This window comes from Macrotis lagotis, chromosome 5, assembly GCF_037893015.1.
Source record: "Macrotis lagotis isolate mMagLag1 chromosome 5, bilby.v1.9.chrom.fasta, whole genome shotgun sequence".
Classification (NCBI taxonomy): Eukaryota; Metazoa; Chordata; class Mammalia; order Peramelemorphia; family Peramelidae; genus Macrotis; species Macrotis lagotis.
In genome coordinates this window covers 250,854,167-250,997,821 of record NC_133662.1, presented here as the reverse complement: position 1 = coordinate 250,997,821, position 143,655 = coordinate 250,854,167, and the positions used below count along the sequence as shown (strand labels likewise).

Sequence of the window (143,655 nt, the reverse complement as noted above, 5' to 3'; positions counted from 1 at the left end):
CCCTTCCCCTCTACAAACATAGGGGTCTTCAAATATAGAACACTGTATATAATATCAGACTTTTTTGGTGTGATCGTTTTTTACTGATTTCAAAAATTCTTTGTTATAAAGTATGCTTCTCTCGAGGCAGCAAGGGAGGATATATAAAGAAATGTAGGTGACATAAAAATAAAAAAATCAATAAAAATATTGGAAAAAATACAACATTGCAAATATAAGAACATGGCTGCTTTTGGCAAGAAAAGGCAGATAACTGTTTTTCCTAACCCCAATATGCTACAGAAATGCAGCTACACAGACAAGAAGGGAATTTTGTTTTAATTACCCAGGCAATGGAGGATGTGTTGACTTAGCCCAAGGGGGTTTTCCTAATGCAGAACATAGTAATGCAACAAAGGAGGATGCTTGCAAGGCAAATCTCCAATAGTCTCTCTTTCTTCATCTTACCTGTCCCACTAACAGCTTCTGAGGTCCACCTTCAAAACCTCTTTCCCCTTAAAGGATAGATAATTGCTAAAACTATCAGTGATTTTCAGAGGTGATTATGCCTCTTTCCAAATACAAAACATCAAGGGCCATATCCTTCTTCCAAACAATATCATTTTCCTTTCTTTGAGCAATGCCATGATATATAGGCAAACTCTATGTTAATTGGATAAAGCAGTGGTGAAACCCCCAAAGAACAATTAACTTTCATGTGAAATACTCCCGGCTGAAATCTTAGAAAACTTGCATGTAATTAGTACTCTCTTCCAGCCCTCTGGTGTATAAAATACAATGCATTAGGGCTTGTAGCACTAATATCACTGGGAATGCTAGTAACCTGGGAGAATCTAATTTGCTAGGAATATGGAGACCTCAGGCAAGTGTTTCCTTCTGATTTAGCGAATCTTGTTTCAAGGCTATCAACATCCACCACAGACTAGTCTACTGTAATTCATTGTCCATCAAATTTTACCTTTATTCATTCTATAAACCTTCAAAGAATATCCTTTGGAGAGTCATAGAATCCAGGAATCTCAGAGTCGGAAAATATTTATCAGAGCCTTTAGCCTAGCCCCTATGAAAAAAGAAAGACTGGGTTTCCATTAGAAGGAATGACGTTGCCCTTTCTGGAAATCTTCAAGTAAAAGTTGAATAAAGTTGAATGACTATTTGTCAGACATATTTATAATAAAATTATTAGTAATAATAATGATAATAACTAGAATCTACACAGTTTTGTGGTTGCAAAGCATTTCACATGCTATCGCATTTTATCATCACAACAATATTAGGAAATAGATACTATTATTCCAATTTTATAGATTGGGAAGCAAGGTGGCAAAGTAGAAAGACTGCCCAGATGTCAGGAAGACACCTTCCTAAGGTGAAATCTGGTCTCAGATAGCTATGTGACTCTGGGTTAGTCACTTCATCCAGTTTCCTTATCTGTTAAATAAACTAGAGAACAAAATGACAAACCACTCCAGCATTTTTGGCCAAAAATAAATGAATGAATGAATGAATGAATGAAATTTCATAAATACATAAATAAATACAAAAATAAATGAATAAATAAAAACAAATGGGATCATGAAGAGTTGAATACAAATGAAAATGATGAGGAAACTGAAACCAGAAAAGGTTTGTTGACTTGCCTAAGGTCACACAGGTAAGCTAGTAATATAAACAATAGCTAACATTTATACAGTATTGTACCAGACATTGGGATAAGCACTTAGCAATTATTATCTTATCTTGTCTTCACAACAATCTTGACAGATTATTATCCCCATTTACAGATGAGGAAACTGAGGCACATAGGGATGAAGCAATTTCACCAGAGTTCACATAGTTCCTTAGCAAATATTGGAGGTGGAACTCAAGTTCAGGTCTTCCTGACTCCAAGTCTAATGCCCCTAGTTATCTTGGTGTTGAAAAAGAGAATCTTGCTTATTTCTACAATAAGTCAATTAATAGATCAATCATGCTCTACTTTTCAGAAACAGGGAACTCCATTATTCTTATAAGGAAGTCCATTCCTTTGGATAGTTCCAGTCTTCCCAAAGGCTTCCTTTCTTTAACGTCCACCCATCAGCTTTGGGTCTCTTCTCTAGAATGATATAGAAAATTAGGGTTTCTCTGCTACAGGATCACATTTAACATATTTGCTTAGTTATATTAGTGAAATGATCACTCTTGGATCTGAAGAGTAAATGAAGAAATGCACCTCCATCCTTTCCTTGGCGAAGTGAGAGGTAAGGGGTATGGAGCGTTTCATATGATGTATCCAATACCATTATAATGTCTTATATTGAATTCACTTAACTGCATTGAAATTTGTTATTAAAAAAAGAAGATTCCATAAGGGAGAGAACATATGGAGGAATAACCATCATGTAGTAATAATAATAAAAGCAACAATAAAACTAATTTTAAGTTAAATACATTGTAAGATTATTTTATTAAGATCATAGAATTTTTAATTGATAGAATTCTTGGAAATCATCTAAATCTTACTCCTCCAATTAATAAATAGATAAACATAGATAATACAAATGGCAGAGCTGGAGAATTAAAGAATTACAGAAACTCAAAGTTGGAAGGAATTTCAATGACCACCTAGCATAATCCATACCTGAGCAAAAATTGTCTATAATTTACCAAGAAGGTCATTTGCATCTGTTGATTACTTTCTGCCCCCAGAGATCTTAGACCCTGGAAATCTTGCAGTCTGACCACAAATATCATTTCTCCTCTTATGCCTTCTCTTCTCCAAATAGTTCATTACATTTTCTAAAATTATTCCTTCTATAACATGACTTCTAGACCTACCACTATCTTGGCCCTCTCAGAAAATCACAAATTTAAAACTGGAAGGAATATTTAAGATCATCTAATAAAGAAAGAATGATGTTGCTCTAGAAAAAAATAATAGTGAAGAGACCTGAGTTCTAATTCTACTCTGCCACTTAGGACCTGAGTGACCTTAGGCAAGTCCTTAAATTTCAATGGGCTTCTATCTCCTCCTATGTCAAATGAAGGAGATAAAATAGATAACCACCAAAGACCTACCAGTTCTGGATCTATGATCTTATGAGTTTATCTAACACTCTCATTTAACATAGAAAGGATTTTTTTACTCTCTACATATAGATCCCCAGTACTTGGCTCATAGCAGATGCTTCACAGATTTTTTTTTTATTTTTGCAAGGCAAAGTGACTTGCAAGCTTTATATATATATATTTTTGGAGAAGACAAATGGAGAAGAGAAAAAGGATGCCCAGTGAGGAGAGATTAGAATCCAGGTCCTCTGGCCAGGATCCAGGGAGACTCTGTGTGACTAACTCTTTAAGGCTATTTTCAGACAAGGTCAAATGAAATTTCTTCTTACTATACCACTACTATCTCTCTAGGTTATTGCTGGGGTCCTGAGTCCCCCATACACATAAACACAGACATGCACACACCCTACACACATACACACACAGAGATACTTACATGTACACACACACACACACACACACACACACACTCATACACACTAACACACTTTGCCTTTGCCCACTGTTATTTCAAGAAGACTGGATTTCCTTTTTTTCCCCAGAAAGCTCCTGGTGCCTCTTTTCTTTTTTGGATTTTGGGACATAGATGATTTGCATCTGCCCTTGCCAGATCAGCACAAAAGTTAGTTGGCAGGAAACATATCAATGTTACGCCATTGTCGGACTGTGGTCGCAGCAGCAGCAGCCTTTAGGAATGCATTGGTATTGAAGACACTACCTGCTGAGTCAGCCTTCTCATCTCTCTCTCCCCCCCACCTCCCAGCCCACAGTGGCTCCTAAATTTCCCACTCAGGTGGGAGATGTCAGAATTAATTTATAGTTTGACAGAAAAGCCTTTCACCAGACTCAAGAAGGAGGAAGAAACAGAATTAGAAAAACCTAAAGGAAAATGATGACACCCTCTACTATTCCTGACTTGTCAGGTAAGCTGGAGGTGGGCTTCTCAACACTGGGTCAGATGTTAGATGAGATGACCTTTAAGGTGCCATCTGGTTCTGAGATTCTATCATTTTAAGAGCTATGATCAATGGGTGGAAGCTAAAAGGAGGCAGATTTCAGTGTGTTTTCAAGGGGATCTTTTTAACAGGTAGATCTGTAGAACAATGCATCATTAGGTGGTGTGCTTCTCATCATTCTAAGTATTCAAGAAAAGAAAGAATGGTTACCTGGCAGGAATGCTGCTGAAGAGATTCTTAGACTGGTGGGGAAATTAAACTAGGTAGGTACACTGGAAAGGCAATGACTCTAGTCAGGGGACCTACATTCAAATCACTCTTCTGACACTTGCTAGCTGTGTGTATGTAATCGAGGGGCATAGACTAGGTGTAGGTGCCTCCGATCTTTCTTCTGTCTTTACATTTAAAGTGCCACCCAGCTTTTTGATCCCACCATCCATGATGCCAGAGATGAGCAGAAAGTCAACCTTGGAGTCAGAAAGGCTTAGGGTGAAAACTCTCATCTGATGGTTATTAGATGTAAGACCTTGGGCAAGTCACATAACTTCCCAGTGATCTAGACAACTCTCTAAGCTTTTAAGTTACAGGAAAGTTATTTAATCTCCCCCTTGTTCTGAGGCCCTCTCTGAAGATAGGGGTGTTGGAAAGCTCTCAGGATTCACAACCAGAGGATAGGATTCAAATCCTCATTTGGATACATCTTAGGCTTAGCTACCATGGGTAAGAGTCCCAAAGGTTACCCCAAAGGTCAGTCCTTGCTTCTAGGGTAGCCAATACCAAGATGATTGCAGGACCCAGTTGATGTGATTGATGGAGCACTACTAGGCTGACCTCTGAAAATTCACGGTGACAGTCTCCAATCCCTTCACCTAAAATGGAAAAAAAAATTAAATCAGGCAAAGAACCTAGGCTCTGTATTTATAGACCACATGGCAACCTCAGTGGGGAGGGCTAAATCTCTTTCCCCTTTCAACATTGTCCCTCAACATATGGTGTCAGTGAAGGTGTCCAAGAGATCAGCAAGAGTGCAATGAGAGAGAAAAATGGCACAGGATCAAATTCCTCTTGAGTTGTCTCTGTGGCCAACCAAAGAGTCTTTTATTAGTTATTTGACCAGAACCAGTTACAGAATGTCTACATGTATTTCAACCTGTCTCCCAAACACTTCTATCACATCACAACTCTACAAGAAGTGGGGACTAGAATATTCTTCATGGGGTGATGTCATTGGTGGATCCATATATATGTGCCAATCCCTTCTACACATTTAGAAATGTACTGTCTATCCTTTGCCAGACAATAAGTTCCCTGAGGACAGAAATTGGCTTATTTTTTTTTCTGTGTTCCTCAGTTTCTAATATGGCTCCTAGAATATAGTAAGTGCTCAATAAATGCATTTTGACTGATTTACCTGACACAAGTCATTTTCCTTCTCTGAATCTCAAATATGTCAGGGTTGGGCCAGATAATAGCAGTATACACATCTACAGAACTTTGAAGTTTTTACTCCAATATCTCCTTTCTCAATAAACTTCCCAACATCCTAGAGATATTCCAACACTGCAGAGATTTATTTCAACATTTTACAAATTAGGTAACTGGGGTTCTAAGGATATGAATGACTTTCCTTCAGCTGCTGCAGAAGACAGTCCCCAAACTCAGGTCTTCTTTCTCAGAATATTTTGCTCTTCCCACAATCCTATGATTCCCATCAGAGACTTGAGAGCCCTTGGCAGCTTAACTAAATGGAAAACACCAATCTGAGTGTGAATTCACATGATGGATGAATAAATAAATGAAAAAAAACATTGACCAAGTGCTTACCATAAGCCAAGGATGATGCCAAGAGAGAAATGGAGGCAGTCCCTGATCTCAAGATGGTCCCACTCTCATTGAGGGAGACAAGATGCATAATAGAACTCATCAGTAAAACAGATGGAAATTCCTAGGGTAGCCAAGGGTCTGGCTTCCATGTTTCAGTGTAAAGGATCAGGTCGACAAGAAGAGGGATTTGCCAGATTTAGTGAAGTCATGGACATCTGGTACTAAATACTAAGAGTCAGAGAAGTCTGTGTGAATCTTCAAATCTTGCCTTCTCATTTATTAATTCTGGGACCCTGGTCTTCTCATTTCTCAAACTCTCAGTATTCTCATCTGTGAAATGGCGATAATAATGCCCACAACAAGTACTATGATAACAGCTGGCATTTATTTTATAAGGCACTTTAAGGTTTCCAAAGAGCTCTACTTAGGTCACCTAGGTGGTACAGTGGATAGAGTACTGGGCCTGAACTTAGGAAGATTTACAGTCAAATCTAACCTTAGGCTCCAGTTGGGTGACCCTGAGTAAGTCATTTACCCTTTGTTTGTCCCAGTTTCTTCATCCATAGCACCTACCTCTCAGGACTGTTTATAAAGTTCAAATGAGAAAATATTTCTAAACATTTGCTTAGCACATAGTGGGTACCTTATACATTTTAATTATTATTGTGACTGTTGATGCTATTGTCTCCTTTGATCTACTCGATGACCCAGTGAGAGAGGTAGAGTTATTAGCTCCATTTTACAAATGAGGAAACTAAGGCTGAATGAATTTCCAGGGTCATACAACTAGTAAGTCTCTGAAGCCGAATTTGAATTCAGATCTTCCTGACGCTGTACACACTATTGATGTTATCGTTTGTCCTTAGTTCTCAAAAGATGATGCTATGACATTCACTTGAATTGGATTTGAGGGAAGGGGGAGGGGGCTGTGCTAAGTCACCGGTCTCATTTTCTCCTCCAGAGTCATCTGGGTCCAGTGGCCAGAAATGAATCAGAACGACTGGAGAGGGCCCTAGATGCAGTGGGAGAGCCATAATACCTAGAGAATCATTCTCACACACCTGATATTTGAAAAGTCATTTGCAAACTTTTAAATGTTACATCGATATGAACTGAGACTTTTATATCTCAATCTCCCTTTTACCAAAAAAGGAAAAAAACTTCCTCAAGTATTACTTGATTCTTTACTTTTTAAAATTGTATTAACCTATTTTGCTTTTACTTTACCTTCATTTTTAAATTTATCCCTCCACCTTCCCCTACCCAATGAGTCATTCCCTATAAGAGAGAGAGAAAAAAAGAATACTTCATCAAAACTAAACAACACATTCCATTTTTCACTTTCCCTTTGATTGTTTTGGCATCATTCCTAGTCAGTCCTGTCTAAATAGGCAATCTAACACCTTCAGAGAGAGGGCACCTGTGCTTGTGTGCTTGGGTCACCCAAAGAATCACTCAGAACATGAAAGAATTCATTTCAGACCAGTTATTTGACAACAGTGTCAATTAATGGGTGTTTTTTCTAAGATATCTTCTTTTTAATGTTTATAGCTTGAAGAAATGAAGAAATGCTCCCCATAGAGAGGAGCAGGGGGAAAAAAAGAAATTATATATGATGCCACTGCCTCTTTGGATTTTTTTTAAAGTATAAATTGGCCTGTGATTACAGTACTGTCCTGCTTCTCTTTGTCCCCTCACAAATTTCCTTCAGTTCTTTGATGTATATTTTTGAAGTATTTCATTGATGTTTTTTATTTCTATTTTTCTTCCTTCTTTCATCATTCTCCCTCCCTTCTTTCTCCTCTTTTTTGCTTCCTTCCATTCTTATCTTTCCCCCCTTTTTATTTCTTGCTTTCTGCCTTTCTTGCTTCCTTCTTTTCCTCCTTCCCTTCTTTCTCTCTTCCTTGTCCCTTGATTTTCTTCCCTCCTCTGTCTCTGTTTCTCTGTCTTTCTCCCTCTCTCTATCTCTTTGCTCTCTCTCTCTCTCTCTCTCTCTCTCTCTCTCTCTCTCTCTCTCTCTCTCTCTCTCTCCCCCCTCAGTCTTTCTCTCTGTTCTCTGTCTCTGTCTTTGTCTTTCTCTCTGTGTCTCTCTGTCTCTCTCTCCCTCCCTCCCTCTCTCTTTCCCTTCCTTCCTTCCTTTCATGGATGGCACTGCTATAATTCTCCCTCCAAAATTTCCTTCTCCAAGAAAAAGCACAGCCCCCTCTTATAACTCATTTAAAAAAAAATTGTTAGGTGATAGATGTAGAATGACATTATCTTAAACAAATTAAAGTCATGGACAGTGGAAATGACATGGTAGATATGAGGGGGTGACAATAGATTCCCAACCAAGAGTTCTGTACACTACAGCAATGAGGGAGACATCTTTGGAGGGATCTAGGATGAGAGTTGAAGGTTTGGTGGACCACAAGCAACACCATTTAAGCTAAGATTCCTCGTGCCCAAGGACAACATCAAACACCTGTCAAGAATCTATGAAAAGAGGCCTGTAAGAGACATGGGATCACAGAAGGCTTCAAGTCCAAAGCCTTCCTCTTATAGATGAGGAAACTGAGGCCCCAGGAGGAAAAGGAACTTTCTGTGGTCACACATCACTTTCTGACTCTAAGACCAGTGTCCTTTGCCATTATGCCCATAGTCATACAAAATGGGAGGAGTCCATGGCTTATGATCTGCACTCCTAGAAGGAAATATTCTTGTCAATGAAATCACAGATAAATCAAAATCTAAAAGTCATTGTGATGGATGAATGGGGAGGGATGAGTTCCAAAGGAGTTCCAGGTGTGGAAACTCTCTCTGTCAATGCAGATTTCCAGCCAGAGGGGTCTCAGAGAACAAGTCCAACCCTTTCATTTAACAGGAGAATAAAACTGAGCTGAGAAGGATTCAGTGATGTGCCCGAGGCCACCCAGCTAGCATGTGTCAGAATCTGGCCTTTCTGACTCAGAGACTTGTCCTCTGGCCACTACACCATTTTACCTGTCTTTAATTCATCTGTATTTTTTAAAACTCACATTCCCTGCCAGGTCTCTGTAACTGGTGAGCACCAGAGATTTCCAGCCTTGTGTCAACAGTCCCCCTGCTTCAAACAGAATTCCATTGACTCAGCAAAGGAGCCTCTCTAAGAATTAATACCAACAGAACTTTTAAGGAGCGTAAAGTGCAGGGTTTATGTAGCCTTGGGTTTCTTAACAGAGTCGAATCAAACTGCATAATAAAGTAAAACTGCATAATGAAATGATCAAATGGGGGGAGATCAAGTCAGGCCCGATTTGGGAGGCCCTTTCATAATGACTAGGCTGGGAGCAGTCTGTGGATTCAGCAGAACTGAATCATGAAATGAGGAATTAAAGCCGTGTCCAATTATTAATATTTTACACTCGCCCGTCAAACCCTCCTTTTATGCTGCTCAGAGACATGAGAACAAATGGGGTGGATTCCAGGGCAGCATCAGGAGAAGGCAGTTCAGGCCTTGGGCATGATTTATCATCCCTTCCTGGCCGAGCCAGCTGGGTTTTGTACTTATATGGAACATTGTTGGGGTTCCCAGAGCACAGAACTCCAGTATTAGCTCATCACCATCTCCCAGGCTGCCTCCTCTGCCCAACCCTTTTTTGCCTCCAGGGCCTGTTCTTCACTCCTCTGGTGACCTGTGGTCCTTTAACTTCCCCAAGTCTATTCAGCTTGATGAAGCCACACTGCTATTAGGGGCAGCTTGGGACCCCAGGGGATAGGGTTGGACTGCAAGTCAAGATAAGCCAAGTGTGAATTAACTGATTTATTATGGGCAAGTCAGTCATGTCCATCACATACCTCTTCATTGTCCTCAATTTAAATTATTTGAAGATGATGGCATTCTATTACTAGTGGCCTGCATCTTCTATAACTTGGTTCCATCATCAAATCTGCCTCTTGTTCTCCTCCTTCATTGGCTCCTCTTCCACAGTCCATGGGTAGAAGCAAGTGTCCCGCTAGGCTGGAAAGCTCTTCCCTTGATCCTCCCATCCCTCACAGGACAGCTTTCTCTTTCCAGTCACTTTTCATCATGAAGCTACAGAATTAGGCATCTGTACCCCTGCCTTTTCTTCTCTTCTCCACATCATCTGCTTGTAATTTAATTTCCACTACTTCTACTGAAACAGCTATCTCTAAGGCAGAGCTTCGTAACCTGGAGTTCCTGAACTTGGTTGTTGTTGCCTTTTTAAAAAATATTTCAGTGCAGCTAGGTGGTGCAGTGGATAGAGCACCAGCCCTGGAGACAGGAGGACCTGGGTTCAAATCCGAGCTCAGACACTTAATAATTACCTAGCTGTGTGGCCTTGGGCAAGCCACTTAACCCCCATTTGCCTTGCAAAAACTAAAAAAAAAATATTTCAACAACTATTTAACTATAATTGGTTTTCTTTGTAATCTTATATATTTTCTTTTGTACATTTAAAGACATTTTTTCTCTGAGAAAGGTTTCATGGATTTTACAAGACTGTCAAAGGGTTATATCACATAAAGTGGTCTCTAATGACTTCCTCATAACCAAATCAATGCCCTTTGAATTGTGTTTTTTGTTTTTCTTTCTCTCACTTTTCTGTCTTTCTTGACATCTGTATAGCATTTAATTATAAACCACCAAGTCCTCTTCTTCCTTTACTTTCAGTGATCTTATATCTTTTCCTTTAAATTTTTTTTTTCAAATGGCAAGCATTTATTTGCTCTCCATCCCCCTCATCCCATTGAAAAACAAGAAAAAGAAAATCCTCTTACCAGATATGTATAAACAAGCAAAATTAATTCCTATATAAATTATATTCAAAAATGTATATCTCCTATAATTTGAGTCATCACTCCTCAGTCTAGAAGTGGGTAATGTAATCCATCATTGGTCCTCTGGAATCTTGGTTAATCATCACATGGATCAGAGCACTTAAGCCTTTCCAAATTGTTTTCCTATCATTGGAACTGAATAAATCATTTTCCTATTATTACATTATTATTAATTTCCTCTAACTTCTCTGGTTGTTCCTTATCTATGTTCTTTTAGTTTATTCATTTATATTTATGGTTTCTCATTAACCTCCCTATCACTTAAACTTTGGTATCCCCCGAAGTTGTGTCTTTGGGTTTTTTTTTCTCTTTTCCCTATAGTCTCTCCTCAATCTGCCCTTTACCCTTCTGACAATTTCCTTTTTCCTTTTCCATTTCCTTAGCTTCAATTTTGTTGTTGTTAGTCATTTCAGTTATGTCCAACTCTCACGACCCCATTTGGATGGTTTTCTTGGTAGAGGTACTATACTGATTTACTATTTCCTTTTCTAAGAGGAACTGAGTCAAAGAGGATTAAGTGACTTGCCCAGTTCATATAGCTAGTAAGTGTTTGAGACCAGATTCAGACTCAAGTCTTTCTAACTCCAGGTCCAGATCCAGAAAACCTTGCTTCAAGTTATGCTAACTGGAAGCTATCTCCACTCCAAATCTTTGGCCAAAGCTTGAAGGCCATATTTCTTATTGATTTTCTCCACAAAGACCGTCAACCCAACTTTAAACTCAAAATCTGAACATAGTCAATTTACCCATACTTCAATTTCCACATATCTTCCAGCAGATCTTCTGCAAACTGGTGTGACTTCCTAATTTCTGTTTCTATTAAAGATATAAACCATCCTCTTATCCAAATAGCACCAGAGCCATCTTTGGTTTCTGATTTTTTCTTGACCTCATGAATCCATTCAGCAGCCACAGCCTGGACATTCTAAATACAGAATATGGCTCACATTCATTATACTAATACTATTGGCACTCAAGAAAAGACTGATATCTTCAAACATAGAGAACCAGTAGCCTCCTAATGGGACTTCCTGTTCTGGGTGTATCTCACCTCCTCAATCCGCCCTTTACCCTTCTTACAATATAATCTTTCAATCACCTAGAGCTAGAAAGGACCTTAGACCATTTAGCCTAATCCCCTCACTTCATAGAAAAGGAAATTGAAGCTAAGAAAAGATAAGTAACTTCCTCCCTCTCTTCTTCCCTCCCTCATTCTTTCTTTCAAAAGAAAGGATAATAGTGAGAATAGGATCATAGCTTTAGAGCTGAGAGGGAATTTGGAAGCCATAAGGAGGAAATTGAGACTCATAGATTGAGTGACTTACCCAAGGTCATGCAGGTAGCCATGAGAGAAGCAAAATTGGAATCCATTTCCCCTGACATCAAATTCCACAATCTTCCACTGTGCCATGCTTCCTCTACTATGATCACATTTAGGAAGCTCTGTGATTTTTTTCAAAACTAATTTAAAAACTTCATCCCAATATGGAGGTTATGTGGGACAGTAGAGAGTGTGCATAATTTTGAGTCAAGAAGACTGATGTTCAAATCCTTCCTCTGATATTTTTTACATGTGTGATGTTATAAGTCACTTTGACTTCCTTGGAAATGTGGGACTAGATGAGTCTGAATTCCCTCTCAGCTCTAAAACCATGATCCTTGACTTTATTTACCCTTCCTGTGTCTCAGGTTTCTCTTCTAAAAATGACAAGATTGTATGAGATATAACTAGGTGACACAGTGCAGAGTAAGGAGTTTAGTTCTGAGTTCAAATCTTGCCTCAAACATTTATTTGTTGTATGACTTTGGGAGAGTCACTTACCTTCTCTATGTCTTAGTTTCCTCACTTGTAAAATGGGACCAAGAATATCATTTGTTTCTCAGGATTTTGTGAAGATAAATAATATATGTAAAGTATTTTGCAAAACACGTGGTAGTATAGTTATCAACTTATATGGCCATAGTTCTGAGCTTCCTTCCAGCCCTAGAGCTATAATCGTACAAATTACTTGACCTTCCGGGAACTCAGTTTCCCTATATGTGGAATGAAGGGGATAGAAAAGACAGACTGAAGTTTCTGCCATTACAAGACCTTTGATCCCACAATTCCATGATCCATAGTCACTTAGCATCCCCAAATCTCTTCTATAAAATGGACATAAAAATACCTATAGCCCCACAGAGTCTTTGTGAGGCTCAAATAAGATAATATCATCCTTAAATGATTTAACAATTCTGTGCAGGCTTTAAGAAATTCTAAAAAAGTCAGTTGTTAATATTATTATCTGGTTCCCAAGGTGATCTCAGACTGGTTTCCCCTCTGGAGACCTTGGCATCTACTTGATACTTGATAGTGAGAAGTTGGTTTAGGAGTAATTTGTATGCAGATTTCCACCTTCACCTGGTATTTAGATGGTGTCTTTATACCTAAAATGGTTGGAAGAGAAGTGACTGACACAGAAACTAGCTTTTTAGATAGAAATAGATAAGACCAGTTCAGTCCTTCTTCCCCACAGCCCCACTCCTTCATTTACTGCATGTAGACACAACCTGGCACTGGTCAACCTAAGGATGGTGTCATAGTTTTTGGTACCCAATGGATACCACTATTGCTTCTATCTTGGGAAGGCCAGATACCCATTTGAATGATTCTCCTCTAGCCTTCCTCTCTCTCATAGCTTTGTGGGTTTTCATTTACATTTTCTGGGTATCTGGGGTTCCATCACTCATTAGACTTTATAATTTCTTCATCATATTTTTCCCAATTTGGTCCTGATTTCCTTCAATACTGTTCTTTCCCTTGGGGATGAAGGCTCATTTCAAGCATCTGGTTTCCATCCTCTTTGTGAATACTGAAGCAAAATATTCATTTAATTTGTTTTCCATTGTTTTTTTTTCCTCTCCTCTCCATAAATTATCCTGTCTCTTCTTCGAAGCCTTAATATCTCCCTCACTGAACTTGGCATTCTCATTGCACATGAAGAATTTCTTAATATTTATCTTCATCTCTTCTGCAATATCGCCAAGATTGCTTTCCAGAGTCTGCAGTCTTCTGCCTTTACCTGTCAGTGTATTATTCATCCCCTTTATTCCTCACAAAAGCTTACTAACTTTACTTGACCCTCCTTGGCCATCTTAAGCCATTTTGACCTAGAAATAGGGCATGGCTGTGATGTTTGGAGGATGTAAATGTATCTATGCTGAATATGTAGGAAAAGAGAGTCACACAGAACCTTTGAGATGAACCGGTCCAAAGTTTTGGCTGCCTTCAGACTCCTTGTTACCTTACTTAGATCAATACCTTGTTTGTGTGTGTGTTTGTGTGTGTATGTGTGTGTAGATAGATAGATAGATAGAGAGAGAGAGAGAGAGAGAGAGCGAGAGAGAGAGAAAGAGAGAGAGAGAGATTTATAAGACCATGGGATCCTAGACTTCAGAAGCCATATAGTTCAACCACTTCAGTTTACAGATGAGAAAATTAAGACTCAGTGAATCTGGGATGTTCTAAGGTCTAACTTGAAAGGAGGTAGGCTGAGCTAGTAGACAGAGTACTTCAAACCCTGAATTCAAATTCTGACTTCTTCACTTTGGGAAAGGTGTTCAATCTCTTTAACTCTCAATTTTCTCATCTGTAACATGAGGGGATTGGATTTAATGAGGTCACAAATAGATCATGAATCATGAGCTTCCATGGATACTCTGAGTAATTCCCTTATCCTCCCTGAGCTTCAATTCCTTCATCTATAAAATTAAAGGTTTTTGACAAGACCTTGATTGGAGTCCCTTTCAACTTTGGATCTCATAAAGCAAATGCTAGAACTGGGTGGAGAACTAGAGACCAGATTTCCTGTTGCCAAACTAGGACTTCCTTTCTCTAAATCATACTGCTTTTCTCAAGGTAAAAGTCAAGTCGGTAGGAGTCAATTTTTCACCTGAATATAAAGACACTTCTTCTTTTCATATCAGGTCTAGGACCATTTGTTTGTTGAATGGTACTCAAGGATTTTTCTTGTGTTTGCCTTGGCCAGAGACGCTCATTTTTCCTTCTCTACTTGCTTCATCCTTCTTAGCCAGTGGCAGTTGTTGGAACGGAGCAATACTATTGGGCATTTGTGTTCTCCCAGGTTATAGAAGAAGAGTCTTTTGGAGGCTGAATCAGCTGTGGATTGGGCAGGCTGGTTTGCCATTAGAGGGAAAAAAAGGATTGTGTCAGTTCAATCTACTGTGGAATTGGTAGTATTAATGATCTGAAGAACACTTTGGGGATTTCTGTCGGATGCTTATTTTAATTTAAGCTCTAGGGGGTTTAACTTTCCAAAATACTCAGTCCTTTTCATTATGAAAACTAATAACTGGCTTATTTCCCTGCTAATTTGGGTACTAAGGTTAATTATCTATAGTGGAGTGGGCTCGAGCTAATCTGAAGTCTACCTGAATAAGACACTATGTCTAATTGATTCCCCCATGCAAGGAGGAAAAAAGCCTTTCTTTGTGAAAAAGACGTTGGTTCTCTTATAATTTTTACTAACCATCCCTCTCAGGTTGGTTTCAGGTGACTCAGATTCTTCAATATGGTAGACATCTGTCCAAGGGAAAATTTTGTACAATTAGTTATATCAACTTTCCATGAGAGGAAACTGCTGTTGCCACTGATTTGTTTCTTGGGTTCGGTTCTGCCCCAGGAAGAACCACGACTCAGACTTGGGAATGCAGGTTTTGGAAAGAAAATAGAGATTTATTAAAGGAAGTTAACAGCATATTAAGAAAGTAATAGGAAAGTTAAAAAAGAGTTTAAAAAGAAGACCACATGGATTGCTGATTGAATTGGCCAGACCAACTGGCCAGCTTTCAGCAGGAGACTGGAAGGTAAAAAGGACCAGCCCCATCCCCTGCATCTCCTTAAATTCTCTCCCAGAGTCCATGGGAGGAAGTGGTGACCTGGGAATGACCCAAGTCCATTGGAGATTTTGCCTCTTGGGGAGGGGTCTCTTTTGGGTGGTCTTCCAGGATCTGTGATCCCTGGCTACCCCACTAAAAAAACAGTGTAATCCAAATCAGGTTGAAGGTCAGACCCTCAGGTGTGGGAGGATAAAGGAAGATTCCCTTTACAATACAAACAAAAGATTTACAAAGTTTGTCTCCAACTAATCTCATTACTCCCATGCCCAGGTTTCTCTGCATCACTACCAGCATCTATGTATGAACCTGAAAAAACCCCAGAGGCCATCTAGTCCATACACTAATTTTGCAAATGAGGTCAAGAGAGGTAAAGTGACACAGGATGGAGAGATGAAAGAGATCCCAGAGGTCAAGTCCAATACCCTCATTATATAAATAAAAAAAAAACTAAGGCAAAGAATTAAGGCAAACAGCATAATGGTCACCCCATCTTAGAAGTCATCCTTCCAGATACTGTTTTAGAGCCTTTGTTCAGTAGGTAGCATTTCTTAGGAGGGAGGCTGAGTGCTGACCAGAATTAGGTTCTTCAGAAGGTTCTCTTCCGGGGCTGCTAGGTGGCGCAGTGGATAAAGCACTGGCCCTGGAGTCAGGAGTACCTGGGTTCAAATCTGGTCTCAGACATTTAATAATTACCTAGCTGTGTGGCCTTGGGCAAGCGACTTAACCCCATTTGCCTTGCAAAAAAAAAAAAAACCTAAAAAAATTTAAAAAAAAAAGAAGGTTCTCTGCCTTATTAAGTTGGAAACACTTGAATGGAATAGTGAAGCTGATATCCTGGTGTACACATCACAGGTAAATGAGTGCAAAAGGCATCTCAAAGATTCTTTCTCTTATTCATCTCCATGAGAAAGAAAAGAAGGGAAATGGGAGTTGAAGTGAAAATAAGAAAGGACACAGCCCTCATTGAGAGGAGGAAGTTATTCTAAGTTGCTTCCATTTATATACTCCCTTTGTAACTAGTTTCTTGGATTTCATTTTCCCAAATTTGATGGAAATATGAAATAGTATTGCCTGGAGGGGCCTAGTATACACTTGATAATTTAATATTTAAATCCTCCCGTATCTGATCCCCTTTTTACCACAGTCTTAGCTCCATTCTTATTCCTCTCTCCAGTTAAATCTCATTCTTACTAAGAGTGGTAGAAACCAAATTCCTCCATGAACTTCCTCTGAATGTTAGAGGTCTTGGGCTCTCCCTTCCCCACTGCCTCTGATTTATTTAAAAATTACCTTCTAAACCAACTTCAAGCAGCTCCAAATTAATTTAAACTTCCCCAAAACTGAATTTGTCAATGTCCGCCTTTATAATTCGTTATGTTGTATTACAGCCTACCCCCGAACATGGCGGTGTCAGAACTCGGGTGATATACGACAGTCTCCATGTATAATATATCATAAGAACAGTTTCAACTTGGATGATAGATGGACTGAGTCTGGGTAGATTTTTAAAAGAGACCTAAATTTCTTGAATTTTTTTTTCCTTCCCTTTAAGTGGTTGAAGGCTTTGCCCCTGAGAGATTACTGAAAGTCTAAATCATTTCCCAGTCCCCTCCCCCTTTTCTCTGTATCTCAATAAGTTCTCTAAAGTCAATTAAGCTAATACATTGGCATCATGGCTGAGGTAGATTGGTGGCTTTGACAAGATTCCAGGAGTGTTGGCCTCAAGGAGCATGGATTCTTTGACTGTGCCCCAAGATTGGAAAATAATCCACTTTTGTGCAAAAGCAACTCCAAGGTTCCCAGAAATATACCAGTGAGTCGAGTTGGTCTGACCCCATGAGAATCAGAAATCCTCAATAAGGCCTTGTTCCTTTCCTGGCAGTAGGGACAGGAAACAACAGGAAACAAATTAGGAGGGAGGTGGTCGGGAATCAGGAGTCCAGCACAATTCTTGGATGGAAAATATCATAGGAAAACACTCCTCTGCATTTGTCTCTCAGGATTTTCCTATCCCAGGATCCATGGCTCTTTACCCATGGGAAAATACCAGTTTTCTATACAGCTAGCAATATCCCATTTCACAGGATCTGTTAAAAAATTATTTGCCTTCACTCTAGCCTAGATTAGATATGTAGAATCACAGAAACTGGAGGGACCATAAAACATTGAAAATAGACTATTAGAGTTGAGGGGTGGGGGAACCTTTGGATAGAGAAGGCTGAAGCTAAGAATGACCTTAACAACATAGGATGCCAGTTGGACATGGAGACTCATACCATCAATCCCAACTACCACTATATGGGAGAATTTTCAACAGAATTTCAGTAGCTCAAAAGAAATATGAGAGTTACAAATTTAGAGACATTTTCATTCCAAATGTTCATATGCACAATTTGTGCCCAACTTATTAGAGAGCCTTCCAAGCTCAAGTTGGTCTGATCATCCGTAGTCTGACATATTAAACTGCACAAATGTTCCAACATAATGATGCAATTTTGGTCCTTTTCTGAGTACAAAGGACAGTCAATCCAGGTACCAGAGAGACTGAGCTCTGGAGTTATGAACTGCAGTGGGTTATATTATATTTTAACTAAATTCAGCATTGATATGGTACAACTTCAGGAGCAATGGCCATCAGGGTATGTGTGGGCAGGAAGGGGCAGAGTAGGGGGCAGAGTGAGAGGGGTGGACCAACCTGGGCCAGAAACCAAGGGAGTAAGTCAAAGATCCCATGCTGATCATCAGGCAGGTGAGTAGGCCCTGAGCAAGATGGGGAGTCCCAGCTTATTAAAAAATAAATAATTAATTAATGGGTAGAGGGATAAATAAATGAATGAATAAATAGATGAGTGACTGAATAAATGAATAAACAAATAAATGAGGGGTTTCTTGTTTTGTTTTATTTAAAGACATTTATTTAAATGACAATACTATCAAGGAACTTTAGAACATAAAAGTTAGGTAAAAATACAAAAATATCATATAGAGAAACATGGTCAGGTTTCAGTGACAAAGTGTCACTGAAATACTTGTGTACTTAAAAACCAGCCCACCTATTTCAACCCTAACTTATTTTGTAAATGAGAATTTATTTTATTTTTTGGTTTTTTTTTTAGATTTTTCAAGGCAATGGGTTTAAGTGGCTTGCCCAAGGCCACACAGCTAGGTCATTATTAAGTGTCTGAGGTCGGATTTGAACCCAGGTACTCCTGACTCCAAGGCCGGTGCTCTATTCACTGCACCACCTAGCCACCTCTGTAAGTGAGAATTTAAATCCAGATCTTCTGGATCCAAATCATCCTCCACTCTATCATACTCATCTGGCATAGCTCCCTCATTTTGCAGAAAAGAAATAAAAAGATCAAAGAGGGCAAGTGATTACTCCAGTGTCCCACCTTTATCAAATAACAGACAAGGTGGGAATCCAGAATCCCTAATCTGCAATCCAGTGCTGCACCCACCCCACCACTGCCATCTCCTTTCTTCTTTTTTAGGGTTTTTTTTGGCAAGGCAAATGGGGTTAAGTGGCTTGCCCAAGGCCACACAGCTAGGTCATCTTTAAGTGTCTGAGACCAGATTTGAACCCAGGTACTCCTGACTTCAGGGCTGGTGCTTTATCCACTGCACCACCTAGCCGCCCCATCTCCTTTCTTCTTAAGGCTTCTGATGATCTTTTAAACTTTCCTGGGATGACTACATCATCACCAAGTCCTTTGCCATGGTTACTTCATGGATGAAAGAAACCCTTATCTATTGTGAATGATTGCCCTAAATAGTTCAAGACACAACTGTCTACTAGTTAGTTTGTCCCTGGTCTCATTCCATCCAATTCTGACCTTGGGAACAATGTCATTCATTACAAGGCTCATACTGAAAATCTCACCTGAAGAGAGAACTCCAGAATTAATGTTCATTGTAATGTAAAAGTGACTAAAATATCAGCTCCTTTCCCAGGAGATTTTTCTCCCCTTTCGTTTCCCAGCAGCAAGACTGTAGGCAGCTACAGGCAGGAAAAAATGATCTTCCTTAACATCAACTAGATAGATTGAGTAGGTTAAACTCAGGAGTCTTCAATGAATCAATCAATATTTATTAAGTACCTAGGGATGGTGTCGGGCACTTATGCTAAGTTTACAAAATGTCTATCAAATATGATTTATTTAAACAATTCTTTAGTCCTTTTTTGGTATGTTTATCCTCTATTATTTCTCCTTTTTTTGGAGAGAAATAATTGAGGATCAACGATTTAGAGCTAGAAGCAATGTTAAAGTTTTAGTTAGCAGATTTGGTGCTGATCTTGGAATAGGGAAGGGTTCAAATCCTGCCTCACTTAGTAGTTGTATGACCCTGGCAAGCTCTTTTACCCTGTCATATAGGGATAATAATATCATCTATTTCATAGGATTACCTTGAGCATCAAAATGGTATTTACATTGCAAAAGTACTTTGGGGGCAGCTAGGTGGCACAGTGGATAGAGCACCAACCTTGGAGTCAGGAGTACCTGAGTTCAAATCTGACCTCAGACACTTAATAATTACCTAGCTGTGTAGCCTTGGGCGAGCCACTTAACTCCATTGCCTTGAAAAAAAAAAACCTAAAAAAAAAAAAGAAAAAGTACTTTGCAAACATTGATAGTTTATTATCACCACTCTCTTATTTTATAGGTGAGGGAGCCAATGCTTGGAGGTGTTCACTGACCTGTTTGAGGTAATACAAGGAATGTCAGAGGTGAAATTTGAATTTTTATCTTCTAAGTCTAAAGTAATCACCCTTTTACATGATGCCATTGCTACTAAGGTTGATGGGATGGATGGATGGAAGGAAGGAAGGAAGGAAGGAAGGAAGGAAGGAAGGAAGGAAGGAAGGAAGGAAGGTGGAAGGGAGGAAAGGAGGAAAGAGGAAAGTGGAAGGTAGGAAGGAAGGAAGGAAGGAAAGAAGGGAGGGAGGGAAGGAGGGAAGGACAATTGCAACCAAAGCCTCACAAAGCTCATTCCTTGAGTCCTAGAAATCTGGCATTAAGGTCAGCAAATTTGGTTCACCAGTGTGAAATCCATTCAGTCCAGAGATTCCTTCCATCCTCTATGATGCCTTTAAGATTGAAGATGGGAGAAAAGAGTTCATTTAAGGAGAATTCTTTTGTCTAAAATGTTCTCTTTAAATATCATTGAGCAACACCAGGCCCATCAACAGGAGATCCTCCTTTTCCCTGGAATGGGGCTGCCATAGGCCTCTGCTTGTCTCTAGGCCCAGAGACCACTAATTGGCTATGCCCCACTAAGCTCCCCAACCATTCATCATTCCACCCCCATGATGAAAGAAGTCCAAAGAAGCCAGGAGCCAGGGCTGCCAACTCCCATCGAATGGGAGCCCATCACCCCAGCCCAGACTGACAAGCAAGAAGGAGAAAGGAGAAAAGCCAACATTTGTCATTCAAAAAAAGATAAACATTTTAGAGCACAGCCCGACTGTGTCAGGAACGCTTCTGTGTTAATAGCACGCCTGCAAGCTTTCAAAACAAGTGTTTACCTGTCACAATAAACAGTTATGAGTGAGGAACACAAAGCATAGGGAACCGGGAGCTGGCAAGCTTCCAGCCGAGCCATGTGCAGTTAAGCTTCCAAGACTGTCATCCCCGGGAAAAGAAATCTCTTCAGTTGTCTTCGGGGGTGTCAGCCTCCATCACGCCACCTTTTTGACAGCTCAGGATAAGTCTGGGGGGGGGGGGGGAGAAGGACATACAGGAGCTGGGAGGGTGGGATACAAAGTAGGTTTAATCCTGGAACTGTAGACAAGTAGGGGAAGAGTTGGCTTAGTGACCTATTGGCCAAAGTCAAAGCCCACCAGGGCAGTCAGTCTTGGAATTCATCAATTCTTGGAGACTAAGGCCTATTCTTTCTTTCTTTCTCTTTCTTTCTTTCTTTCTTTCTTTCTTTCTTTCTTTCTTTCTTTCTTTCTTTCTTTCTTTCTTTCTTTCTTTCTTTCTTTCTTTCTTTTTTGGCTGAAATTAGCCGATATTTATTTTCTTTCCTTTCCACATATCACTCCATTGGAAGAAAAAAGAATGAAACCACAACACCTTTGTCATAAATATGCCTAATCAAGGAAAACAACTTTCTCCATTGACCATTCCAAAACCCATAAGATTAACAAAGTTGTCAGAAAAAAAAGCAAAGAAGAAATTTTGGAGAGGATGTAGAAAAACCAGTACATCTCTGCCCTGAGATCTATGCATTTAAACCTTTTTAATTTGATAGGATCATAGGGTCCCTCCCAGCTTCTTTTTTTGGTTAAGGAAACTACCTCTACCAAATACTGTTGTTATTTAGTCATGTCAGTCAAGTTCTACTCTTTGTGTTCCCTTTTAACAGTTGTATTTTTAGAGATGCTAGAGTGATTTGCCATTTCCTTCTGCAGCTTATTTTGCAGATGAGGAAACTGAGGCAAATAATATGAGGTCACTTGTTACGTCACACAACTATTAAGTGTCTGAGACTGAGTTTGAACTCAGGTCTTCCTGAGTCCAAGTTCAACACTCTAAACACTGAGACACCTAATTGCCCTGACCGAAAGAGATCTGCAATCATAGCCTAAAATAGTTGACCAAGTTTCAGAGGGATTAGGTCACTTGTCCATGGTCTGGTCATGGCTGTAGACCATGGCATAGAAGGATCATTGATTTTAAAGGTGGACAGGACCTTAGAGATAACCCAAGTTCGAATCTCTCCTTTCATGAAAGAATAGACTGAGGCCCAAGGAAATTGAATGACTTGCCCAAGGACTCTGATCTAGAGATAGAAAGAACATCCTAGATCATCTAATCCATCTTCATTATTTTACAGGTGAGGAAATTGAATCGTAGAGAAGTGAAGGGATTTGTCCAAGGTCACACAATTAGAACATGTAAGAAATGGCTTTTGAATTCAAGGCTCTGATTACAGAGCTCTTTCCAATGTAACAGGCCGTATGTATTTTGCATTTGCTTATATTTTGATCATAGAGTCCTCAGCCTAGAGGAAGAAGATTTGTTTCATTATCTACAAGCAAATTTTTGTTGCTTTCTAACAAGCTGGTGGTTCTGAAATCATAGACAATAAACTGTTGGAGTAATAGGGTCACAGACCAGGTGATGTCAAATCTTCTACTCAGAAGAGTCAACCTTAGTTTTAATGGTTTAGATTTTCAGTAAATTCTTTGTCTTCATGGATGAGACTTCTTGAGGCATGGGGGTGGGGTTGACATGGGAGTTAGAAATTTGCCTCTAAGGAAAGAGGTCATTAGCATAGTGCCTACTTCCCAGAAAATCCTGATTAACACATTTCAGACCTTCAGAAAATGGGCAAAACTCCAATGTACTTTGTTTAAAGTCCAACCCATTTCTATTTTCCTTTATGTCTGATCCAAGGTTCCCCCCATACTCAGGCAACTTAAAGAATTGATATTTTATTTGATATTCTTTTGCTTTTATATTGCTTTGATATCCTAATCAATCAACTAGTCAATCAACAAACATTTATTTGCACGTTCTCTGTGCCACACACTGTGTTGGGTGCTAGAGATATAAAGACAAAAAAAGAAACAGTAGATGTTGTAGCTGATAAGATAGCATGTACATAAGTAGCTACCTACAAGATATAGAGAGGGTAGAAGGAAGGTAATTTTGGAGAGGAAGGCCCTAGCAGCATGTGTGGAGGGAGTACTGGGAAGGCCTTAAAGAAGATGGCATCTGACTTTTGCTTTGAAAGAAGTCAGAGGAAATTGGGAATTAAAGGCACCAGGGACAGATCAAAACAAAGGCACATAGATGGGAGGTGGGAGGGATAAATGAGAGGAACAATATGTTGGCCAATATGGCAGGAACATAGAGAAAGCATTAGGACCAAGAAGACCAATAGATCCTTTCCTTTTCCCTATCAAGAGAACCATACCTTTTAAAACAAATTTTCAAAAGAGAGAAAGAAGAAAGCAGTTCAAAAAAAAAATTAACACATCAACAAATTCTAAAGTTGTAAATCGATTCCACACCCATAGTTTTTTGACTTTACAAAGAATCAAAAGAGCAGTGAATTTTCATAACTCTTCTTCAGGGCCAACCATGCCTTTGTAATTATGTAATCTTCAGGTTTGATCTGTTGATTCTTGTTATGTTTTCCATTTACAAGGTTGCAGTCATTACGTATATTATTTTTCTGGCCCTGTTTATTTCACTACATCAATTCATTGAAGTCTTCCCATTCTTCTCTATATTCATCATATCCATCCTTTCTTATAGCACAGTAATATCCCCTTACCTTCATGCATCCTAATTTGTTTAGTCATTCTCCAGGCAATAGGACTCTATTTTGTTTCCATTTCTTTGCTATCAGGTGATTTCTTTTTTAAATGAACCACAAACCACAGCTCAAGTCTGGTTTTAGTCAAGTGGTGGAGTCCAGAGGTATCCCGAGGGTCCAAAGGAGGCTTTTCTGAAGAAAAGAAACAAAACAAAACAAAAACACAAATGTCTGCTTAATGAGTAACAGAAACAATGGGAGTCCAAAGTAATAGAAAAATGATGTTTTGGCATGATTTCCATCTGGTTGCTTTCAGAATCATTCTTACAAACCACTGAAAATGCAGCAGCACATATGTTTTAAGGACTTGGAGAAATTTCATACTAAGAATGCAAGACCTGGTCCATCACTGGTTGTTAAGCATGGTGTTCAAGTTCCACTGCCAATCCTATTAAAAGGGTTGTTTGGATGCTTGGGTAAGGGATAGAGTATCCAAACATAAGGAAAATTCCTGCTGTGTTCGATCCTGTGTCAACACACAATTATTTCCCATGTTGTTTCCAAGGGAGCTCTGGCTGCCATTTTAAACTAGCCCTATAACAACAATTGGATGGACAATTTAAAGGGAACTAGTGAAGTTAAAGACCTGATTCATTTAGTCCTCCCCGATTCCCCTAATCAGAGAAAAGGGCCATTTCTGTTCCATTGGAAACTAGTCCACATTAGCCAGTTGTTTGGCTTGTGTGACCTGTAAATTCACTCAAAATGACCTAGGCAGATAAATGCTTGAACTATATCTCCAATAACACTGAGTCATGTTTCACATGTAGTACCCCCTTGGGGATGGATGATGCTCCCCTCTCCACTTTAGGGCAGGCTCAAATATCCTATGACTATTTCCCGTCAAACACTCTTAATTGGCTACAGAGTCAGAATTCCATGAATAGAAGTGGCAATCCCCAAAGCTCGAGCCTCTCAAGGGTCAGATGTGGAAGGGGATGTTGAATGGAGATTCATTTCCCTGCACCTTGTCTGCAACCTTGAATTTATAGCTTCCTGGATAAGCCTAGGTCTAAGATGTGCCACTTCCTGCTTTTCCTTTAGTACAGGGCCTTATGAGTTTTAAATGGAAGCCATTGTCTTCCCCTTCCAAGATCCCCAAGTATTATGCTAACAGTTACTGGAGTATTTAAAAAAAATAACAGTAGCACAGTAGCTGAGAGGGGAAGAGTGAGAGACTAAGGGAGACAGAAACAAAGAAAAAAGGAAGGAGGGGAGAGACAGAGATAGAGACAAAGACAGAGAGACAGACAGGGACACAGAGAGAGGACAGAGACAGAAACAAAGAGGACAAAGGCAGAGAGGGACGGAGACAGAGAGACAGACAGAGAGAGATGGGGGGGAGGGAGGGAGGGGGGAGAGAGAGAGAGAGAGAGAGAGAGAGAGAGAGAGAGAGAGAGAGAGAGAGAGAGAGAGAGAGAAAGAGAGAGAGAGTGAAGCAAGCACATTGGAAAGAAAAGAGAGACCAATTGGCTTAGAGTAGCCCATACTCAATAGAAGTAATATGTAAAAAAGCCAATTAGCTGCCTTGTTATAAATTTTGAACTATAAAGGTGACTTTGAACAGGGAAAAGGGAGAGATAATATGGAGAGTCAACAAGATTTGATGACTGATTAATACTGGTCTCACTAGACCATTCTACCTCCTTTTGTAGCTACACAAGTATCAGATGATATCTATTTTAACCCTTCTTGTGCACAGCCAATATTGTTCCAATTACTTATACCTAAGTCATATCTCTCTCCTTGCCTTTAGACAATCTGCAGTTCAGATTCATTAAAGATGTGGCACTCTATTATTGAAGTTATTCAGTTGTTTCAATTGCATCCAACTCTTTGTGACCCCATTTGGGCTTTTCTTGGCAAAGATGCCATTTCCTTCTTCAGCTCATTGTACAGGTAAGGAAACTGAGGTAAACATGATTAAATGACTTGTTCAGGGTCACATAGCTAGTAAGTGACTGAGGTTAGATTTTGAACTCAGGAAGATGAGTATTCCTGACTCTGTGGCTGGTGCTCTATCCACACAACACCAGTTGCCACATTTATATTGCTATGGCAATATAAAGCATAGTCATTGAGATAATCTATTAATCAACAAAGAACTCTCAAGTGTCCACTATGTTCCAAGTACTGTGATAGAACTTGGAACATTAAAAGTCAAGAATAGAAAAAAATGACTTCTATCAGGGAGCTTTCATTGTCTAACAGGGAAGATAATAAATGTATATGTGTATATAAAATATATATGCATGTATATACACACATATATATATTCCACACATAAACATTTATATACACAAATTTACGTGCATTTGCTACATATATATTTATCCATTTATATACACAAATGTATGTGCATGTTTGCTACATGTATATTTATCCATTCATATACACAAATTTACATGTACACATTTGCTACATATATACATTTATTTACACAAATATGTGTATATGTATGTTTTCTGCATGAATACATTTATACATAAATATGTGTATGTTTGCTACATATATATTTATATACACAAATATGTGTATGTGTTTGCTACATGTATACATTTATATATACAAATATGGGTATGCTTGCTACATATATACATTTATATACACAAATATGTATGTATATGTTTGCTACATCTATACATTTATCCACACAAATATGTGTATATGTTTGCTACATATATTTATCCATTTATATACACAAATTTACATGTGTATGTTTGCTACATATATATATTTATTCACACAAATATGTGTATATGTTTGCTACATATATTTATCCATTTATATACACAAATTTACATGTGTATGTTTGCTACATATATACATTTATTCACACAAATATGTGTATATGTTTGCTACATATATTTATCCATTTATATACACAAATTTACATGTGTATGTTTGCTACATATATACATTTATTCACACAAATATGTATATATGTTTGCTATATATATTTATCCATTTATATACACAAATTTACATGTATATATTTGCTACATATATATTTATACATTTATATACGTAAATTTATGTGTACATGTTTGATATGTATTTATTTATTTATTTACTTATATACCCAAATATGTGTGTATATGTTTGCTACATATATATTTGTTAAGTAAGTGCTGGGGAGATATTATAAATTATATAGCTATACATACATATATTTGTTATCTTCTCTCTCTATATAAATATGTATATGAAAAAATACAGAATAAATGGAAAGTACAAATAATATACTGTACAGAAATCCAAGGTTGTTCAGGAGGGAGAATTAGGAAAGATCTCATATGAAAGGAGATGCTTGAGTTGATTCTTCAAAGAAAAGAGAATTTCTAGTGAATTAACTTCATTTGAATTGATTTGTAAGAAGATCCCCCTTTGGGGAATGTGATCTATCTTGGCCAGATTGTGAGTTCCTTGCGGGTTGCCATTGTTTCATTTTTGTCTTGCCTCCATAGTAGGTGTTTAATAAATGTTTGTTGATTGATTGCCATTTCTCTTTATATGATCAATTATTAATATGGTTCCTTGCGTGGCACTGGCACTTGATATATTTTGTTGTATGAATGGTTGAACTAATGAAATCAAACAGCACTTTCTATATGAAAAAATAAGCCAATAAACTCATACTATATTGGAGTGCTGAAGGTAAGAACCTTTATAGAAGGAAGAAATCATGGATTAAAGTATTTGGGAGTGGAAGGGGAGTTCTACTAATAAGAACTGATATTTAGGTAGGACCTTGCCTCCATCTATCTCTTTGGATCCTCATAATACCACTGGGAGGTATGTTCTTCAGGGACCATCATCATCTCTGTTTTATATAAAGAAAATTGAAGCCTTGAGGGATAAAAAATGATTTGAGATTATATATCCAGGTGAGGATGTACCTCTCTCCTTTTGGAAGGTACTTTGGAGGCCATTGGTTGCAACCTCCTAGAAATGAGGAGAGTATGTGATCAGTAAATGTTGGAGATGAGATGTGAGCCCAGGCTGTCTAACTTTATATCAGCCACTCAGTATACTTATCAATAAGATGGTGTAGGAATTAACTTGGATCTTAAATCATGGCTAAGAATTGGCCATGATTAGAGATTTATATCTTAGAGATCATCTAGTTCCACCCTCCTCATTGTACAGATGAGGAAATAATGTCAAAATGATCAAATAGTTAGACCAAGTTTATCCAAATATGGAACAGTTCCAAATTCTCTGCCCTTTTCACTATACCACAACAAAACAGATCAGAGCATGTGTCTCATCCCAACCAACCAGTTATCCAATCCATCTGGCCATTATTTCAGCTGATGTTGCCTTATTTGGATTCAGTTTGATCACTTCCCTATTGAACTTCTAGAATCCACTTTCTGGGTCTCTGGAGAAGATGAACCATTCAATCTCGGAACTCTGGTCATAAGAGTGATCCATCTTGATTTACAACTGGGCTAAAATTCACATGAACCATGGCTCATAATTGGTTTACATTCAAACCAATTCTACCTGAATTGCCTCACCATTTACTCATTTTCCTGTATCAATTTCCTTTTCATACTCAAATAATAAATATAATTATATTTAATAATAAAATCTATACCATCACTGCCTATCAAATGACTACCTTATGAGTCAATTAACTCCTCATTCCTATGACTCCCCAGCCCTCAGTCTCCTTACCTGTTACCACTTCTCTACATGTGTTATTTCACCCTATTATGTTGTAAGATGTTGTTTTATCCTATTATGATGAAAGTAAGGACTGTCTCATTTGTGTCTTTATATTCCCAATACTTACCATTGTTTCTGACACTCAGGAAGCACTTAATAAATATTTTATTGATTTCTTTCCCCTTTACTCTTCATTCTTTTTCCTCCTTCCTCATTTCTTTTTCTTCCTTCTCTTTTCTTTTCATTCAACCCATGCTACACTCATCCAACATTAAAAATCAATATACACAAAACACTGATCAACATGAAAGGAAATTACGGAAAATTCAAAATGGTGGCACAAATTGCAGCTAATCACAGGAAAAAAAGAAAACTATTATTCCAGAAACCTTTGTTCTTTCAGGTCATGATTTTAAAATTCCATTCTAAGGGTAATTGAACTACTCAATGACCACTTTGGGTAGCAGAAAAGAGCTACAATAGGAATTGTAATTGTTTATGAGATCTCCTGATTCCAGACAGACCCTCAGAGTCACATGTGACATGAGTGGATAACAATACTGGATCCATTTTTTAAAAATAAGGTCAAAAGGGAGGTTCCAAGTATAGGACTGTAGATTTAACCCCCACTTTTGTGGCTTCCATGCTGTTATCTCCATGGACAAAATTTAAATCCCAACCAGCAAAGTAGGAGTTGGAATTAATGAACTATGAAGGAAGAAAAAAATTGGTATTTAAAGTGTTTATGAACACTGGCCCATGCTTGACTGGAATAAGGCTCTTCAGCTAGAGTCTAGGACATTCATCATGTCTCAGAAAAAAATTTCTAGTACTTAATATTGCCTCACAGGGCTGGGAGGGGTGGAAGTTGTTTGATATAAATACACATTGGAGAGGGAAGGTCTGGAGCAAACTGCATGGGTTGGCTGAGTTAGCCGTGGTGACAGTGGCTTGCGGAGAGATGGACTATGGGCTGCAAACCCCTGGAAACTTCATTGATCCCCCCTCCCCCATTGCCTCTAGGATAAAATAAAAATGATTCAGTTTTACATTTAACCATTGAGCTCTAGCTTACAATTTCTGCTTTATTTTCTTTTATTCCTCTCTTCAAGTACATATGCCAACCCTCACCCTTACGTTTTTGCATGGCTACCCCCCACCACATTACAATCAAATGTTTCCTCACATGTGCTTTTTAAAATTCTTAACTTCCTTCATGATTCAACCCAGGTGCCTCATCTAAGGAAAAAACTCTCCTGATTGACTCAGTTGTTAACGACTTTTTTCTTAAATTTTATTATGTTTGCTTACGTGTATATATGGAGCTTTGTATATTTGGTCAGTATCCACTGTGTATGTACTAGAGAAATGGAGAAAGAAACTATTCTTCTCTTTGCTGGTAGAATGACTTCAACATACTTGGCACTTAATAAATTCCTTTGATAGTGAATTAAAAATATTTGAAGGGATGGATTTGCTAAAGTCAATTGTTAAATTTTCAGTATGAGCTTTCCACCTTAGAAACGGGTAATTGCTACAAGTCAGGGATAGATTTATTGTTCTGTTGATTATCTAAACTTAAGTGTTCATAACACAAATTAAATTCAAAACTGCGTGTATAGTTATGTTTTTCCTGGAGTTGGTTGTTAAACATTTACCAGCATGTTTTCAGGACTGTTTCATAAAGATTACTTGAACTTAGCAGGAACGAAGGAGAAGGCTCAAGAAATAAAGTAGTCATCAGACTGGAGGTCTGGTGATAGAAAAGGAAGGGGCAGAGAAATAGGAAGAAGGGAGGAGGAGGAGGAGGAGGAGGAGGAGGAGAAAAAGAAGAAGAAGAAGAAGAAGAAGAAGAAGAAGAAGAAGAAGAAGAAAGGAAGGAAGGAAGGAAGAAGAAAATGATGAAGATGATGAGACAAGAGAAAGATGAAGCATAAGAAGAAAAAGACAAAGATGAAGAAGAAAATGAAGCAGAAGCAAAAGTTTATAAAGTTATTGAAGGTTTCCAAAATGATTTACATCCATTATCTCACTTGAGCCCTCCAGGACAGGATTTCAGTGAATGGAAATGTTGTTCAAAGGTTCTTCAGATTTTAGTTGAAACTAACTTTTGAATGGGTTATTAGACTAAAGAATGTATAAGCCCACCTAGATTTTAAAACAGTAACCAAAATGGCAATGGTTGTGGGATTGTGAATCGATATTCCTATCTAGAAAAGTTTGCATATAAGTCTGGCAAAGAACTGTGTCTGTTGAATGAAACCAAACAAAGTTAAGTCCATGAGATTCAATTCCAGGAATTTACTGACTGAAAAATAAATTGTGATAAGTCACAAAAAGTTCCAAAGAACATCTCTTGGGCATGAAGAGGATGTGACTTGTATGGGGAGGGTTTCCCTCAATAATTGGCCTTTTGTAAAACAGATGTTGATATATATATATATATATATATATTACATATATATATATATATATATATATACATATATATATCCTGAAATAGGCATTTTATGCCATATATGGAAACTTATAGCTAGACTCGTAGAATGCAAAGTCTGAAAGAAACCCCGGAAGTAAACATATCCTTCATTCTACAGAAAAAAGTCAGTTAATCAGCCTGTCCAGGGTCACCCAGTCAGGCATGGATGGCATTTGCTTTCTTGCTTTTCCTAATAAAACCAAATGAAGCAAACAGTTTGAGATAACTTTCTCCTCTATCTGTGGAACAAATCCCATCCATTGTTTGAGGACCTGGTAAGCAGAATCTATCACTTTTCTGAAGATCGGTGATACAAGATGAGCTTTTGCATCAGAGCTTAGTGCTCCATCCCATCCATTGACAAGATATGTGCTCGGCTGAACCACCTGCTCCTGCCCCTAATACATTGTGACACCCTATTACACTTCTGCCTTTATGAGCTTCCAGGGAAATTACATTTGAAATTATAGCATACAAGTCTAATGGAAAATCTAATTGTGCCAGTGATGGTTTATTTATCAATCATTTATCATTTTGATTTATAAGGTGCCTAGACTGATTCAGAGAGGACTAGTGTTTAAAACCCTCCCATACAACCCAATAAATGGTTGGAAAGGACAAAGTAAAAGACACTCCTAACGTTGTTTCCCTTGGCTAATCTCCCAATGCTATTCAGAGACCCCACCTGCCTGAGCAAAGGTCTATTGAACCAGAGCCAGAAAAATCAAGAGATTAGTCTTAAGACTGGAAAGACAGATGAGTCCCATATGTCTAAGAAGAAAATCCATTTGTTGAAACCAATGACTTTGCAACACGTGGCAATTGGAAGAGGTCCATTTTAACCTAGTCAAAATAATAATATGTATAGACCCACCCATGCAAAGATTCTTATCTTCATTCATATATTCTTTTAGTGATAAAGCATGTACTTGGCGTTAGATGCAAGGGATACAAAACAAAAGTGAAATGGTCCTTCACTCATGATGCCATGGCTAGAACCTTGGAAACAGGAGGATAGGAGTTTGAATCCAGCTTCTGATACTTACTAGTTGTGTGACCTTGGGCAAGTCACCTCGCATCGATCTCCAGTTGTCTTGATTCATATCTGGCCACTGGACCCAGATGGCTCTGGAGAAGAAAGTGAGGCTGGAGACTTAGTACAGCCCAGTCTCACTCAAATCTAATTCATGTGCCTGTCATGACATCACCTCCCTGATGTCATAGTCTTCTTCAAGAATGAAGGACAAGGGGCGGCTAGGTGGCGCAGTGAATAGTGCACCACCGGCCCTGGAGTCAGGAGTACCCGAGTTAAAATCTGACCTCAGACACTTAATAATTACCTAGCTGTGTGGCCTTGGGCAAGCCACTTAAGCCCATTGCCTTGCCAAAAAAAAAAAAAAATGAATGAATGACAAGCATTTCATTCTATTGGAATAAAATAACATATGCAACTATAACACAAAGTATAGGCTAGCTATGGAGATTAGACATGTGCTTTTATTGTTTTGGGGAATTCCCAAATGAAGAAACTCCTTCTTTCATACAGATTGGCTCCTTCTCTTTGAATTATAATCATAAATGATGTTCAGCATCACACAGCCAGTATGTGTCAGAGGCAGAATTTGAACCTAAGTTAATAGACAGTTTCTATCCATAATGCCATACTGCTTCCTCCATATAAAATGCATGCAAAATAAACCAACAGTGATTTGAGAATGAAAAGTACTAACAAGTATTTCTTTTTCTATTAATTTGAATATTTGATATTTTATAAATATTAATTCAATTATACTGATAATTTTGCTGGCATAAAATTGGGCAAAACAAATTCCACTGATTTCTATAATTTTCATTTTTTGTGAGCTTTCATTTTTGGCATTTTGATTTTTCTCTCTTAAAATATCAGATAGGAGCGGCTAGGTGGTGCAGTGGTTAAAGCACTGGCCCTGGAGTCAGGAGTACCTGGGTTCAAATCCAGTCTCAAACAATAATTACCTAGCTGTGTGGCCTTGGGCAAGTCACTTAACCCCATTTCCCTTGCAAACACCTAAAAAAAAATCAGATAACTAGGGGCAGCTAGGTGGGAAAGTGAATAGAGCATGGCCCTGGAGTTGGGAGGTCCTGAGTTCAAATTTGGCCTCAGACATTTACAAGCTGTGTGACCTTGGGCAAGTCGCTTGATCCCATTGCCTTGCAAAAAAACTTTAAGAAAACAGATAACTAATTATTTGTTTTGTTATTTTTCACCTTGAAAAACCAGCTCTTAGTTTTAATTAAAAATTCAGTTTTATTTAGCTCTTCTCTGAATTTCAGAACTTTTTGTTTTTGTGATTTTTTTTATTTATTGCCTTTCTAATGTTTAATTTTAGTTGCATACCCAGTCATTTCCTATTCTTTTTCACTATTAAAAGAAATAAATTTCTCCCTGAAGGACAATTTTAGGCATATCTTAAAAATTTTGATATATGACATTTTCTTTTATGAATTTTTAATTATTTCTATAATCAGTTGATCCACAAGTTCTTTAGCATTAAATCAATTTAGTCTGAATTTAATTCTGAATTCTTTGTTCAAATAGCTTTTCTTAAATTATGGTTTATTGTATTGTGCTTGTGGAATGTATTTTCCACTTTTACTGTCCTCAATTCTTATGTAGTATCAGTTCTGCCAAGTTCATGTCCAAAGGCAGCACCTCTGTTGTCTGAGTCTTTGTCTCAGTTAGCACTGGACTGAGGTCCTGAAGGTTATTTTCAAAGGTTATTTTCTTGCTCCTCAGGACACATCTCTGTTACACTGGCTTTTTAATACTGGAACACTAGGAATTTCTGACTTTTTGAACTCACAGTGTCAGCAGCTCTAATCTCCTTCACCTAAAAAGGAAAAGGAAAAATGCAGTCCAAGGTAAAAACAAATGGTGGGAAAGAAAAGGTTCTCAGATTGTATTATAAAATATTATTAAACAAAGCCAATATTGTACTATCTAGAGTATAAAAAGATTGATCAAGGAAACAAATTAGATCCATAAGATTTAGAAGCAAGAAGACAGAGTAAAATAATTTTAAATAAATCCAAAAATCCTGAATTATTTAATCATAATAAAAATTAAGGTTTGATGCCATTTCTAACATCTACATACACATACATATACACATAAACATACACATACACACATATACATATACACCATATACACATACACATACATATACATATACATATACATATATGTCACATTTAACCAAATGGATCTAGGATCTAGATATAATGGGTCATAGAATAAAAAAGCTACAGGATCAAGGAAAGAGATATCAATCAAAACTCTGGACAGGTGAAGAGATTTTGATCCAACATAAGTGTAAGAAAATCAAATGACACAAAATGTACGATTTTGAATATATAAAACCTGAAAAGTTTTAGAAAAAAGTCTATGCTGTTAAAATGAGAAGGGAAATAGATAATGGGAAAATATTTGCTGCAAGCTTCTCTAGTAAAGGTATGATATTCAAGATAAAGAGAATTCTAATATATAAGAACAAGTTTCACATGAAATAAGACAGTTCTCAAAAGAAGAAACACAAACTAACAACATGAGAAATGTTCCAAGGAAAGAGGAAGGGGAGGAGGAGGAGGAGGAGGAGGAGGAGAAGGGGATGGAGAAAGGGTAGGGGAAGGATGCTCCCTGAATGTCTTCCTCCCTCTGAATGGAGAGCATGGAGGGTAGACTTTGGAGAATTTTCCCTCATCCTCTGTTTTTGGAAGGGGACTCAGGACAGTCTACCTCATCCTTTCCTACTTGGTGGCAGATGGCTTGCACTGAGCAACCCCACTCCTTTTCAGCTCTTTTTGGGAGTTATTTTTCCCTTACCTTTTGAATTCTTCAAGGATGGAGGGTAATTTATGCCAGTCCCAAGCACACAACAGGTGCTTAATAAATGTTTACTGACTTGGAAATATAAATACAAAGAGAATAGGAGGAAGTTCACAAAGAGACAGAGACAAGCAGAATTGTCTTGGATTTGCCTTGCAAGTAAGACTTCAGAAATATTTGCTTTCAAATAATTCTTTTTCTCTTTTTTGCATATGAATATTATTATTTGTTGATATCAGTAAGAGAAGGGAAGGGAAGAACATAGTGGTCACATTATATTCCTTAGGGTAACGTTACTTATCCATTACAAAAAAGTTAGAGCTATTTCTGAATATTAAAATTATTTACCTGTTAATAAAAAGACTAACTCCAATATGATATCAATTTAGCAATAATTGATTTCTTGACTAGGCCAAGGTTCTCTCTACAGGGATCCATATTACTCTTCTTGGTGGAATAGAGAAGGGAAATATAGCAAGAAAGGAGGATAGGAGTTCAAAGGCTGCTACTAGACTCTCGCATAGCAGACTTTGCAGTTGCTCAGTTAAGCCAGACTTAGGTACTCTAGAAATCCCTCTATCCCTCTATCTCATTGCCTAGGACATCCTGGCATCCCCAGTGTCTCTCTCCTGGACTTGCTAACTTAATGATAGAAGACTAGATCCTCTTGGGTGTGAATCTAGGCCACTTCCCAATATTACTGTTCACTTTCCAAGCCAAAGCAGATAAATGTTCTCTTCTTCCAATCCCTGAGGTTGACTTGTGATAACTGCAGAGTCTTCCCTTGGGGCCTGAGCTGGAGCCTCATTGTCACAGGCCCTCTGTCAGAAACAGCAGGACTGATCACACATCTAATTGAGCAATGGGGATGGAGCTAAGTAAGTGACTGCTGAGCCATCACCACGGCAAGTCGATTAATTGATGAGAGACAGGGAGCTTTCTGGCGACCCTGGGAAAAGATGATGATCTAAGAAAAGTCATCAAATCACCACAGGTGCACAGACTCGCTGGCTCATGGAGAGACTGACATAAGCAACAGTCTTTATTTCTGGTGATCCAGGCATGGAATGATAACCAGAGGTAAAGGGTGGTCATCAGAGCAGCTGTCACATTTGAGCTTATGGCAGTCAATAGCACATACCATTTTTTTTTTTTATCAGATAAAAGGTGGGGAACAACCCAGCACACTTGGGCCAGCTTACTAGGGAAGGCTCAGAGACGAGTTTCCAAGGCAACGTGCCTAAACTTCCCCTTTCTCTTGCCAATGGTACCAAAGCATTCCTACTAATCCACTCAAACCATATTTCCTACAAATTCTCTTTTATTTTTTATATTCTGACGAGGCAGCATGAAATGATGGATGGTTGCAAATGACATCAGGAGAACCTAGGTTCAAATGTCACTAAAGACTGTAATTCTAGGCAATTCATCTCTCTGTGACTCAGTTTTCTTTGCAGTTTTAGAATGTCAAATACAAATATCTAGGGAAAGTAATATGATGGTATAGGTAGGAAACTAACCGTGCAATCAAGATCTGAGTTCAAATCCCCCAGATCACACAAACTGACTCTAGGACACTGGTGCATTCTTTAAACTTCTCAAAGACCAAGACAGCTCAAGACTTCTTTGAGATTCACTGTCCTTATCTCAGAGTTGTTCTGTAGATGGATGAATTCAGGGGTCAAAGTCAAGAAAAAAATATTGAAATTAAGGATGACACTATGAGAGTTCTTTGAACATTGCCTATGAAAAGTTGATCTGCTTTGGTTAGGGAAGTTTTATTGAAATCAGTGGTCCACTCCAATCTACTTTTATTATGACCAAATTAATTCATATTATATGGTTAGGAGGCAGTTCAATGCTTTGGGTTAGAGAGAGCATGAGGCAGTTCTTTCCCCCACATATGGAATTGGAAGTGATTAAATGGACAATCAAAGCCAGGTCTAGCTTCTCAAAGCCAGGTGCAAATTATGAGGGCAGAGGGTGATCATCTTCCATGCTTCAGGGCAAACACACACACACACACACACACAAACACACAGACACTCCTACCCACATTTTCATTCGAAACATGATAATTTACAGTCTTCTTTGGATGTCACACACATACACCCACTCACACAACCATCTACAGGCACATGCACCAATTGGGCAATTCCCTAATGAGGGCAACATAAAGAATATTTTGCTACTAAACTATTTTTCCTTCTTTTCACCAATTTATGTCCTTTACCACTTTTTTTTTAGGTTTTTTGCAAGTCAAATGGGGTTAAGTGGCTTGCCCAAGGCCACACAGCTAGGTCATTATTAAGTGTCTGAGACCGGATTTGAACCCAGGTACTCCTGACTCCAAGGCTGGTGCTTTATCCACTACGCCACCTAGCCATCCCCTATACCACTTTCAAAACCCTCTTAAGCCAAAAAGTCTTCCTTGACTTGTCTTTCCCAAATCTCATCTCTTGAAAACATTTTTTCACAATTCATAATTATTTGCATTTCTAAAGCACATTAAAAATTGTTAAACACCCCTCTAGCCATAATACCTCGAAGTGGGAAGGGCAAATATTATTTGCCTAGTATGAGGCATATTTAAGATTTGAATTCCAGTCTTCTGGTTTTGGGGTCTTCAGACTCAGATTTCAGCATACAGTTTGCATTATCAGGAAGCCAAAGACTTCAGAGTTCAAAGTAACATTTAGTTCATCTAACCCAGTCCCATAATCAAATGATAATCACCTCTACAACATTCTTGAAAGTAGATGACCATTGGTTTTCTAACCCTTTGGGAAAGAAAATCCACTGTCTATAGAGGCAACTCATTGCACTTTGAGAAATGTTTTATCTTTATCAAGTCTTTTCCTTCTGTTTTGCAGAAACGTGCCTCTACTCCTCACTCTGTTTTCTAGGCAAGGAGAAGCTGGATAATCCCCCTTCCAAATAATTTTCTTCAAGTTAAACACCTTTGGGCAAGAATTTGTGTTTGGCTTCTCAGTGAAGGGTTTTCTTTCAGAGTATCACTGATGTCTGCCAGTCAGCTCTGAAGGAGAGGTCCAACTTCTCAGAATCCTAAGATTGTCTCCAAGGCTGGAGGCCTCCACTGGTGACTGTTTGATCATCTCTACTCATGGCAGAAACTAAACAGAAGAGTTAGGAAGTAGTGCAAGGCTCACCCAACATGAGTGGGGAAAGAATGCATGCCTCCTTTCTCACTAAGGAAAGGTTCCAATAGTCCTGACATGATCAGCACATATTGGAGACAAAGGATGGAGTCATTCCCCAAAAGGGACATTGAGTTATCATCTCTTCCTGCTCAGTAGACAAAAAACGGGATTATTTCATCATCTCAAAGCTTAAAGCTCTCTCATTCTGGGGCCATGCATGTCCCCAGAAGCTTTCAGGGGATCTCCAACACATGTTACATGGATTATAAAGGATCATAGATTACTAGAAGAGACCTAGATTGCTCCTGAATAAAAACCTTTCATTTTACAGATGAAGAAAGTAAGACACAGGAAGTTGTAATTTGTCCAGGCTCACAAAGCTAGTAGATTTCTGAGGGAGGGTTTGAACTCAGGTCTTCCTGACTCCAGGTCCAGTGCTCTGATGGCTATACTAACTAGCAGCCTCAAAGAACTTTGGGTATGAATAAGATTCAGACTTAAAAAGAGATCCCTACCCAACTGGATTGCAAATCCAATGCTCCTAAATGTTTTAAACAATCAATGATCACAGCACAAAAGATAAAGTGGGATTCAAAAGCAGATCCTTGGTGTTCCACCTCAATGATTTTTCCATGAATACCGCTATGTTCTGTTAACTGTTCTGTAACTGTTAAACTTATATAATATCATGCATATATACATATATGTATAAATGAAAAGTAATTTCAAGAGAACAGATGCTTAAAATGACTGGGAAGGGGCATGAACCAAGAAAGATCCTCCTTGGAGGATACCACCTGAGGAGATTCTATGAGTCAAGGTTTGAGTTGGGAGCGCAGTCCAGTCTTGAATGCAAACATACTGAGGTGGGAAATAAAATATTGAAGGCAGGAATAATTAGCAGGCTTATCTGATGGGAATCATGACACAGAATGGACAGAATCATTCAATTGCTGTTCAGTCCAGACTCATGGCTGAACAAATCTGGCAGAACCAGAACATAATTCTAATGAAGACATTTTCTTTGCAGGTGGAGATGGAGGGTCAATGCTGGAGACAGGCCAACAGCTTCACAGTAAAGACCTGAAAAGGCAGGCATCATTATCTGATAATTGACTGGGGAGAGCAGTAGAACATCCCAAGGTGAAACATAGGGCACTTAACATATCAATAAGGTCAATTATCAGATTATGTCAGCTACCTTGGTGCTTATCCTGACCTCTATTGCTCTTATTAACCTTCCTGATGAAGAATCTTTCAGAAATAATTATATTAAAGTACAATACTCCCCAGTCTAAAGGATGTGAATGTTCCATCTCAGTAGTCATGTGTCATAAGATAATGAATATCTGATTGCCTGCCTAACACAATGAGGTTTTTAATCAGACTTCCTCTCTTTGCTTGGATGGAGGTGAGGACCAATTCCTGATGCTTGAGAGGGAACCTCACACACCACGTTCTACAAGGCAGGACCAGAAAAGATGTAACAAAAAAGGAAACAAAGCAACAATAGCCTTCGGCAAAGGTGGAGTTGGTATAGTTCAGAGACTCCCTTAAAATTCCACTCATAAGATTATAGAGGTAGAGCTTAGAAATCATGTAATGCCAAACCTCCATTTTTAATATATTTTATTTATTTTTCCAACTACTTTCAATGGTAGTTTTCAAGGATCATTTTTGCAAGGTTTTGAGTATTATAGTTTTTCTCCCTCTCTCCTTTCCATTCTTTATAAAGAAGAATCAAATCAAATCCAAACTCATTTTTTGAATAAGCAACAGACCTAGAGAAATTAAATGATTTGTTCCAAATCACAGATGAAGAATCACTGGATAATGGATGTAGTCCAGCTATAATTAGCATTTATTATAGGCACTTTAGCTGGAAGAAATCTCAAAAGTCACCTGGGTCAAAAGTGTCAAATGCTTAGATCAACATAATTGGGAAATATTTACCAAAATAATAAAAAAAAGTACAGTAAGATACACAATGTTTTGAGTTTTACAATTTTCCCCCATTCTTGCTTCCCTCCCCCTACTGCCCACAGAAGGCATTCTATTAGTCTTTACATTGTTTCCATGATATACATTGATCTCAGTTGAACGTGATGAGAAAGAAATCAGATCCTTAAGGAAGAAACATAAAGTATAAGAGAGCAAAATTACATAATAAGATAACGGGTTTTTTTCTAAATTGAAGGTAACAGTCTTTGGTCGTTATTCAAACTCCATAATTCTTTCTCTGGATACAGATGGCATTCTCCATTGCAGACAGCCCCAAACTATCCCTGGTTGTTGCACTGATGGAATGAACAAGTCCATCAAGCACAATCATCACCCCCATGTTACTGTTAGAGTGTACAGTGTTTTTCTGGATCTGCTCATCTCACTCAGCATCAGTTCATGCAAATCCCTCCAGGCTTCCCTGAATTCCCATCCCTCCGGGTTTCTAATAGAACAATAGTGTTCCATGATATACAGATACCACAGTTTGATAAGCCATTCCCCAATTGAAGGACATTCACTTAATTTCCAATTCTTTGCCACCACATACAGGGCTGCTATGAAATTTTTGTACAAGTGATGTTTTTACCCTTTTCATCATCTCTTCAGTGTATAGACTCAGTATGGTATTACTGGATCAAAACGTATGCACATTTTTGTTGCCCTTTGGGCATAATTCAAAATTGCTCTCAAGAAAAGTTGGATGAGTTCACAGCTCCACCAACAATATATTAGTGTCTCAGATTTCCCATATCCCTTCCAACATTGATCATGGTCCTTTCTGGTCATATTGGCCAGTCTGAGAGGTGTGAAGTGGTATCTCAGAGATGCTGTAATTTGAATTTTTCTAATAAGTAATAATTTGGGGCAATTTTTTATATGACCATGGATTGCTTTGATTCCTCAGCTGCAAATTGCCTTTGCATATCCTTTGACCATTTGTCAATTGGGGAAATAGCTTGTTTTTTTGAAAATTTGACTCAGTTCTCTATATATTTGAGAAACGAAAGGGCAGCTAGGTGGCACATTAGATTAAGCACTGGCCCTGGAGTCAGGAGTACCTGGGTTCAAATCCAGCCTCAGACACTTAATAATTACCTAGCTCTGTGGCCTTGGGCAAGCCACTTAACCCCATTTGCCTTGCAAAAACCTAAAACAAATTAGTCTTTTGTCAGAAATACTAGTTGTAAAAATTGTTTCCCAATTTACTACATTTCTTTTTATCTTGGTTACAGTGGTTTTGTCTGTGCAAAAGGTTTTTTTTAGTTTAATGTAATCAAAATCATTTAATTTATTTTTGGTGATGTTCTCCATCTCTTCCTTAGTCACAAACTGCTCCCCTTTCCATAGATCTGACAGGTAGACTAGTCCTTGATCTTCTAATTTGCTTATAGTATTGTTTTTTTATGTATAAGTCCTGTATCCATTTGAATCTTATCTTGGTGTAGGGTGTGAGGTGTTGGTCTAATCTCAGTTTCTTCCATACTAACTTCCAATTTTCCTAACAGTTTTTATCAAACAGAGAGTTTTTATCCCAATAACTGAACTCTTTGGTTTTATCAAACAGCAGATTACTATAATCATTTGCAGCTATTGCATCTAGTCTATTCCACTGATTCACCACTCTATTTCTTAGCCAGTACCAGACAGTTTTGATGATGGATGCTTTATAATATAATTTTGGATCTGGTAAAGCTAATCCACCTTCTTTTGCACTTTTTTTCATTGAATCCTAGGAAATTCTTGACTTTTTATTTCTCATATAAATTTACTTACAACTTTTTCTAACTCATTAAAGTAATTTTTGAAATTTTCATTGGTAGGGCATTTCTAAATATTTCAATAGTTTCCAAAGCACTACTGTAAGTGAGGCAGTATTTGGCAGAGCAAATAGAGTGCTAGACTTGGGAATCAAAAAGCTCTGGGTTTAGGGTGGCTAGATGGTGCAGTGGATAGAGGACCAGCCTTGGAGTCAGGAGTACCTGAATTCAAATCCCGCCTCAGACACTTAATAATTACCTAGCTGTGTGGCCTTGGGCAAACCACTTAACCCCATTGCCTTACCAAAAAAAAAAAAAGATCTGAGTTTGAATCCTACCTGAGACACACATTGGTTGTGTGACCTAGAAAAATAGCCTCTCTCAGCCTCAGTTTCCTCACCTGAAAAAATAGCATGATGATAATGGCACTTAGCTCATAGGGTGGCTGTGAGTTTCAAATAAAATAAAGCAGGGAAAGTATTTGGCAAATTTTTAAGAGTTGTGCAAATACTGACCATTATTATTGTCTGAGTCGATCTCTATTCCCTGCCCAAAAAACAACTGGTTTTAAGGACTGGGCATCCCTGAATCTGCAAGTAGAAGCAAAGGATGAAATTTAGTCTTAAAAACATTGTCGATCTTGTACTGGACTAGAAATTAAAGAGATCTGGGTTCAAATTTTGTTTTGTTCACTTATCAGCTCTGTGATCACAGGAAAGACATTTGACTTTCCTAAGTCTAAGCTTCCTTAACTATAAATTGGGAATAGAATTGCCTGTGGGTCCTGCCTCACAAGGATGTTGAGAGGGGAAAATGAGATCATGTATGCATCTTAACTCATATCAGTGTCAACTATTATTATACTGAGTTGTAATGGTGAATAGGTTGCTGGGGAATAAGATAGCTCCTACGGATAATGCTGTAGAAAATTGAAATGTTCCTAACTAAAAGGAATAAAAAAAAACTATATAATGGATTAATTCCCTATGTCATGATTGTTGCTATAAAGTAATTTCATAGATTGGGTTTATTGATAGATAATAAAATGACCAAAAGCAGTTATGGAAAACAGGCTGTGCTAAACACAGAAAATACAAAGAAAAGCAAAAATGGGCTGGCCCTCAAGGAGTTTCTAATTGAATAAGCATTCTGACTAAGTATTTATTTATTTAGTGAGTTTTTGTAAGGCAGTGGGGTTAAGTGACTTGCCCAAGGTCACACAGCTAGGTAATTATTAAGTGTCTGAGATCAGATTTGAACTCAGTTCCTCCTGACTCCAGGGCCGGTGCTCTATCCACTGTACCACCTAGCCACCCCATGACTAAGTATTTAAATAAATGAGTACATAGAAGATATATATACAAAGGAGAGATAAGGTAATCTTAGAGAGGAAGCAGGTGCAAAAACCTTCTTCAGCAAGTGGCATTTGAGTCAAGTCTTGAAGGATGGAATTCTAAAAGTTGAAGGTGAGAAAGGAGAATATTCCAGACATGGGGGATAATCAGTACAAAGGTATGAAGATGGGAGATGAGTTGCCTTGGGTAAGGAGTAACAAGGAGACCAGTTTAATGTGAGAGAAGGAAGAATCAGTATAGAGCCTGGAAAGGTAGGAAGGGTAAGGGTGGGAAGAATTTTAAATGCCAAGTCCAAGTTTAAACTTGATCTTGGAGGTAATAGAGAGCCAATGGAATTTATTAAGTAAAATTGGTAGACCTGGGTTTTTAGAAAAATCAGATAGACAAATGAATAGATAGATGGTTAATATAGAGAAAGATAGATAATGGGCATATAAAGGGATGAATAGATGAACATATAGATAAAGATGGATAAATACAGGTATAAGTAGTGTGATGGATATAGGGATAGATAGGTAGGAGAATATAGAGATAGATGGATAGATATAAATAGATACATAACTAGATACATAGCTACAAAGATTGATCTATAGATAGATAGATAGATAGATAGATAGATAGATAGATAGATAGATAGATAGATAGATATAGGGGGAAAGCTGATGAATATAGAGATACCTAGATACATAGATAGATAAATATTCCTGGTTTATAGGGTACATTGTACTGATTGCATTAAGATGCAGAATCTGAACTGTTCCAACATGTGGTCTGTAAATATGAACTTCTGTTTTCCCCCTTCTGTTTGTTCTTTCCTGAAAGAGTGTTAGAGGAAGGTACAGCCTTCTAACCTTCAAAAGAACAGACCAGCAAGCCTCCAGTGATCCAGGAATTGGAGTCCCATGCTGGCTTTTGTGGGTAGCCCAGTCTTGAGGTCTCAGGGCTATTCAGCCTAGAAGTAGCAGAGAAGACTCATCCAGCAAATATGCCACATTTGGAAATAATCCTGGGTAGAATTCTGTAAATACAATATTTAATCCATTTCCCTGGGGACTAAGGTGGTACAGGACAGAGTGAGCACCCAAATATTGGAGAGACCTGTTTGTACTTCTGCTCTGGCTACATCTTCTCAACAGATATTCTTTTGTTGAAAGACACAAAGAAAGTAAGGGAGAGAGAGAGAGAGAGAGAGAGAGAGAGAGAGAGAGAGAGAGAGAACACGAGACAGAGAGAGAATCAGAGACAGAGATTATGAAGGAATTCTTTCTCCACTTAGAATCAGACTTAATAGTTTATAGAGCTTCCTTCTTGTTCCCCAAAGTTGTGGTTCTGCGTTAGTCATGACAATGATGACAATAATAATGAAAATGAAGATGATGTTGGAAATGGTGATTTTGGCCTTTGAGGATTCAGAGCAGGCTGGGGGTGGGGACCAAAGTTTGCAAGCTCCTGATGTCTGTCACTTCTTTGCATTACTGGTGTCAAATTCTCAAGAAAACAGGGCTCCATTGTGTCTGAACTTAGCTGTCACCTCTTTTTCTAAAACAGTATGTAAATGTGATGAGGAGCGGGGGGGAAACCATGAAACATGTCGGTAACATTTAATAAAATAGAAAGAGGGAGGCAAAGATTGTTCAGAGAGAAAGAGATTTGGAGGGGGGGGAGGGGGAAATAAGCATCTGTATAACCAAAACACATCTGTCACCTTTCACAAAGGAAAAATCTGGGACATCCCTGTTCAGCCTCAAAGAGAATGGAAACAGCATTTAAGAATTTTTTTTAAAGTTTGCATTTTTACCTGTGAGATTGCATGCATGTGTGAATCTCTCCCTGTGTATTTTAATGAGGCTTTGTCTCTTAAAACGATGGAATTCAACTGTCTCACTAGCAACCTTAAGCACACCCAACTCAGCTTCAATTTCTTCCATGTTTCCATTAATAGTATTTGCCGCTCAAATTCTCTAATTGTCTCTAATATTAATTAAACTGGGAATACATCTTGGATTTTCACTGGAGTCATTCCATAAAAGCAGCATTAGAAGGCTTTTTAATGGTAGCCTAATTGCATACTGTTTTCTCAAGAAATATTACCCTTATGAAAATCAAGGTCATTACTTTTTTTAAAGACATAAAAATTAATAAGTTTTTCCAGGGAGACAATGCAGGAGGCAGAAATTTGTGAGTGTGCTGAGAAACAATTCATTGGGATAAGCAAGAGATGACAGTTGCTGCCATGTTTTTTTTTTTTCTATTTCTAGTCGCATCATTTCAATGAACTGCACACTGATGAATCTGATCTGTGGTGAATTTGTAGTCCAATCAGTATTGAAATCAGACTGGTTTTGTTTTGTGTTGTTTTTTAAACCTTGACCCAATTCAACTGGACAACAGTTACCAACTGGCCACTTTAAAAGTAACCAACCATTTCCTGGGACTCCGTCATTTTATCATTTTTCTTTTCAAATGAGTTTTGTGTCGAACAGGAAAGATGCCCCTTTGTGCATTTTGGTTCACTATGGTGGATAGACTGGTAAGTGTCTGCCCATGCAAAATTCCAAGCTCAAACCCCGACAAGTCATTTCTTTGTAACCCAAACCCATAGTTACAAAAATGTTTGCTAATCATTGGCTTAGTGGCTTTCTAAATGTCTAGGGGTTCACCTACTAGCAAAGAACTGGTCCATTTATAGCTCAGTTCTCTCCTGCAAATAAGTGCCAAGCACATAGAAGGATTAATTATGACTAAATATTTCCTGAAATAGGGGCAGCTAGATGGTAGAACACTGACCTTGGAGTCAGGAGGACAGGAGTTTGAATCCAGTCTCAGACACTTGACTCTTACTAGCTGTGTGACTTTGGACAAGTCCCTTAACTCCAATTGCCTCATATTCATTGCTATCTCCAACCGTCCTGTTACATATCTGACCACTGGACCCAGACGGCTCTCAAGGAGAAAGTGAGGCAGGTTGATGAAACACAGCCCCCACTCCCACTCAGATGCAATTCATGTACTTGTCATGGTATCACCTACCTTATATTGTAGTCTTCTTTGAAAATGAAGGACAAATACTGTTTCTTGAATTGTATAGTGATGCAAGGGAAGATCTTTCTCAGTCCCTGCTCTCAAGTAAGAATTCATTTAAGAAAGAAATACTCAGACATATTTAATTAATTGCATAAGATAGATGATGATGATGATGATGATGATTGTCCTTCATAATTGAAAAAGATTATGATGTCAGGGAAATGATGCCATGACAAATACATGAATTGAATTTGAGTGAGGGATCTTGTACTAAGTACTAAAGCCAGATATGGATCAAGATGACTAGAGAAGGCCCTGAATGTGAGGCAATCAGGGTGAAGTGACTTGCTCAAGGTCACAAAGCTAGTAAATGTCAAGAGTCATACTGGAGTTAAACTCCTGCCCAGAGATCTATCCACTGTTCTACCTAACTGCCCTTCCATAAAATAGAATAAGTTTGGTGGCACAGTATTGGATTTGGAGTCAGGAAGAACTGTTTTCAGAAAGACCTTAGTTCAAATCCTGCCAGGAACACATAGTAGTCTGACTCTGGGCAAGTTTCTTAAGCTCTCTGGAGTCTCAATTTCCTCATCTGTAAAATGGGGATAATAATAGCCCTTCCTTTCCTCTCAGGGATATCAAATGAGATAGCATGTGTAAAGTGCTTTATAAACCTTAGAATATTATGTATTATGCCATTATTATTATTATTATTATTATTATTATTATTATTATTATTATTGGAAAGAAGTATGATATAATACAAAGAGCTCTAGGTTTAAAATCAGAAGAACTAGGTTCAACTGCTTATGACCCACATGATCTTGGGAAAATCATTCTACTTTTCTGAGCCTCAGTTTCCACATTTATAAAATTAGGAGATTGTACTGGATGACTTTCTAGACTTTCACTCTCTTGCCTGAACTCTGTAAGTATTACATGCTGGGGGGGGGGGGCACCAGTCCTAGCTTACAGATAAAGAAACTGAGTCTCCGAGAGACTAAGTAATTTAGTCAGGGTCATAAGTAATGAGAAATATGGAGCAATAGAAAGAATGCTGAATTTGGAACCTGGATACAAATCTCACCTCTGTCATTATAACCTCTCTCCCTCCACCTTGGTTCCATAGTCAATCACGATCCGTATTGATTAAGTACCAACTGCATGCTAGGAAATGTGCTGCCCATTAAAGTTACAAAGAAAAAGAATGATTAGCAAAGAGCTGACAATCTACTGGGGAGATCAAAAATGTATAATATACATAATATATTTTAACTACTTTGCATGCATATAGACATATTTATATGTTTGCATTTTTCATTATGTTGTTGATATATAAATTCACTTTATGTTTGCGGTATTGCATAGCTCAAAAATAAAGTGAATGTTTCTTTCTATTTCAGATTTGCATATCTGATATCTAGTGAATATATGCAAATATATGTATGTATGTGCCTATATATGTATGTTTATATATTTGTGTCTGTATATCTGTGTGTTTGTGTGTGAATAAATATACACATATAAAACCCAGACACACAAAGTAGTCAACCACATGATAGGGTGGGAGAGCTTTGGATCATAAGTTTACAGAAACAGAGATTGAAGGGAACTTAGAAGCCATCAAATCCAATCATTTCATTTTACAGGTGAAGAAATTGAGGCAACAGAGGTTAAGTGACTTGCTCAGGGTCACACAGCTAGTAAGTGGTTCAACCCTCTATTCACTCAATAACTAGCTGCCTTACCTATACACAGAGAGAGTTGGATTGTGCTCTGTGGGGACCCTTCCAGCTCTAGGTCTATGAGCCCCAAGGAATTCAAACCTATGTCTCTCCCAGTTCCAGACCATGAACTCTTTTCTTTCCAAGGGAGATAGAATCCCAGATAAGCATCATTGGGAACTTGGGGCTTAAATAGCATCTGGAAAGATGGTTAGGACTTAACTCATTGGAAAGGTGGGAGAGAACATCCCCAGCAGGAAAAACAATGTGCAACAGAGCTGAAGAGCCAGAACCCTTCTTAACATCAATCCCCCTTATCATGGGTTTGCTTTCCCATTAGGAAAGCTTTCCCATTCCTACAACATATTGTCAGTTGATCCAGTGAAGATGAATTCTCTACCTAGGCTGGTCCTTGGGTCATGGCGCACACTGACCTTGAAGGCAGGTCTTTGTCTTCCACACTCCCTCCAGCTTCCTCTAAGGCTGCCCTCCACCCCCTTTTTCAACAACCCATCTCCAGGGGACAGTGATAAACTTGTAGACAGAAAGGGACTTCACTATGATTTCACTAGCCTAGGGATTCCCAAATGAGGAAACTCCTTCCAGTAATGCTGACTGGCACCTTCCTAGCAATTTAATACTCTTATATGGTTGTCTAGGTTAAGAAATTTGCCTAGGGTTACACAGCCAGGACAGGAATTTGAATCCAGGTCTCTCTGCCTTCTCTCTGTTAAGATATGCCACCTCTCTGCAGTCAGAAAGAGCAGGATTCAAATCCTGCCTCTAATTTTTTTCTATCTGTGCAGCTCTGGACAAATTGTTTCACCTCCCTGAGTCTCAGCATCCTCATCTATAAAATGGAGCTACAATATCCATAGGATTGACTTCATAGAGTCACCTTGTGGTTCAAGTTAGACAGTCTATGATAAAGTGCTTTGTAAATCTGAAGGCACCATATGAAGGTTGAGTATCATTACTATTAATTTCACTTTCCGGTACCCCCCTCCATTCTGTCCTATGAGGTTTGCCCTCCCAGAACTCTCTCTGAACTCAGTTATCTCCATCTACAATACGTTATATTGACCAGGCTCATCTTCCCCAGAGCCCTGTTCTTGTTCATCCTTTTGAGTAATCTATTTGGGTATGATCACCCATTAGAGCCACCAATGGGTCATATCTTCTAGGGATCACTTCCTGGTTCTGGAGACATTGGCTCAACTGAAAAATATGGAGACAACCCAATGGCTCAATCATTTCAGGGGCAGTGGATCTTTTAATGTCACTCAAATCACTTGATTTGGGATTGTTTCCAGAGCAACTCTCATATCCCCATGGAGCCCTTTCATTTATTGATAGTCTCAGCCATCAGTAACTGTGCCACTTAACAGTGATAATCAAAAAAAGGAAAGAGTCTGGATGCCAGGGTCCTTGTCCACATACTGATGCTGATTTCCCTTGCTAAAATTTGATTTAGAAACAACTTTTCAGTCACATGAAGCTGGGTTCAAATCTCACTTCAGATACTTACTAGCTATGTGACCCTGGGTGAGTCATTTCACCTCTGTCTGTCTCCTTTTCCTCAAATGTAAAATAGGTTTAAGAAAAGCCCCTCCTTTCCAGGGTTATTGTGAGGTTCAAATGAGTTACTGTTTGTAAAGGGCTTGCTATAGAGTCTGGTATATGATAGGAATTATTTAAAAGTTAGTTATTATTACTGCTCCTACTGCTGCTGCTACAATTATTAACACTGCTGTTACTACTACTGCTACTACTGGTGCTTCTACTACTGCTACTCCTCTTACTACTACTGCTGCTACTCCTGCCACTACTATAGATGCTACTACTATTGTGGTTACTACAACTGCTGCTTACAACTGCTATGACTGTTTCTGCTACTACTGCTGCTGCTGCTGCTACTTCTACTATTGTTACTCCTGCTGCTACTATAGATGTTATTCCTGCTACTACTATTGCTACTCCTCTTACTACTACTGCTGCTGCTCCTGCCACTACTATAGATGCTACTACAACTGCTATGACTGTTTCTGCTACTACTGCTGCTGCTGCTACTTCTACTATTGTTACTCCTGCTGCTACTATAGATATTACTACTGCTACAACTATTGCTACTACTGCTGCTACTGCTACTACTGCCACTACTACTACCACCCCCACCACTACCCCTCAGGGATCAAATGAGATAATAATGATAAAGTGCTTTGCCCAGTAGCAGAGTCATAGTAGATACTACAGAAATGCTTGCTTTCATCATCATTTTCATTATTTCTTCCTTTCCATTCTTCTTTCCTTTTTCCTTCCTCCATCCCTCCCTCCTTCTTTCCTTTCTCCCTTCCACCTTTCCTCAGGTCTATGCCCACCCACTTTCAACTTTGTCCATTGAGAGCCTTCAAGATCCAATTTTAAACCACCTCTTCCAGGAAGTTTTCCCTGATCTCTCACACTCAGAAATTATCTGGGTGGAGAACATTTTATTTTGCCAAGGTGCATTTGGATATTTTTGGATATTTTTGGATATTTTTAACATCATTTGCAAGTTATATTTGGTCAAACATTTAATTAATTCATCTCTTAAATAGCTCCTAGGTTTATGGAAGTTTGAGTCCCACTTGTGGTTGCCTTATCAACTCCACACCAATATAGCCCAGATTCCCAACCAACATTAAACCAACAATAATACACTTTGTATCTCCCTTAGGTTCTTGTTCTATTCTACATATATTTCTCCTGTTAGACTCTAAGCTCCATTTAGACAGGGACTGATGTTTTTATCATATTCATAACTTGCCTAGTAGTTTTATCATATTTATAACTTAAGTAATACTAATATAGGGTTCATCACAAAAGAATGTGCTTAATTTATGATAAATAAATGAATGAACAAGGAAATGAATAAATGGGACCCCCATTGTACACATACATTTAAGGGCCTAAAGAAAATCACTCTGCCAGGCCAACCTTATGCAGTTTACCAAGGTACTGCATGATATTCTCACTTATATTCCACTTACTTATATACTTGTTCTCATCCTGGAGCAGAACATAACAAATGACTTCCTTAATGAACATTACATATATATATATATTTATATATATATTCATATATGTTAAATAATATGCATATATATATCATTTGAAGAAAACCTAAGGTTATATATGAAGATTCATTTTTAAACAAAAAATAAATGGAATAAAATATCCCTTTTAAAAAAAGAGCTCCTCTTCATCATTTAAAATCTGGTTCACTTTTCAGACATTAATTCAGACATTAATTCCAAGGAACACGTTTCCTCCCCAAAAGAAGACATGCCTGCATACAAATACAAAGTGTATGTGTGTGTGTGTGTGTGTGTGTGTGTGTGTGTGTGTGTGTGTATTGAAAGGCAGTGGGGTTAAGTGACCTGCCCAAGGTCACACAACTAGCTAATTACTAGGTGTGTCTGGGGTCTGATTTGAACTCAGGTCCTCCTGACTCCAGGACCAGTGCTCTATCCACTGTGCCACCCAGCTGCCCCTAAACGTGCATTTTTTTCAAGGACCCACATACCTCTGGTGCTATTCAAGTAGACTGTGAACCTTGACCCCAACCTGGGTCACAATTACTAGTCTGTTATCCAGAATCTCAGGGAAATACTAGTTGGATAAGAAGAAAAGAAACAACCCTGGGCAAACTGTCCATTTGCCACCATAAGCAGTCCCTCTAGAATTGACCCTTGGCCTGGTACTAGGGAAATTTTCACTGTGTCTGAAGCACATTGCTTTGCACATAGGTGTTTTGCCATATGTGGTCTCTAAGCATGAGTCCACTTAACCTGGAATCTTCATGTACTGGTGGGAGAATGTGTCATAGATGTTTTGTGGAGAGTTTAAGGAGATGTTTCATACCATCTGTTCTTACTGATTCTACTGGGCCAAAACAAGCAATTTAAAAAGCAGGAACTTTTGCCAGGTCCCTGATTTGGCTCCAAGTTTACAACAAAGAAATTGTTTGGTTCAATGGAACTGTCTCCTTTATGGAATTTGTGTTTTGCTGGATTGATCTTGCAAGCCCAGAGGGAGCCGCCTGGCCCAGTTGTCGGGGATGTGAGTGGAGACTTGGCAGCTTGGTCTCATTGCCAAGAACTGAGAGTGTCACAAAACAACTCAGCAGGCCTCAGAAGAAGAAAATGGTGCAGGGAAGGATTACAGATGGCATGTCCTTAGACCATTCCCACCATGGTCTGGAGGCAGACATGGATGAGATCCCAGGCTCAGGTGGAACCTCCTTTGAAAGGCCCTTCCTGCTCCCCTTAGCTGAAGAGGCTCTAGAAAGCACATTCCAAATACTTCATAGTCTGTTTTATATTCTAGATATGATTTAAGTTGCTTGTGAGACATTAGTGTGAGTGAAGAGTTGACCAAGAATATCTGCATTTGAATTCTGTCTCTGACACACATAGCTAGGTGATCCTGAGAAAGGTCAGACTCCTCAAAGATGCTAAAATATACAGAAGGTGCTAATCTATAATTGTAAGGAGAGTTGCCCCTGCCAGGATAGCCTGTACCCATAAAATCAATTCCCTGTCTTTGCTAGCATGCATACAGCATCCCCCAATAGAATGTAAGTTCCCTCGGGGTAGAGTATATTTTTGTTGTTATTGTCCAGGCCATTTTCCTGGAGAACTGTGTCCTTCCTCTTTGTTCTCTTCCAACAAATAATTTAATAGCCACATCAGCTCCCAATCCCATCCTCTAATAGTGGGAGAGGGGGCTACAAATGAATTAGGATTAGCTGCAGTATGATAGGATCCAAATGTGCTTGGTGGTTTATAGATAGCCAATAGAAGTCAGGCAGAGTTAAGGGAGAAGACCTGGGAAGGAGTTGATCAAGCTTTAAGTTATGGCAAGCATGAAGAACATTGTTGGAATGGCAAAGAAAGGTGGGAACAAGGGTATAGTTGCATGGTCTATGGGGTTGGGGAGCCTAACTTTTCTCCTATGGTGTGGTTAAGGTGAGATGTCCCTAAAAGTCCGGGTTGATTGAGGATTTAGATTTAGTTTGCTCCAAAATCTAGGTCGGATAGGAAAGGACAAGGGGAGTTAAGCCATGATGAAATCTTGTTCCAGGTTCAGCTGATTGTCTACTGGTGAGATCTCTGTAAGAGTGTTGTTGGGTTATCAGTTGATTCAAATAATCACCCCACTCTATTTGTACCTGGTCACTTTATCAGGTGAAAACAAGGCCTAATTGAATCAGAGGCATGAACTAGGTATGAACAAGACCTGAATAGTCATCCATCCATTAAAGGAATTTCAACTAAGTGCATAGGATATTCATTTAGATTGGTTGGGGAACTTGACTACACACTAAGGGTCTATTTGAAAACTGTTCAGTCATTTCAGTCATGTTGACTCTTTATGACCCCTTTTGGAATTTTCTTGGCAGAGATACTGGAGTGGTTTGCCATTTCCTTCTCCAGCTCATTTTATAGGTAAGGAAACTGAGTCAAATAGAGTTCAATGACTTGTTCAGTGTCATATAGTTAATAACTATCTGAGGTAGGATTTGAACTCAACTCTTCCTGATTCCAGAAGCAGCACTCTATCTCCTGTACCAACAGGCTGTCCCATTATAAAACTAGCAAGTCAGTTTGGAGTCAAAGATCCAAGGATCTTGCAATCTTGTGATTGAGAAGGAAACACTTGGGAGTGAGAGGGGAAGGGTGAGAAAGGGAACTATCTAAGTTTTCTCCTTCCCCCACCACTTTGAATTTGGCAACTTCTGAGACTTGGAGGATTTTTGCTTTCTCACCGGTGTCTTCCTTCTAACTTCACATCGGTTGACACTGTTTACATCAGGTAGATTCCCTAAAGATAGATGGTTTCAGGGTGGAGCCCTGCAGAAAAGCTCAACGTACCTAAAGGAAGAAAAGGATGGCTGGCAACCACAATCTCTGAGTTCTTTCTTTGCCACAGCTTTTCCTTTGCTTTAAGTAGGAACCCACTCTCCCCTGAAATCTTTCCACATGGTGGGAGTGTGGGGCAAAGACTTTTTGAGAGTTTAAAAAGATGCTTTGTACCAACTGTTCCTACTATAGCCCCTTAATAATAAATAATAAATTTCCCTTGGAAAAAAATGAATTATTTCTTATTGACTAATTGATATAAACTGAGAACCATAGGAAAGCACACTATTGGGAGGTTATAAGTTATAGAATTAGAAAGTCACCCCTAACTGCCCAAGAACATCCCTTGAATCTTCAAGAACTGAGGAGTTCTGAGGACCCAATATGGCAGTGCAAGTGGGATTTGGGAAAGCAAATCCATAGTTTATACCATACTTTTTCCTTTGTCTCAAGAGAGAAGTGCTCATCTGCCAACTCTGGAAATCTGGCACAGTCCTACTCTCTTGCCCTAATGTACAAAATCAAATCTATTCCTTACTCCTCTTTCCTGTTCCATTAATGCAACATCAAAAACAGCAATAATAATAATAACATTTATATAGGACTTTAAGATTTGAAATGTCCTTTATAAATCTTATTGCATTTACTCCTTACAATAATCCTGAGAGGTAGGTGATATTTTTATCCCCACTTTACAGATGAGAAAACTGAGAGAGTCAAAGGTTAAGTCACTTGCCCAGTTTTCACAGCTAAGTGTCTGAGGCTGTTTTTAAACTCATCTTTCTGTACTTCAAGATAAATTGGCCAGAAATTACCCATCACCAGCCTCTACTAAATGAGTGATATTATAGTGCATTATCCCCTGTGGACAATGACATAGGCATACAAAGTATGTTTATGACAAGACACCAAAGGACTTCTCAATTAGCAGACTGCCTACATTAATCACTAGACTTGTTCAATGGCATGACCCAAGATATCAGAGTTCCCTTCTTTTTGTAATTTATTTTTTTAATCATATATAAAGATAATTTTCAACATTCATTTCTGAAGCATTTTGAGTTCCACATTTTCCTCCTTCCCTCCATTCCACCCCCCCTTCCAAGACAGCAAGTAATCTGATATAGGATATATATGTAACATCATATTAAATTTCCATATTAGTCATGTTTTGAAAGAATAGAACAAGAGGGGGGGAAAGTCATGAAAAAGAAAAAAAAATTTAAAAAGTGAACATAGCTTATTTTGATCTGCATTCAGACTTCATAGCTCTTTTCTTTGGATGTGGATGGTATTTCCACCACATGTGAGAGATTCCCTTCTTTTGACCACAGCCTTGCCACCTCAAATCCATCTACCTTCCCAAATCATTCAATGCTCTGCCCATTATTTCACAAGATACTTTACTACTGTATAGAAAATCTTGGGAAGGGGTACAAGGGATTATCCAGTTTCAAAAAAAATTCAGCTATTTATTACTTCACCTCCAAAACCCTGAGGATCTCTAAGCACTCTTCTTAGGAAGAAAAACTGCTTCTTTCTGTCTAGAGTCCATTTTTATTTCTAGGTCTTTTCTCCCAGAAACCCTTCCTGCTCATTATATCTTCATTATTTTACAAACATCCCCCACTACTCCTATCTCTTAGGCCATTCTTTTCTTGGCCTGTGTGGGTCAGTAGTCTTTTGTTCCCCTTATTCTCTCATATGTGCTTTAGTTACCAAAAAACCTTCCCCATCCACACCCAGGGTCAGACAAGGAGCAAGATTTCAGCTCGACATACAGCATTTCTTCCTGATCACTAGTTGCCTAAAAGTAGAATAAGCAGACATTCACTTTGTCTTCTTGCAAAAGCTGACTGATGGTGCTTTTGCATGAGTTTGGTCAATTATGATTTAAAACAAAAGATTCAGAGGCCAACTGAATCGTAGAGATTCCATGGTTTTATTAAATTCTCTCTTCTTCTGAGCTTTATCTTGTGTTAATTTGTCTGTCTCATTATTGTTCTGCCTCCTGTCAGTCAACTTTAACTCATTATAAAATTAACATTTCCCAAATGAACATTTACATCAGAGTGTTGACAGACTGTAGAGTAGAGTGAAAAGAGTACTAATTCTGGAGTCGTAGGATCAAGGTTCAAAACTCTTTGTCACTTTCTAGCCATGTGACCTTGAGCAAATAGAACCCATAGAAGCCTCAGGTTCCCCATCTGTTAAATGGGCAAAGGGAGCTCCCTGAAACCATTATTCTGGGGTCTAAGTGAAAGAAATTCTAGAGGTAAAGGACTCTGAAAACTAAAGGATAGAGTCAGAGGGTCCTAGATGTAGAGTTCTAAGGACCTCTGTTGCTATGTTGTCCCCTTCATTTTAGATGTGAAGTACAGGGAAATTGACTGATTTGTTCCATTTGTCCCATCTATAAAATGAGATTTGAACCTAAAGTGTCAGTCTCTTATAACCATTGTGCTTTTTAAAGAGCTGAGTTAAGAATGGTCTCAGTCTTTTTCACTACTGCACCCAATAGAGCTACTCCTCTTGTACCAGGAAAATTAAGCCAAGAGTCTATTCTCAGAAATTTGGAACTATGCCCAAAGAGCAACAAAAATGTGCATACCCTTTGACCCAGCAATACCACTACTGGGTCTATACCCTGAAGAGATGATGAAAAAGGGTAAAAACATCACTTGTACAAAAATGTTCATAGCAGCCCTGTTTGTGGTGGCAAGAAATTGGAAATCAAGTAAGTGTCCTTCAGTTGGGGAACAGCTTGGCAAACTGTGGTATATGCATATCATGGAACACTATTGGTCTATTAGAAACCAGGAGGGACAAGAATTCAGGGAAGCCTGGAGGGATTTGCATGAACTGATGCCGAGTGAGAGGAGCAGAACCAGAAAAACACTGTATACCCTAACAGCAACATGGAGGGGTGATGGTCAAACTTGATGGACTTGATCATTCCATCACTGCAACAATCAGGGACAATTTGCGGCTGTCTGCGATGGAGAATACCATCTGTATCCAGAGAAACAACTGTGGAGTTTGAACAAAGACCAAGGACTATTAACTTTAATTTTAAAAAAACCCTGCTATCTTATTGTCTAATCTTGCTATCTCTTATACTTTATGTTTCTTCCTTAAGGATATGACTTCTCTCTCATCACACTGAATTTGGACCCATGTATACCATGGAAACAATGAAAAGACTGACAATTTGATTTCTGTGGGGAGTGGGGAAGGGAAGTAAGATGGGTGGGGAAAATTGTAAAACTCAAAATAAATAAAATCTTTAATTAAAAAAAGAAAAAAGAAGAAAAGAGTCTCGGCAAGTCATTGTTTGAGTTCTGGAAATCCAAAACCACTAAAGGAACATTCCTTATTCTTGAGGAGATTCATGGGAAATATAACATATCCATAGGTAAATACCAAATAATCTGAGAATAAAGCACTAAATGGGGGATCAGGGAAATTTTTCTCAGAGGTGACATGAATCTGAGAAGATAAAGTGATCCCCAATCATTGTAGATGATTTTGTTCTTCGTTCTCAAAGAAGACCATGACACCAGGGAGGTGATGCCATGATATGCACATGAATTAGATTTGAGTGGGGGTGGGGCTGTGCTAAGACACTCATCTCAATTTCTCCTCTGGGGTCATCTGAGTTTAATGGTCAGATATGGATCAATAACTCCCCAGTAGGAAAAAAACTGATGTAAATGAATAGACAGTCTTAAAAAAAACACTCACAGAAAAAAATATTCCAAACTGTTAGATGAACAAAACTGATCAAACCAAAAAAATCGCATTTGTTGAGAGGCTGGGAATGGGTAGGCACACAGGTAGGTACACTGCGGATGTAACTTTGAATTGATTCAACCATTCTGACAAGGTTTTTGGGATGATACCTAAGAAGTTGCCAAGTTTCATATCCCTTGACCCAATGATACAATATCATACATACATACATATGTATGTAAATACATTTATGCATACATGTATATAGAAACACCATAAACACAGGAAGATACATACACGTGTATGTCCATATGCATGCATGTGAGTATGCATATACACATGCATGTATGTGTATGTGTGTGATATAAACACATCCTCAAAGACATCAAAGGAAAAGGATCCACATGTAAATATAGAAAGACATACACACTTTATATATAATATATTATACACACACACACACACACACACACACACATATATTTATAGCAGCACATTTTGTTGTTGTAAAGAATAGGAAACAAAGTCTGTCAATTAAGGAAATGGAAATCCGTAAGCTTCTAAAACTCAGTATCTTTAAAACAAAATTCATTCTTTCTTCCCAAGCCTTCCCCTCTTCCAGACTTTCCTATTTCCATCCAGGACACTACCATCCTCGGAATCTACTCCCAGGCTCCAAACTGCAGTGGCATCTCTGATTCATCACTCTCACATCACCAATTTGTTACCAAGTCTTTGCTAAATTCACAGCATCTCTCTCTCTCTCTCTCTCTCTCTCTCTCTCTCTCTCTCTCTCTCTCTCTCTCTCTCTCTCTCTCTCCCCCTCCCTCCCTCCCTCCCTCCCTCTTTCTCCACTCACATGGTCACAACCCTAGGTCAAGTCTCATTACCTCTTTCCTGGACTATTAGAATTGTCTTCTCATGGGTCCCTCACATGGTCACAACTCTAGGTCAAGTCTCATTACCTCTTTCTTGGACTATTAGAATTGTCTCCTCATGGGTTGCTCTGCCTTGGATCTCTCCTCATTCTAATTCATCTTCTACTCAGCTGCCAAAGTGATTTTTTTAAAACAAAGGTCTAACCATGTAACTTCCTCTACTCAATAAACTCCAGTGGCAAGATTTTATATTCTTTCCTTGCATTCTTTGATCCTCCCACAGAGCAACCTCCTTTATCTCCAAGCCTATGTACCTGGTGTCTTTGATGTTTAGAATGGTCTCCCTCATATTTATGCCTCAGTTTCCTCTGGCTTCTTTTCAAGAGTCAACACAAGCACCAGTTACCTGGTCCCCTTAGCTCTGCTAATATCTTCTCTTCTCAGATTACCTTTGATGATTTACCCTGTATACAGTGAGTGCCTAGCCATCTGTTTCTTTCCATGTTGATTCCCCTATTGGCCTTTATTAGAATGTGAGTGCCTAAAAAGCAAGCACTGATTATTTTTTGCCTTTCTTTGCTTTCCCAATGTACAGTTATGAGATATAATATGAATTTATCTTTTTTTACCTTTTACTTGGTTGTATTATCTTACTCCAAGATACAAGCTCTGCTCTCAATCCACTTTTTCCACATGGAGCTTAGAATCATCGAATACCCATCTGTAGATCTGAATGGAGTAGCAAAGAACCTCAGAATTAAAACTAGAATGGGACCAAAAGCTTCATTAAATCCCAAAGGTAGACCATGGAGCTGGGACTACTCCATTTTAAGTTTACTGAATTCAATGATTAATCATTGAAAAAAAATGAATCATTGAAAACTCAACTCATCAGGATGGGAATTCAGGGAAGCCTGCAGGGATTTACATGAGCTGATGCTGAGTGAGATAAGCAGAACCAGAAAATCACTGTACACCCCAACAGCAACATGGGGGTGATGAGTAACCTCGATGGACTTGCTCATTCCATCAGTGCAACAATCAGGGACAGTTCTGGGCTGTCTGCAATGGAGAATACCATCTGTATCCAGATAAAGAACCATGGAGTGTGAACAAAGACCAAGGATTATTACCTTTAATTTAGGGGAAAAAAAACTGGTATTTTATTGTCTGATCTTGCTATCTCTTATACTTTATATTCCTTCCTTAAGGAGATTATTTCTCTCTCATCACACTCAATTTGGATCATTGTATAGAATGGAAACAATGTAAAGACGGGCAAAAAAGCCTTCTGTGGGGGGTAGGGGGAGGGAAGTAAGATTAGGGGAAAAATTGTAAAACTCAAAATAAATAAAATCTTTAAAAAAAGAAAAAAAGAAATAAAAGAAAAAAGAAAACTCAACTCATCATCTTCTATTAGACTTTTTGTAACCCCATTTGGGGTTTTCTTGATAAAGATACCTGAACGGTTGGCCATTTCCTTCCCAACTCATTTGATAGATGAGGAAACTGAGCTAAATAGGGTTAAATGATTTGCCCAGAATCACACAAATAATAAGAGTGTGAAATTGGGTTTGAACTCAGGAAAAATACGTTGGTGCTTTGGCATTACATAACCACGACTTCCATTAGATACTGTAGCACTCTACCCATTGGGCTACTTATTATACCCTCCCAGATTCCCCTTAGCTATATTGCCTCCCCCAAAATTGTCTTGTATTTGTTTGATATATATCTGTGTGTATGTGCATATTTTCTGATAGAATACAAGTTCCACAGTTTCATAGAAATTTTGGGGTTGTGAGTTCAAATCCTATGAATATGGCTTCATGAAATGTTCCAACCTGTGATAAAAATGCTTATAGGCTTTTGGAAAGAATCCTGTCTAGTGGGCTGTATAGGAATTTGCTCTTCTTTAGCATGGGGAGTTCCATGGGAGAATGTATGAAGAGAACTAACTAATGGAAATGGTCACAGTGGAAAAAACCCATCTTCAAAGTCAGGAGACCCAGTTCTAATGCTGGTTTAGTTACCAACTAGCTGGGTGAACTTGAATCATAGTCATTTTTCTGGGGGTTCAGTTTTCCCATCTGTAAAATGAGAGGGTTGTAAGAGAGTTGGTTCTAGAGTTCCTGGGGTTTAAACATTGCCTCTTATACTTACTATCTAGTTCCCTTGCAGGAATCTCTGCCTGACAATCACCCTCTTAAAGTGTAGCACCCAGAAGAGAATACAGCCATACAACAGAACAGGATGAGGTCCAATCAGCAGTGCGTACAGTGGGACTTTCATGATCTAAGCCCATGGTCTGGACCATACACTTCTATGAATACAACCTCTAATTTCACCCTCTGGATCATTCTCCTCCACACCCCCTTCCTCTTTGGCTCTCCTGCACCTGAGATCCCCTCAGATACCCAGATCTTTTTCACATTAATTGTGGCTCAGACAGCTGATCCATGAAGACCAAACACTTCGGTTTGCTTTTTTTTTTAAGTTTTTGCAAGGCAAATGGGGTTAAGTGACTTGTCCAAGGCCATACAGTTAGGTAATTATTAAGTGTCTGAGGCCAGATTTGAGCTCAGATACTCCTGACTCCAGGGCCAGTGCTCTATCCATTGCACCACCTAGCCACCCCCTTTGGTTTGCTTTTAAAAGACATCAAATTCCCTCTGCAACACCTAGAAGAGAGCCCTGAGCCCAGGGTAGAGTTCAGAGATGGTCCCTGACAATGTAAGTAGCTGAAATTAGTTTTCATTGTTCATGAGAAGGTAGATGAGTGGTTCCTACTCCCATTGAATTGTGGACACAAGCCAGGATGGATCACGGCCTTCATTAGGATGACTCCCTGAAAAGTGTCAACTTGGGTTCCTGCAAACAGAGGCAATGTTAAAAGGGTGAAAACAAGAGATGGGGATTTAAACATTAAATGACACCAACTCACCTAGGATCAGGAATCTTGGAAATGTAGGAGGGCTTCAAAGTCATTCTATTCATCATCCCCATCCACCAAGAGGAGAAGGAGCCTGGAGTTACAAAGAGCCCTGTATTAGACTTCAGAAGATGTAGGTTCTAATCCCGATTCTACTGCTCACTTCAGACCAGAGGCAAGTCATTCTCCTTGCAGGTTTTATTATTAAAATAAAAACCAAAGTCAACATGTTGCATTGTAAGTTTCGTAAAGTGTTTTTACATATAGTGATCTTCACATGAAGTAGGCATTTTTATTAATAACATTTTACAGATAGGGAAATGGAGACTAAATGACAGGATCACATCACCAATACCTGCATGAGGTAAAATTCAAGTTCAGGTTGTCATGACTCTGGTGAAATACTATTCACTCTCCACCAGGAGAGACTAGATGAGGTATTGTTTTTCAGTCATTCAGTCACATCCAACTCCCCATGGCCCCATTTGGAATTTTCTTGGCAATGATACTAAAATGATGTGCCATTTCTTTCTTCAGCTTATTTCACAGATGAGGAAACTGAGGCAAACAGTAGAAGAGACTTACCTGGGGACACATAGCAAGTGTCTGAGACCAAATTTGAACTCAGACCTTCCTGACTCCTGGTCCATCCCTTTATCCAATGAACCACCCAATTGCCTACAGATTCAACTAGTGAGTTATAGTAAATGTTATGAAAGGGCTATCCCAGCTTGAAATCTCTGATGGGATACTATCTATGGATCACCAGATCACCTCTTCAAGAGCTCTGTCCAAATCTTAAAGCTCTATGCAGTACTAACTAAAGGAGTATCCCCTTCAGCATCCCCAGAAGATGGCCCTCCAGCTGCTGTTAGAAAACAATAGCATTCACACAATCTCTATCAGACTAGCAACCCTTTCAAAACAAAAAAGCCAACGAGACTGAATCATCAGGATTTGTTCTTTGTGAATCCATACTAACTCCTAGTGAGTACTAACTGCTCATAATCCAACTGTTGAATGATTATTATGTTGTTAGCTAATATATATATATATATATATAGTGATTTAAAGTCTATAAAATATGTTACAAATATTATCTCATTTGATCATTACAATGATCTTGGGAGGGAGGTTCTATTATCCCCATTTTACAGGTGAGAAAACTGAGGCAGACAGCTTAATTGACTAGAGTCTGAGGTCAGATTTGGACTCAGACCTTCCTGACTCCAGTTCCATTGTTTTATACTTGTTTTACACATAAACCTATACATCTCAAGAGTAAAAAAAAGTGTCTGGTTGCTTTAGTGTGCCGATTTTGAGTTTTAGTCTTCCTAATTGATTAGTCTCACAGGCATATGGAACTTTTTAAAATTGCCTTTTTAGGAAATGTCTTTCTTTTCATCTTCCATATATTTCATTTTAAAGGTTTATTTCTTAGAGAGCTCCCTATGCAGCCATATCAGTCTCTTTAGATATCTCCTCTTTTTAAAAAATCATTCAGATAGTTATTATTATATATTCAGAATTTTGATCCTGCACACCTCTTACCTCTTATTTCTCTGACAAAGTAAAGCCTTTCTGTAAAACAGAATTCTTGAAATCTTGGCTTTGTGTCTAAATTAGTTTGACACTCCATTTCAGAAGACTTACGCATTCAATGACAAAAATGTCACTGCTTTGTCCTAAGGTTATGGTTAATTTTGTATTACTTAAGGGTCAAAGGTAAATCCAAAGCTTCATTATTCTAAACTCACTGATGTCCTCAACCTTAATCTTCAATGTTTCAAGAGATCTATGACTTTCTCAGTGCAGATACTCATCTACCCATGTGGGTCACAGTCTAGATCTACCTTCATTTAATTCTATGACCAAAAGCAACTGGTTGGCAGCCAATCCTCTGGTATGGACCTCTTTGGCCCTAGTTAAGCTGTCTTCAGATAACAGTCAAGACCTTTCTGACATAATAGGATCTAGCCAGAGTGTTGTCTTTGAGACCTTAGTGTCACCTCCAAACTATAAGGAGTCATGGGAGAAGGATTTTAGTGGAGGTATCTACCTTCTATATCATGAAATTGCCAACAAGGCATTTCAAGAATTTATTGCCCAGGCTGAGACTGCCAAGAGTTTAAAGAGGATTTATTTTGGGCTCTGTGAATCATATAAATGATATGAGCTAAATCTAACCAAGTTAAACAGAGGATTTCATTTGAGTTAGGTTTAATGACTAAATGAAAAAAAACAAAAAAGTGGTGAGTGCATCTGAGGGGAACAGAAATGAGGGAATTAGGTGATCATGGGCTTATGAGAAGGACAGGCATACAGCACTGCAGTCACCAATGGAGGGGCATTTCTTCAGTGACTTGGAGGTCCCTGATGTTCATGAGTAGGGGAGAAGCAAGAAGCAGGAGAAAGAACATTAGAGGAGCCTTCAAATCTATCTTTGGAGAGGACCATTTGTATTGAGTTGGTCAAGTCATGGGACATCTCTGAACTTCAGCTTATTCGATTTAAAATGAAATGAGACTCAACTCTCTTCTAGATCTAATATGCCTACATATGTAAACATGAACACACATGCATAATATACATGTGTGTTTATGTACAATGTACATACTTGTATAATACAAATAAATGCATATATAAGACAAATGCATTTATCTATATGACCATAAATTGATAGCTAGATATATACATGTATAGAAATTATATGGATTTATATGAATTGTATGAATTTATCTTGTGTTTATATGTAAATACTATAGATGCTTCTATACATCAGTTTCACGATTACATTCTACAACAGCACAGGATATACAGCAGGACCCTAATAAATGTTTGTTTTATTAAATGGAATGCAACTGAACCCTAAAATTAATCAGAATCTGTGACTAGAGTTTTCTAAGTTTCCCTCTGATTTGAAATTATTACAAGTAGACTATTTGTCTCCCTGATCCTATTTTTTATCTATATGTGTGTGTCTCGTGTGTCTCTCTCTCCATCTCTATCTCCCTCTTGTTCTGTCTCTTTGTCTCTGGCTCCCTGATCCTATCTCTCTCTCTCTCTCCCTTTCTTTTTCTCTCTGATTCTGTCTCCCTGATCCTGTTTCTCTGTCTCTGTCTGTCTGTCTCTGTCTCGCTCTCTGTCTCATTCTGTCTCTGTCTATCTCTGTCTCTCTTGTCTCTCTCTGACTCTCTCTCTCTCTCTCTCCCCCCTCCTCCATCTCTATTCCTCTCCCTTCCTTTGACTCCTTCTGTTTCTCTCAATGTTGTACCATTTTTCAAATTAAAAAACCTATCATTCCACCCTCAATGACCCCACCCCCACAAAGATCAGTGAGTCTTTCTTGCCTTCAGCTTGTTCCTCTTAAATGAGGAGATTGGACTGGATGATCCCTGGAGTCCCTTCCAGGATAAATCCTGTCTGTTTATTTTAATTTCCTTTGTCACATTTGCATACTATGATATCTTCTGTCACTTTGGGTTTGTTATTGCAAGGGCCAAGAACTCATAAAGCATAGAGATTTAGAGTTAGAAAGGACCTTGCTGTTGTTCAGTCATTTTTCAATCACATCCAATAATCTCTGCCCCCAGTTTGGGGTTTTCTTGACAAAGATACTAGAGCGGCTTGCCATTTCGGTCCCCAGCTCATTTCACAGATGGAGCAAATAAAAATAAGTGACTTGCCTAGGATCACATCACTATTGCCTGAGGCTGGATTTGAACTCAGGTCTTCCTGAGTTCAGATCCAGGGCTCTATCCACTGTGCCAACTTGTCCCTGTGATGATACCAGGGTTATATATACAGAAGTTAGACAGTTCCTGCCCCCAGGGAGTTTAGATTCTTCTTAGAGGAAGATAAATGCTTGTTTTTAATTAATATTTCATTTTTCCCCAATGACAAGGAAAAACTATTTTAAACATTCATTATTTTGAGTTCCAAATTCAATCCATTCCTTTCTCCCCTTCCTACTCCCTGAGACATTGAAGAAGCTGATACAGATAATACAAATACAATCACGTAACACAGAGGATCCATATTTAAGAAAGAGAGAGGCCAAGCACAGGCATCCCAGGCCAGGGAATCCCAGGGATGATGAGGGGAGCCATTTTGTTGTTTAAGTGTTCAGTCATATCTAACTATGATTCCTTGGACCATGGGGTTGGTTATCTTGGCAAAGGTACTGGAGTAGTTGGCCATCTCCTTCTCTTGTTTTATGCAGGCCAGGGTTAAATAGAATTGATTTGGTAGGGAAAGGAGCCTGAGTCTAACAGGAAGATAGATGGAAAGCTGCCCACCCTGTGTGGATCCTCACACCCTGGTCAATGCCTGGACAGGAGGTGGACCATGAGCCCCAGCTCAGTGGAGGCCTTCACGCCGCAGCTGGGCGTTGGCAACCATGGTGTACTCCATGGCTGCCGAGGTCCCTTCTGGCTGTGGACAGACTGGCTGATGTTGTTTTCTTGTCTCTCAGGCTGCACTGTGTGAGCACCCACTGCATTCTAAACTCCTGTTTTCATCCAGAAAATGGAAAAGATTTGTAACACTAATGGCCACCTGCCGGCTTTTTTTATGAGACTCGAGACAATGCTGTGCCACATTGAATGAATCATCTCTAAAATTAGAAGTCCTCGTGTTCCTTGTCTGTTCTACATTGTAAATAAAAATTCTCCGCTTTCCTCTGATATTCTCTAAGCCCCCCCAATGGTTTTAACTCTGTGTTAAAGTGGGGTCTGTTGCTGAGAACAAAAAGGATTCTCAGAGAAAAATCCGTGGGCCAGATAATGCCAAAAGCCACAGCCTATTTTATTTGACATGTGTGAAAGATATTGATAAGTGAGAAACAGTGGTTAGAACCAGATTCAGGTACAAGGCCCCTTGGAATCACAGCATCATAGATTTATATCCAGAAGGGATCTTAAAGCCACCAAACATAACTCCATAATTTTACAAATGATGAAACTGAGGCACGGAGAAGTTAAGTGATTTTCCATTTCAGCTGTCCTAAGAGTACAGATTTAGAGCTGGAAGGGACTCTAAACCCTTCATTTTACAGAGAATGGAACAGGGAAAGAAATTAAAGAAATTGTCCAATATCATGCAGTCAGTAAGAATCTGAGGCAAGATTTGGATCCATATGTCCTTCTTTCCAAACCCATAAGTGTCTCCATGCTGCTGCTCAAACCCCATCTCTGATACTCAGGAGCTTAGAGTCATGTCTCTAACACAATATTTTACAGACTAGTTGGAAATCTGCACTGATGGAGGGACTTCCCTCATTAGGGAGCACTGTATCCTGATAAAATAAATGACAAGCCAGCAAAGACCACAGCTTTCCTGGAGATGTTCAATGTAGCATCAAAGGGGAAGCATTCATCTTCAAAGTAAGGTCCTTCTATGTGGATGAGATTGATCCCTCCTCCAAAGCAAGACAGATAAAAGTAGGTAAGGGATAGAGATGTGGTCAGGGAAACTGAGGCATACACAATGGTTTTCAGGCCATTGCAGGAGGAAGAAATGGGTTGCCATTTTGTGAAGTGAAGGTCCTTGGGCTGGGCTCTTGATGGAGCCAGAACACCTTGGGGTTTTTTTTATTCTTTTTTTTTGAAAGGCAAAGGGGGTTAGGTGGCCTGCCCAAGGCCACACAGCTAGGTAATTATTAAGTGTCTGAGGCTGTACCTGAACTCAGGTCCTCCTGACTCCATGGCCAGTGCTCTATCCACTGTGCCACCTAACCGCCCCCCACCTTGGAGATTTTTAAGAGTGGAGAAGGCTATTACCACTGCATCATACTACCTTCCAATATGGCAGAGACCATAACCAACCCATGGAACTACTGAGATTTGAGCAACTGTTCCTTAGTAGACAAATGTTTAAATCACTTAATTCAGGGCAATTTAGACTTTGGGTGACTCTTGTTTCTGGCTTAGGATGCCTTAGGTCAAAGATCTCCAACCCCATCTATGGCAAAGTCCAACTAGCTGATTCCATGACAAAAGCCACCCATCTCTCCCTAACCCAATAGACAAGAGCCTTGAATTTGGAGTTAGAACAAGAACAGGGGAGTCCCAGCTCTGTTCATTACTATTTGTATGACTTAACTCAAGTGACTTCTCTAACTTTATCCTCTAGCCTCAGCTTCCCCATCTGAAAAAGCAAGGTGATTGAACTAGATGAGCTCTGGGATCCCTTCCAATTTAGGACGGAGGTCAAAACAGCACTGTGATAAGTCCTGGTGGTCACATAAATAATATAGTGAGAGTCCAGAGGAGGACAACCCAAGCAGTTAAGGGTAACCAGTTTATACCATAGAAAGATCCATTGAAGAAACTGGGAAGGTTTTGCCTGGAGAAGGGAAGACTCAAGATGGGGGAAGGGGAGCATTATGGTTTTGTTTAAGTATTTGAAGGATTGTCATATGGAAGAAAGATTAGATTTGTTTTGCTTAGTCCCAGAAGGCAGAGCTAGGAACATAAAAACTCAATATGGTCTCAGGAATAAGCGTTAGTTAAAAAAAAATATGAAGAGCGGAATGCTGCCGCGCTAGCCTGACTGACGGCCAAGCAGGGCCCAAACCATTCAGAGAATGCCCCAGCAGAGACAATGCTACAGTTCCTCTGGAACCCCTACAGAAATCTGGCCCCACAGCCTGGCATGGCTTGGTGATGGTGTGAAGAGAGCCGTGGGAACCACTGAGGAATGGGCACTTAGACTGGGTCTCTGTATACATAATTCCAACATAACTAGCCAACAAATAAAAGATGTCCAAGATGGAACAGGGAGGTTCCGTTAGTCAGATTGCCTCAAAATGTTTAGGAATGAGGGAAACAGAGAAACTACAGGGCAGTCAAAATCTGTTACTCCCAAAAATATTCCTCATGTTTTCATTGAAACTAAAAACAAACATTGAGGCAGGTCTAGATTCCTCTCATGGCTTGTGACCTTGTGAGGCTGGTGGTTGGTCCTGGTAGCCTCCTGAAGGACTCTCTTTAGAGGAAGAGCCCTGATGTCTAGAAGTCCAGGTTCCTAGGGAAAGTGATGGATTTGGAATTAAAGATTGAGAAGTTCATTGGAAACTATTATTTCCTGACAGATAAAAAAAACCAAAGCATAGAGAAAATAAGTGATTTGTCCAAGGTCACACATACATTAACACTGGCTTTTTCTGTGAGAAGCTCCATTTCCCAGCTCCCAGCATTTCTACTGGCTACCTGCCAGACTTGGACCTTTCTCCCTCTGTATCTCTGCTTCATGGATTCCCTGGTTTCCTTCTAATTTCTGTTGTTCAGTCATTTCAGCCATGTCTGACTCTTCATGACCCCATTTGGGGTTTTCTTGGTAGAGATATTACAGTGGTTTGCCATTTCCTTCTTCAGCTCATTTGACAGATGAGGAAACAGAGGCAAATAGGGTGAGGAGACTTGCCCAGGGACACATAGCTAAGAAGTGGTCTTGGCAGAGATATTGAAGCTATTTGCCATTTTCTTCTCCAGCTCATTTTACAGATGAGAAAACTGAGGCAAACAAGATGAAATGACTGACCCAGGGTCACACAGCTAGTAAGTGTCTAAGGTCAGATTCAGATTCAGAAAAAGGAGTCTTTCTGACTCCAGATGACTTACTGTGCACTATGACATCCCCTAGCAGCCCCTGGCTTCCTATGAGTACCAGCTAAACTCCGGCCTCTTGGAAGAAACCTTTCTCAGCCCTCCTTAACCTTAGCACCTTCCTTGTTATCTCCCCCCTTTGGACCGGGAGTCCCTTAAGAGTAGGGTTTGCTTTCTTGAGCTTTTCTTATATTATAATAATGTCTTACTTAAATGGCTGTTGACTCAACAGCTATAGTAAGTGATGGAGATGGGATTTTTAGCTCAATTCTCTAACCTTAGAACTTGGTATCATGACATTTAAAACTTGTCACCTGTTTGACCATGGATAATTCACCTATTCTCTCTGGACCTCAGTTTCCACATCTGTAGATGCAAGCATTTGACTTAAATGATCTCCAAAGCTTCCTTCTTAGGACCCTTAGAGCTTCATCTAAAACATTCAGTAATCAACCTTTGGCTCAAATCAAGGGCGTCTGGATGACTTAGTGGATACAATGGCAGACCTGAAGGCAGAAAAAAAAAATGAGTTCAAATTTGGCCTCAGACTCTTACTAGCTAGTAAGCGACCCTGTGCAAGTCATTTCACCCAGTTTCCTCAGTTTCCTCATCTGTCAAATGAGTTGGAGAAGGAAATAACAAATCACTTCAGTTTTCTCTGCCAAGAAAACCCAAACAGGATAACCAAGAATCAGACAAGACTGCAAACAACTGAGCAACCACAATATTCAAGCCAATTTTTGTTTTTTCAAAAATTTAAAACCAACTGAGAGGGAACAAAGGCAGTCTGTTAACTAGAATGCTTTCGGCACATAAAAACCCCAGCAGAAAACATTCTCTTGTCCTTTAAGATAGTTTTTCTCCTGCTAACATGTTGTATCAAAGAAACATTTTGATCACCATTGAGCAAGGACTCTTGAAAAATACTGCCTGAGCAAATGGAGATCCTTCAGTCTGGAATGAGGCAGGTTGAATTCTGCAGGTTCAGAAGGCAGGAAATAGGCTGAAATGTGAATAAGGTAGTGGCCCTCTAGATCACCCTTGAATGCACCTGCTCTTCACCTCTAATTCAAGAATCCCTAGTTTACTCCAAAGCACAGCTCAGGGTCACTTCCTTTATGTGGTAGTTCCATAGAGGGATACACCCTGATGGCCTCATTTATTCATCTCCCATTCCCTAAGTCTGGCCATCCACTGGGGCCCTAGAGACACTAGGTCCTCAGGTCTTCCTCCCACACTCTGTCCTCTGGTGACCTCATCAATTCTTGAGAGGTCTATTTCCAACAGTATATTTACTGGGGAGATTCTTGAACCTTTCTGTTGTTGGAGATTACCTAGTTTAGCAGCTCTCAAAGGGTGACATCCCAGATATGCTTCGAGGGCATTCTATAAAGCCAAAACTAATTTCAAAATAATGCAAAGATATTTCATGTTAATACTAATACAGTAAATACCAAAAGATACAAACCACACAAACAAAAGCTCTTTGGGGTCCTCAATCACTAAAGAAGTTTAAGATCTAAATGGATAAGTGACCTACCCCAGGTGACACTACAAATTACTTTCAGAATTTGAGCCTTTAATCTGGACCTCTTTTTGAAATGAGCAGCACAGGGGAAGCTAGGTGGAGCAATGGATAAAGCACCAGCCCTGGAGTCAGGAGTACCTGAATTCAAATCTAGCCTCAGACACTTAATAATCACCTAACTCTGTGACCTTGAACAAGTCACTTAACCCCATTTCCTTATTTAAAAAAAAGAAAGAAATGAATAGCACAGTAATGAATCCCGTTGACTCAGAGGAGGTTAAGGCAATGTGGATTGGAGTGTTCCAGATCAATGGCAAATTAGAGTGAGGTCTCTAGCAGTTTACTACAGGGATCAGCCCTATTCTCTTCCATTCTGATCAATGATGCCAACAGAAGATAGGACATGCTTAACACATTTTCATATGATATCAAACTGGACAGGATAGCTAACATATTGAATGATCCATTTTAGAAAGAGAAAGAAATGGCAAACCGTTTCAGTTTCTCTGCCAAGAAAACCTCAAATGGGGCAACCAAAAGTCAGACATGACAGAAAACAATCGCACAGCAACAAAAGCCAAGGCAGTTTTTGTTTTTTCTAGTAGCATTGCTTCTCCAGAAGAGGTGACCCAAGAATGTGTGAGAGAACTTGAGATTTTCCCATTTAAACCAAACTGAGGGGATTACCAGAGGCAATATGGTGTGGCACTGGACTGGGTGTTAGAAAACCTAGATTCAAATTCTATCACAGACATCTACCTGCCATGAGATCTTAGGCAACTAACTTTTTGTGACTCAGTTTCCTCATCTATACCTTTCTTTTGGAAGAAAACAGGGAAACATGAGAATCGTTTTCAAGCTTTGAAAGATTGTTGATGAAAGTCTAAACGAAGGAGTTAGGTTGTCCTTCCATTAGACTGGGAGCTCCTTGAGATCAAGCACTGATCCTTGTGGCCGGCCCAGTGGATGGCATATAGTAGGTGCTTAATAAAAGTCTACTAATCAATTTGCTGATAGTGTGCACCTAATTGCAGAGAAGCAAATTCAAAGTTACTCTAAAGATAAATTTCCAATTAAAGAGTTAAAGGGGTGGCTAGGTGACGCAGTGGATAGAGCACCAGCCATGGAGTCAGGAGGACCTGAGTTCAAATCTGGCCTCAGACACTTAATAATTTCCTAGCTGTGTGGCCTTGGTCAAGCCACTTAACCCCACTGCCTTGCAAAAAATAAAAATAAAAAAAGAGTTAAAGCTAACTACTGATTAGTGCAGATAATGAATGATTCCTGTGAAGTAGTGGAATTTCACCATTTAAAGTCATAATTGTGTGAAATATGGGAATTGGTTCTAGCCCAATGGAAATATGCGATGCGAATTTGAATAATGTGGCCATTTCACAGGATTCATTATTGACACTAATCAGGACCTGGATGTTTCCCAAAGTAGAATCTGGTTCCCTGGGTGATAGCAAATTCCCCTTTACTCTTCAGGAAAAGACTAGATGCCAAATGAACAGTAATGTTATAACATGGATTCTTCTTCAAGCCCATGTTAGAATAAATCAACAAACTTTATTATTAAATGCCTCCTTTGGGTTACGTCAGGCAGTAAAGTCAACAGAGACCTTGGGCTGGAGTTTAAATCCAACCTCTGATATGTACTAGTTGGGTGACCCTGGACTAGTCACTTGACTTTTGTTTGCCTCAGTTTCCTCATCTACAAAATGGAGATGCTAGTTCCTATTAATCATTGGTATTTCTTATTATGGAGGATATATATTATATGGGAATAAATGATTTCTGAGGTTCCTTTTAATTTGCAGATTCTGTCCATGTCCTATTTAGACCAGATTAGAGAACACTTTGTACACTTTCCTATTCTCTATAACATCTAATACTATTCTGGCTTCCTAAAAGAGTCTCAATTAGTCTTATTTAGGCATGTTGAGGCTGTAGTCTTCCCCAATGTGTTCCTATTCTGATAAGTCTGGAAGCCAACATATTATCTGCAGTGTCCTGAAGGCAGCTGTCCTTGGCATGTTTCTACCTCTTTGAAACAAGCCCATAAATTAAAGGGGAAGCCTTGGAAACCCTCGATAAATTGCTTATACCTTTCAGCCGAGAAGCTGAATCCCAAGTATGGACAGGAGCCAGGGTAGGGAGACTTAAGAATGCCCACCCACTGTGGTCAGAATGTAGCTGGGGACCCCACCCCAAGCAGATTTTTGCAGCTAAGGGAAGGAAGTGAACCAACAGAGAAAGAAAGGAACAGTGGGTTTCCTTTCCCCCAAGTGCATTTTTTATCCCTCCCCACACAGAAGGTGGGTGACAGAGCTAGAAGCAAGGTGGCTGCTTCTTGTCTCCAGAAGTCACACTGTCATCTTCTTCCTCTGAACCCCGGCTTCATGATGGCACTTAAGTGGCAATTAGTCACATACTGCCTGCTGACATCTCTTGGTAGGAACCTTTGTTTAGTGTAATATTGTTAGGTAATTTTTCATATGGAAGCCCCAATTGGGTGGGGGGGGAGAAATGCAGAGACACAGACAGACAGAAACAGAGAACCAGAAAGAGAAAAAGAGGCAGAGAGCAGAGGCAGAGTAAAACTGAGAGAGATGGGCAGAGAGAGAGAGGGAGAGAGAGAGAGAGAGAGAGAGAGAGAGAGAGAGAGAGAGAAAGGAGTCAGAGAAAGAGACAGAGATAGAAACAGAAAGACAGAGAAAATCAGAGACAGAGAGACAAAGAGAGAGAGAACAGAGAGAGACAGAAAGACAGAGAGCACCAGAAAATCAGAAAGAAACAGAGACAAAGAAAAACAGAGAGAGAGAGAGAGAGAGAGAGAGAGAGAGAGAGAGAGAGAGAGAGCCAGAGCCAAAGAGAGAAAGCCAGAAAGAAAAAAACAGAGAGCAGCAGAGAAAGTCAGAAAGAAACAGAGATAGAGACGGAGAAAAATAGACAGGAAGACAGAGAGAGCCAGAGAGAGACAGAGACAGACAGACAGACACACACACACACACACACACACACACACACACACACACAAAGCCAGAGAGAGATAAACAGACAGACAGACACACACACACACAAACATAGAGATAGAGAGCCAGAGAGAGATGGATAAACAGACAGACATAGAGTCAAAGAGAGAGAGAGAGACAGACAGACAGACATCAAGAGACAAAGACAGTCAGAAAAAGAGTCAGAGAAACAGAGACAGAAAGAGATAGAGAGATACAGAGATGGAGAGAAACAAGCAGAAACAGAGACAGACAGAGCTTTAGCTTCAAATAGGCTGGTAGTTAAGTCTAGGTCTGTGGGTCTATAAGATCCCTTTGTCCTTCTCTGTTGTGTAGTCAAATCTTCTACGTTAAATAACCCAAATACAATGAAAATCAGCTTTTCTTTATCTGAAGACAAAAACCTATTATAAAAGTAGAGACAGCAAATAAACAAGATTTAAGGGGAAGCCATGCCAGCTCCAACGACAGAAATGAGGCAAGGGAGGGGAGAGAAGTGGAGAGGGGGATAAATTTACCAGGTCTCAGTAGTAGCAGTCAGGGAAATACCCAAGCCTGGCCTGGCAGATCACTCCTTAAGCAGTTCATTGAGCCAGACAAGGTTACAACCATTCATGGTTATGTTCTGTTTGGAGTAGCAACATCCTTTATCAGTGATTGGTTGACTGTTGGAGCTGCTGTTTATCCACATCACCCTTCCATGCCCCCCTTCCATTCCTCAGAGCTTCAAAGTTCCCAGGCTTCCCTCTGCTCTCACCTTCCACCTTCCTTCAGCTTTTGTTTTCAGTTGGGAAAAAGTTCTCATCAGCCTTGTTGACATTAAGAAACAACAACAGCCTTTTTTTGTTCATTTGCTTTTTCCTGAACAAAACCATAGAATCCCAAAGACCAAAATATTGGTTCCATTCAGCCTTGTATCACTTGCCTTTCCTTGTTGCTCAAAATATATTTGGTTTTGGTGGACAATTAAGTGTGTCTTCCTTGTGTCTCTTCCTCAGAAGTCATATTTACTAATGCCTTCTCATTTTAAGCTTTCCTCAGAGACTCTCAGAAGCCATAATCTCTAAACCATTGAAAGAGGAGTCCTCTCACTAATGCATTATTGGTGGAGTAGTGAATTTTCTCCATTTTGAAGAATAATTTGGAACTCTGTCCAAAGAGTTATAAAGCTGTGCATTCCCTTTCATCCAGAAATATCATTGCTAAAATTGGATCCCAAAGAGTTAGGAAAAAAAGGGGAAATGACACATGCGTACGTACAAGCATAATTTTAACAGCTCTTTTGCAGCGTCAACAAACTGGAAAGTGAAGGGATAGCCATCATTTGGAGAATCGCTAATCAAGTTGTGACATATGATTGTAATAGGATGATGTTTGTCCTTCATTCTGGAAGAAGACCATGACATCAGGGAGGTGATGTTATGTCAAGCACATGAATTGGATTTGAGTGAGAGGGTTACTGTGCTAAATCACCAGCCTCACTTTCTCCCCCCTCCCCAGTCATCTGGATCCAGTGGTCAGATATGAATCAGGGCAATTGGAGATAGCCCTTGGGTTAAGGGACTTGTCCAAGGTCATACAGCTAGTAAGTGAGACTAGAATTGAACTCAGATCCTATTGAATTCAGGGTTGGTGCTCTACCCACTGAGTTACCTATCTGAAATAGAATAATATTGTGCTATAAGAAATGACAAGCAGGAAAATTACAGAGAACTCTGGAAAGATTTGCATGAACTGATATAAAGTGAAAAGAGCAGAACCAAGACAATGCTGGACTCAATAACAGCAATGCTGTATAATGATCAACTGAATGGCTTAGCTAATCTAAGCAATAAAACAATCCAAGGCAATTCTGAAGGATTCATGTTGAAAAATGCTGCCCACCACCAGAGAAAGAACTAATGGAGTCTATTATTTTTTTCACTTTATTTTTTGGAGTAAGTACTTTTTTATGTATCTTCTTTCACAATCTGATTAAAATGGAAATGTGTTTTGCATGATTACACCTTTATAACCTATATCAAACTGCCTACAATCTCAGGGAGAGAGGGAGCAGACAGAAGAAAATTTAGAATTTGAAATTAAAAGAAGGAATGCTAAATGTTTAAAATGTAAAATATGAATGTTTACATGTAATTAGGAAAAATAAAAAATAAATAAAAGTCCTTTGATATGAAGTCTCAGTCAAGCAGGCACTGCCTTGATCATCTCATTTTTTTAGATGAGAAAATAGTGGACTTATTTGTGGTCAAACAGGTAGTAAGTAGCACTAGTGACATTTGAACCCATGCCTCTGACTCATCAATGCTCTTTCTACTTAGACTCAGCTAGAAAGAATTTTAGAGAATGTCAGATCCAATCCTTTCATTTGACAGATGAGGAAACTGAGGTCTAGAGAAACAAAATGACTGCTTTGTAATGTGTTTTTAAGTCTGGAAATGTAAGATCATCTTCATCAGCTTTCTTCTGCAGTACAACCCTTGAAACTCCTGCCTGAAGGTTTGAATATTTAAATTTCTCCATGATTTTGCCTTTTTTTTTTTTTGCTAAAAGATCACCTTGCTATTTTAATTGGTATTATGTTTGTTCAGTGAGGAGAAAAAATGGTCATGCCCAACTATATGAGCTGTATAGACAAACTAGATATAGACACAAAAATCCCTTGACCTCAGTTTTCTCATATGGAAAAAAAGGTTGAAGTGGAAGCCGCATGACCTCTAAGGACCTCTGTGATCTTATAAGATGTCCCCAGACCACCAAAACATCATAGATCTAGAGACAAAAGGGACCTCAATCTTATATCCAGCCCTCATTTTAGGGATGAGGGACCAAAAGCCCATGGAGGTTAAGTAATTTTCCCAAGGTAGAGGTCAAGGATTTGTACCTAGATCCACTAACACCAAATTCAAGGCTATCTGTTGTGATATGAGGTTTCCCTAGACAAAGGATGCTTCTGTCACTGTGTCCTAAAAACACATACACACAAAAAGCATAGGATATATCCCCTAGAAGTCAAGAGACTCCAAAGAGAACACAGAGGAAAAGGGAGCCCAGGACCACCAAGAACTGTGTAATCACTACCACTCCCAATTTTCAGGAATTCCTATCAATCCTGTGACCTGATCAGCTTGCCCTTCACCTGATTACCATGTGGGCCTCTTTTAGAATCTGCCTCTGGCATCTCATAGCAGGACCTCCTCCTTAAATAATCCAGAGTCAATGACCATTTTGTGTTAATTTGGGGGAGGTAGTATTTTGGTAGAAAGAAAACTGATTATTCAGTCCCAAGACTTGAATTCAAATCTTGCATCTGGCATGTAGACCCTATATGATCTTGGACAGGTCACTTAATTTTTATGTGCCTCAGTTTCTTCATCTATCAGATGAGGATGTTATTGGACTGTAAGATTCCTTCTATTTCTAGATTTATAAGCTTTTGGCTCTACAGGTGAACATGCACCTTACTACTTATTTCATAGCAGTGGTCTCATTTTCCTTAACACCTATGTCTGTACAGTTTCCATACCATTTCAGCTGAGGGAAAAACCTTGACTCAATTTAACTCAATAAACAGAAAGATGAACTAACTTATCCAAGGTCACCCCAAGAGCAGAGCTAACCCCTAGTCCAAATGTAGTGATTTTTCTCAGTCTATACCACAGCTAATCAATTAACCACCTACTAAGAAAGGGCTGAATCTGCAATGACAGACATAAAACAATCCCTGTCCTCAAGGAACTCACTATCTATGAACATCCCCTTAACTCACTTCTGAAATCCTAAATTCTGTATCCTTCTTGAAAAACCAAAAGTACCTTCCCAAAAGCTGAATTATCTGAGGAGATCATCAGCTAGAAAAGTCACTAAATAGTATTCCCATCCATCACTCCTTTTTTCCTAAACTGGTGGGTATCGATCACCCAGTCTAGAGAATTGTGTCAATCAATAACTGTTTTCAGAGAAATTTTGTGCGAGGCTAAAGAAATTAGTTTATTTTGTAATGGGAAGAAACAAGGTGTCAATCAGACCCATTGGATTTCGACTTAAGCAACTACGCAAGCCAGCTTAGTGAGAGGCAGTGTTCCAGGCAGAAGAAATTGAGATCATAGGAAAAGACAGCTCAAGTGCTTGGGAAATGAGAAGATGAGCAGCCAAGAATCCTGAATCTGAGCTTCCTCAGCTGAACCCGAGACAGTCCTCACCTACATCTGCAGATGAATTCAGTTGCACTTCAAGTGGAAACATTTGAAGGTTGCTGGTTATTTTCCACTGGAAATCAAAAGCTTTCCTCCTAACCCAAGAAGACCTGTCCTTGATCCCAAAGAACTAAAGGAAACAGGAAGCACACCAAAGCAAGGTCACTCGATCATAGATTTAGAGCTGGGGCAGACCTCAGAGCTCATCTGTTTTTCCAGGGAGGAACTTGAGTCTTCTTTCCAATTGTGGCAAAAAAAAAAAATCAGACTACATTTTTTTGTGTATGAAGAAGCACAAAGCTGTTAATTAAGGCAGCACATTTCACAACTCCCTGGGATAATAATTGACATTCATACTGTATTTTAAAGTTGTAAAAATGACTTGACAGCATATCATCTCATCTAACACATGAACAACAACCCTACTGCACTACAGGTAGTAATATTTCATTTAAGAGATGAAGAAACTGAGGCACAAAGCGTTTAAGTGAATTATTCAAGGTCATACAACTATTAACCATCATGAATGGAAAATGAATCCAGGTCTTTGACTTCCAAGACCACTTGCTATGGTCCCCTGGGCCAACTTGCTATGGTCCCCTGGGCCAGATGGTCTCCAAATCAATCCAGCAGGCATCTCACTTTTATTGAGCAGCTGTGATATTTGGAGTACCATGTTAAGTTCTAAAGGGAACTGTCCAAAATGTTGGGGAAAGACCAATGCAATTTTGTATTTATGTTGCATAAATTTGTTCTGTACATGCTTATCATATGGATGGGTCATCTCCTGCTATAGAATGAAAGCAATTTCACTTTCATCTTCCTATCCCTAGCACCTTGGTAAATAGGAGATGCTTAATAAAAAATTGCTTGATGGATTAGAAGCATCCTTCCATTTTTCTACTGTTCTTTCCAGGTATTGTTCAGCATCAATAATTAACACAAGGACAGTATGATGCAAAGAACTAGATGACCTCTCTGATGCGGGGGGGGGGGGGAAGCATTAAGTTTAGGGTCAGAAGATCTGTTTTCAAATCCTGGCTCTGTCATTCACTATTTATGTGAATTTGAGTAGATAATTTATCCATCTTTGGCCTTCTGTTTCCCCAAGTTTAGAGAGTTGGATTAAAAGGTTTCTGAGCTACCTCCTAGTTCTAGATATATGACTTCTAGCCTCAGTTTCCCCACCTTTAAAATGAGGAGAGGAGACGTTTTGCACAAGATGGTCTCTATGGTCCCAATGAGCTCCAAATCTATAATTTTATGAAAAGTAAATTCAGGAAGATTAGGGGAAAAATTGTAAAACTCAAAATATATAAAATCTTTAATGAAAAAAAGTAAATTCAACCAGTATTTTATAGAGGATAGAATGTTGAAATTCATGTCTGGAAGATGTGAGTTCAAATCTTACCTTTAAAACTTAACAGTTATGTGATCATGAACAAATAAATTATTTTCCTTTGACCTCAGTTTCCTCATCTGTTAAGTGAAAGAATAGAACCAAATGACCTCTAATTCCCCCTCCATTTCAAAAGCTATCATACTATAAACCTTTCTGCTCCTGTTCCAAGGTAGTTTGTACATATAAATACAGGTCATGTTCATATCTGAGTTTCCCATTGTCCACAGATGTTGCCATGCCAGCAACTGCCCAGGAGATGCCCAGCTGCCCTTGCCCCTACCTGTAAACAATGACAACAACAAAAGGAAAGTTAAATTGCTTATTGGGATCAGGCTGAATTTGTGAGTCATCACAATCCACCTTGGCCACAATTTCATTAAAGCTGCATTTTCAAAGCTCGTGGCTGAGAGGCTGGGAGGGGTTGGGGGGGGGGGGACATGCAGCTGTTTTTCAAGAAATTAATTTCCATCCCTGCAGTGATCAGTCCTGGTTAAGCAAGAGAATCAAATTATCTAAGTTACTTCTGCTGGGAAGGACGGCTGCTCTGAATCCTGATGAAACATAACACAATGGGCCTATTTAATTTGAAACCCCAGACTGCCTGGCTTCTCATTTATAATGATAATGTGGTATGCTTACATGGAAGATCTCAAAGAACTTTGCCAGTGTAAATTCTGTTTCCTTAGCCTTTCAATTCTCACATTTCCCATATTTTTAGAAAGATTTGAGCTAGAACCCAATGAAGCATATGATACAATAGAAATAGTGCTATCTAATCCTCATAGACCTAGGGGTCCAAATTCCAACCCAAATACTTACTTTCCGAGTACTTACTTTCTAATGCTTACTTATCCCTGGGGGTCAGTTTTCTTACCTATGAAATGGGATGGTTTGACCTATGTGAACTTCAAGGTCTCTTCTACCTCTAGATCTGTGAGATGATTTTGTAACCCCAACTACTGCTGAAGAAGGCTTCTAGGTAGCTCAGTGGATAGCTTATAGGATCTGGAGTCAGGAATGAGTTCAAATCGGATCTCGGACATTTAGCTGTGTGACCCTGGTCAAGTCACTTGCCCATTAAAGTTGCCTTAACCAACTGGAGCAGAAAATGGCAAACCACTCTAGTCTAGTGGCCAAGAAAAGCCCATGAAGAACTGGTACACTATGGTCCACAGGGTCACATAGATTCAGACAGGAACAACGACAGCAACAAACTTCTCCTGAAACTAGCTTTGTGGAAGAAATAAGCACTCCCACCAGCCAACCCTTGACCCTGGTCCTTTTAAGCTAATTTATTATCCTATGTTTAATATTGTCATATATGTATATTATATATATATATATATTACCAAATTCTTTCTGACAAAGCTAGCATATTAAAATGTGTTTAATAGTGATATATTATCATATAACATATAATATTTGAACACCATAAAAGGAAGATTCTAGGCAAATAAGAATTTACAGCTGGGAAATGGAAAATTAATGAATATCATGGATTTTTATCCTATTCCTTAACATGAGGTATTTCTATTCTGGTAGCATGGGCAGTATTTGGGGAATAATTGCATAAGAAAGTCTGTAAGTGTTGACTAAATAGATTGGTTTCTTAGAGGCACAGTATGGACAGGGTAATTTCCCTTTCTGGTTTATATATTGCTGCTAACTGAAATCTATCCAGAAGTGGTTGAAAAGGTTGTTCAATTATCAACTATCTACACCATTGGAGGGGGGTTTGCTAGGTAGTGGGGTTAAGGGACTTGCCCAAGGTCATAGAGCTAGGTAATCATTAAGTGTCTGACACTAGATATGAACTCAGGTCCTCCTGACTCCAGGGCTGGTGCTCTATCCACTGTGCCACCCAGCAATGCAAATGGCAGTATGGACCCCATCCCCCCAAAAAAAAACATACACCCCTAACCTTTGCCCAGGCTGTTTTAGATGCCTAAAATGATCTCCATCCTCCCCTACTCCTCTTGGAGTCTTAAGCTTCCCTCAAATCTAGACTCAGATGTCCCAGTTTGCAAGAAGCTTTTTCCTCTTCCCTTTAGTTATTAATGTTCTCTTCCTGTGCATCCAGGGACCCACAGGTAAATGGTTAACCATCGACTCTCAAAAAAAAATCTATGCATGCACAGCACACTTTTAATTTAATCTGCATTATTAACATTTTCTCTGTCACTTTCTTAAGTCTAAACAATGAACAAAACAATAAATCAAGCTCTGATTTGGAGCATTTGCCAGTTTCCAAAGTGTAAATACTAACATGAAAAAATTTAACAGTGTTTTTTTAACTTCAGGATTGGCTGGAGCTGGCCCCAGCATCTGCCACCCCACCAAAAAGGATTTACTTTTTGTGTTTTTCTGAATTTGAGAATCAGTGTCACAACCCTCTTGGAGCCAAGAAGACCTTGGTTCAAGCCTGCATCTAATTCATATTGATTGTATGATTCTGGGCTGATCACAATACAATGCCTCAGAAAAGTTTCTGAGACCATAACTTACAAAGCAAATAGCTATCCGGGTTGGAAGTAAGAGTATCTTCTCATGGAAAGAAGTAAAGTTCCATTTTATGCTGAATTCTTGGCTTGACTCGGCCCAACTGCTAATTCCTTCCTAAACTCAGGGAGGGTCCAAGTCTTGTATTTGTCATTGTCTTTCCAGTTTCTAGCACATTGGCTTACATTCAGGAGATCTTTAATAAATGTCTACCAAACTGAATTGAGTTGTAGCCATAGTAAAGGATGGGGAGACCAGAGTAAATGCTCACTCAACTCCAAATATGCTAGAGACTGCAGCCACAATGCCTGAAACATTTGAGTTTGGGTAAAATAGGGCTTCCAACTAGCTCTTTCTTCTGAAATCTTGTACACGGTAGGAGAATTTTCAAAGAAATGAATCATTTTTCTCCTATGAGCACAGTAGCTATTGTAGTGAAAGTGGAGTGAATTGTGTAACTACTGGAGTATACCCCCTACCACTCCAATTCTCCACAGTAATGGTACAGACGGCATTTCAATGGCATAGACCTAGATGAGGGAACTCTCCTCAATTCAGATCAGAATCTTCCCATCTTGGAAAGTTGTCTGGGTGTTTTGAGGTCAAATGACTGACTCAGGACCAATAATGGGTTAGAGATGGAATGTTACTCCAGATCTTCCTAACAACCCACCAGACTCTCTACCCATTCTACCACGCTGTCTCAGTAAGTAATTCATTCCATTAGTCACTTGGGTGACTGTCTCCCTCCTTCTCATCTCCTTTCCCTGTTTGAATGGGGAGTTAATATGGGATAGAGGAAAGAACACAGTATTTGATTCTAAGAGATCCATGTTGGAATTCTCCCTCTGTTTAGTAAAACTCACATGACTGTGAGCAATTCACTTGACCCCTCTGGCTCTCAATTTCCTCATCTGTAAAATGAGGGGGCTGGAAGAGATGACCCCTGAGGTCTTTTCAAGCTTGAAATCTATAGTCCTATAACTTGTGTAAAACTTCACTAACTCATCATCATTGCTAATATGCTGCTGCTTCTAACACCCCCACGCATTTCTCCATTGACCTTGGGTCACTTGCAATTGGAACTCTTTGAAGATTATAGTGTTCCATGATTTCAGTATTATCAGGAGAATATTGGTGCTTTTTTTTTTTAAAAAAAATGGCAGCCTGGATCAGTTTGGGATTATTTAAAAACCAAAAGAAACCAAAACACTACACTACCATTTCCCAAATGCCAGGGAGACTTTTTTCTATTCAGTTCTGGGCCCGCTTTATCTTCCACACATTGTTTCAATCCAAGAAATTTATACAGACCGACAGACCCAATGGATCTGACATAAAATTTGAAATCACAGTCTGGGCACTGTGAGTTCTTTGCCCACTTTGTTTTCCTAGACTCATCTCCTTTGAGTGGCCATAGATGACTTTGAGGGTTCTGGCAGCATCCCAGGACTCAAAGCAAACAGTACAAAGTTGTCAGCAAACAGGCAGGTCATGAAATGGAAATTTAGACTCAATTAAAAGACATACAACATTAAAAATGAAGAAAGGAATAGTTCTACTGTACTCTACCTGAGTCAGATCTCATATTTGTAATAGTAATAATGTCTATAAAGTGTTTTAAGCATTTATAAAATACTTATGTAGACCTCCTTGTCTGGTGGCACCTATCAATGTCATTTTTCCCATATTGTAGAAAATGAAAACTCAAGGTGGTGATAAAAATTGCTGCTTGCTACGTTCCATTGCAAGAGTTTGAACCAAGATTTGAATTCAGGTCTCCTGCATAGCAAGTCTAATCCTCATTCTGCTATCCTGCCATATCATCAACATTATGGATGGTGCATATTTTTTGAGACACTTGGGATTAAGTGACTTGCCCAGGGCCACACAGATTTGAATTCAGTTCCTCCTGACCGGTACTCTGTCCACTGAGGCACCTCATTGTCCCTTTACACATGCATTTTTTAAGAATCCCATTAATTATTGGTAGCACATCCAGGTAAGAGTGATGGGATGGTAATGGGACTTGAAATCACATCATATGAAGAAAGCAATAGGGATGTTTAGCCTGAAGGATTTTAGTAATGATATCTTTCCTGCTAGAATAGAAGCTCTTTCTGTGTGGCAACATAGTAGGAACTTAATAGATGCTTACTGATTGAATCATGATGATTGGATCAGCTCACTTTAAGGAGGATAATATTATAGACCAGGCCTAGCTCAGGTTCATGTCTTTCTGGAAGGAAATGCAGCACACATTACTCCTCTAACATCTAACAATAGGAAGTTTGCTTCACCTGGTGAGGAATCTCCAGTCACAAGGTGCTGGACTCAAAACTCAATAAATCTAAGGGTGAACAAATTGACTGAATATCATTGGCTAATTTTTAAGTTTTGACCTGTGTAAAAAAAAAAGATTTCTCCATTCCAGTCTTTACCATAACAGGGAAAAGCTATTCAGTCAGGCTACAGAATAGATTCGCTTGGGTATAACTTCCCTGTTTCTGTTTAAGCCGTGATGGACTAATAGTCAGAAACATGGGGAAAGAACTAGTGACTAGTTGTGTTTTGTCTTTTTTGTATTTAAGCCCCAAATTTGGTTCTGCAAACTAATTATGTTCAGAGGATTATTTCAACATGATTTAAGGGGAAACTAGCCTAGCATTGGATGACAGCTTTCATATTTGAAGACTTGTCATTTGGAAGGGCATTTTAATTATCCTATCTGATCATTCCAATGGGTGGATGTTTTAATAGATTCCAGTCTTTTAAACATTAACAAAGAGAGAGAGAGAGAGATCATAATGTCCAGAGATGAAAATTAAGATATATGCTTATCCCTTACATATTGTAGGAGTTAGGGGTGCAGCACCCCCTCTTTCTGGAAAATCTGCATAAATTTGTGGCCTTCCCTTTGTACCAGAGAGGTATTAAAAGATTAAATATGTTGATATTATGCAATGCTATACATATATTTTATACATTTCTAAACTTTTTTAGATCGTCTGTTGGCCTTCATAGTTTTTGCAACACTTAATAAAGTACCCATTTAAAAAAAAGGACCCATTTAAGTTTTTATACTGACCTGCGAAAGATTCAAGCCCCAGTGCAAGAAAGTTTAGATGTGGAAAGGATGACTGTAATTGGCTGTAAAGGTAGAGTTTTAAATGTAAATCGTACCTTCCACTCCTGTAGAGTTTGTAGGATTTGGGAACTCAATTGCATGGCCAAAAGATTGAAGAGATTATATGAGGGGTACAGAGTGAATTTCTACCTATTACCTCCAATCACTTATTTGCAAAGATTAGTAGGAATTCAAAAACGGAGTACAGTCATATCATATTATATTAAATATGCAGATATATTATATTACAACTGTGGAATGATAACCCTCATCAAAGGAATCCACCAGGAAGCATTGTTGAATAGTATAGACTATACCTCTTCTAATTCTTGCCTTGAAAATGTCAGAGTCCTAAAGAGGCTTAATTGGAAAAGTGGCTACCAATTTTAGAACTTCCCTTTCTGAAAGAACACAGTAGGATCTGGTTGCCCTTAGTGTGGAGGTGAAGAAGGCAACTCTCAGCACCAGAATTACCAAAGATGGAAGTGTCCATTAGTGATCCTATATCCCATGAGGAAGCAACACATTGGCTGAGCAGCCTACTCTTGGCACCTTGGTTGACACATGCAACAGAGACAACACCACTCTGGGCTAAAGCCCAGATGAGCTAACCATCCAATTAAGATACTCTATCAACATTTAGTTTAGCCTAACAAGAAAGAAACCCATCTGTCACCTTCCATGGATTTTGTATATATTTATGGGATAGTATGAACCAGGGTTTTGAAGAGAATGTTTTTACTGACTATGCCATTTGAATAAATAAATACCTTTCCTAAGATTTAATTGAGTCTCTAGCCAATTGTTAAAGGAGACACACTTATGCTCTCTCATTTAATATCATGTGATGGGAGATTTAAAAAGAAAACAATCGAAACTATTAAAAGGGAATCTTCTTTAAAAGTGTCCAAACAAGAAATGAATGACCACCTCCCAAGGATATTGTGATTCTGCTCTTATTGCCTATGGGGTCTTTAAAAGTGTTGATATTTTCTCCCTTGATAGAATGCATACTCCTTGAGGGACAATTTCATTTTTTGTCTTTTGTTTCCAAAGAGACTGGAGCATAATCAGGGCTTAATCATTATTGAAAAGTTGACATTCATCCATCAGTCAAAGGGATGGACTAGATTATTTAAGTGTCTTCTAGCTCCAAGATTCTATGAACCCAAATTTTATAGGAAAATTAGTTCCATTTAAGAAGAAAAGTTAGTAATCAGGCAGGTATCCCACTGTTTATAAGGATGAAGGATGAAGATTGCTGCAATGTTCTCCAGCCTTGCCTACTTTGTAAACATTTATGTCAACTCAGCCAAATGCTATGTGGACTGTTCTTGGTCCCTTTCCCAGCTTTTTGCTCCTATTTAAGGAGGCCAACATATGTCTTTGCACCGGGTGTCTATATATCTCCCCCTCTCCCTGGGCCATCACTATTCCACCTATCAATTACGGACTTATTGAGGTTAGACAATGATTAATGATTCCCTCAGATACAGAATCATCGAATTGTACTAGGTTGATTTGGTCAAAGTCATCCACTTTGCCTCAAACAAATCACCTGTAGTGATTTAAAAAAAAATGAAACAACTAAAAAAGCAGGTTGTTCCAGATGCTGGGAACTTTCAGCTCCCTGTCATCTGCTTAGTCCTCCAAGCAGAGGTGACAAATTTCCCTATACAATTCTTCCCTAAACATCTCCCTGAAATATCAGGGATAGTTCGTTCCCCTTCTTGCCCCCTAGATGGAAAAGATTAATAATCAAATGAAAGGCCAACAGAATCTCCAGATCTTGTCAAGTGTCACAGATATCTATCTATCTAAGCCTGCTTGGCATCCTAGAATCAGTGATGGTACTGGAAAGAGTTCTGAATTTCGAGTTAATATCCTAACTCAGACACTTGACTGAGTGACCTAGAGCATCCTTCCTGAGCCTCAGTTTTCACATCCATGAAATGAGAGAATTAGAATAAATTCAGGATTTCTTGATGTGAGATCCATGGTCTTATTTTTTAATATTTTATTTAATATAGTGACAGCCTGCCTACGGACCCTTAGAAGAAATCCTGCTGCCTAGATACCTTGATGAAGGAGATACACCCAGGTAACAAAGAAGGCAGCATGACTGCAACCATTTAAATTATTATATGCTAATTGAGCTACACATTCATTAGTATACTGTAATGCGACCACCTTTGCCCGTGGTCTGTCTTCTTTGAATAATATTTATTTAATATTTTATCATTTTCTTTTTTTGGAGTAGTATATTTCTTTCATCCATATGCACATGTATATTTTTAAATTACAAAATTTCCTTTCATTCTCCCTTCCCCTAAGCAATGAACAGTCAGGTTAGCATTGTATATACATATTTTTGATAAATATGTTTACAGAATAGTCATAAGAGATTATTTTTATGAAGTGTTCAACAGATTCTGAAGGATTGTTTTGTTTTGTTTTATTTTTCTTCCTTTTGATGGGGATAACATTGTTATTATATTTCAATAGAAATGTCGTCCCATATATTTTATTTTCTGTATAAACAAGACAGGAAAAACTGCACAGAGCTTTAAAGTTTGCAAAGTGATTTCAAATATCTCATTTTATCTTCACAATATTGGGTTGTTGCTCAGTTGTTTTTCAGTCTTCTCTGACTCTTAGTAACCCCACTTGAGTTTTCTTGGCAAGGGTGCTGAAGTGGTTTGCTATTTCCTGCTCCAGCTCATTGCAAAGATGAGGGAACTGAGGCCAACAGCGTTAAGTGTGTGAAAATGGCTACCTTGGTTTGCCTGAGTCCTCCAATTATCCAGGTAACTATAAGAACTAGAAGGAGGACTGACTGCATTGGTTAGACATTCCAATAATCCTTTGTGGCAACTAGGCTGACTAAGAGTCAACCCAGCCAAGTATGCAAAACATTATCACCTCTGCAGCCCATAAAGCTCATACAGGCTTTGAAGCAGACCCCGAGGTATCTGGTGAGTTATGGACCTTCAAGAGATATCCCTTTCTTCAAGATTTTATAGGTTTCAGATACAACCTTATCTTCAGAGAGTTTCCCAAATATGGTTAGTAGGCTCTCAGAATTATTATGTTTGGGGAGATATCTTCTTCTTAAGCCTTGAACTTTGTACTATTTACCACAAAGGATGCCTTCTGATTGTGTATCAAAGACCCACAACTTTTCCACGTGGAATTCCTCTCCTTGCAGGTAGGATGAACTGACTGATTCTTTTCAGTCCTCTTTTCTTTTTTTAATCTTTTTAAAAAATTTTTTTAGCATTTTTTCCAATTATACAAGATAGTTTTCAACATTTATTTTTATAAGATTTTGCTTTACAAATTTTCATTTTCCCCTCTTTCCCTCCCCACGACAGCTAGTAATCTGATATAAGTTCCATGTATACAATCCTGTTGAACCTATTTCTATATGAGTCATGTTGTGAAAGAAGAATCAGAACAAAAGGAAAAAACATGAGAAAGAAAAAAACAAATTTTAAGAAGTAAAATTAGTATGCTTTAATCTATATTCAAACTCCATAGTTCCTTCTCTGGTTGTAGATGGCATTTTCCATCCTAAGTCTTTTGGAATTGTTTTTAATCAATGTATTGCTGAGAATAGCTAAGTCCATCATAGCTGATCATCACACAATGTCTAAGCCTTCTTTTCCTCAAATTCTTTATCTGACTTTGTTTAAAAGATATATAAACTCTTTCCATCCTCTATTTAGTGGTCTGTCACCATAGGCTGACATTTCCCTTGTTCACGTTTTCCTTCTCTGCTTAATAAAAAACATAGCTTTTATTTCATAGGCATCATCTTCCTCTGGTTTTCTTCCCTTTAAGGAAAGGGGGGGATTTACATCTCAAGAAATAGCCTTTACATTCGCCAGGCATCTTCAATTTTGAGGAAAAGAGAGCTGAATTTCTTTGAGAGCATTTATTTGCCTTGGTTTACAAGTGACTTGCCCAGGGTCACATCATTGAGAGGTAGGTGCTAGTACCAGCTCCATATTACAGATGAGGAAATTGGGGCAGAAAGTGATCAAGTAAATCGTCCAAGGTCACACAGCTAGTAAAGCCCATATCTTTATTCATTACACCATCTGGCTGCCAAAAATGCATTATTTTATGCCTTTAAAACCATTACTTTGAAAAGGGATAGACATGCTTCATCAGATTGCCCAAGGAGTTCAGGACACAAAGAAGGTGAAGAGTTCCTGGAATAGATGGCCTCTGAGGTCCTTTCTAGGTCTGAACCTATGATCCTATCATGTGCCCATATTCACTGACGAAGGAAGCTTCCTCAACAAGAGTTCAGTTATGTGGTGGTGATGATGATGATGCTAAGTCATTACTTTTTATTTTTTAAATACTATATTTATTTGTTTTTCCAACTACATACAATGATAGGGTTTACCATTTATTTTTTACAAAGTTTTGAGTTATACAGATTTTCTCCCTTCTTCCTTCCCTTCCCCCTTCCCCTGACAGAAAGCAATCTGATTATAGCTTCTACATTTGTAATCAAGTCATTATTAATTTTAAAGGCTGACATGCATGTGGATCCTTAAGGTTTACAAACTGCTTTACAAATAGTATCTCATTTTTTCCCTCACAACAACTCTTGGGATGTAGGCACTATTTTCTTCATTTTACATATGAGGAACAATAGAGAGAGAAACAGAGGGACAGAGACAGAGAGAGTCAGATGGAGGGAAACAAAGAAAAAGAGAGAGATAGAGACAGAGACAGACAGAGATACAGAGACACAAAAACAGGGAGAAAAGTAGAGTCACAGAGACAGAATGTACTAAGAGATGCAGAAGAGACCAAGACAAACTCCTGATGAATTCAATTTTACCCAGGGGGTAGCCATGACCTCAAAAGCTTCCCATTATGTCTTGTGGCTTTTGTTTTTTCCTCATTTTCCCTCAAGGCTACTGTGGCCTCTGTGGTTCTTCATTCTCCTCTGTCCTCCCCCACCATGCTCTACCTCTTCCTTCCAATACCACTATCACTTCAGGGATGGCTAGGCCAGGTGCTGGGGAGCAGGGAGGGCAAATACCCAGAGATGGAGGCTGGCAAGTCATTGGGAAAAAAGAATTGATCAATCCCCTTAGTATGCACCACTCCTAGGTAGAGGTATGGATGTTGTTTCCCCAGCCTCTTCAGGTTCTGTCTCTGATACTTCACCAGGCACTGCTCGTTATTCTCTCTCTCTCTCTCTCTCTCTCTCTCTCTCTCTCTCTCTCTCTCTCTCTCTCTCTCTCACACACACACACACACACACACACACACACACACACACACAACAATACAGGTTCATCAAGAAAGAGAGTTGGTCCTCTCTCCCTTCCCCATCCCCATTTTTGAAAGGAGGTGGTGAGGAGAGGCTAAAAGGTAGGATGATACAGACCTGGGAAGATGACAAATGAAAATAGAGTTTCATTAAAACCCTGAAAAATTTGGGTTGCCTCTTTTGGCCTATCTTCCTTCCAGCCCTCACCATGCCTCCCACCCTTTCCTTTCTAAGACCCAGCTCTACCCTTGATGTGAATCATCAGAGTGAATGTTTCAGGCAGAGAGCACTGCCAGGCCGCCTATGGACCCTTAGAGCAAATCCTGCTGCCTAGGAGATATACCCAGGTAACAGAGAAGGCAGAATGATTGCAGTCATTCTAATTATTATGTGTTAATTGAGCTATATTCATTAGTATACTGCAATAAAACCACCTTGGCCCATGGCCTGCTTCCTGTGATTCATAGCTACCAAATCTAAAACAGGATATTCCCACTCAGGTGCCCATGTGAGTAGATGTTGCAATCAATCAATCAATCAACCAATCATTTATTTAGCATTCATGATGGGCCAGGAACTGTTTGTTCTAGGTACTGTTGATGCACAGATGAAAATTATTGATAGGTGGAAAGGACTTTCCAAGTGACCTAGACCTTGAATACGAGATCAGAGCTCTGCTTTGGGGTATCTCATATGAAGATATGTGCCTTCTAATTATACTTGGTTCCAACATCAAGGGGTTTCATCACCGGGAATCTTCCCTCCAAAGACAATGACTGCAACTTTCTAAGCCTTCCTACATGGAAAGCATAGGGATGGATGGTATAAAAACAAAAGATGGAGATGGTTTTAGTCAAATATATTATCCTGTTGCCAACATTGAAGCTTCCCTAGGTCAGGATTTGGAATCAGAGGCCATATCCTAACTCTGCTACTTAGTAATATGACTTAAAGTGAGTCACTTTCCTTTTCTGGGCCTCAGTTTATCTCTAAAACAATGACTAGACTAGAAGTCATCTCTGCAGGCTCCAGATCTACCACCTTGTCATCTAAACCCTGTCCTACCTGATAGACCTATCAGATATTATATGCTGGAGGCATCAGCCCTGACTTAAGGTGCCTGCTACAGGTGGGTCAGTCTTCCACTTTAACATTTAAAATGTTGTTTCCATGGAAACGAAAGGCTCCTGACATTTTGACGGGTGAGTTGCCCAATCAGAAAGTCTTCTCTTATTGCCCATCCCCAGTTACATGGCTCTGCCCAATGGTGGCCACCTCATTGCCATCCATACTGCTGCTGCACCCTCTGGACCACTGGAAATCCAGAGAGAAGGCATGCCAACTCAATTTGGGAACACTATCCATGGGGCATAGATTGTCTTCCCAGTTAAGCACATGTATGTTGACTCACAGGATATGCTCTGTCTCATCAATCCTATTGATGCTTCTCATTCTGTCTCTCGTCCCTAGGCCAACCACCCTTCCACATGAGTCACCTGTCACATCTCTGTTTTCTGTTTCTTACTCTCCAACCATTATACATTCAAAACTCCTATGGAAAAAGAAGTGCCAATCCATCCTCTCCCTCCATCTGACTTCTAGTCCAAAACACCCTTAACTGACCATCACTTCCTTAATACAGATTAGCAGCCCCTACTTAAGCTCCTTGAGGTCAGAGATTATCTTGCTTTTACATTTTTATCCCTAGGTCTTATGACAGCAAACAGTGAAAACCTAATAAATGCAATTTCATGGAATCACCGATTTATAGAGGGGATGGTCTTTCTAGAGACCTCCTACTCCAAGCCCCATGCTCTACAGTTCAGGCAACTGAGGCCCTGTATAAATTAAGTGGCTTGCCCAAGTTAGAGCAGAGAGTAAGCTGTTCTATACTAGTGGATAAGGTAATATGGATCTCATCCCTTTGGAAGTTAGGAAGCAGCCATGAGGAGGGAAATTACACAATGGTTCCCTAGGGAATCCTATTTCATAGGAGAGCCTCAATCAGTTGAAGACATTATAAATTCTTCATGACCATGTAGACAATAGATATTCCAGGGAGGAAATACTAACACATAGATAAGAATCCCTTCCAAAGGCACAGAATCCCTTCCAAAGGCACTGAGGTATCATGGGAAAAGCACTGGATTTTGAGTCTAAGGATCAGGGATCAAATCCTTAACTCTTCCATTTACTGTATGACTTTGGGCACATCACTCTCTAGATTTCAGCTTTCTCATTTATAAATTAAGAGGGTCAAATCAGATGGCTTCTAAGGTCTGTTGCTGCTCTAAATCTATGACCCCATGATCACAGCATCTCAGAACCCCAAAAGGTACACAATGGATTCTGTAACCCATCCATTGCATCTCTCTGTGAATACGATTTTTCCCTATTTTCTCTTAATATAAAAATATGATATACCAGCCAAGTCCTACATGATGCCCTTTATCAGTTAATATATCTCCAATCAAAACTTTCATCACATCATATTCTGAAAGTTATGCAGATGAAGGAGCCATTGTCTGAGAAACATGAATTCCCTGGCACTTCATATTGAAACTACTGAGACTGATTAGTTATCTGGCCTCAATTTGATAACTGAAGAGAAGAGAGGCATATTTTGTGTCACCCGACTACTTTGGCAGCATAAATGAGCTGAACCGCGCTCCTATTAATAAACAATAGGCTGTAATTTTTATTTGGCAGGGAGATCTGTGGCATCTGAAATTCCTACAGTCATCAATGGACTTCCTATTGAGTCTACAGTGTGATACAAGAATATTGATTAATACAAAGCAAAAACCTTTTTAAAAAAAATAACCAGTATAATTGAAAAGCACCATGCTGATGACATAAGGAATATTCAACACCCATTCTTCCCCACATTCATTCAACAAACATGTATTAAAGGTCTTCAATATGCCAGGAATTTTGCAAGGGGCTGGGAATGTGAAGACCAAAATGAAGCATCCCTGCCCCCAATGGTTACAATCTACTGTTGAGAAATAATACGTATGCATATAAGCCAATACAAAATATAGACAAAGCCATTTTGGAGGGAACAGTCCCACAGGGACCAGGAGAGGCCTCATGTGGGAAATAGCACCCGAGGTGGATGTTGAAGAATGCTAGGAAATCTAAAAGATGTCGGTGGAAAGGAAATACATTCTAGGCATAGGGAAAAGTTTGTACAGAGAATCGAGATGGATTGTCACATACAAGAACAGACAAGTGAGTCTGGCTAGAATATAGAGGGAGTTGTGAGGGCAAAGAGAAAGAAATGGCACTGATGTTTTTTCCTCTTTTATCATGAGAAACAGTCTTAGTAGGCGATAGGAAAGCTAGTTCTTCCAAGTCCTAGCCCAGCTGACGTAATTATTAGAAATTAACAGAGGCAATAAGGTGTTAAGAAAAGTACAAAGATGTATATTTACTCTGTTTTCATATTACTGTGTGTGAAGAAGTTTCCTCAATGGAATTGAAAGAGCAACTAGAGAAATCTTGGTCTTGTCCATGATGGTCTTTCCAAAACTAAGTGCCAGCCCTGGAGGCACTTTGCAGGTAGTTAGAGATTTGATCTTTGTGCCACTACCAAACAGCAATGAAGAAACGATTTGAAATCCTTGTGTCCTACCGATCACTGAAGCAGAGCTACTCAACTGAGTAAGAGTAGTTAGAGGTACTAAGTTATAGGGAGCATGATCTTCAAAACAGAAAAGAGATGAGGGAACCAGGCCTAGAAGTCAATAGTTAAGTCATTGAGAGGTAGGGTCCCAAGGAATTGAGTTGAGTGAACTTGGCTGAAAGGTGAAGGAAGCGGAAGGGGACCTAAGGATACAACAAGAATAGAAGAGACACTGGGACTCTACAGTTTTGAAGGTTATGAATTACTTTGGCCACATATGTTCCTTAGGAATGTATTCCACTACCGCTGCTCTCAAAAGTTTTATCCAATGTTCCTACTAAATTCTGAGTGTTTTTGTAGTTACTATTCTTTCTATGACACCTAGTAAATTTACTCATATTGAATCAATTCTATCTACTAATTGATTATGAAAATGAAGTTCACTAGTTGCGGGGGGACTCCTGAGGATATAATTTCTTCCTTGAGCCTATAAGAGTAGACTTTCTCTGAGGAATCCATCTCTTAAGTGAAAATTGAAAGGCTAATCCCAGAATATATGCTATATTAGAAACTGGCTTCCATACCAGTTAAAGCAAGGAGTCATATTTTCTTTTGTCTTGATTGCCTCAGACCTTCTCCATTCATGTCCTTGCTCCTAGACTGATAAAATAGTCACTCCCTTTTTTTTTGGAAAATACAGATTTATCTACCTGGAAGACCAGTGCTGATAGAAGCTAGGTAATGCCCCCATTGTGTATGTAAACCTTGTTTAGGCTCTGAAAAAAATAGGATCTTTCCCAAAAGAAGTTTCCTTATGGCCACATGTGTTTGTATCTTCCATGTTCCTTGATAAATTTATACCAACTTGGCAGTGTAAAGGGGAGTATTAATGTGTAATAAGCCAGGGAAAAGAGCTCAACCAAATTGTGAAGAGGTTTAAGTAGCAAAATATACCATCTGAGAGGCAATAAAAAACCACTGAAGCTTCTTTAATAGGGGAATGATATGATCAAATCTGTGCTTTAGAAATATCAATTTATTAGGGATGTGGAGAATGGTTTTGAGAGGGGGTAGAGGGGAAGCAGAGAGGTCAATGAAGTTACTGCTGCAATCCAATGGATAGTGATGATAGCCATTAACTAGGGTGCTGATCTTTGAATGGGAAAAAAGGTATAGAGATCAAAGATGCTATAATCCATACTTGACAATTGATTGGATATGGGTGATGAGGGTGAAGGAAGAGTCAGGGATGACACTGAGCACCCACCAGACCACCAGTCCATTTCCAGCTTAGATGTCCAAGAAAGCAGCCTTTATGGAGAGATAATCTGCCAACTTCCTCTATAGGAATCACAACCCCTCTCCTCTCCAAGAGTCACTGTGTTTTGAAGAACCCAAAAGTTCTCATAACCAACATCCTTGATTCTGTCAAAGGGTTCAACTCAGAAACAGTTTTATTCATGGAAATGGCAGAAAGGATACATTACCATCTGCCTTGTCTTTAAACCAAAAGAACTACTGGCATTTTCCATTTGACTTACAGTTAAAAAGTCCTTTTGATATTCTTCTTCAATTAGAATGTGAGTTCCTTAAAAGCAAGGTTTATCTTGGGGGTTTTTCCATTTTTATTTCCAGAACTTATCATAGTGCTTTCCTCATGGGAGAGACTTAATAAATGCATTTTCATTCATTCATTCATTCATTCATTCATTCATACATCCAATAAAGGAGACTAAAATCCAGAGAAGAGAACGTGCCCAGCAGTGTTGAGTGCTGCCAAGAGAGAGGGAAGGAGGAGGGATGAGAAAAGACCATTAGATTTGTGTCAATTAAGAGGTCACTGGTATAGTCGGAGAGAGCAGTTTCACTTGAGTGATGTGGTGTCAGAAGGCCAAGTTCTAAGAGGTTGAAAAGTGAACAAGAGAAGAGTAAGTGAAGAAAAATGAGAGCAGACAGCTTTATCTGGGACTTTGGTAGTGAAAGGAAGAAATATAGGATGAGAGCTGGAGGGGAGTTAGAAGAGATCATGGGCTCTAGTGAGCTACCATTCAATCAAAATGATCAGTACCTACTATGTGGGGCTAAGGTAATCTGCCTGGAGATAAAAATAAAAAAAAATCAAACTAACTGTTCCAATCCTTAAAAAAAAAACTAATTAGGAAAGAGCACATGTAACTATATTAAGAATATTTAAATCTTACTCAAAATGAAAAGTTTTCAAGGATGAGAGAAAACTGCATGTCTTTAGGCAGCAGGAAAGAGATCTATGGTATAAAACCAGAAGACTCAAGATTGGGGTGGGAAGGAACGATTGATCACTGGGATAAACTGTAGGAGAAGAACAGAAGAGATGGGATCAGGGAATGGGATCCACTACCCACGTGTTTGCCATTTACCAGAATGACTTGCCATTTCCCCACTTTTTACATCCTCAAATTTGATGTGTCCTCATCCATCTACTTCGTGGAGCTGCCTTCTCTTGCAGATTTTAGATATCATTTAATTCAATTGTCTTCATCCTGCTTCACATCCTGCTTCAGCTGTTTTCGAATTGGGGCCATCACTTGCAGTGAAATCAATCATCATAGGCCAAACATCCAATGGTGTGTTTCAGAGGCAAGCTACGATTTTCACTTTGTCCAAGGACAATGGTAAATTAGGGAACTTTTCCCAGTCCACAGAGAAGACTGGGAAAAACTCCATGACCCTTGGAGCACTTTATCCTCCACCTTCAAAAGTGGTTGTTGTTGCTTTTGTTTGTTTGTCCTTCATTCTTGAAGAAGACCATGACATCAACCATGACATGCAATTGAATTGGATTTCAATGAGGGGGAGTTGTGCAAAGTCAACAACCTCCCTTGGCTTCAAGGACAGAGTAGAGGAAATGGAGTGGAAGCCCTGGATTTGAATACTTATCCAGATGCTAACTGGATGTGTGAATCTGGGAGAGCAGATTTATTTCTCATTTAGTGCAAACTTTTCATTTTGTAGATTCTGTATTTCAGTATTTTTGTGCACCAACTATATTGTCTATTTGCTAAACTGCAAAATGGAACTAAAAGAATGAAAAGTACATGACACTCTCTCTACCCTCAGAGAGCTTAACATGATTTTTTTTTTAGACAAGGCCTATGATTTTATCAACATAATGAATTCCTGGTGAAGAGACTTCCTCTCTCAATGCTTGTCAGCCTCCTTATAACTACTCTTTTTTTTAGGTTTTTGCAAGGCATTGGGGTTAAGTGGCTTGCTCAAGGCCACACAGCTAGGTCATTATTAAGTGCTTGAGGCCAGATTTGAACTCAGACACTCCTGATCCCAGGGCCGGTGCTCTGTCCACTGTGCCACCTAGCCTCCCCCTTTTAACTACTCTTAAAGTCCTCTGAAGGCACTGAGAATGCCTTGACTAGGGTCTTAGAACCAGGGTGTTTCAGAGTGGGGGATTTAGCCAGAACCAACTTGAGACTGATCTTCCTAACTCCTAGGACAGTTCTCTCTCCAATACAGTAAAGTGCCTCCGTATTTACTGGGAATAAAAGAGCTTTAACAAAGATTGTTTTTACTCTGATACTTCAAAGATGAGTATGGGGATACTCTTCACAAATCCTGCTAACGGGTCTTGTCCTTTAGAACTACTAACCCTGAAGACTTCATAGTCGACTTGTGGATCAGCTCCATGGATTGATCCTCAAACAGATGTATAACCAATCCATCACCTAGCTCCAGGTTGAGAGGAACTGAAGTAATGTATGCTTTGCTGATATTCCTAAGGAAACAAATTTCATTATTTCAATCAACCCTAACATTTTGAGTATTATCACCTTCCTACTTCACATTTTTATCACCTCTTACCTAGACCAGTGCCTTCTAGTCTCCCTGCCTTAAGATTCTTCCCTATATAGTCCTTCCTCCATACAACTGCTAAGATGGTTTTCCTAAAAAGTAGTCTAATCCTGTAACTCCTCTACTCAGTAATAGTTCATCATTTACCTTCAGGATCAAATTAAAAAGTCTTCTGTGTGGCATTTAAAAGTTCCTCTTACCCTGGCATCTTTCTACCTTTCTAATCTTACATACTTCATACCTCTCTATGTACTCTATGCCTAAAGAAGAAAATGGTAGACCCCTCTAATCTCTTTGCCAAGAAAACCCCACAGGAGTCACAAAGAGTTAGATATAACTGCAGATGACTCAACAATACCCCCAACAACAGTGTATTCTATGACATAGGTAAATGGTATTATTTATAATTCTTTGAACACAAAAGTTCCATCTCTTTGCCTTTGGATTGGCTATCCACCATCCCTGGAATGCCATCCCCCCTACCTTTTCCTCCTCTTTAATTTCTCTGGCTTCTTTCAAGACTCACCTTCTCTACAGGAGATCATTTCCTGTGCTACCCTTGACCCACATCTACCTGTTGTCTTCCTCTCCAAGATTACTGTCTATTAATTCTGCATATCTTGGGTTTGCATTATCATTTACAGTTTCTCTCTGCCATTAGAATAGGAACATCTTGAGGGTAGGGATGGTGTTTTGTTCTCTTCTGCTTTGTTTTTCCCTTTTAAGTTTTGAGTTCACACTTCCCCAGTGACCCATATAGAGCTTGGAATATAGTAAGCACTTAATAATGACAGATAATGGAGAGGAAATTTAGTGAGGTGTCCGAATGTATGATGCAATCGATGTTGTGTTATACTGAGTAAGTTGTCTCAAGTAGGAGAAACTAGAGTTTGACCTGGCACAATGTAGAGAGAACTGGTTGCAGAGGCAAGAAGACCGGTTTCAACTCTTACTTGTTCTGCTACTTGACCCATTTTCTGTCCCTGGGTAAATTCTTAGTGTCCCCGGAACATTCTCTTAAGATACAAGTTGCAGAGAAGGTGTACATTTGCCCTAATAAAATGGATGTACAAAGGACATCTCAAAAAATCAACCTTGCCAAAACAGAATTCCTGATCTTTTTCCACCTCAGTTCACCTCTCTTCTAAACATCCCAATTTCTTCTGATCATCCATCTAGTCTCCCAAATTCACATCCCCAGCTTTATCCTTACTCTCCCTCATCCCATATATCCAATTAGTTTCCAAATCTTGCTGTTTCTACCTTCACTACATTCTTTCAAATATAACCATTACTCTGCTAACTCTGCTACCAATTTAGTCCAGGCCATCATCACATCTCACAGAAAATGATTGCAATGGTTGGTTAATTGATGTCCCTACTTTAAAGGCCTCTTTCCACTCCAGTCAAAGTACAAATCCAACCATACTGTACCCCTACTCAATCAACTTCAGTGTCTCCCTATTGCCTCTGAGACTGAAAATAATCTCATTTGTAGAGTCTCTGGAACCCTTCCCAATTTGGTTCTGATCCATCTTTCCAGCCTTGGACATTCCTTTCTCCCCTACACTGTGCCTTGCACTCAATGGGCTCTCTGTTCATCACACATAGCATTCTATCTCCTCTTTCCATGTCTTAGCTTACTGGTTGTCTTCTCTGCCTGAAATGCATTGCCTCCAAACGTTCCTTCAAGACACACATCACTATTGTACTTCTCTAGGGCCATCTTCTCCACTTTCTCCTCACCAGGGAAGGTCACAGCCTGGTCAACAATCCAAAGGCTCTCCAGAGGACCAGGAACTAGAGTCCATGGCAAGATTTTTTATGAGCTCAGTCTGAGAGCAGGATCCTAGGACCCAAGGCAGCAGCAGATCCCAAGACCTATAGGCAAGAGAACTACTCTGTTCAATGACTTTGCTACATTCGGATGTGAATGTGGGAGTCCCATGTGGGTGCCATCCTTGTGGGCTTGACTTGGAACATTCTTCTTCATGAAAGAGGAAGCACTTGAATTGGACCTTGAGGACTGCTGAAAGATGAATAGGAGAGGGAGGGTGATCTGAGGTAATAAGATCATAGATTTTGATTTAGAAAGCGGGAGTCAGGGGGGAAGAGAAGAATATTTTGTGCTAACCTTTTTAAGTTTGAACTCACTCTCCCCAGTGACCAAGCTGTTACAGGGAAGAATGTGTTCACAGTTAGGAGGGATAGGTTTATACTTTTGTTTTTGCTATAGTTTCTCTGCAAGTATCTCTTTGTAAAAATTAATTGATGTTAATTAGTTAAATGATAATTCAGTGCTTAATCATCATATCATTAACATACTTTCAAAGTGTGTTGATAATATTAAAGAGCTATTAATTGACTCTCTGAAAAAGAGCATACCAAAATGGGGGGAAGGGGTGGGGTTCAACTGTTAGCTTAATACCTTCCAGAGTATACCTGTAACCCTGATAGGGAAATGTAGCCAGCTGTGACCTGTCAGGGGAGCTGATTCTTCAGTGTAAAGGGAATAAAGACCCCTAGAACTTACAAGGATTATACTTGGAGTTAACTAATTTACATTTATTTGAAATTATTCTCCTTACATGTAATTTTTTAGGATTTTTGGCAAGGCAATAGGGTTAGTTGGCTTGCCCAAGGCCACACAGCTAGGTCATTATTAAGTGTCTGAGCTCAGATTTGAACTCAGGTCCTCCTGACTCCAAGGCCAGTACTCTATCCACTGTGCCACCTAGCCACCCCCTTACATGTATTTTGTATATATGTATTTGTTATCTTTGCTGTTAAAATGTAAGAATTTAGAGGGTAGGGATGATATCATTCTTTGTATTTAATCTTCAGATGCTAGCCAGGGCATTGACCCATAGGTATTTCATAACTGCTCAATGATTGCATGATCTGTAAATTAAGTTCTTTGCCTAGGTTTCCATGCTAATGAAATAACAGTTCTATGAATCCATAATATGTATAAGAAATACAAAGAAATATGGAAAAATTGAAATGGAGGAGGCCGAACCTGGAGAATTAAATACATTAAATAAATACATACAAATTACAGCCATATAGAAGTCAGTTGACTGACATTTATTCAGCACAGTGCCAGTACTGTGTTAAGTGATGGGGAATCAAAGAAAGGCAAAGCCAAGCCAAAATAAACAAATAAACCAGTCCCTGCTCTGAAGAATCTTACCGTCTAATAGAAAAATGAATGTGAATGAATGGGCATATAAAGAATCTTGTGGGGATATTTCATAGGATCAGAAGGGAGCTTAGCAGTCAGCATTCTAGACAGCCCACTCATATAACAGGAAAGGAAACTTGATGTTAATTAATTTAAATGTAAATAGTCACTATGAAAGTTTAGTAAATTGTAGTGAGGTTCGATATTAAGTTTTAAATAAAACATTTTATTAATTTGTCAATCATTTCAACCCCCATTTGGTATTGTCTTGGCAAAGATACTGGAGTGGTTTGCTCTTTCCATCTCTGACTATTTTTTTTATGGATGAGGAAACTGAGTCAGGCAGAATGAAGTGGTGAATCTTCCTTGACTCCAGTTTTGGTACTCTACCCACTTTGCTACCCCCCCACCCAAATAGTAATTAGAATATTTAATTACAGCTATGTACACATAAGAAGGCAATCAAATTAACTAGAGAGCTAGTCTTGGGGTCTAAAAGAGGTGGGTTCAAGTCTTTCCTTTAACACATAGCAGCAGTGCTGTCCTAGGTGATCAACAAAACCTCTCAGTATCCTCAGGTGGACTATATGCTACTGATTACTGATGAGTAATTAAGTTGAATTAGTTGAGGGAGTTTCCATATAAAGAATTCCAGCCATATATAAAATTACATCTCTAAATATAAATCTGTTCTGCATATGTGCACGTATGTGTATGTTGGTGTGGGTATGACACATACAGACAACATTGTGGAAGGTCAGGAAGAGGTGCCATCCTGGTGGGCTTGACTTGGAACATTCTTCTTCATGAAAGAGGAAGGACTTGAATTGGACCTGGAGGACTGCTGAATTTTGAAAGCTAAACAGGAGAAAGAGGGTGATCTGAGGTAATAAGATCATAGATTTTGATGTAGAAAGGACCTTAAGAGACCAAGAGTTTAAGTGACTTGCCCAGGGTCATCTGACTAACAATCATAATAACTAGAATTCATATGCTGTTTTGAGGTTTGCAAAATACCTTGGCATCTGCTTTGTTATTTTGATCCTTGCAATGATCCTTTGAAGTAGCTGCTTTTTCCATGTTAGAAATGAGGAAACTGAGGTTAAAGGCAGTTAGGAAATCTGTCTGGTCATACAGCTAGTGTCTAAGGTGGGATTTGAACCTAAGTCTTCCCGACTCCTAGTCTGATGCTCTATCTGGTATATAATGCCACTTCAAAGGGATGAATTAGGAAAGAGCATGGCGTATACAGGGAGACAACAAAGAAAGCCAATAGCTAATTGCAGAGGAAGTGGAAGCTTTGGCTTAGTGAGTGGTAAGGTTGACTAGGTAAACTCAGTCCAGCAAGAGAATTCCAGAAGGAGATACAAAACCCATCCAAATATGTGGGTGTGTGAAAACCTAATCCTACCTCACTGACTCCACAAAGAAGAAAATAAAAAAATGAACCCCACAAAGAAGGAAATAAAAAGCTAATCCTACAGGCAAGAAAATAAAAAAACTAAACTCACAGAAAAATAAAAAGCTAACCCCACAGACCAGAAAATTTTTAAAAATCCATAGCGGGGAAAAAGATTAAAGGGGATAAATGCAGCAAAGGGGGAAAGAAAGGGTATAAAGGGAAGAAAGAAAGTAAATGAGTGGGAGAGAAGGCAAAAGGAGAAAGAACAGAGAAGGTAAGGAGGAGACAGTGAAAGGAGATGGAAAGGAAGATACACCAATGAAGGAGTAGGTAGTTGCAGGTCAAAGTGAAGGAGGAGAAAATATATGAAGGAATCCCTGAAGGAGGAGGAATTGGAAATGAATGGCTAAGAGAATGACAAGTGAAAGGGAGAGGTTTGAAAGTGGGAGGAAGGAAGGAGCTAGGATACAGAAGAGAGCAGGTTGCTGAGTGTTCACTCTAAGGAGTAATAAGTCTCTCTGGAGAGCTCCATCAGCCAAGGAAACCACTTTGCTCTGTGTCTCCTTGACGCTAAAATAGCAGGTTGCATAGCCAACAGCTCATTCAAACTGGCTATTTGGCAACTTGGAAAGAATTGGTCGAGTGGATACCTCCTTGGGATTTCATTTTTCTGAATTGTCATACCACTTGGGACATTTTGACACAGCCTCAATGGTTTCATCACTGAAGAGAAGAAATAAAATAATTGCTCTATAATGGAAGAGAGGGAACGTGTTTTGGAAATGTGATTATTTGTGAAAAAAGAAAATCCACACCTGCTAGTCAGAATGTCACCTCTGGAGGAATTACACATAACATGATAGGCCCAGAGTTTGAAAGGATGTCAGAGGCCATCTAGGTTGGTAGATTCAGAGCTGAAAGAGATCTTATAGTTCATGTAGTCCAACCCCTCTCCCTAACTTTACAGTTGAGGAAACCATCCAGAGAGGTGAAGATTTGCCTGAAGTCATATAACTCATAAGTATATGAGGTCCCTGGATGCCAAAGCTACTTCTCTTTCTCCTAGATTAGCTGTGCCTCAGTTTACAAAGGAAACACAAAAGAATGTGAAGCCTTCTGAATGATGATATTCTTCTAATGCTCCCTCTTTTTCTTCTACCACTTGCCTCACCCCATTCAATGGACACAAGAATAAGGCTCCCCAGCAGCAAAGAGACCAACCCATCCCATCCAACAGGCACTTATACCCCTACGACATGAAAGGCAATAGTGTAGAGAAGATAGAGATTCTCAGTCAGAACGAAAGGTACTAGCATTATAAATAAATAAGTAAAACAAGCACTTCTTGTCTTCGAGTAGTTTCCGTTCTATTTAGGGAAATGACACCTAAAGGACAACCGTGGCTATCAAACAAGTTTTTGTTGTTTTTTGGTCATTTTCAATCATGTCTAACTCATTGTGACCCTATTTGGGGTTTTCTTCTCAAAAATACTAGAGTGATTTGCCATTTCCTGTTCTATCTCATTTTACAGATGAGGAAACTAAAGCAGACAGTTAGTTGACTTGCTTCACTTCATTTTACAGGTGAGACAATCGAGGCAAATAGGGTTAATACACTTGCCCAAAGTCACACAGTTAATAAATGAGTCTGAGGTTAGATTTGAACTCAGATCTTCCTGACTCCAAGCCCAGCACTCTGTCCAGTGTGCCACCTCTCTGCCCTATAAAAATGTCTAAGATAGTGAGTAGAAAAATATAAAAGACCATTAACAAACGATTCAAGAGGCAATGGTAGCAGTGGTTGGATTTCAGTGCCCTAAGAAAGAAGGCTGGGGAGGGGGAAGCAGCAGAGATGAAAAAAATAGAAAATGACTTAGGTACAGATATAAGGACCCTATGTCCCAAGCAATGGGGCTTCAAGTGGAAACAAGGAAGGCCTGCCTTTGGCACATATTAGCTGGGAGACCCTGGACCAATCCTCTCAGTGATTACAATTTATATAGTTGAGTGACCAAATTTCATCCTCAGAGAATTTCCACACTGGAAGTTCCCTATCATGATGAAATCAACAGATCCAGATATCTACAGCTTTGGGCCATCTCATACACACACACACACACACACACACACACACACACACACATTCACACACACACACACACACTTTCACACATAAACTAAAAAATATATTCATTGCATGTCATTAGACTTAGAGAATGTAAAGGAAAAATCAGAAACAACAGCACTGGGGTAAGCATCTCCCACAACTAGGAAGGTGCTTTGATGAGCAAGACAGATTTGTGTTGTGTTAAACAGGATACCATTATCCCTCCCCACTGCAACATCCATGGGGAAGGGAAAAGATTTCCTGTATATTAAATGAGGGTTAAAAAAAGGCTTTGATCAATAATGTCTCTTTATGAAAAATAAAAGTGATGAAAATGATCAGAGATTGGATCTAAATACTTAATGGCTGTGGTCACCACAGGGAAAGCACAGCAAATGAGACATACAACAGCTGCTCAGGATGGTGTCCAATTGGGGACAGAGACTAAAGAGGTCTTGGAACATTTTTCTTGAATTTTCCAAATTGGTTCCTCTTAGCAATCCCTAAGGCATCCATGTCCTGGAAAGAATTCTAGGGAAAAACTCTCCAATTTCTTTTTTTTGCAAGGCCAGATTTGAAACTTTTAAGAAGATTCCAACAAATTGAGGTTTGAATGCATTGATAATGCTTTTGGGGGGAGAGGGCAGGTAAGAAATGACTCCTTATTTAACTGACAAAGCAACTCCCTCTCCCAGGGCATTTCAGCTCTATCATTTCCAGACTTAAGGTGACTTCACACAGCAGCCCCTCACTCAAAGCCAAGTCATTTGCATGTCATGGCATCACCTCCTGATGTCATAGTCCTCTCTTAGAACAAAGGACAAACAATAACAATGGCTTCAGGCACCAAAACAGGAAATGATTCCCAAAGTGACACAGCCGAGATGTCTCTGAGGTAGAACAACTCAAGTGGCATTGACTCAGAGGCCAATGATAATAGGGGTTCTTAACTGAGGCTGGTAATGTTTTTAAAGGACTATGCTAAAGTATAATTGGCTTCTTTTGCAATGCTTTGCATTTTATAAGACAGGCTTGAGGGTCAAAATATTTGCATCCCAGTCCTGCACAGTTAACTTGAGCCAAGCATGAAGTCAGGAAGACCTGAGTTCAAATATGGCCCAGCTGTGTGATCTTAATCTATTTACTTAACCTATTTATCTCCATTTCCTCTGTTGTAAATTAAGAATAATAACAGTAGGGGCGGCTAGGTGGTGTAGTTGGGGCAGCTAGTTGGCGCAGTGGATAGAGCACCGGCCCTGAAGTCAGGAGGACCTGGGTTCAAATCTGCCCTCAGACACTTAATAATTACCTAGCTGTGTGGCCTTGGGCAAGCCACTTAACCCCATTTGAATTGCAAAAAGCTAAAAAAAAAAAAGAAGAATAACAGTAATAGTACTTACCTGCTAGGATTTTTGAGAAGATAAAATGAAATGCCATACATGGAACAGTGCATAGAATATATAAGTTGGTAGCATTGGTTCTGTCTCTGCAACTAATTTGTCTGTGATCTTTAAGGAGGATCAAGGGAACATGAATTCAAATCCCACATCTGACACAATACCAAGCTGCTAATCCTCACTGTGGCTCAGTGTTGAAAGATGCACAATGAAGATACAGATGAGATGGTCTCCAGGTTGCTGCCAGATCTGGCATTCTGCATCTTCAAGAGAGATAACTTCATATTGCCAATAAAGGGCCATGCTTGGAGCTAGGAAAATCTGGTTCCAAATCCAGCTACAGGCATTTACTTGATATATGACCCTTGGACAAGTCATTTTGCCCTGTTTGCCTCAGTTTTCTCCTCTATGATATAGGTAGGGGCAAAATTCTACCTGCCTCAATTGATTTTTATGATAACAAAATGAGATATTTGTAAAGAGTTCTGCAAATCTTAAAGTAATATATAAATGCAAGTTATAATCATCATCGCTATTTTAACAACAAACCCAAGCCATCTCCTCTCCAAGAACCCCACTCCGTAATCTGTAAATTGGAGATCAGATCGGCAGGATATAGCTCACAGGATTATTATAAGACTCCAATGAGATAATATATGTAACATGCTTTGCACACTTTAAGGCACTATATAAATATCATCCATTACTATGGCATAATGGGTGTTGGGGGATAAAGAATTCAATTAAACAAGCATTTCGTTTATTAAGCCCTACTCGTTTGCCAAGACCTTTGCTAAGTACTGGAGATGCAAATTCAAAATAAAGAAATAAATAAATAGAGCAGTCCCTGCCATCAAGGGGTTGTCCTTCTACCGGGGTGGGGGTACCCTACAAAGGAGAAGGGGACAAAGTAACAGATGAAAGAACCAAGGTCCACTGATGGCAGGCTTCAGAACGTTACACAGCCTCACCCCAAATCCAAGTTCATATTTCACAGAGGGTTTCCCCTTTGGATCTATGGTTTGGTCCAAGGTCTTCCCTTCACCCTTCTCTTTTTATCTCCATAAGGAACCAAGAAGTTAACTTTCCAAACCAGAGAAAATGGACACTTAATAAATCACCACTAATAAACACCCTTGACTTTGCTTCTCTTTTTATAATAAGGATAGAAGGCCACAGATTAGAGCTGTGGGTTTTGTTAGGGCTGAAGCCAGCCTGGGAAAGGAGAGATGGCCTTGGCCTTGGCCTTGGCCAGCCATATCTTATCATAATAAAATGGAAGTCAGAGAGAACTGGAAAAGCCACAGCTAGGTATTGGGTCCCAAGATGCCCAGCCCAGAAGTAACAAGGTAGGCATCTCTTGGTCCAGATAGAGGCCCCAACATCAGCCCAGCTACTCGATGATTCCAGCTGCTAATTACCTCCCAAAAAACCATCAGCAATCCATAAACAGGGCAGGAAGCGAGGCCTGGGCTTTTGCAAAGCTGCCGCTGGCTACAGTCAGAGACGTTTAATCGGCCGCTCTAGAGGAAGTGGCTTTCCCACCGGCTTCTCTGCAAACACAGCATATTATGATAGTAACCACTCAGACATGGGGCTGGTATCCATTAGCTAGTATGACAAGGGTGAGATCTGGAATGGATCAATGCTCCACTGGAACATTGCATCTGAGGGGCAAAGAGCAGAGTTGACAAAGATATACCCTGGCAAAAATTCCCAGATATCTCGATGATGAAAAGGTCACCAGAAGGAGCATCACAAAGGGATGTTCTTTGCCTCCCTTGAGAAGTGGTAGGGTATATGCCTGCCCTCCAAACCATTCTCTATCAACCTCAACAGTAACAATTCTTGCAGGATGCACACCCATCCCAAACAGGATCCTGTTTTCATACCTGTTTAGAAATGTATGTGTTTATGCAGGAAGCAAAAAACAAAAGTTCCCGGACCCTCCTCCTTGTAATTTTTGTCAAGGAGAATGGCTTTAGCTTCTCTGCACATAACAGATTCAATGGGGGCCCTTGCCAACCTTGCCTACCAGAGTGAATGGGAGCAGCTTTTGGCTTCAATCAAAGTTAGAATGATTCATCAGCTTCTTGCCCCTTCCAGGATCAATTATAAAATCCTCTGGTTTGGCATTCAAAGCTCTCCAGAGTCTCCACCCTGCTCCCTACCTTGCCGGTCTTCTTAGGTCTTAAGCCCCCTTTGTGTATTCTAGGATTCGGGGATTCTGGCAGACTTGTTGTTCCTCACCCAAGTTACTCCATCTCCCAATTCTGGTATATCCCTAGAATATTCCTCCTCATTTTCACTTCCCTTGAAGATTCAGCTTATAACTGCCATAAACATAAAGGGGGTCTTCCCTGGTCTAACCTCCCACTCAGTTCCTTCCCTCTGAAATTACCTCCTGCTTACCCACATACTAATGGAGGAGACAACCAGAACAAAGATTTAAGTGTATATGATTTATACAGAATGTATATAGCAGACAATTTCAAAGAAAAGGTGCTGACCACTAAGAATCTGGAGGAAGGGAGAGACCAGGAAAAGTCTCCTACAGAAAGTCAAATTTGAGCTGAGTCTCCAAGAAATACAAGGAAGCTAAGAGGCAGAGGTGAGGCAGGAGAATATCAATGGCAGGGCAGACAGCCAGGAAAATTCAGAGTTAGGAGACAAATATTTATGTGCAAATAGACCAGAATTCTGGGTTCATAAAACTCATAAAGGAATGTGGAAAGGGAAGAAGGGGCCAAGCTTTAGAAAATAGCCCAGACTTTAAGCTGGAATGGAAAGTGCTTAAGGCCCAGGGTTTGCCTTAATCCTCCTACAACCCTGGAAGGAAGGTAATATTATAATCCCTCTTTTTCAATTGAGGAAACTGAGGCAAACAAAGGTAGAGTGATTTACCCAGGATCACACAGTTGATAATTTTTGAGCCAGGAAGACCAAGCAGAAGTCTATTATCATAGTCTGGCTAATGAGGTCTTGGATAAAGTAGAAATAATAATCTTCAGTTCACAGAAATCCTGTGAGGGAAACATACCACAAATTTTAAAGTACCACAGACGTAGGAACTCATTATTATGCACATTATTCATTATTAAAACTGGTCATCAATTATTAAGTGTATATTATTAATAATTGTTGAGCAGTTATTATGATGTATTAGTATTTGTTCCATGAATCAATTCTTTAAATGATGAACTTCTCTCATTATTTGGTAAAGGAAGGGGGACAGTCAAATCCAGCCTCTATAGACCCCAGAGAAATGTGATTGGGATGGACATTTGTGTCCTGGGCTGGATCCTACAGCTCTATGGGCAGCCCCACTCATGGGACGGCCCCCACCAGCCACTCCTAACTTCACCCTGGAAAAGATAAAAGGTAATGAAGTATTGTTGAGTGGGTCTTAAGAGCTTCCTCCATCCTGAGAAAGCATGAAATATTTATTCAAGTTCCTGGGTTGCCATTGACGGCTCAAATTTGAATTAATTTCTCTACTGCTACCCACCATGAGAAGTGAGCAGCCTTGGGTTAAGCCACTGGTCTTTGAGTGCTCCATTAAAATCAAGCCCACCAGGCTGGCAAGCGTCCATGTTGGGAGGGGTTAATGATGCTTTCTGTTTCTGCGCCTGGTCTCTCGTCATATTCCTCTGGTGCATAATAACAGGGCAGAGTCGGCACTGACTTGGAATTTTCGATGTAAAATTAACTTTTACATGTGAGTCACTCTTTCCTAAATATAGAGGCAAGAGTTGGGGTGGGGTGGAGGAGGGCGAGAACCGACCTGAAATAATAGAGATTCTTTATCGAGGAGGCAAGGAGCCCACATGGTAATTAAGTGGTGTATCAGCATGGGCTGCACGCCATGGATGAGATGCTGTTTACAGCCAGAGTCGTTCCCACTAAAATGTCGGCCTCTTCATCACTGGCTGCCATGTTGGATTTACTCATCTATAATGATGCTTCTCTGTCAGCTCCTCTAAGTAGGTCAGTGTGAAGGTGCCAAGGTAATGGGAGATAATAGCTAGAGATGTCCCTCAGTCAGGTTTAACATTGTAGGGTGATTGGGGGACAGGAAGGCTTAATCCTCTTTCCTTGATCTTTGTCTCTCCAAAGACAGCCCAGAAGTACTTGGGAAAAATACAATTTTTGTAGGGTTTTTTTTTTAGTCATGCTAATTCAGAAGAGAAAAGCAACAGCTTGAGAAATGTTAGGCTAGGCTTTGTTTATTTCAAATGTGTTGGTGTGAAAACAGCAAATCTTCTAACATTTGATCCTGTTTTTGCCTTGGGCCATGACCAAAGATTCCAGAACAAATGACTTCTCTAGCTTTTTTCCATGAAGGCACATACAGAACTAGGGAGGGGCAAATAGGACATTGCACTTGGATGCACATGAATATTTGGAAAGGACAGGAAAGACTCCTAATAGTAGAGCAGGGTGTTCAAGCAATCCTCCTATGACCCCACAAGATGACTTCCACACATTGTTGACACAACTGTCGCCCTTTTGATTTAGCCTAAGACCAGCCCCCTATGATGTATGTGTTACTATTATAGCATTCTCCTCGGCCCTTACAGCTCAGGGATGTTCTCATTTCCCAGGTTTAAATAGCACCCATTGGTGGAGGACTGAATTCTGTGTCTTGATCACCTTGAAGGTGAAAACAGTAGTCCAAAGATCTTCCTACCCCACCAATGAGTTTTCCCAACAGTTCACTCTCTCTGCTGCTGCCTTTCTAGGAATAATCACTGGCTGTCCTGGGTTTTCTGTCTGCCTAATATTGGATCTTGTTTCCCTGGTAGGTATCTTCCCAACATGGCCCTCTCCAGGGTCTCCTCTCTGTGCTTGCTCTAGGAATTAAATCACTAGTCATTGCTCTGAATCAATATAGCCAAGCTTCAGGAGAAAGAGAACCAGATTAAAAAAGGAGCCCTGGGGTCTAGTCCTGGGTCTGCCTCAAAGCAGCCCAATCACCTTGAACAAGTTCAGTGTTTCAGTAATCAGTGGGCCTAGGCTTAAATTCCCCCTCTGGCATGACCAGTATATGGCTTAGGTTAAATCTTTGCACCTTAAAAAATTCAATTTCTTCACCTGTAAAATGAAGGCATTAGATTAGATGAACTGTCATGTCCCGTCTCCTTGCAAATTCTATGTAGCTAGTTCATTGCCAAGTATCCAGTCACAAAATAGGACCGGATGACAAAGAACAATTGGGTTAGGACATAAGAGTTGGAAAATAGTCTAAAAATCATCTCATTTGGTAGAGGAAGGAGCAACAACTCAGGGATCATTTAGTCCATCCAGCTTTCATTTTCCAGAATACAAAAAAAAACCTAGACCAAAGAGATGGAAAAGGGATTGTGAATAACCAAATCAATATGGCCCAGGACCATACCAGATGATGAGATCGTGGGTTTAGACCATCCAGTCCAACTCCCCCCCATGTTACAGATGAGGAAACTGAGACTGAGTAAGAGTCTTGTCCAAGATTACAAAATAAATAAGCAACTAAGGTAAGAATTGAACCCATGTTTTCCTTACTCCAAGTCTAAAATCCCTATTCCAGGCTACTTCAAATTCTAATCTCATACCTAGATACCATGCTAAGGTCGTTTCCATTCCTTTCATTTTTAAGTGAAAAAATCAAACAAACTATTTTTATTGTTATTTCATTATGAAGAGGAACTATACACACACATACACACATAGACACACACACACACACACACACACACACACACACACACACACACACAACATACCATTTGCTTGCTTATTCCAGCCCTTTTGGGGAGAGTGGTAGTATGGAGACTATATTTAGTTAAACAAATTCACAAATGTAGACCTCTCTGTAGTTTGCAAGAGACAGAGAAATAACATTGGCACATGCTGAGCTTCTAACTCTTCCACCCTCCAAGGCAGTGAGAAATGTTCCTGACTCACCAAGGTAACTTCTAATGATAAGATTCATTATTCTCTGTGCACAGCTCTGGGGAGAATCAGTTTTTAAGCTTCCCAGGAGCTCTTCATACACAAGACTTCTAAGTCTGATGGTTGTTTTTTTTCATTATTTTAAATATTTTGATAACTTTACTCAATAAAACTGGGTTCCTTTATAATCCAATGTATTTTATTTTGGGTATTTTGAAAAAAAATCTTATTCCAAGAAGGGGAGTATAGACTTCAAAGGACTGCCAAAGACATATAGGACACAAACAAGGGAGAGGACCACTACAAAAGACCTATAATGATTTTTTACACTGACAAAGGAGCGATCAGTCATATATCACAGTCCCCCCATGAGACTGAATAAATAGGAACTATACTAAAAGAAACAAAACCAAGATAAGCAGCTGGACCAAGCCAAGTTTGCCATTGAAGACCCATACCATGGGGAACACAGTTTGGAGATTGTCTAGGGATCCATGTTCAAACTAATTGAAAAGAGAGCAAAAAAGAAACTAATCTTTGGGGGGGAAATGGCTCTCAAGTAGATATCTTGAATCACAAACCTTCTTCCTAAGTCCTCAAAATTAGAATTAGATTTAATTAGAAATAATATATTTCAATACAATACAACACCCTATCTTTTACCAAAATTCCACCTCTCTTTGAAAGTTCCCTATTTTTATGTGGCACCCACCAACCTCCAAGTCACTCAAGTTCACGATGTCAAAGTCATCTTTGATTCATCCCCCATTTCCAATCCACTATCAAGACTCCCATGACATCAGTTCTAGTTCTCTTCTCTCTAGTCACACAACCCTCAGCACTCACCTAGATTATTGTAATAGGCTTTTAATTGGTCTCCCTGCCAACTGGTCTTCCCTACTACTTGAAGTCCTCAGTCACCCAGGTGAATTTCCAAAAACGTACAGCTCTAGCCAAGTCATTCTTCTGCTCAATTAACCCCAATTGCCATCTATCTTGCGGAAGGTAAAATACAAATTTTTCTGGTAGAGGTTTTAAAGCTTTTCATAGTTTGCTTCTGACCTTCCTTTCTAGTGTTATTATATATTATTTCTCTTCAAGTAATCTATGAGTCCAGCCAACTCAAAGTCTTGTTATTCCTCATAAACAACAGCATTTTCTTAGGCTGTTTCCCATACCTAGAATGCTTTCCCTCCTCACCTCTATTTCTAAGAATGCCAAGATCTTAGAATGCTGCTCAAGTGCCCATTTTTCTATTAGACTTTTCCTGATCTCCAAGATGTTAGGAATTCCCTCCAAAAAAAGTCCCCTGTATTTATATTGAATATATTCTGTATATAATTATTCATGCATATATCATCTCCTTCAACAGAATATAAGTATTTTGAGGGCAGAGATTGCTTCACTTTTGTCTTTATATTGTCAGTGATTGATCAACAAAGGAACAGATAGGTCTTGCCAATAACATACTATTCAAGCACATCCGTGAATAGTCACATAATTGACTGAAGGATACGAAGGATACACAATCCCCATTTGCTTGTATATTGTCATACAAAAGATTATAGGTAGAAGAGACCTTAAAAATCATTGAGTCTAAAGCTCTTTTTTACAGAAGAGCAAACTGAGGCACAAAGGGGTAACATGACCTTACAGAAGTGGAATGTGTCTAAGGCCACTGTCCTAGTTACTGTGCCACACACTGATTTGCTAAAGCAAAATGAAACCTAAAAGCAGTTTTTAACTTAGTAAAGCCTTCTCAGAAGGATTTTAAATGTATAAAATAAAATAACACACTTGCAACACTAAGCAATTAAACTGAAACACATTTATCATTTTTTTAATAGGAAGATTCCAAAATAAAAATCTTGGAAGAATCTCTTCTCCAACCAAGTACGCCCCACCGCCACCATGCACTTATCAAAATTGTACAAGAGTCCTTGAAAGATCCAAAAGCAAGACAGCAAAGATGGGAGATGATGTATCTTAGAAGTTGAGAAAGCAAGTTTGCATAGAACTACTTGAAAATGAATAATAATGTGTAATCAAAATGGGAAGGTGAGTGGCCTATGGAGGGTTCTTAAGCCCAGACTAAGTTTATTGTATTTTTATCCAAAGTCAAGGGGAACCACTGAAGATTGTGAAGGGTGGGAATGGGACAGTTCACATACCTGTGCTTGGAGACTCCCATTTTAGCAATTATGTAGAGAAGGTCTGAGGCAGGGAGATCTATTGCAATAGACCAGATGAGAGATCAGAAGGGCCTCACATGGAGGGCTGATGTTTTGAGTGGTGAGAAAGGGGCAGATACTAAAGATAGCTTGTAGGTGGATTGCTTGCCTATAAGATGTGGCACCTGAATGGATAGCAGAGGACAAGGGATAGCAAAGAGCTAGGAAGACACTGAACTAGCGATCCTTTGGCAGAAGAAGACATCTCATCTGGATTAAAAAATGGACAAGTCAACAAGTTTTGTTATATTATTTTATTTTCAAATATCCTTAATCAGAGCCCTCCTTTCTATTGAGCAAAATTAAGAAGCGATTAGAAGGCATATTGCAGGGGAGGAAATGTGTTAGAAATATTCTTCTTTGGGGTGATCCTTGGCATCTTTGGTATAGAAAAAGCTCAGTGAAACTCCTGAGGGGAAAGTGCCATATGGTAAAATGGTTTGGGCAAGATGGGAATGGTAAGGTTCAATTTACTCTATCCATGCCATTTTATAGGGAAGTTGACTGACATAGAAAGGGTGCTGATACTACAAGGGGAAAAGTGAATTGCCCCCCAACATCTTTGAGCCTTTTTGTATTGATTTTTTCCCAGCAGACAAGAGTCATGAGGCATCCCAAATTCCTGAGTGTTTCCTATTGGTCTCAGTGAAATCTCATACCCTTTCCCTGGCTTTCAGTGGGCTTTCTCGGACTTAGACTGTAAGACTTTTCTACTCCCCTGATTGCAGAGTCCTGGGGAAGTAGGGGTGGGAAGAAGGAGGAGAAGCAACATTTGACCCTCTGGGAAGCATCCAAGATTCAATTATAGATCATATGGGTACTAGAGAGAGTCCTTTGCCTAAGGATGATCTGAAGAATGGGAAGAATTAATAATGAGAGAGAAAAATAGTTAGGTCTTTTACTGCCTTTACTACCAATGTAATCACCATGGACAACAGCGAATGATTTAAAACACCATCTGTGAACTGGAAAATTCAGAAGAGCCAGCTCAGAGTGAAGTGGAAGGAGAATTGTTTCCATTCCAAGGCTGGAAGCATATCATTCTTTGGACAAAATATTTATCAATTTATTTTTTTTTTTGCATGTGAAGCACCATGCTAGTCACTATAGGGATTACAAAGGCATGGGACCTGCCCTCAAAGCACTTACATTCTACCCTTGCAACACCTGGACCACTAAACTTTAAAGGGAGGAGATATTCAATGATCATAAACCTCAGGAACTATCCAGCCCTCTTGTTTTATAGATGAGAAAATAAGCCCAGTTTGTTTGGCAAGTTAAAGAGTCAGCAGGTGGGAGAGTGTTTTAATGTGCTGTAATTCCCATTAAAAGAAATAAAATGTTCCATTCTGGAAAAGGTCTTTATTCATCTCTGTTAGCTGCTTTTGCAAATAACTAATCCAAGGAATGGGTCAGTTAGATGGCACAGTGCATAGAATAGCAGGCCAGGAGTCAGGAAGACATCTTCACAAATTCAAATTTGATGCTTACTAGCTGTGTGACCCTGGGCAAGTCATGTCACTCTGCTCATCATATTGTAAAATGAGCTAGAGAAGGAAATGGCACATCCCTCCGGCATCTTTTCCAAATTAGGTCATGAAGAGTTGGACATGACTGAACAACAAGAAATGATTGAAAAATCAAGAAATTTGAAAGATGTGTTTCTGGGGGGTGGTGCTGGTGGGATGAGGAATCACTAGCTAAAATAAACATTGTCTTTAGAACTTTAGGTATGCCAGATCTAACCATGCTTCCACCCTGCTCCAGAATCTTCCATGACTCCCTATTTTCTCTGGGATATGGGTGGGGGAGAGAAGGAATAAGAAATTATATTATGTTGTATTATAGCACTTAATGTTATGTTATATCATGTTTTATAATAATTTATCATGTATTATAATGCCTATTATATATACCAGTCTCCTATATAGTCTCATTTATAAATATTATCTCATAAAATAAAAACTCTTTAGTTTAGCATGAAAAATCCTAAAAACCTCTTGCTTCCAAATACTTTTCAAGAACAATTTTAAATGATTCTCTATTACTTTAATGTTAATGATGTCTTAAATGATTCTCATGCAGTCAGACTGACATTGCTCCAGTTCCAAATTCCAACCCTCCTTCTCCAGATCTTCACCCAGGTTGTCCCCCCATACCTAAAATGCCCTCCATCCTCTTCTCCATCTTTTGGGATCCTTCTCTCACCTCAAGGCTCAGTTCAGCTGCTGACACCTCTGGGAACTCTCTCCTGGTGAGCTAAGAGATCATTTCCTTTAAGTTTCAGATTGCTCCATCCTTTTGGAGATTCACTTGTATTTTTGTCTCTCTGAAGACATTTGTTCCAGGTGTCTCCTTGTCCCCTCTTCCTATACCCCCTTTTCCTCTTGCCTCCAAGGTATCTTAGGTTACAACCTTCCCTAGGGCAAATTGTATTATTTTTTTCCTAATCCATTTATGATTTCATCAATGTTGAGGGGAACCCCATTGAAGAAATTGCCTCTACCTGTTTCCCTTTTATGAGTTCAATAGAGACACAATTTTTAGCATCATTTGCCAGGCTACTACCTCCTGGTCTTAGATGATGAAGGATTATGAATGCCACATGGTTGAGTTCATATTTTGCCCTAAAAGTACTAGGGAGCCATAGAGATTTTTTGAACAAGGGAGCAACACAGTCAGACTTGTCCTTCAGGACCATTCATTTCAAAGCTTCAGGATGATCTCCCACAAAATAAGAAGACATGGACAGATTGCAGGCTGGACCAGTGGAGGAAATGCCCACACTTGTGGGTACCTATCTCTCTTAAAATAATAGTGCCAGGGGGAGTGGGAGTGGCAGGCATTGTGATTTCTAAAATGACCTGATTTTCCCCTCCTCCCTCCCCTCCCCACCCACCCTACCCCCAAACCAGGGTTTGGAAAGATGAGTCAATTTAATTTTGGAGGACCTTCTACCACAGGAGGTGGTTTCACCTTTGCCCCTGCAAAGACAACTACTACCACCACACCAGGAGCAGGCTTTTCTTTCTCCACATCTGCCTCTGGAGGAAGATTTAATTTTGGGACTCCCTCCCAGCCTACTACAAGCACCTCTGCTACTAGGTTGTTCTCCCTGACCACATCTACCTCAACCACACAGATTCCAAGCTTCAGCCTCAGATCACAGGCTACACCAACTCCAGGTTCTGCCACTCCAGGGTTTTCCTTAGGGTTAAAAACATCAAAGTTAAATGTGGGCTGCAGTGGCACCCCATTCTCTTCATGTATCACAGGGGGCTGTGGGTTTGGCAAGAGCACACTTACTAAGTCCATGGCAAGCAATGTGTCAAACCAGACATCGATGACTACTAACTTTATTTTTGGCCTTCCTCCTACCATCGCCACCCAACCTACATCATCTATAGGATTCTCCTTCCCCAGTAGAAATGTTCCCCAGACAAGGACCACTGGTTTTGACCTTGGTTCAATGAGGATTACCAGTCAACCAAAAGCAGTTGCTGGGTTAACCTCTGCTGCTACCACTCCAATTTCCACTGCAGCAACTTTCACACAAGCACGTACTACCTTCAGCCTTGGAGGACAGTCTACAGGTTTAGAATTTGGATTCCCTTCTCTGGGGTCTACTGCTGTACCCACTGGAACACTGACTTCAACCTTCAAACAGCCACCTGCCTTGACTTTTGACCCTAAACTCTCAACAATAGTTTCTGTTCCCACCACCCCTTCTGCATCTACACAAAGCCTATCAGCTAGGACCTCATCCACTCCACTTGGAGCACCTGATATTGGAACGTTGCCATTTGGATCAAAGCTTCCAAGGTCAACAGTTACAACAAGTTCTAATGCCACTATCACAGTTTCAGATTCAGCTTCTACTTCGGGTTTTGCCTTGAATCTAAAGTCATTCAAGACACCTAGCAATGACATCATCCCTTCCTCCAGTGTTACTTTGTCCCCAGTTACCCCAATTCCAAGGCCCAGACTACCAATGAATCAAGAGATTCCCCCATCCCAAACCCCCGTGAAGACGTACATTCAACTGGAAAGTTTAATCAATAAATGGAGTCTCGAACTGGAGGACCAAGAAAAAAACTTCCTTCACCAGGCCACCCAGGTGAATGCTTGGGAACGGACATTAATTGAGAATGGTGAGAAGATTACTTCTTTACACAGAGATGTAGAGAAAGTAAAGTTGGATCAGAAAAGGTTGGACCAAGAATTAGACTTTGCTCTGTCACAGCAGAAAGAACTAGAAGACCTATTGGCTCCTCTGGAGGAGGCCGTGAAGGAGCAGAGAGGAACTATCTATCTGCATTATCCAAATGAGGAGCGAGAGAAAACTTACAAACTTGCAGAGAATATAGATGCTCAACTGAAGCGCATGGCCCAAGACCTCAAGAACATTATCGAGCACCTGAATACAACTGGAGGGTTTCTTGCCGCCAATGATCCACTTCAACAGATCTGTAAAATTTTGAATGCACATATGGATTTGCTTCAATGGATTGATCAAAATTCAGTTCTGTTGAAGCAGAAGGTGGAAGAGGTGTGGAAAGGCTCTGAGAGTCGTGAAGAACAGGACTACATCATGTTTGATTAAATGGCCCAAGAACCCCTGGATCGTGTTGCCATGTTCATTACCCATGGCACAAAAGTAAGATTTAAACTTGAGTAAAGCATGAATTATCTATTGCGGCTATTTTCTGTTACAGTACAGTTCATGTCGGTAGTTTTCTTTTCTAAATCTTAAGTAAAAAATCCAGTTACTCTAATAGAGTTCCTTTTTTGCTACAGTACAATTGGTGGCATTTTCTCCAATTAAAATCTTTTCGGTCATAATGGAAAACTATGCTGGAATTTGCATGAATTATATCAAAATTTGGTCAAGCTTTTTAGGACTATTAAATTGGTCAATGCTTTCTGAAATCTCCCAACAATAAGAATAGTAATAATAATGCCAGAAATAGCAACTAAGACAACAGGTACTTCAGGAGAAAGCTACACTTGTTAGCTCTATTTTATGCACCAATTGGAGATACAGTTGAGAGCAAGGGAGGTGGCCTACTTATCGATCACCTGCTTTCTCTGCAAGTCCATAATTGGGCTGCCTGGCTCCCTATTCATGTTTCCTATAGCAAGAGCTTTTCTAAGCCTACTCTTCCAAATGCGGTTCACTAGCTACGTATTCAGTGTCCACAGACCACTATGAAGAGTACTTTTATATATGATTGTGATTCAGTGACCCTGATTCTATCTTTTGTGCTATAAAAAAGAGGGGGGGGGAGACAGAGACAGAGAGAGAGAGAGAGAGAGAGAGAGAGAGAGAGAGAGAGAGAGAGAGAGAGAGAGAGAGAGAGAGCAGTAATGTGTTATCAGTAGCTACACTGGTAAATGCATTGTATGCTTCAATTAGATTTCCTTTATCTGTCTCTTTTTTCCTACCCTAAAGTGCTTTCATAATGCATCTCCCATCCCCAAATAACAGCACGGCTTTTATTGAGTGCTGGAATATGCTTTATTAAAACCCAAAATTAATATAGTTCCATTGTGTCATCTGCCAGCTGATCCAGAGTTAAAGGTCTCTGGTGTTTTCATTATAACCAGATTCTGGTTTCAAGGGGCTAGTAACTCACACACTTTAATTCACATCTCTCTATATGAGAAGATGGCGTCCATCATTCCCAGAGAATGTTCTGACTTTTGAATAGCACAAGGCCAAAGCAATTGGTTGGTTCCATGAACTCATTTGGCCTGATCTGTCCTGAGCCCAGGATGGGAATAAAGGAAAATTTCATCTACCTGGTTGCTAGATGAGGTAGAAAAAATATTTTTTTCTGTAGAAAAACAAACCCAAGTGGTTATTTGACTCCTATTTTTTTAGCCTTCAATTTTAGCATCCTATAGAGACCTCAGTGGCAATTCTCAGGAATTGTTCACCCAATCACCTGATCCCATCCTGATAGGTAGACAAAGTAGGTAACAGCTCTGTAAGGAATGAGAGAGCAGATTGTGAAATCTTTAAGGTGAGAATTTACCTCACAAATCATGCTACAAATAGACTTGTTTTATTGTTTGATTGATTATCTGAGCTTTTAAAAGTGTTAATAATGCAATTTAAGCTCAAAAGTGAATTGGAAACTTCCTTCACACCCCTTATATTGCTAGATAATATTATTTGAGCTCATCAGGAGGGCTATAGAAGATTCAAGGAGTGAAGTCATTGGCCTGGAGACTGTCAACTAATAATAATTAATAATAATAACTGATATATATATATAAATAATTTCAAGACTTGCAAAGTGTTCATATTGATTATCCCATGTGAGCCTCAAAATAGCCCTGACAAGGCATGTGATTTCAGAGGAACAGGAAAGGACACTCCAACCCCCAAATGACTCCTCCAGAAGTCAACAAATACTTATTAAAGGCATATTAATGAGTGGAAATACAAATATAAACAGAAAAAAGCTAGTGCCTGCTCTCAAGGAGCGTGTCTTCTGATGAGGGAAGACAACAGAGAAAAAGAAGCTAGACAGAATGATGAAGGGATTGGGTCCAGGAGCATTATGGTGACAGTCCCTAAGGAGAAATAGGAATACAGCCTGGAGAGGAAGAAAAACATGAGTGACTTGGGTGTCTTCCTTAAAATGGAGGTTCTGGGAGGAATGAGCCATTTGGAGGAAGGAGTTACAAGGGTAGAATGTGTGTATTCCCAGGTGAGAGTAAGTTTTCAGTTTCCAGGACATGGTAGAGAAAGTCCAAGAGGAGAGTCAAGAATATAACCTGCTTTTCTCTTCCAACTATTGTTTGAAATGCCTTCCATTCAGAAGCCAAATTGTTCAAAGCACATCCATAATATAGATAGCATAAAGAAAATATTAACTTCAATGAATTTATCTTAATCCTGTCCACCCAGGTGGTTAGTGTCTTTCCTCTGGAAATGACTTTGCATATACTTACTATTTAATTTTCTAGAAGCACAGTATGATGGAATGGAGAAGACTGGTAAGGCAGCCAGTTTCACATCCCTTATCCCTTCACATCACTTATCATGGAATATAAGTTCAAATCCTAGCTAAGGTACTTATGATTTACCCTTGGACAAATGGCTTTATCTCCTTAAGCCTCAATTCTCACAGCTGTAAAATTAAAGCATTGGACAAGATGAGATCTTGTCTCTTTTTTGGTTTCCTGGATCCCTTTGGCCAAAACCAATCCAATGGATCCCTTCTCAGAATAATATCTTCAAATACATAAAACCCAATCCAATAAACATTTATTAAGCATCTACAATATGAGAGGCACTGTGAAAAGCACTGCAGGGATAATTAATAAAGAGAAAGACAATCCCTACGCTTACTGAATTTATAACCTAAGAAAGTAAAATTAAATTTATAGGATTACAAAAGAAGCCAAATGTCTAAATGCACACAATGATATATATGGTATTGAAAATAAAACAAAAAGGGGGTGGGGCTGCTAGGTAGCACTGTGGATAGAGCACAGACCCTGGAGTCAGGAGGACCTGAGTTCAAATCCAGCCTCAAGCACTTAATAATTACTTAGCTGTGTGGCCTTGGGCAAGCCACTTAATCCCATTGCCTTGCAAAAAGAAAAAAAAAAGAAAGGCTACATAAAGATGTCATTATTTTTTCCATCTATGTTCATGAGTCCCTGAAATCTGTCCACAGACTGGAGGGGTTGGGGTGAGAGGGATCAATGAATACAGCTTAAGAACCTTTGAGGGAAGGGACTCTTTCATTTTTTTCAGATAACAGGTTTAGAGATAAAAGGAAACTTAAAAGACCTTCCAGATCAATGCCCTTATTTTACAAATGGGGAAACTGGGCAGAGAGAGGGAAGGGGTCAGAAAGTTCATAGTGGTACATGGGTAAATTCCTTGGGTCATGTATAACCATTCTTTTTCCTGTTGCCTGTCAATCAAGGGCAACTTCTGTCCATGTAGGATTTATTGATGAGAGTTCCATGATTAATTGCTAAACTGGAAGCTAAAGAATAGTATTCCTTTGAAAAAAGAATAGTCTGGCTTTCAGATGGCCTAGGCTTCAGATCTCCAAGCAACAAGATGTGACACCAGGGAGAGGTGGTCAAGGACAGTGTTTATCTTCTATCCTGGTGTCATGGTGATCCATCAACCTGGCCACAGATTAGTCATAGGGGAGGGTGAGCTGTATTTCTTTCCCTTTTTGTGCTTCATTTCTCTGACAGATAGCCACTAGAATTTCAAAATTTCTGAATGTCTGAGGTTACTAGAGGCAGTCACACTATCCATAGGAAAAAAATGGTTATCAATGGGTCCACAGGAAGCTGACAAAGAATATCTGCTCATGTTCTAAGTAATGACCCTTATACACTAATTTCCCTTTTCTATAACAAAAGGGCCAGTATTTAACATATTAAATTATTTTAGATTAAAGAGTCCTCTAGTGCTGCCCTCTTTATTTTATAAATGGGGTAACTGAGACCCAAAGAGTTGAAATCATTTCCTCTTGATAATAGTGGTTGTTATCCTTCATTCTCAAAGAAGACTAAAGGGACATCATTATATTAAAGGTATAGTGTGTCTGACTCTGACCAATCAGTCCAATAAGAGCATGGAATGTTCCACCAGAGTTTGGACACATATAGGCCATGTGACTATTAATGATAGTTTCCACCCTTGATAACAGAAATAGTAAGAAACAGAGATGACATTTGAATTCACATTCCCTAACTCTAAATATCACCTTGTCTAGCCTCTTCAGCAAAAAAAGAGAGAGGGTTAGAGAATCACTGTCCCCCTCTAAGTTCCACCATTGCTGCTTCTGGTGCCCAAACATAATGGGTCACCTGGCATTGGAATGCTTCAGAAGGTCCTTCCAACAATGAGTCTGCCTAGGCTATCTATAAGATGCCCACAATATCAGCTTTCTGCTGACTACCCTGGAGATGGATGATCTTCATCAGTGGAACTAAAGAGCTACCAGTCTCTGGTCTCAATATTCTACCAAGGCTTGGATAGATAAAAACTAGGAAACATGGCCTTAGAACCCAGACACCTCAAAGCCCAGCCTGTTCTTTAGTCTTCCCATCATTGCTAATACCCTCTTCTGACTGTGCCCTAACTTGTCACTGTCTTTTTTCAACCTTGTCATTTAGAGATGAGAAAACTGAGTCCTAAGAAGTAACTTGAAAACAGCAGAGCAGACAAGGTCTGACCAGGGCTTCAACAAGTTTTTGTTACTGATGATGATGATGATGTTGATGCTCTAAGTTCAAAGATGCTTCACTTTGTTGTGTCCTAGATTCTTTTGGTATTATTATTAATAATAATTAAAGTATATTATAGCAGCTATTTATATATCACTTTAAAGGTTGCAAAAACACTTTACGTATGTTCTTTCACTTGATGAACAAATGTTTTCTCCTTTTTAGGCACTGTCATATGCACTATCTGTATATGTGAGAGGCATCATGGTATGGTGGGAAAGGAAGTATGAGAAAATGGGAAGATCACTGAATTTAGAGTCAAAGAACCTAGGTTTAAGTTTTGGTTGCCAAGAGCTGCCCAAATGAACTTGGATAAATAACTTGTGTTCTCATCTGTAAAATGAAGATGATTAAATGACTTCCTAGGTCCTTTCCAACTCTAAACTGATGATAGTACTATCAGAATTTTATGTGATATGTATAATGGAAAGAGCCAAGTACTGGAATCAGATAATGGAGGCTGGGATTTGACTTCTATTCCTTTCTACTTTTGTATCTGAGTAAACCTGAGGGCCAGTATTTTTACTGTGTAAAGGGCAGGGCTGACTTCCAAAATCTATTCTAGTACTAAATATATGATATGTGCCACCTAAATATGTCAAGGAGATATTACAGTATTGACATCAACATGGTTTCTCCATGCTGGTCTGATATTGGGGAAAAGATGGTTAGAATTCCCTGTTGGGAGTTCCATTAGACCCTGTTAAAGAGATAGCCTAGCATCCACCCTTCCTCATGGGCACTGGCACTGAGGGCACATTCTTCCAAGGAATATTGAAAGAAACTGGCAGTCAGCAAGGAGAAAGGGTGCTGAGTCAATTAAACTGAGTTCTGAGGAAGCATCCTGGGGTCACTTGGTGGTGCTGATTGGACAGTTCTCCTATTGAAAATACCTAAATCCCTGTCTCCTGCCAGTTCAATCCTGTCATAATAAAGGAGCAACCTGAAACTCCAGACCTCCCCGCTTTCTTCCTCTCTCCCTCCCCAACCAAATGTTCTCTGCTCAGGCCTATAATAAGACTATTTCTCAAGGACCCTGGTTCTGCAGCTTGAGTATTTACCAATTGCACTTCTCTGAAGGAATAGAAATGGACTGCGACAAGCTCAGAATTCAACAGCAGCCCCATTCTTTCATGGGATTCTTTGCTTTTGTGATGGGTGGGAGGAAGAACATTTTTCAGGGATCCCAAACTAGTTATTTTCTATAAACTGTCCTAAAATAGTCTGAGGTCAGTTGGAATTGATGGTCAGAGATGAAATGAATATACTGGTGCAACGATTTGAACTATCACCACCACTATTCTTCCTTCCTTTTCTTTTGCTCTTGCCCCCATCCCCACCCCTGGGAGAGCATGGATAATAATCAGAGAGAAAAATAGGAAAGAGCTATGAAGCTTTGGACCAAGGAGGTGAATTTGGATAGCACTTACACTCCTTCAGGTGCATAAAAATAAGAGTTCAACACTAGATTATTTTAAATGGGATACTACCCAATAGTGGTCCGAATTGATCCATTTCCATAGATCTTGCCATATTCCCTCTCATCCACCATGGGGTCATGTGACTTAGCATCCAATAGTGCTTGATTTAGTACTAGAGGTCCATGATTTTTGCCTTCACTAAATAAAGGAATATCCTACCCCTCCCCTTGCCCTTAACTGAAGGTGCCCCTGGGCTACATATTCCAGGTGCTATTTTGTTTGGTCTCTACCTCCAAGCACAGCTTCTTTCTTATACTGTTTGCCCTTCATTTTTGAAGATCACAACATCAGGGAGGTGATGCTATGACAAGCACAGAATTAGATTTGAGTGAGGGGGATGGCATGCTAAGTCACCAACCTCACTTCCTCCTCCAGAGCCATCTGGGTCCAGTGGCCAGATATGGATCAGAACAACTGGAGATGGCCCTGGATGTGAGGCAATCAGACTTGCCCAAGATCACACAGCTAGTTAGAGTCAAGTGTCTGAGGCCAGATTTGAACTCCCGACCTCCTGAATTCAAGACCAGTGCTCTATCCACTGCACCACCTTACTATACCTTCTTTCTTATAAACCATCTCTGTTAGCAGACAACACAATCAATCAATTAATCAATCAACAAGCAATTATTGGGCACCTATCTTGGACCAGGCACCGCTAGGCAATGGGAGTTGCAAAAACAGCACAGTTCATCCCAGACAGCATAGTAGGGGCAAGCTGCCTCTCCCAATCTGCCACTAATTCGAGTGTCTAGGCAATCCTTGATTTTCGCCAAACTCCTTGATTTAATTACACTCTTGTATACAATGGGGAGCTCACATGTTCCTCCATGTAGTGAATATTAAGTAGCTTCTTCTGCAATCCCTTCCTCTCCCCACCCCAATTCCTGGACTCACTCATAAATTTGCATATGGATGCCACCTTTAGTTTGTTATTTTCCAATTTTCCGGTCTTCCAGACTTGTGCTTAGTGACTTCCAGCATGATAGTTGCTGGCACACACACTTCCTGGAATACCCTGGGCTGAATCCTGGCTTGCCCTGAAGATTTTGCTGCCTCTGAGTTCCTCCAATGTATTCTCAGGTCTCATATCCATACCACAGTTTTTTTTTTTCCAACAAAAGAAAAAATGACAATCTTTTTGGAAGAAAACAAAATGCTTCATTTTATATGCACTTCTTGCTCTAGCACATGACTATTACAAAGAGGATGGAGCCAGACAGGCACCAAGGACACTAGAAACAAGCTCTTTGTTAATTTTATGTGACTCACTCCCAAAACCAATGCAAAATGACATCTCATTGACCATCCCATCATGCTCAGAGTGACTGAGCATCAGGATCAAAGATATAAACTGGAAGGGATACATCTGGACTTCAACAAACATTTATTGGGCAGCTAGGTGGTGCAGTGGATAGCGCACCAGCCCTGGAGTCAGGAGTACCTGAGTTCAAATCTGGCCTCAGACACTTAATAATTACCTAGCTGTGTGGCCTTGGGCAAGTCACTTAACCCTATTTGCCTTGCAAAAAAAACTAAACAAAAAAAAAAAACCTCAAATATTTATTAAGTCCCCTTTACATAAAAGGTTCATTGAAATTATTAGGACAAAAAATAATAGCATTTGTCCTCATGGAATTTCCATTTTATTTGGAGATATCTCCTGAAAATCTGAGGAAATAGAAGACAACTTGAGGAGAGAAAGAGCTGGAGGAAGGGAGAAGAGGTAAAGAAAACCTTTTGTATGAAGCAGCACTTGATCTGAGATGTGAAAGAAGTTAAGAATGTGAAGAAGCAGAGGTGAAGGAGTCTATGTAAGGTATGGGAAGTAGTCATGAAAAAACATGGAGGCAAGATCCTCAATCCAAGGCCGCCCAAATAAGCCAACTTGTCCAGAACACAGAAGTGTGAAGGGGAATGAGGCAAAGGGGATCTTAAGTATCAAGTTTATAAATTCATAATAAGAAGGGATCTTAGGAACCATCAAGTCCAATCCTCTCATTTTAAGTGAGGAAATTGAGGCTCAGAAAGTAGTCAAAGTTTCTCAAAACATAATAAGTGGTAAGGTCAAGATTTGAACTCAGGTCCCCCAACTCAACCACCTTACCCCCAATCATTTCATTTTTAAATAATAGTAACAAATTATTAAGAAGTTTCCCCCTTATGTTGAGCTTGAATCTCCCTCCCAGTTACTTATGCTCATTTGTCTCAGGTACTTCCCTCTCTACAGACAAGCATAACAAGTTTAAGCCTTCAGCCACATGCCCACCTTTCAGACATTTAAAGACAGCTTTCAGTTCTCATCATCCCTTGCCCCACTGCCAAGACTCTTATCGGATGGCCTTACCCAGCTCCTGACTCTGATCCATCTCCCTCTCCTGGTCATGCTCCCCAGAAATGGGCACAAACTTCTAGAAATGACAAAGGCAGAGTAGCCCAAGACAAGCCTCTTCTCAGCCCAGGATCTCGGTAGCTAAGGGGTTCTTGACCTTTATGTCCTGGACCCCTTTGAGAGTTTGCTAAAACCTGAAGATTCATTTGTGTCGACTACATTTAGGATTGAAGAAAGCACTTAGTGTCATTTAAAGATTAGTGGAGGGGTGGAGGGGTGTGAATGCAATCTACGTCCATCCAAGTTCACGGACTCCCAGAAATCTAGTCATAGATCCCCTCGGTCCCCAAGTTAAGAAGCCCTGCATTCAATTGTCCAGGTGCTGTGTTACATGATTGAGTCAGAGTGTGTTCTGTCTACCAAAACTTTCAGATCTCTCTTTTTACATGCACTAAGTTCTAGCCATATCATTTAGAATTCAAGGATCGAGCATTTCTTAAGTTTCTCTTTCCTCTGTACTGGACTAAGTATTAGAGCTAAAGGCAATTCCTGGGTTCAGAGTCAGCATGCAAACAATTACGTACAGACATGTTCCAGGGAAGATAAACTGGGCATAATTCATGGAAAGCGGGGACTAGTTTTAAGGGGGAATATAGAAAGGTTCCTCATGGAAGATGGGATTTTCACTGGGGCTAAAAAGAAGCCAGGGGAGTCAGAAGGGTGAGTTGAGGAAGGAAAGTATTCTAGGTATGGAAGGACAGTCAATGAACATGCCTAGAATTTGAAAATGGGGTGCATTATACAAGAAAGTTCCAAGAGATCAGGGACACTGGATTGCAGAGGGTTCGAATCCCACCATCTCCATTTACTAATTCTATTTCCACGCCTTGGATAGCTCAGGTTCAGCACATTGGCTGTCTGCTTCCTCCTCTCTAGAGTGAAAATGCTCATGCCTGCCTTACCTATAGCCTAAGAATCAAATTCAATAAAATGTCTTTGAGTGCACTTTGTAAATTGCAAAGTGCAATATAGCCTTAAATTACACCTCCTTATTATCTCTATTACTTTAATATCTCAAAGACCTGTGATTTCAGTCATGCAGGTACCCCCTCTAGGAATGAAGATGACAACCATTTCTCATCTTATGAGACAACTTAATGAATGGCTGTGCTCCAAACAACATCCATCATCTATAGGATGAAATCAAAGGGAAGAACTCCTCCAGAGACTGCAGGGTGATGCAATGGATAAAGAAATGCATTTGGAGTCAGGGAAACCCAAGTTCAAATCACACCTGCCTCAGACAGCTCTATTAACCTGGATAAGTTACTTAGCCTCCCTCATCCTCTGTTTCCCCAATCCCACCTCAGGCCCTGACTTAGATGTTTTACCCTAATCAAATTATGCCGTCTCTTCCTTAGTTTCCTCATCTGTAAAATGTGAATAAAGATAACACTTACCTCACCTTTGATAATAAAGTGAGATGTAAGGCAACTTTCAAGCCTTAAACTGTTATATAGATGTTTGTTATTTATTATTACTTTCAACATCATGCCATAGGTTCAAGTTAGGAGGGAATTCATTCTATCGAACCTTGTAAATTTCACAGGTAAGAAACTGAGCTCCAAGGTGATGTGACTCGCCCAAGATTACTCAGGTAGCAAACCTCAAAGGTGAGGTTCTCAGCTCCCAACCAGAAGGAAAAAAAACACTCAGGTCCTCTAACCACAGAACCACTTCTTTCCACTGTGTCATATAGATGAATTCCTGCAGCCTAGCTGATGCCAGGGTGGGACAGATTGGGTGAGGGTCAGGATCAGGAAAGTACCAGGTAATTGTCAGAAATCAAAACAAACTGAACATCCCTGAGTCAGAAGATCCAGACCATTGACTGAGGCACATGCCACAGTCAAGACCAAACATGGGATCTTGGAGAAGGGAGATAAAGACAGAAGGCAGCAAAGTCAAAAGTTCCCCATAAACCTGAGGAAGTCAAAGATTTAGGCACCAGTTGATCAGAAAAGAAGAAGAGAGAGTTGAGTCTCAAGGCAAACGGGTAAAGAGCAAGAGTCTAGACAGGTCAATTAAAGATAATAGGAATCTAGTGAAAGAAGAAACCTTAGAACCATCAAGTCTAAATCCCCCATTTTGCAGATGGAGAAACCTAATCATAAAAAGGGTTTTTTTAAGTGACTTGCCCAGGACCATACAACTAATAAGTATCTAAGGCAAAATTTGAACCTAGATTTTCCTGATTCGAGGTCCAATGTTCCATCCCATAGTATAGAGCATCCAAGTGAAACTAACTTTAGGACAAAAACAGTTTTCCCCGTTTCCTCTTTTATACTTCTTGGACCCATAGTGGTGAGGAAAGTGGATGTATCTGATGAAAAGAAGAGGTGAGAGAATAGCAAAGTTGGTGGAAATATAAAAAATTAGCCATGTACAACCAACTTTTGACTAATTAAATAGTAACCCTCCCTTTGCTGGCTTTGCCTCCTTAATCCTTAGACAATAGAACAAGCAAAACTAAAGAGAAGAAAGAAAAGTCCAACAGTACAACTGCCTCTTCCATCCTGACCTCTTTGTCTTCTTATGCACTACACAGAGAGCAAAGCAAGAAATCCTATGTTGCTATTCCTCAATTGCTAGTTTCCATAACAAATAGATATTTTACCATACCTTTTCCTCACTTTCTATAGCAAACACATTCCTAAAAAGAAGCATACAAATCAAATCATTGTCTATCAAAACCTATTTAAAATGCACTAGAGAATGAAAATTTAAAGGAAATGGATGATTACCTACAAAAATACAAAAATGGCTAAAATTAACGGAACTTGAAATAAAGGTCTTAAACAACTCAATTTCTCAAAATGAAATTAGCCATGTCTTATAGGGACTACCACAGAAGAAAAGAAAAGAACCCTTGGCCAGAGTTACAGGTGAATGCTATTTAAAAAGTCTCTTTAAAAATGCCTATACAACACAAATTTCTCTCAATAATAAAGCACTCTACTTTCTTCTTTTACATGGTACAAATATGCCAGAACTAAAATGCCACTACTGGCTATTGATGCAAAAATTTAAATAATATCCAAAAGAGACAGTAGCATAAAACAAAAGGCATAAACAAATCATGTTGTTTTTAAAAGTATTAGCCAAATTGCATGAGCTCTATAGTCCAGGATTCAGTGTATTCGGGCAATACTGAATTTTTTTTTTGTTATTTCTCATTGGAACCACTCAATTGGAAATGTTTGGATAGGTTACGTCAAATTGTTTTCTGGAGCAAGATGATCCTAAACATTTAGAGATATTGATGAATCTATAGATATTAATGACTCATTTTTTTCATTTTAAGAAAAGTTCTTTACAATAAAGAGGCACCATACTGACCAAAATACAGAGTCCTGGATTTTTGTTAGTGGCATTTATCCCATCTTTGCCCTAGGTTTATGTGATTCCTGATCAACCTAATACTATGACTCTCAGACCTTGAATAATTGTCATCAGTAAAACAAAACTTTGGAATGAGATTCACAGAACAAAAAATTACATTCAAATTCACATTAAATGAAAATTTACAATATATTCAATAATAATATATTTAATATATTTATTTATATTGTGTATTATATTATTTAATAATATATTTAATAATAATGTTTTACCATAATGTAATATATATATAACATTTTAGATAATATTTTACATTTATTTTATTGTGTGTATGTATATGGTTCTATATGATATACCTGAGGGTGGATGTGGGCAGGGAAGGAAGGTCATGATTTGTGAACCTTCCCTAACCCTAGCCAAAAACCTGGGGATATTGACCCTAGAAAGATATACTCAGAATTCTGCATCGGGTCACCTTAAAAAGTTCATCTATTAAATAATCTGTGTCAACTCAGTTTTCTCTCTCTTTCCTCCCCCTTTCTGTCATTCTGTCTGTTTCAGTAAGTCCCTCTAGTCTGCTTCTTGACGTATTCCTTAAATCCTCATTATCTTGGACTAACATTGTTGAGTAAAGTCTTCCTCACTGCCAACATCCTTGAAAATGTTATAGTTAATGATTGGCATTCTGAGTTATTTGAATAAGGGAGGATACAGTCAAATAAATCTCACCACTCCTCTGGTCAGACCAGGTAAGTCCTAGAGTTCATGCAAGGAGAGAGACTTGCCAGCATGGATGGATGAGTGCCCCTCACTTTGAAGCTATAGTCTCTAAAGGAGTCTTTGGATCAAGGGAAGAAGCTTTTAAAGCTTTAATGGGGTCAGACACTCTCAGAGGCATAAATGACTTCTTCCTGCTAGTCTTGGGTTAACAAACAAGATTAGACACACATGATTGAGAGTGGGGTGCCCTGATAGGACTTTAAGTCATAGGTTAAATTTCAGCTGAGTCTTCTGAACACTTAGCTCATGAGCTCTGGTTACTTCTCTAGTTTTTCATGAGGTAATAGCAGTTTGAACTTTCTACCTTAGAGTCTTTCTCTGCCAAAGGTTTAAGAAGTGGCAGATTATAGAAGGATCTCTGGCTTTTCTAAGGGCAGAGATGGAAAAAAGGTTTCTCTTCTAGTCGCCGACTAGGTAAGAATATTCTTCACTCCCTCTGTCTCTGATTCTCTTCCTTTCCATCTCTTTGTATCTCTGTCACTTTCCTTTTCCAACTCTCAGAGACTGTCTCTCTTTCCTCTCTCCACCTCCATCTCTGATCCTCACCCTGTCTTTGTCTGTCTGTCTGTCTCTCTCTCTCTGTCTCAATAATCTCTATCTCTGTCTCTCTCTTTGCCTCTCTCTCTCTCTCTCTCTCTCTCTCTCTCTCCCTCCCTTCTGCCTCCCACCACCACCACCTCCCCCCCCCCCCCCCCCCCCCCCCCCGCCTTCAAGGAGTTGTTTAGTCCAAGTGGCTTTGTGACCAGGAAGACCTCCCTCATCGGTCCCATGATTGACTAATTACATATCTTCTATGTTTAGGAGTATTGTTAAGGTTTCTACTTTCATTATATAGGAGTCATTTTAATAGCTTCTCGTGCTCATTAGTAAGTTAATAGTTCCCCTAATAGCTCATGTACTTAGTAGTTCAACTTATACAGGATTTGTGTATTCATTACTGATGTGATAATTTCCCCTATAGTCTTGTTCCTATTCAGTCTCTCTCTTTCTCATGTATTTATTTGTGGGGTTCAGCCTTCTAGATGCTTTCTATTCAATAGCTAAAAGATCTCAGGCCAACAGATTGGCAGTAAAGAATATTCTTTCAGGTGAAAATCTCCAATACTTCTTTTGGAACTTGTATCTCTACCCCACCCAAGGACCTATCAATCCTTTTTACCTCCTTCTAAGCATTTTCTCATATATTTTTTGAAGCCCTATTTCTTTCTAAACTAAATACCTTGTATTTTTTTTACATTTCTAACCTTTCTCCATACCCCTACCAATAATTAAAACTGTATGATGCATTGTTCATATATTCCTGGTTATGCAATCTTGATGGTCAAACCTTTGTGTACTCTCCTCAACTCTAGAAGTGACATAGAGGGGTTGGCATATTTCTTGCCCCCACAACCACTTCTACACCACAGTTCCATAACAATCTCTCAGCTCATTCATTGAAGCTTTTATCATTGGAGAATACCCTTCTCTCTCCATCTTTGTCTCTGACATCTACCAATTTGCAGGATCCTTCTCCTCTTTATCCAATTATTTTAATTCTTGGCTCAGCCTTCCTTTTTATTTTTCTATTCCTCTTCTACCATCATTTTTGGCAACATTGCCACATTTATCAATGACTATTCAAATACATTGAGCTCACAGCTTCCTAGCCACTTCAATTCAATCTCCTATCTCTCCTTTGCAATCAGGGGTGCCAATTCTATTACCTCAAAATGTCTTTTAGCCTTTCCCCATCTTCACACTCCTAACGTCACCTTTGCTAGAGCAGGTCCTCTGTGTCTCTTACCTGAACTAATTTGCAACTCACCCTCTGTTCTCTCCCCAATGAATTCAACCTAGCCAATCATCTATCTAGCTTATCAAATTAGTCCCCTTCTCAAAACCTCCAATGTTTCTCCACTACCCATTCAAAGACTAGTCTTGGTAAGTTAACATTCAAGGCTTTCTTGAATACTCCATGCTTTCTTTCCAATTCCATTTCCCATTATTCTCCATTACATATTCTATAATCCAGTCAAATAAGCTACTCACCAACTTCCAAACATCACCAGAATATTCCCTCTTTGCTGATGCCTGTAATATCCTTTCTCCATATCTCTGTCTTCAAGATTGAAGAAACTGGGGATTTGAGATGATCGTCTTAGTGGATTTCTGCCTGTTGAAGTCACAGAACCCAGTGCCTTTCTTCAGAGATTACTTTTGTTTATATGGCTTGTATCTTGTATGTAAATAATTATTTGCATACTTTCTCCCCCATTAGAATGTGAGTTCTTTGAAGGCTAGAATTATAAGTCTTTTTTGTATTACAATGAACAGCATCAAGCAATTATTTAATCAGTAAAGATGTATTAAGTTCCTACTGTACACTCGATTCTATGTTAAGCAATGGGATACAAAAAGAGACAAAGAGAAAGAGATTAATAAATGCTTTGATTGAGTGACAGATGACACAAGTTTTCTCATCATGGGAAGGGACTCAGTCTGGCAAACAAGTCTTCCAAGAATCACAATTTTTAGTACTTTTACTAAATTTGTAATGATTGTAATGATGTCATCTTTCTCTGATAAAAAGAGGGTGTCAGTGCTTGGCCTACCTAGCTTGTCTATCCCTACCTATTAGCTTAAGGCGACCACATTCTTGTTTAGTGGATTCCTTTGGCATATTTTCTGAGGATTTTCCTCTCTTAAAAATATGTCATCTAGAGATCTTTCCCTTTTTCTCCCTCTCAGTTCAGTGCATATATCTTTGGCCAGGCACACAATATTAAATTATCTAGAACGTTCACATTTAAAGTGATAGATAAATGGTCTCTTTAGCCTATAAAAGGCTTCATTTGCCAAAAGAGCATACTTTTAATCAGTCCTTCCATAAAAAAAAATTAGTTAACATCCCCAAGCTGAACCATAAGATAAAAACCTTAAGATTAAAATAAGAGGGCATATATGTTTTATATATATATATATATGTGTGTGTGTGTGTGTGTGTGTCTATATATATATATATATCTATATCCCACATATACATGTATGTATAGATATAGTTATTTCTTCATTAAATCATAGTTATATAATACCAACCACCCAGCTGCACTTATTTCTCCCCCTGGGAGATTTAAAGGCCCTCAGTAGATGTCAGTGGTAGATTAGCCACTTATTATTAATAATTTATAGACAAAAGACACCTAAGCAATCAATTGATCAATAATGAAACATTTATTAAGTACCAATTTCTTTTTTAACTAAAATTGTGCTATATGATAAGAATATAAAAAAATGAAACAAATCTTACCCTCAATAAACTTCTATTTCATTGGGGAAATCATTTCCATAAAGGACATGAAATTAAATACAAGATAATTAAAGAGGTTATTAACAGCTGAGAGTGGGGGTAGGTGGAGTCTCCAAAAAGATTTCATTAAAAAAAAGATAGTTCTTAAGCTGAATTTTGGAAAAAACTAGGAATTCTATGAGGTAAACAAATGGAAGGAGGACAGATGTCTCTAGCATGGAAACAGACATGATCAACTGCTCCAACTCTTCATTTTGCTTTCTTTCATTTGTTTCCTTTTTTCTTTTTGTTCCAACTCCTAACTTTAGAAATAGGAAAACTGAGACCTCAAGAGGTAAAATATTATTGGGAAGGACATGTAACTAATTGGTATCAGAGCTCAGACTAAAGTCTGGTTTTCCTGGCTCTTCTAAAGGACAAAAACCAGAGCACACCAATATTGTCATCATTTACTTCACCCAAATCCCATATGATTGTTTTCTTAAATCTTATTTTCCTAAATAATTCTATAAGGACAGAGGAGAGAGAATATTTACATTTTAGCAAATGATAACCCTGAAAGTATAAAATCATGCTCCATGACTCCTGATGACAAATCAATTGAAATGAGTTAAAAATTCTAGGAGCTACACTCACATGAAAAAAATCACAGAATTATAAATTTTCAGAATTATAAGGGGCTTTAGAATCTATCTAGTCCAACCCATATACATGAATTTCTTCTATTTTTTATCTTTATCTTAACTTACTCTTTTTTATCTTTTTATCTTTTCTTATTGTTTTATCTTTCCCTAAAGACTATGGGTTGTTGCTCTTGTTTGAGTTTTTCCCTAAAGACTATGGGGAGCTCACTGCTTTCCCAGGGCAGCTGATTATATTTTGGAATAGCTCTAATTGCTAGAAAGTTTTCCTTACATGTGGTTCTGGTTTCTTTGAATGAAGATTGGGGGATGGGGAACAAGAAGAGCAAAAGAAGAGAAACTGGAAGGTGAAAGAAATCATTTGGATGAGATTGGACTTGTGAAAACAGCAAGAGAAAAGAAGGAAAATGTATAGAACATCATCAAAGTTCATATCCTACCTTCAGTTTCTGTGAGGAAATCTTAAGTGCTAAAGGAGAAGGACTAAGAGTAGGTTAAAGGAAAAAGAATGGAAAGAGAATGTCTCATGGAAAATGGAAATTACAAGGCAAGGTGAATAAGAAAAAATAAATTGAGGGGCAGGGGGAAACAAGGATTGGAAAAAGCCAGAGCCACAGCTCAGCATAGCTGGTCTGAACACCTGGGTCCAAGTGATAAGAAGATGTTGACCTTCAGGAAAGGAATTTGAATGTGGCTGTCCAACTAATAAGAGGCACTGGTTTACAAGTGTCTTAATAAAGTCCTTAGAGTTTAGATGTAAATATTTGCAAGTAGTTATTTAAAAAATAAATCTGAAAATAGCAACTAGTATGAATAACTTATAGATAGTTGTAATTACTGATACTGAGTTTAGAATAATACGTTTGCAATTCTTTTCTATGTTCTAGGTATAGGATGGTCTGAATCCTGAAGCTAAGGGATTCAAGGAGCATTCCAACACACTCTAGGATCTGAGGGGAAGATAAGGATTTGTAACCCCTTCAGGAGACTGGAAATCAGAAGAATGTCATTCAGAAGAAGAAAAGGAAAAGAACAATTGCATACTTGGGCTTAAAAAAAAGCATTGAGGGGCTTGCTAAGAAGTTATCTTCTTGTTCTCCAAGGAATGATATAATTGAGCCACAGAAGAGTTAATTCAGTAAGAGCCTGAAGAAGCAACAAGCTAATAGTTGGTGATTCCCTATTCAAGAGAGGTCTTGTTGACAAGGCAGCTCTTGTCAATCTGATGGAGAAGTCTATCATCTTTCATCAACATGACTGCAAAATATAACAAGGATTGTCCTAAAACTTATCAAAATGAATGGCTTACTACTTTGCATGATTCCCATGGGCATAAATGGAACTGTTAAGAAGCAACTTTAAAAGTACTGCCAGATATTACAGTGTTTTAGTCAAAAAAAATGGAACCCAGAATGGGGGGGGTGGAGCCAAGATGGCAGCAGGAAGACAGGAATTCCTGGAAACTCATTCCCCCAAAAAACTCCAAAAACTGTCAAATGACTATCCAAAGTCTAGAGGGGCAGAACCCACAGAAAGACTGAGTGATACAATTTCCCAGTCCAAGACAACTTAGAAGATCTTCGGGAAGGTCTGTTGCACCCAGACTGGGGGTGGGAAAAAGCCACAGTTGTAATGCAGCACAGCTGGGCTGGACACCTGGGTCCATGGCAGAGGGTGCTGTTGAATCATTGGGTACAGCCACAAGAGGTGTTTAGAGAAATCTGCTGCACCAGAATGAATGCAGAGAGGAGCTCCAGCCTCAGAGCAGCCCTGCAGTGAAAACCTGCAGTGGGAGTTGGCAGAGCCACCCAGCATGCCCACAGACAGTAAGAGGGTAAGGGAAGACTGAAGAAATCTCTCAGCTCACCCTGGGGCAGGACTCAGCTGTTTGCCCATACTCAGATCCAGGTTGCAGTTTGGGCTTCCATACTTACCATAGTCAAGCAGGGACCATCCTCACAGCTCCAGGGCAGAAGGGAAAGACTGAAGTCTCTCATAAGACCTTGGAGGAATTAAGATCTTTGTGTATTGTCCCCCCAAAAAATACCCCCAAAGCCTTGGAAGTACAGTAAATGAGTAATGGCCTGAGCAAACAAGAGAAAAAGAAGAATTGGACCATAGAAAATTACCTTGGTCACATGGAGGACCAAAATACATAGCAGATAATGACAAGATCAAAGCTTCTGTAGCCAAAACCTCCAAGAGAAACAGAAAATGGGCTCAGGCTATGGATGAGCTCAAAAAAGACTTTGTAAAGCAATTAAGGGAGGTAGAGGAAAAATTGGGAGGAGAAATGAGAGCAATGCAGATAAATCATGAAAACCAAGTCAGCAACTTAGTGAAAGAAATACAAAAAATACTGAAGAAAATAATATGTTAAAAACCAGTTTATGCCAAATAGAAAAATCAACACAAAAGTCAAATGAGGAGAAGAATGCCCTAAAAACCAGAATTGGCCAGCTGGAAAAGGAGATAAAAAAGCTTCCTCAAGAAAATAACTTCTTCAAATGCAGAATGGAACTAAGGGAAGCAAATGACTTTGCGAGAACCCAGGAAGAAATAAAATTGTACTAAAAAATATTAGAAGAAAATGTGAACTATCTCACTGGAAAAACAACTAACCTTGAAAACAGATCCAGAAGAGATAATTTAAAAATTATTGGGCTACCTAAAAGTTATGACCAGGAAAAGAGCCTAGACTTCATTTTTCAAGAAATAATATAGCAAAATTGAACTGAGATCCCAGAAGCAGAAGGCAAAATAGAAATTGAGAGAATTCACCAAACACCTCCCAAAAGAGATCCCAAAAGAAAAACTTTCCAGGAAAATTATGGCCAAACTCCAGAACTCCCAAGTCAAAGAGAAAATACTAAAAGCTTCCAGAGACAAGCAATTCAACTACCATAGCTCTATAGTCAGGATTACACAGGATTTGGCAGTATCTACTTTAAGCACTCTTAGAGCTTCGAATATGATATTCTGGTAGGCAAAAGATGTATAACCAAGAATCAACTACCCAGCAAAACTGAACATCCTCTTTCAGGAGAAAAGATGGACTTTCAATGAAACAGGATATTTTCAAACTTTCCTATTGAAGCAACCAGAGATCAACAGAAAGTTTGATCTCCAAGTACAGGACTCAGGTGAACCATAGAGAGAGTGAACAAGAAGGACTAACTATGAAGACCTTAATGATGTTAAACTGTTTGTGTTCCTGCATGGGAAGAAGATATTGATAACTCTTATGAACTTTCTCATTTATAAGAGCTGTTAGAAGGAGCATATACAGACAGGGCACAGGAAGGAGCAGAATATGATGGTATAATGTAGCAAAAAGATAGAGTCAATGGTGATAAAATAAAGTACTGGGAGAAAGGGAAAGCAGAGGAAGAAGGGGCTAAGATATTTCACATAGGAGTCAAGAGGAAGCTTTTACAATGGAGTGGAATGAGGGAAGGAGAGGGGGAATGAGTGAGCCTTCATTCTCATCATAAATGGCTCAGAGAGGAAATAACAAATACACTTAATAGAGTATAGAATTCTATCTTACCCTAGAGAAAAATGAAATGAAAGGGATGGGATAAGGGGAATGGGGGTGGGGGGGGAGTAGGTGATAGAAGAGAGGAAAGATCATGGGAGAGGGTACTCAGATACAACACACTTCTGAGCAGGGACAGGGTAAAAGGAAAGAGATAATAGAAAAAACGAGAGTGGAAAGGAATGGAATTCAGGGAAATACAGCCAGTAATAGCAACAATGGGAAAAATATTAAAGCAAATTCTTTGGTGGACTTATTATAAAGAAGGCAACTCATCCCAGAGACAGAGTCATTGGAATCTGAACATAGACTGAAGTACATTATTTTCTCTCTCACTATTATTGAGGTTTCTCATCCTTTTTGTGAGGGAAGGGGGAGAGTTATGATTACTCTCACAACAAGATTAATGTAATAATATAAAATAAAACTTTTAAAAAGATTAAAAAAATTTTAAAAATGAAATAGTGGCAAAAAAATAAAACAGAACCCATAGGGGCATGGATTATGTTTTCCTCTCTGTTGTCTATATAAGACAATGGACATAGAAGAAAATAAGTGATTTGGGGAATGAACAGTTGGCTAAGAATGGGATCTCTGGTAATGAAACTTGGAATTCTGGATCATAGCTTAAAATATAGGGATAGTTGGGGCGGCTAGGTGGCGCAGTTGTAAAGCACCAGCCCTGGAGTCAGGAGCACCCGGGTTCAAATCCGGTCTCAGACACTTAATAATGACCTAGCTGTGTGGCCTTGGACAAGCCACTTAACCCCATTTGCCTTGGGAAAAAACCTTAAAAAATATAGGGATAGTGGATTCCTGGACACAGATAGAGTATGTCCTAAAGACTGGTAAGAATGTATTTGCCTGGTGACTCGCAAATTTAATCAAAAGGACTATTAATTTTAAAAATGGAGAAGGGAAGGATATATAGAAGATATCTACCAAGTTATATACTATTGAGTATAGATACAGTGAAGGAAAGAAAGATAGCTTGAGACAACTAGATTACAGGAGATAAAACCATGACAAGAATCAGAAGTAAAACTCATGGCTTCAAATGTCTATTTACAAATTAAAGTTTGAGCAAAAGTAAGGTGACTATAGTGATCTCAGTAGAAATTTGCAAATCTACCCTCACAAGTATCTCTCTTATTTGGTCATATGAAACCCATTTTTGTAATATGTTTCTGGATGGAGGGGGGGTTGAAAGTCAAGATGCTATGATATAGACCCTCAAGGAGTCTTGAGTTAACTTGAGTTAACAATCTACTCTCAGGTGGATTGATCTGAAACCTAGGTTTGGTTCTTTAGAGCTAAAGCATGTTTTTATTTTTTATTTTTTTAATTTTAAATTAAAGATTTCATTTATTTTGAGTTTTACAGTTTTCTCCCCTAATCTTACTTCCCTACAACCCCTCACAGAAGGCAATTTGTCAGTCTTTATATTGTTTCCATGGTATACGTTGATCAAAATTGAGTGTGATGAGAGAGAAATCATATCCTTAAGGAAGAAACACAGAGTAAAAGAGATAGCAAGATCAGACAAAAAGATATCAGGAATTTTTTGTAAATTAAAGTTAATAGTCCTTGGTCTTTGTTCAAACTCCACAGTTCTTTCTCTGGATACAGATACTATTCTCCATCACAGAGAGCCCCAAGTTGTCCCTGATTGTTGCACTGATGGAATGAGTGAGTCCATCAAGGTAAGGCATTTTTTAAAGACATATTCAACCTAGTAGGCTCAGGAATTTCTCAGACTGGTCAGAATTTCCATGCAAACTAATTTTATTTGGTCATTAAGCACACTTTGAGAGGAGGAAGATAGGCACCTTCACTTGTGACTCTGTTGAGTAGGAGATAGTTGCCCCAAATCCTCAGGTTCCAAGTCATTTGCTGGACCAGAAATTGCATAAGTTTGGCTCAGTAAAAATGAAAAGAGAGTGGTAAAGACTGTAAGGGGTCAATATTTCCTGATCCATAGGGAACAACAAAAGCAATAAGGGGGTCAATGAGGCCCTATCCTGCTGGAAACAACACCAAGCAGGCAGTCATCATAACACAAAACCCAGAAAACAGAAGCAAAACTGCCAAATTCCGAGCAATAATTGACTCCAAAAGAATAAGCAGTATTGTTGGCACCTAGTTTGGCAACCAATTGATCTGGAATGCCCACAGTGACCCTTAGTCTATTGCCACTCTTCTGAAAAGACTCCCTTTACTTTGCTGCAAGAAAGAAAATGTGGGAACTGTTATGCCATGAAGTTGGCACTAGACACCAAGAATCATCAAGGGTTGGGGGGGGGCGGGTTATTGTGACTAGGATACTATTTCATTCAGCATATTTTGTTTTAATTCCCCCAAAGACCTGGAACCAACTGAAGAAAGGCCCTTTGGAGCCAAGACTCACCTCCATAATCATTTTGGTGTCCCCTTGAGTCTATCATGGATCCATGGATACTTTTGCCTGGGGTCACTGAAAATTCCTTTATAAAAGGACAAAGTAGCAGGGTTTTGTTTCTGTATCTGTGGAGGCACAAAACAGTTGACTAAGACAGCTGTCATTTCTCTGAATCCTCAGCCTCTAGATATCTATTGCACCAGGTGAGAAAACCTGCTCCCAAGACAATGGAGACTATGAGAAAATGGGTAAGTCAGTGTTGTGTATCATGAAGGTATGCTAATGTGAAGAAATCCAGGAACCGAAGAAGGGAATGCATGGTTGAGATCATTTGGGCAAAGATCAGTGCCAGGAGAGGAGTAGAGAAATAGAAACCATTCAGTCTTTGGAGTATATTACAGACCATCTGGAAAGAAAGAGGAATTTGGGAAAAAGTCATGTCTGAGACAGTCATGACTTAATGATGGGAAATTATACTGACATTTTCTGGAGCTCTCTCTCTCTCTCTCTCTCTCTCTCTCTCTCTCTCTCTGTCTCTCTGTCTGTCTCTCTCTGTCTCTCTGTCTCTCTGTCTCTCTCTCTCTCTCTCTCTCTCTCTCTCTTGCACGTAGACAACATACATTCATACACAGATTCACACAAAATCAGAACAGCTAATAACTTCTTTACTAATCAAACTTTAATGATATTGTCATCTTTCAAAAGATGAAGAAACCAAGTAGTGGAAATCCATAATGAACTCAATTCTCACTAACAAGGAAGAAGTGATTTCTGAGACAGGGATTATGTCAATATTTCAGGAGATTGGGGTGGGGGGAATCACCACACTCCTAGGGTTACTGATGGAGGAAAGGTTAGCCATAGTCACACATGCACTCACCCTACAAGAAAGTAGATTTCAAAGGGTTCAGAGTAAAGATATTTGAGTTTATGACCAATATGGAAACTCATTTTGTTTGCCTATATATCAAATTTTTCTTTGCTTTGCTTTTGGGGGGGGGGGAGTAGAAGTGAAAGAAAATAAATTTGTATTTGTTGAGAAAAATTATATAGTATAAGTTATCCAAGGACCTATAGAACTCTTAAGGATGAAATTCTAAAGAAATAAAGAAAAACAAATAAGTTGAGAAATAAAAATGGAAGTTATCTGAAGAGACAAAAGTATACATAGGGGAAATCTACCAACAATTTGATTTTTTAAAAATGTACAAACAAATCTAAAACATAATTTACAATTATGCTTAGAAAATAACTAAAATGTTCAATGGCTAAACAGTGAAACATAAATATAATCATATATTACTGTTCTGTAAGAATTATGAATATAGAGACACATAAGTAGGTATATGAACTGATAGGGGAAAGTAATCAGAACCAGTAAAATAATACACATAATAGAAATCACATTATAGTGGCCACTACAGAGTAAATGGAAAGAACAGCAACAAAGCAATCAAAATTTAACTGCAGAATTAAAAGGGACAAGCTTGGGCCAAAACTGAGAGAGATGAGAAGGAAATGCATCTCTCCTACTTTTTTGGAGAGATGGAAGACTACGAATGTCAAATATGGCTTATGATATTATAGTACAGTGAAGGACCTTGAATCTGTAAGTATGAGTATAGTTTGAAGGAAGAGAAGTTATGGACGATGATGATGATGACAACAACAACAGGGGAGACATGACAGCTGTTTAAGTAGGAATACCATATTGAGCTTGCTCTTCATGACCCCAAAGACAGGATTAGAAGTAAGCCATGTCTATTGCAAAGAAGCAAATTGAAGCCGTTTTCTAATGATAAGAGTTGCCCAAATACAGAAGTGGATGTTTTTTCTTAAGAGGTGGTTGGTGCTTCTTCCTTGGAAATCTTCAATCATCTGCCAGGAATGCTACAGAGAGGTTTCCTATCAGGTATGTACTGAACTAAATAGCTACTAAGGTTTTTGTATGATAAGGACATAGGACCTGGCTTTGTGATCTCATAGACATGTGCAACTCCCTGGATGAGGATGAAGAAGCTCCCTCTATTAAAGCAAGTCAACACCTTCTCCGCAATTTACTCCCTTGGGGAACAGCCCAGATCAGTGAAAGGTTAATGACTTGTCTAGGCTCTCACAATCAACATGAATCAGAAGTGAGACTTGAATTTGGGTCTTCTAGCTCCAACACCAACTCTTTATGTTCCACGCCACATTTGTATATATCAACCATAAATTTATTTCTGTAGTTTTAACATTCATTCTTCCTAGTTCTGCCTTTGGAACCAAACCCAATAAACCCAATCCTTCCTCCATGCAAAAACCCCTCATGTAGATGGTTTCCAATTCTACCCTCTGGTATTTCTTTCTCTAGGCTAGACATCCCATTTGCTTTTCTCCAGGCTAGACATCCCATTGGCTTTAGCCAATCCTCACGTGGCAAGATCACCATTCTGCTTGCTCTCTTCTAGATTCTCTCCATTTTATCAATGTCCCTCCTAAAATATGGCATCCAGAACTAAGCAAGTGGAGTCTGGCTCAGAGAGAGTACAATGATATAGAGTAACACTGCCTATTTAACTCTGTTGATGTAACCTAAAGTCACATTTGCTTAGGTCACATGATATACGACTGACAAAAATTGAATTATAATCCACAAAAATTGCTAGATCCTTTTTGCCAAGAATTGCTATCTAGCCATACCTTTCCCAATTCGTCTTTGTGAAAGGACATTATATGTGAACCCACAAATTCCATTTTACTTGATTTCACCTACA

The 143,655-nt window shown here is 39.2% G+C and overlaps 1 protein-coding gene and 1 long non-coding RNA gene across 3 annotated transcripts; one reads left to right on the top strand and one right to left on the bottom strand.

Moving 5' to 3' along the window:
- Positions 1–23,580: 23,580 nt before the first annotated feature.
- LOC141490161 (uncharacterized) lies at positions 23,581–142,801 on the bottom strand. 2 transcript variants are annotated; one of them, XR_012469074.1, is made up of 3 exons: positions 142,607–142,801; positions 140,909–141,024; positions 23,581–24,011 (listed from the first exon to the last, which is right to left on the bottom strand). It is a non-coding gene; the product is annotated as an uncharacterized LOC141490161 (long non-coding RNA). The 2 variants fall into 2 exon arrangements; XR_012469073.1 differs by lacking the exon at positions 23,581–24,011 and adding an exon at positions 140,302–140,394.
- Positions 116,545–118,471, top strand: LOC141490160 (nuclear pore glycoprotein p62-like). The gene has a single exon (XM_074190410.1). It carries the CDS (start codon positions 116,695–116,697, stop codon positions 118,369–118,371), a length of 1,677 nt encoding a protein of 558 aa, XP_074046511.1. The 5' UTR covers positions 116,545–116,694; the 3' UTR covers positions 118,372–118,471.
- Positions 142,802–143,655: the final 854 nt, after the last annotated feature.

Excerpts from the sequence above, each read along its gene's own strand:
- LOC141490160 (XM_074190410.1), top strand. The coding sequence starts at position 116,695 with ATGAGTCAATTTAATTTTGGAGGACCTTCTACCACAGGAGGTGGTTTC.